Raw genomic sequence first — 106,950 nt, forward strand, 5'->3', positions numbered from 1 at the left:
GAAACTGGAGGAGTGCAGTGTTTTGCTCAGTGAAGCTGCTGATGGTTCTACAATTAACATTCCTGTTTCCCTGGTCCCATGTGGATTTGGGGGCTTAGAGAAGTCTCAAAAGCATTTGTTACTTACAGCTAGTTCTCACACTGGGAGAAAAGCTATTCCACAGTCACGTTAGCACTGAAGTTGCATTTATGATCATTCTAAATAATCTACACTCTAAATAAAGTTGCCTGTTATTGAGAATTCACTGTTTCCTCAGCAGGGAAGCAGAGGCAAAGTGGTTAAATGAATTATGCCATATCCTAGACAGGCTCAATATCTAAACCAGAAAAGTTCAGAGGCTCTTCCTTTCTTCTGGAGACCGAATTCTGAAATAAATTCCCACCCATTCCAGGCTGTTATTTGAAAAATATGATCTTTTGAAGCATTTTGCTGGAGCTTGTTTCACAGCAGCTTATATAAGGGGTGACCTCTGTTAGAGGTTGATGTACCACACACAAGTCTCCTCCAGACGGGAGAGAGCAGAGGGTGTGTGCATATGTAGTTCGTAAGTATACCAAGCTCTTATGTAGGGTGTCTCCAGCCAGACATCAGCACCACTGTTATAAAGCACCAGAGGGTCCCTGGTTCTGGCTGTACCATGCCCTGGGGCTCAGCTGTCTCAGCCCACTCTGGTTGGTGCTTGTCTGAGGCTTTCTTGAGCAAAGGAGCCAGCTCAGGGCTCTCTGTTCTTGCTTTGGAGAAGATGCTGCCTATTTCCCATGTGTCCTCTGGGATAACCTCACCCAACCAAGGACCCCCATGGCTGCTTGTAGCAATTGTTTTGTACCACCCAAAAAGGCAGCATCTTCCCCACAGAGAAGCAGCAGTCCCACAGACCCCTGCTCTCCTGGAGCTTCTTTTGTCTCTGCTCTCTGCACAGTGACCCTGCTCTTGGGTACTGGCAAGCCAGGCACCGTTGTTCACAGCTTTAGTTGAGCAGAAACATCAGTAGATGAGAACTGAAAGAAGGTCCTTCACTGTGGCAAACAGGGCTTTTTTTACCATGAAGGTAAAACACACCTTGCTACTCACAGCAACTGCTCACAAGTAATAAATGTTTGAGAGCAGCTTCCTACACTTGTCCCTCTGTGATGAAGCTATTCCTGACTCAAGTTCCCAGACCTACATTGGACTCTTCAGTATATCTCTCTCTAAAATGTATCTCCTATTTCCACACAAATTAGTTTCTCTATTCCTTTCACCACATGATGAAGTCTATTTCGGACACAGTTTAAGTAATATACAACAGACTCATATTTCCTTCCAAACTGACAACTTCCATTTCCTAACTCCTGAGCATTTCCATGTTTATTTGTCTGCCTTCCGATCACTCCTCCTTGTCTTGCTACAGCTGTTTCCTGTGAGTTTGATAGGTTTTCTACCAGCTTGTTGAACTGAGGATAATTGTGCTTGGGTGGCTTCATGTCAAAGCCTGTATTTCACAGCAATGTGCCTAAAGAGCAGAAACCACTTAGCAAAAATAGATTTGATATGCAGGATCACCTGGATAAGCACATAACTTCTTTACCCAGAGGAGAAAAGTTTCTAGCACAACCTTGTTTTAGGGACTCCATCCTCTTGCATCTCTAACATGGACCCTATCATTCAGCTGGTCTGTGTTTTTAATGATGAGAACATTCCTCCACGCTTCCGCTTGCCATTCTTTTAGGGTTAGGATGAAACATCTGAAGCCTTTCCTGTCCTCACATGACTTTCATACGTGTTCTTTATAAGTCTTTCACAATGACTTAAGACATGTCCATCTCAGTACCTTTCAATAAAATGCTATCTAGCCTTGAGAACCTCTCCTTAAAATCATAATAGAGCTGCAGAGTTAACAGAATTAATTGTACTGCATGAGCTCTATTCTCATGTGGCATTCATGATTTCTCACACTAGTCCCCTGTCAGATGAGAATCACTAATAGTGTCCTCCACCTGATATGATGCAAAGCACAATGTAGCGTTGCAGAAACAGTTGCTGACAGAAATGTGATTAGGTTTTGCTTGCTTTCCTTCTGGCATCCACCGCTTGGCTAGATGCAAGCAAGAAGGAGTTAACTTGTCTCTGCTTTTAGAGATGTGCTTTGGATTTCCTATTTTTCCATCTGGTTTCCTTCCTTCCAGAAATAACTCAGAGCCAAGGAGTGTGCAGAATTTACAACATATGGGGCCAAATTCAGGCTAAAACACAGAGCAGAACCTGCTCATGGGTTCCACAGAGCTCACCTCACAAACTTGAATTTTGCCTTGACATAATTTTGTCCATGGTTATGGAATGGTTATCATCCAGCCATTGTACCATGGCTGGTTTCTTCACGGACCTAGTCAATTCTGGATCCATCCGTTTTTATCAAGAACATGTTTGTTCAAGAGTGAGGATATTATGTATCCATGGTGCATGCTGGTCACCTGCAGGAAGCAACTTCACTTTCTCCCAGCCTGACATTCACTGTTTCATTTGTAGATTAAAATGGTGCGGCCTAGGAAGGTTTTTGCCGTCCACCAGATCAGAGGCAGTCCTATCACACCCCAGAGTGAAGAACTGCCTGCACCTTGAGAGCTCAAGAGGAAGAAATTACTGAATTAGGCTTTAGCCTCCTGGAAAACCTCATAGAGAACTGTGGGAGGGGTGGGGGACACACCCTTAGAGCAGCCTCAAAACTCCTTGGGAGAGCTCAGCATGCTCCCTTATCTGCACACAACCGGGACAGTGTCCCACCCGTGGCAGCTCCACCGTACAGTTCTCCCAACAGAAATGCAGTGCCCTGGGTTGCAGAGAAGGCTTGGTGCAGCTATTCAGCCTTCTACTTCAAGGAGAAGGCTGCCCAAGATAACCACAATCTCTCCACGTCCAAGGCTGCCAGAGTGGTAATGAGCAGGTCCTGCCCATGAGGAGGAAAAAGGGAGGGGAGAGAGGAATGGAGGGATATCACAACACAAATGATACATGTACTCACCATGTTGCATCACACAAGTTTGAAATAAGGTTTCTTCTTCTACATGTTCTATTATGAGCCATAAAACTCCTTTGTTTTGTGGAGGAGGGAATCTCCACTGCCGTTTCAATATGCTGCACTGAACTATATTAATGTGCAAATAATTATAAAGATTAATCATCAGGCAGTGTTATCAGATGAAGAGCATGACATACACCAGCATATGCTAACCCCTGGTTCATGCTTTGGCAGGCTGAGGAAATGACTCTAGGGTGGCTGAGCCAAGCTCTCAGGCTGGGTGGCCTCCATCTCTCAGTGACCTTGATCTTTGTGCATGTTGCACCTACTTGGTTTCAAACACATGAAGTATCTCAGCAGTCCTAAAAACTATGTCATCTCATACAGTGTTTCTTTCCAAACAAAACCCCATTAAGAAAAAAGTGCTGTTACACCCAGGATCCCTGAGCGCACAGCTCTGCTGCTGCACCTCTCATATATACATATTTGGAAACAGGTTTTGGAGTATAAGGCTATGATTTGACTACTGACACACCACACCACACAGTGATTTGCTGCACTGAATGATCTCATACAGCAAGATCAGCCTGAGCACTGAACAGGGGACATCCGGGGACATCCAGGACCATCCAACAAGTCTGGCTATCTTAGACAAGCTCTACTAGTTTTTCTGGCTGCACTTTCTTTCTTCCAGATAGAACTGTTACTCCTTCTTGCTGGAGTAGGCAAATCAGCAGCCATTTTGGGCCAAGGTGAGCAAAGGGTACACGCCATTTGTGCACTGGTGCCCTAAGGAGCTGTCTTAACCATCATCTTATTCCACTGAATTTGTAAGATTAGCAGGATCCTATTGTCCAAAATGGCAAAAGTGACTTCTTTTGCCTTCACATGAAGAACACACCTGCATTCCTAAGAATGCCCATGTGTGCCAAATCAAGGATCCATCTATCTCAGGATCTTTTCCCTTCCTGGCAAAAAAGAGATGCCAAGGAAGAGTATAAAAGGACAGGCTTATAATACTGCTGCTGCAGGATGTTCTTCCAGCCTTCATGGATATCCTGGAGCAGAGGTTGCGGTTTTCTATTTAATAACTATCAATGGATATTTCTTCCATTAATTTGAGCTTGTGTAAACATTGAGCACCTACCACCCCTGGCGCCATTGGGTCCCACACCTTCCCCTTCTCCCTGGGAGCACAACTGTCTCCTTTCCTTTGCACTGACCTTGCCATTGGGGAGCTTCGTTTGGCATCCCCCAGTTCTGTTACTGGAAGATAGAAAGATCCCATAGGTGCTTTCTTCCAGCTTCTCATGATTTTGTGGACTGGTACTACATTCTCCTTCAGTGATGTCTCTTTCCAGTCTATTCTACCTCCGGGACAAAAAACATTCCTTACTTTTGATCAGCCCTGTGGTCCTTTCTGTACTTTTCCAGTACTCCTATCCACACAGTAACATTAGAAAAACCTTACAGATTAAAAAGCAAGCTCAGCTATGGACAACTGCCCAGGTCTAGAGGAGCAAACATCCTGGTCATGCTCTTCACGCTGAGAGACAATACACACTTGGCTCCTGACCCTCTCCCCTGCGTACCCAGACGAATTTCACCCTTCAGCAGGGCACTGCCATAGCCTCTTTCACCTTGTGTCCCCATCCATGAGATGCATGTCATCTCAGCTTGGTCCATGGCAGCCACATCAGACCTGCTGTCATTTTGGGAAGAGCAGAGGCACTTAGTGTCACAATTGCAGAGGGGTGCTCTACCTCATTCTCCAAATAGCTTCCCGAGGAGGAGCATCTCCATGCTGTGAGACTCACTCTGTCAGGACTGGCACTGATGAGGACAATTTCCCTGGGGGAGCTGCAGTGGCCCCAGCTGCTGAACAGACTCCCATCAGCACCGGGGACCTCGGTGCTTCTACCTGCCCTGGACCAACCCCATGAGATCACCAGCAGTTTCTCCTCATGAACTTGCCTGAGATTTAGTGAAAAATCATTAAATCCAAGAAAACTTGAACGAAATGTTTTGGACAGTGCAATGATAAAGTTTTCAGAGGGAAGAACCAAGGCTGGTCAACCTAAAGCTGCTGATGAAGAAAAGGCAGAGAACCCCAGGCTGTTAAGAGACTGGACAACAGCTTGGCCAACAAGGTTCTGTGCCAACTGATGGAAAGTGGTGCACACACAGAAATACTAGCTTTAACTATACGCTGAGCAAGAGTCTCAACATTACCACAGAGAAAACATAACTTGGAGCCATTGCTGGTAGCTCTCTAAAACCATTAACTCAGTGTTTGATATTAATGCAGTTATAGTCACCTGTGGTGAAAAGATTGTGTAGGTTTTCCCAGGAAGAAGGAAAACATGAACACAGGTATGGAACAGCTTCTTTATGAGGACAGGGTAAACGGTACTGGAAAACAGAGAGAAAGATTCCTAAAAGGATAATCCTGTGGAGGACATAGATTAAGAGCAAGTATTGAGCAAGTACTCTCATAAGATGAGAACTAAGGGTCACCTGGAGAAATCATTGTACAGCATGTTCAGACCAAACAAAAGCACATTATTACCCCTTGACTAATTGCATTGTGGAATTCATTACCACAAGTTTTTGTGGGGCCCAAAGCAGGGTTCAACACAGGGATTTAAAATTTGCAGTTCCAAAGCAACTGAGAGACAAATTAATGGGGGAATGGACCCACCCATTCCATTGGGTCAGTTGTCTCAAGCTCTGCAACAGAGAGTCCCTAAAGCACCGGCTGCTACTAACTCAAATGTCCCATGTCTGTGCCCTGGACCTGAAACTCTTCACCTGAGCATTCACTTGTGGCCAGATGGCTTTCAGCTCTGACAGCCAAAGGCATTTTTTACTCTCCTATGAGGCACTTTGTGCTCAACAAAGCAGCATTTTAATGAATTACTAGTTCTAGTAAAAAGAACTGTGAAGAAAATTTGCTCTACATCTTTGCTCCTTCTTGCCTTGCACCAGGGATCTTCAGGTGAACTGCTCCATCCTCTGATAAGCCTCACCAGTACAACCTTGTTTGCACAGTGAAAAACACAAACAAATAAATGCACAAAGCTTTTCTGTAAAGCCAGCACTCTCCGCCTGTGCCAGTGCTGGTTTCTGTGTTGTCTTTTCATGAGTGCACACGAGCGAGTGAAGGATTGCATATACACAGACAGGTTTGTGGCCAGGGGAGCTGCACTCATAAGCAGACAGCCGAGAGGAGGGCTGGGTGGGGTGCAGCAGGAGCCTACACACCTCAGGGAGACAGCAGGAGCCTCGAATTTCCGTCTTGAGAACCGCTGGAGGGAGCAACCACAGCGGTTTTAACACTGTCTCCTGGAGAACAGAGTGAGGAGCCACGTGCCAAAACACTGCCAGTGGTCTGTGTGCTCTGCCGTAACCCCAGTCTCTGGTGCTGCTCTTCCACACCACCCTGTCAAGCCACCTTCCCAACGCTGTCCTACACCTTCCCTTTGGGAAAGCCAAGGTCTGGGAAACTGAGGGCCAATGGGTGGCAGACAGGAGATCGTGAAAGGGTTTAGTCACCTGCAACCCTTTCCTTATCTAAGGGAACAGATACTGAGGCAACATGAAGGAAACAACCAGTATTCTCCTGGCTGTCTTTTGAGTAGATGTGTGGGTTCATCCTGGTGTTCAGCCCACATGGTCACACTGGGCAAAGAGGAAAATGTCAACTGTGCAGAAGAAAGGAAGCTTCGGTGATACCTCAGCTGAGCATGCTGCAGGCAGAAGGCTTTCTTTGTACCCTTTTTGCCTGTGTCCACATTAATAAATGGTCAGAATCATTAACATAATCCTTGCCACAATTTTGACCCAGGCCCACTAGTGCTTTCCCAAGTACTACTTGGGCGCAGGCAGGGAGTTTACATGGGGGAGACATCATTCCCAATAGATAGGATGTGGCCACTGTGGTTTGGAAGCTAAGACACCTTAGCAAGAAGGCTGCACTATGTTCATGTCAGCCGGCTCCAGTGGCAGAAGCCTGCCCTCAGCCCATTTAATTTCTTTGACTAGATTTAGCCCAGGAGCTCCAGCCTCCTTTGGCACTTGAGCTAATTCTTCATGCGTCATTCCATTTTTGTCTGTCCATCACACAAGGGCCAACACTGCCAGTCACACCTGTTGAGATATTTGCTTATTGCTGTGCTGTACCAACCCATGTGTGTCATGGAAAGCCTTGACCTTCCTTGTTTAGCTTTTCTAAATGCTTCATTTACACTTGTGTGAGCTGTTTTTTCCTGCTTTATGTTGAAGTTCCTCATTTCCACATTGAGCTTCTTTGTGCTAAGATTTCCTGCCTTTTTGCTGAGTAGTTTTGACCTTCATTCAATAAATCAATAATCTTCCCAGAAATCATCAGTCCCCCAACCCCGTCCCCCACTCCCCTCAACCTCCTCTGCTTCTGCCTTTTGTTCCAGCACTTACTTTTCCACAGCACTTCAGCAGCATCTTGCCTGGAATGTTGATGGAATGGACAATTTTTGCATTGCTCTTGGACACAGATTAAATGGAGCACCCCTTCAAAGATGCTTCAGCCCAGTCCCCAACCCAGCATTTTTCATGGCAAAGCCCACTTGCATTGCAGTCAGCTCATCCCTTTCCCCAGGCAGGCTTGAGAAGCCATAACTGGGACCAGGTTGACAGTGAGCTTCTATGCCCACCTTTAAGGGTGACATGCCAGTCATCAGCCACGTGAGGAGAGGCCTGTAGAGCCTTCCAGGACCAAGGCACCTCCTGGTGGCTGTTTCTAGGGATGGACACCGGCTTCTTCAGTCTTTCCTAGACTTCTTAAAAAATCCTGTACAACCAACAACACACTAAGCAAGCTAGCAAAAAAGTTTAGCAGGTTCCTGAGCTTGGGCATGTTTCATCAGACCCTTGCTGAAACAAATATGTTTCCGTAGGTCAATCTTTTCTGACTGTGCACTCAACACCAAGAATCACAGAATCACAGACTTATAGAATGGTTTGAGTTGGAAGGGAGCTTAAAAGATCACGTACTCCCAACCACCTGTTCCATGGACAGAGACACCTTCCACTAGAACAGGTTGCTCATAGCCCCATCCAACCTGGCCTGGGACACTTCAAGGGATGTGGCACCCACAACTTCCCTGGGCAACCTGTCCCAGTGTCTTACCACCCCCATGGTAAAGAATTTCTTCCTAATGTCTAACCTAATCTCCCCTCTTCCAGTTTAGAGCCATTACACCTTGTGCTATCACTACAAGCCCTTGTAAAAAGTCTATCTCCAGCTTTACTGTAGCCCCTTCAGGTACTGGAAGGCCACTATAAGTTCTCCCTGGAGCCTTCTCTTCTCCAGGCTGAACAGCCCCAGCTCTCTCAACCTGTCTTCACAAGAGAGGTGCTTCAGCCCTCTGGTCATCTTAGTGGCCCTCCTCTGGACTTGCTCCAGAACAGACTTCTCAGTTGAAAACATAAAATTACAAACATTTCTCAAGATATTTCTTTTCCTTCAGAGCAACAAATGTTTCTCCCTCTACCAAATCCAAAATGATGTATTTTTTCAGAGCTCACCCATGGTATCCAAGTAGCAAATTCTCTTCCTTCAGTAGACAGCTTTCCACTTTGACTTAAAAGGGGAAATAGGCCCTTAGCCAAAGGTTAGATCTAAATTCAGATCTACAGAATAGTGCTGTTTCCTTCTTTGTTTGTATTTGGGCCTGTCTGGCTTCCTAGGGTGAAACTCCTCTTCCAAATCTGCACAGCAAATACCAGCTTTGCTATTGTGTTCTCTGCTCTCCCTTTGGCAAACAACTGTCTGGAAATCAGCACATCTAGGGAGATCAGTCCAAACTGCCATGGGAAACTGGCTATTTTTCTAAAATTCATGATACAGATCAACCACAGGTTACTGCCTAGATTACTAGTTTGTGGTACTCATGAGATCAGACTAGGTGATCATAAAGGTGCCTCTGGCTTTCCAATCTATCAGCCTAAATAATGCATTAATGAAGTAACATGGAACAAAGCCACATTTGTTCATGTGCAAGGCATGTTAATGATGTTCTTTTCAAAGATGGGTAGATGGAGCAGTGGATTGATGCACTGAATTTCACCTCTAGGGACTCTGACTTTGGTTACGAGACAAATGAGCTTGATAGCATCAAGTAAATACTCAATGGATATTCATCTCCATCCCCAAAACCACCATGCAATTTGGCAGGAGCAGCAGTCTGTGCTCACGAGACGTCTAGAGGTGCTCAGGGCATTGGCAGTCCTCTGGGAGGAAGCATCTGGCTGCTGAGCCTGGCCTTAGCCAGCACTCTCACCCTCTTGCTTCCCCAAGCACCAGCAACACACTGCTCCCCAGAATTACTGCAAAGAAAACACCAAGTTAGAGCTGAAAGAAGGGGAGAAAGATGCTTAGTTGGGCTCACGGAGTGAGCTAATGCTGAAGATTGGCTGAGCTACACACTGTATCAGCTTTAATGCATTATTAGAATTGCGAAAACTTTCAGGGTTTCAAGGAAAAGCTTTTTTCCAGGCACAAGATCAAAGTAAAGGCTAAATAATATTGCATTACAGAGCAGGGGACTTTCAGATGGCTGGTCTTGACTGTTTATGTACCTAGAAATGTTGTGATAGGAGCAGCTCTTTTTTACAAGGCCCAGTAACAACAGCATAAAACAAGCATTAATCATAAGTAGACAGCAAATTACCTATTTTTTGAAAAGACTTCTACTAGAGCTGGTTTTTAGGGAAGGAAAAAAGGAGTTCCGTTTTTAAAAGCATAAAAGTAGTTGTCTGGGAGGCACCCCTGTAGCTTTGTCCCAAAGCATAACAATGTCAGATATAAAACAACAGCCACGAATGTGCTGATAAAACTACATATGAGGATGTTTTGACACCAAGCTGCTAGGACACAGCTCAGAGTGAATCCTCTCCCTGTTTGATAGGCTTTTAGACTCCTTGCATAAAGCATTAATGCTAAAAAAAGAGAGAGGTGAGCTAATCTGTTGTGTCCCTGTTAGATGAGACAGTCTCTTTGAGCTAGAAATGATGATTGTGGCTGCCTGAGTTTGGCCATGAATCAGCAGCGTCCACAGTGAGAGGACAGCAGGAGCACAGACTAGGAGACTAGACATAAAGGGACAGATAATTTCACCCTTTGAAAAGTCTTACTTTCAATCTGAACTGTTTGTATAAATTCCCTCTATAGGTAAGGCAGAGTGACAAACACCACCAGAGAGTAAATAATCTTGTCCTAAGACAGGTGCTTAAGGCAGGGGCTGAACTGCCCAGCAAAGGTGCCTTTTTCCCCTCTCCTGGCTCTTGGAGCCAAGAAAAGTCATAGAGCCAAGATATCTAATTGCCAGGTGGCTAAGACAAAGTGAGATGCATCACCCCCACAGCTAACTTACCTAATAATCCTAACTCCTGTTATGTTTCCAGACGGGAAGAACAGCCAAATACTTTCAGTCTTGGATATGTTTATATGAAGGAACACAACAAGAAAGAACAAAAGTAAGGTCTCCCTCCAGGACACTGCCACAGTTTGTCTCTCTTCTGGAAGGCTTTCAGTGAAGAGAGTGAGATGGCTGCTTCCCCATGTTCAGGACTGCCTCGGTTTTCCCCACAAGGCTAAAACACAGGCTTTTGTATGGAGCCCACCTTCCCCATGGATGATATTGCTATCTGAATGATACCGTTCAGGCATATTTATAAGGCCAAGAAAAAGAAACCTGAAGATCTGCTTCCTCCACTAATTGCAGACTACCATAATTTCGGGCCAAATTCAATTGTTGCCACAGAGAAAAGAAGAGAATCCAAAAGTAGAGCAGACTCTCCTCTTAACCCATTCAGGAAGTACAGACTGTTCTGAGAGTGATTTTTCTGATGTCAAATTTTAAGATCAAACCCATGGTTGAGGAGTATTTATTTTTTAAAAGTCTCCTTAACTTCAACACCTCTGTGAAAAAGCAATGCATTTCACATGCCTCCACATATAGCCAAACTGCTGAGCTTTGAGTAGCAAACATATCAGGCTTGGCTAGAACCCTATAATTTGTAACTGTGGTATAACTGATATCCAACCACCAAAAATCAGTAATCCTACTCCGTAGCTGTAGGAGGGTCATTATGGTTTCCTGATTGCATGCAACCACTGAGCCTAATAGACCTTTATTCTTCCAAATTGTTCCATCACACTGAACTTCCCAGCCCCGCTATGGAGATCCATTCCTGTTGGGAAGGAAACAGAACCCTGCTGAGTGGGGTGCTGGACTCGACTGAACAGAAGAGCTTGAGCCTATTGACAAACATCCCTTTAGTGTGAGCACAGGTGGATCCTTATAAACATGTTTAGACAAATAAAAGGCTGAATCCAGTTTATTCTCAATTAAATGGTGTTTACTTGTTTCTTGGCTGAAGTTTTGATGTGCAAGTCAAACAAGGCCAGATTATTTTAGAATTCCAGCTTCCATTGCAACAACAGTGTCATGAAAATATATATTTATATGTTTTAATGCATATACATACAAATACATGCATACATATCTGGCTAGAATGAGATTAATTCATAAGACATGAGAGACCAGAAGAAGTTTAACTCTGTGGGCACTTTCCTATGTATGTACAAATATGTTTATCTGAATTAATATAGAGAGAAAAAAAGAAAAAGATGGAAAATAACATAAGGGAAATCAAGAAAAAGGAAAAACAAAGAACAGTAAGGGGCAGGCAAGAAAGCCACAGGGTAACTGAAGTAGTAAATCTGACTTCCATTGTACACCTTGTATGGCCAGGATGCTCCTTCCATCAGAGAGAAGAGGGAGCAGTGTTGGACACAACAGGGCCCTGAGTCAGAATTAGATCCTCAAGGTGCTAAAGCAGTACCCAAATGTGGCCATGGAGAACGGATACTTGATTACTTTCTCTAGCACATCCCTAGGTCTGGAACAACATTGTTTGAGCCAGTGGAGTTACTCCAGAATTGTACCTGTGCAAGCAGAGATAAAATCTTCTGTGCTATGTATGAGGGCTTATGTAACCCAAGAATAGGATTTGGTCAAAGGAAGCAAAGCAGAAACAAAGGGTGAACGTGAGCACTCTGTTTCACACTCTTTGAAATGTTGTGTCTTTTATGAGGGAGTAATATAACTGACAGTTATTCCAGTGTTTTTCTTCCACGATTTACTCCAGAGATTTTCTTTAAACAATAAATAGGAAGTACTCTCACATACAGCTGTGCAGGATATCTAGTTTACAAGCCTTTTTTCCAGGGTGGGAGCTTGTCCGTTAGACATCACAGTCATGGAAAACAAAATTCCAAATGTGATGCAGGAAGCAACAGTGCTGGCATTCTCATTTAGCATCCATTCAAAACCAAAGTAAATTGGAGGACATATCCCTAGGTGTCTACACGTATGAAAACAAGATGAGTTCCAGCTATTTCCACCCAGGAAAAGTGCATCAGCCTCCCTGTAGTTGTCCCCTTAACTGTTGTGACAAGCTTCTCAGGATAAAATGCAGACCACCTAAACTTGCTCTGCAGATGCACTCAGTCTTGGAGACCATTCACTAGGAATGTACCTGATAACTTGGAAGTTGCTAAGATGATGCTCATGGACGAATCTGATACAGAAATGCAGATCTGGAGAGAGATGCAGGAAAAGTTAGATAAGGACTCAGGTTTAAGTACTAGAAGCTCCTAAAACTTTTAATGGGTCTGATTTGGCAGATGTGATCAAGGGCAGCATACCCACAGCAAAAGCATTAAAATCAGTCCAAAGTGCATCTTAACCTGCTTTGTCTGCTTCTGGGTAGTATCCTGGTAGCTAGAGCACATTCCTAGTCAGTGTGAGACCTGGCTCCCAGTATCGTTACCTTCCATGGGTCTGAGCTCTCTCTTGCACTCAGAGGAGACTGTCCTGTCCGTGAGGCTATACCTTATCCCAGGCACTCAGAAGGCAGGAAAGAGGTTTATGTATTAATTTATATTTTTATGTTAAAACTGGGCTACTTGCAGCCTGGACTGAAAGTCTCATAGGTTCAGGAGGTGAAAAAGTGAAAAGCAGCCCATTACACTGGCTTGGAAACACATTTGATAGCAAGCTGGGTCAGATTCTGAGCTGTGCCTAGTTGGTCTCCACACAGGCCTGTGGGACAGAAGTGAGTCTGAGTCATCTGGGTAACTCTCTCTTCTCTGGAAGTAGCATAGCTTTGTATTTCAGGCACCTGGATGGGCTTAATATAAGGAAGATTTTTACAGTGCGATGCTGCTCCTGAAAGCAAGGAGGTAAAAACAGAGTGGTAGGTCTCTGAGTTGGTTCCCTCAATGAGTCAGATCAGATATGCCTTGCTTGCAGAGGAAGTTGAGGGGGAGGTTTTCCACTCACCTTCATCTGGGAGCCAGGTTGGTTGTTTTATACCCTGGTCATTAATTCTGAAAAGACAGCCATGTATCAAAGAATTATTCTGATGATGCAGTAAAGAACTTAAATACAGCTTTCTACCTATTAGAGCAGGGGCAATCCTCCATGGAGAGCATTAACAAAAAGTGAGTGCATACTTGTATAGCACTCTCAACATATGTGGGATCTGATGAAAAAAAGGTTCTTTTCCTCAGCCATATTTGCAGGCACACTAGAATTACCCAGTCACTTCTGAAAATCTTCTTCAGATTAAGTTCTGGCTTTCCTTCTCTGAGAGGTCTTTGCTCATCTCCTTGCAGCATTTTGAGCTCTGCATGTGCCCATGTCCCCACGCACAAGGCAGGTGGAGAACTGAGTCCAGAGCTGGCATCTATAGCCAGCCATCTTCCTTCTTGCAGTGCTCCTGGGCAGGTTCACATTAAAGTTATTATCTGTCCTCGTGTGACTGCAGCGCTGTTGATATATCCCTAAAATTCAGGCGGCTCATTCACCAAAAGAACAGTGGTGGCTCATGCACCCAAACACCCTGTGTGTTCACTTGCAGGATGTGACTGATGCTCTGCAGCTCATGTCACACCATGCCTCCTCCTCTGGCCTGCCCAGCACCACTGCAATGCCACCACAACACTGGTGGTGCTGGAACAAGTCCACCTTGGCCAGGGCTGAGCCTGGTTTCACTCTGTGACTACAAAAGGAGAGGAGCTAAACTGGGCAAGGAGAGAATTCTGGCACTCATTCCTGGCAAGCTCAATGGACTTATTTATTATTTCATGCTTTTTCTTTCTTCTGTTCGTACAGTCAGTTCAGATCACATTCTGTCTTCCAGAGATAAATTAGAGCTCACAATGGGCTTCAGTCCAAATTTGATGGAAGCTGCTTAAACAGAGCATGAATTTGCCCCTCTACCTTTGCTCTGATTTAAGGAAACATGCATGCCCAGATTATTTCACCTGAGGTAGCCAAGCATTAATTAATTACATAAAAGCATTTGTGAACCTGTTAAAACTATCTATTAGATGAGCAGCGCTGCTATCTCCACCATCACTCTAAACGTTTTAATTAATTTGGGGGAATTTACACATGCACATTGTCTGCCAAATTCAACAAAACTTGCTTTATAAACTAATAATAGCATTTGCTTTCACTGTGAAGGAGTTATGCAAGCTCTGTATGTGCTTGCAAGTGGAGAGGGTGCTGGCCTCTGCCCAGGGCCAAGTGTCACTCAGTGATTTACCAACAAGCCAACATTCTCATCAACATTAGTTTTGTATTAATGTCAGTAGAGGTACAAGCACTCAGCACAATGCACACAAATGTGTGTTCAGCATCTGACAGGACCAGACCCATCAAAATTAGTCTTTTTTCTTTGCAACAGGCTAAGAAAAATAGTTATTTGTTTTCTCAGAGGGATGCAGAGCTGTCCGTGAGGCCTCAGTGACTTGTGTTGTCCCCTTTGCTGCAGATTTCGAACTGCATTTGGATAACTTAATTGTGACAGCACATCAGGAATTAATGGCTGGTGCATAATTTTTAAGGGGAAGATTACTGCCCTTTTTTGGCAGAATTTGAGAGGATAAATCATTAATTAGGTAGCCTGAAAACCAAAATAAAATCCTAATCACCTTCAGTGGATTAGCCAAAGGGAATGAGAAACAAGGCCTGCATAGATGTGAGGAAACTTCTCCAAACTGGGCAATGTCCACTCAGACCACATCTCAAGGAAGGCCTGATCTTCACTTCTCTGACAGCATTTTCCTCTGTGTACACGGGAGAAAAAAATCCTCTAGCTCCTGAGCCAGATGGCATGAAAGCACTTGCCATGGAAATTCCCCATGCACCAGCACAGCTGCCCATGCTGTGCTTCACTGCCTGCCCCACGGTCCTCGTGCCGGGATGGGAGGATGGGAAGATATCCTGGAGCGCTCCAGAGGTCCTTGCCCCCAGCACCTGCAGCTGGAGCACGCCAAGGATGGGGTGTCCTGACGTGCCCACAGCCACCGCAGCGCCCTGGTGTCTCACAGTCTCCAGTGCGCCTGTCCTCACCCCACCTCTGCAGGGTATTGCCCCGTTTCATAACACCAAGGGTAAGGCATTTTCAGGAGCATTCAGATGTCTAGATAGGCATCTGGCTCCAGATCTTCAAAGGTGCTGAGGCTGTGCTTCACCACAGCTTGAGTTGCGCTGACTGCAGCCAGAGATGAAGAGCCCTGCACTTGGGGTTTTCTCCAGTTTAACTACATGACTCCAAATCCACTTAGATAAACCGATACAACTGTTCTTGTATAGACAAGACCTTAATCTCTTCTTTTAATCTCCTCTTGCTATTGTTCCTCCTGGCCCGGGTCTCTCAGCAGCCCAGAGCACTCATGGCAGTGAGGTGTACAGCTTCCTCGGGAGGAGCAGAGAGCTACCCCACAAACTCATTTCCACTTGTGGCTGGCATTGGGCTTACACTCCAGCTCCCTGAGGCAATATTAGTTTCAACATTTCCAGCCTGTAAGACTCAAATTTAACATTCAAAATGTGTCTCCTTAATTTATCTCCTTCCCTTGATACGATCTTCCTCGTGCTTCTTGGTGATTTCTTTGTCATGATAACTACAGCGGTTTTGACAAAGATCTCCCTTCTCCAGCAGCAGCAGGCATGATGGGATTCGGTACACCACATCACACCACTCATCTGTCAGATTGTATCTCCTACCTTTGACAGGCCTTGCAACCACATTTTTTAGAGAAATATGGGGAATCCCATCCTATCACCAGCTCTGTTAGGGAGTCACCGGTACTGCACTGCCTGCCCACCACTACCTGCTTGTTGCTGAGAACATCTGTGTGGCTCCCACCTGGATCTGCCATGCTGGGCAGCTCTGTGCTTCACAGTAATCCCATCAAAACTGCTTATGCACATGATATTGTGTGCTGGTTTGGTTTGGTGGGATTTTTGGTAGTGGGGGAAGGGCCACAGGGGTGGCTCCAGTAAGAAGCTAAGAAGCTCCCCCTGCTCCAAACCCAGCCAAGGAGCCAGTAGAGGGACAATAGATGCACCTCAGTGCTTAACATACGGAAGAACTGAGATAAGAGCTGAGCAGAACCAGCAGAATAAAACGAAGATCTGAGCTGAAGAGGTGAGAGGCACTGCCGGGGTGGAGATCCTGGTGATGTATGAGGAAGAAGTAGGAAGAAGGTGCCCAAGCAGAAGTTTCCCTGCAACCAGTCCCCCTGCATTAATTCAGGAAGGTGGTGGAACATTCCCTGAAGGTGTCAGGAGGGGTGACCTTGGCCACTGGACTTGGATTTTGTGGCCAGAGGATTTCCTGCTTGTGGAGAAGCCGGGGAGGATTGTAAAGAATCCTTCTTCCTGAGGAGGAAGGAGCAGCAGGAACCACCAGCCTGTGAACTGACACTAAACCCCATCCCTGTCCCCCTGTGCCGCTGGGGGGAAGGAGGGAGAGAAACCGGGAGCAAAGTGATTTGGGTCTGGAAAGAAGGGAGGGGTGGGGTAACATATGCAAGCCCTGCTCTGTGTGTTGTCTGTGTCCTGTGTGTGTTTGATTAGTGTGAAATTAAAGCATTATTTTTTTTCCCCAAGTTGAGTCTGTTTTACCCGGGACCTTAACCAGTGAAGACCTCTCCTTGTTCTTTGTCTTGACCCATGAGCTTCTAGTTGCCTTTGTCATCCTCATCCCAGAATGTGTTTGTGGAGGGGAGAAGTTGAGTGAGTGGCCATGTGGCTGTTCCACTGTTGTTGTGTTAGGGCCAAACCATGACATATTGTGCTATGCCAAGCAAGGACTGTTTTAGTTTCTCCTGTTTCCCTACAGTTGCTCACTTCAGCGAAGTCAGTGCTGTCTCCTGAAAACCAGGGAGCTCCCACTCCTGCCCAGCTTTCACCTGGTATCTCTGCTTCTCCCTGCAGCACTGTTCCCCCTCCAAATAAAACACAGTGCAGGAAAATAAGAAAAGAACAGACCTTACAAGAAGCAGAAGCCTGGAAACAGTGTTTTGGGAGCACTGATCTTCTGATGTTATCTGCTTGGTTGGGGGATATTGCTGCTTGAAGGAGATGATATTTGGTTGCCCTGGCTCAAGGTCCTGTGCTCGTGATCCTGTTGACTAATCACATTTCTTGAGCTGATGACTCTGACTGTATCAACATGAGGTCAGGGTCCTGCTAAAGGTGACACTCTAGGTGACCATTTAGCTCCCCCCTGCTCTGACCTCAATCCAGATAAACCAGAAGAGACAGCAAGTGGGAGTTATCACCTGTCTGGGGTCAGATTCTGGCCTGGTGAGAGGTAGAAGTTGTGTTTCATAGAATCTGATGTCATGGAGGTTCATGAACAGGTCTTTTGGGCCTAGTTTATTATCAAAAAAGTAATAATCATAGTTTGACCATGTCTGTATTTATGCAAACCCCTTGCTTTCCTAGCTTGTCTCAGTTCCCCTCACTGGCAGGAGGTATTTCACTTATTGTTAACTGAACTAGCTCTTCATTCAGATGAATGTGTCTGTGCTTGATGTACCGTGTAAGAGGAAAACACCAGAAGGGAAATTTGAGCAGACATATCTGCAGGATGTGCAAATCAAGCACAGAAGTGAGGAATCTGGCAAGTCTATCGGAAATGATGATAGAGATTTTTTTTTTTTAATCTCATGCCTTTTACTCATTCAGCCAGAGTACTATTTCCTATTTTGAGACATTTCCACATGACATATCTGCTGGGAATGCAAACATAATCCAAGATTCAGCTACAGCTTTTTCAGGCAAGAAACATCTGCTTTCCAGTGTCACCACCAGCCCCAGCCCACATGGGGAAGCATTCATTGGAGGAGTGACACAGCCTGACACAGGGACCACAGCTCTGTGTTGAGTTCATGCTGTGTGAGAAGGGCAGGCAAGCTCTCACCTCCTTATCTCACTTTCCATCCCATGCAGGTGGGGAATTAAGCTCTTGGAAAATTCCTTTGGAAGATTTCTGATGAGTGAGTAGGCAACTTCGGTAGCTGCCTTCTGCTTACAAGGCATTGCTGTGGCCCAGCTCTGTGTATGGAAAAGGCTTTGCACCTCCCTGTTGAGGAAAATGGGAGACACAAGGACAAATCCCAGGAGAGCAGCTGTCTGGGGACTGGATGGGAGAAGCTGGGCAGCAGCAGCTCCAGGACCAGGAACTGCAAAACCAAGGCTTGTAAATGGGAAAAGTGGAAGTGCATGTCAATAGCACAGGGGGGGAAATAAGTACCACAACCTGCTTCAAGGTGCTGAAAAATGTGATGGTGAGTGACTCAATGGACTTGGATGTAATATTTCCTATAAGAATTAATGTAGCTGAGGGGGGAATGAATGCATGCAGGGACTTGTAAAATGCACATTCTTTAGGTGCACAGGGACAGCATCTATGGTGTGAAGGACGGAGACATGGAGACAGAACCTTCAAGTGATTTTTGGGAGACTGTTTTTTGGGAACAGCCTCCTATCTGAAAGGTCTCACCTGCTTTTCCCATGAGGCTGACAGCTCAATGTACATCCTCTGGCAAGAGAATTCCTCCTACCTCTTCTGAGTAATTACTTTTTCATCCATGTGACTATCTTTCTCAAATCAATAAATCTCAAGCCAATTAAGGGCAAGATGTATTAAAATTAATCACTCTTGAAGATTACCAGACCAGGCATTAAATGATTGGTGACAAGACCCAAAAACTGCAGCCAGAGAAGGGCCCAGCAGCAGTACATTGCTGTGCTGCTCAGCCTTCCTCTCCTCTGTAACAATCCAGTTTTCCATACAGAAAACCAGATTTCCCTAAGCCCTCATAGCTGTTTTCCAGGGAGCAGGAAAAGCACCGCTAGAACCATCATCTCATATTGATGATGCCTTCATTCAAGCCTGTATCACACACAGGGCAGAGCACAGACTGCACAAGGACTTGGTCTTTCTTCTTTGGTTTACAGCTTTCTCCATGTATGTGATCTCATTTGATTCCTCATGCACTTACCCCAATTTGGCATGATGCTATCAAAGCAATTTGCTGTCCTCTTCCAAGTCTCTCTTGCACTTTAGACATATGCTTCCTTCCCTGATATACTATTTCTGCTGCATTTTTTATTTCTGCAGAGTCATATTCTCTCCCAGTGCAAAGCTGAAACGTGATGTGGCAGATTTACACCTCCTGAAGGTGTGGTCCTAAAAATCCAGCCCAAAGGGCTGCTGAATTTAAGAATTTCAGCTCTCCTCCTTTCCCTCTGCCTGGAACCTGTAGGGGTCCCTCTTTGCCTCATGCAGCCCTCTCTGAGGTGGATGGAGAAGGTCACCCCTTCGCAGGGGGGAGACAGTGGCTCTGAGCCCAGTTAAAGAAAATGGAAGAAATGAGGACAGGTACATCTACAGGCAAATTCATGATGGGCCTATATAAGAAATTTCTGCCATTTACTATTTTACAGAAGTTACTGTCCCTTGCCACTCTAGCCAAAGCACGTGGGCTCTTCATCTGATAATGTCTGCAGCCAGGTACCTTAAACTTAAACTTGCACCAATCCCTGTTGCAGAAAAAAAATGGCTCAGGATGTTCACCTCTGGCCAACGGCCAACTCAGGGCTGTGGCCTCTCAAAGTACCCCTCAGACCACTCCTGTCGCTGCCTCAGCCACCACCAAAACTGGACATGCAATCACTGCTGCAAGACCTAGTCGAAATGGTCTTATATAAGCTCTGAAGCTAAGAACTGAACACAGCATTTTGCTTAAGAGAACCCAGACACATCCTCTTAATTACCCCCACAAGAATAAAATAGTGATAATTAGAAGATCAGATAATGGTGCCTGGGAAACACCAGAGGAGCAAGAGCAGAAATGTTGAGTTAATAAAGAAATGCATGTTAAGTACCCTTAAATACCTAATTAACAGCTGGGCTGTAATTCCCAGCATCAGCTTCAGTGTGCTAACAGCGATAAGACACACGGAGCTGTAAGGTGAAATGGATATTTTCTCACCATTTTTTATATTTGGGAAAATGAGTGAAATTAAATTGTGCAAAACACTTTTTTTTTTTTAATTATTTTTTTTTAATGCTGTTTTCAGCAGGAAACAGTTCCTGGTTTCATCATGGTGAATATCACTGAGTTATTTTACTTTGCCTGCCCTCCCAAGAGATGCAAGGAGAGCCCAAAGGGTCCTGATAACCAGAGTAAGGAAGAGGAGAGGACGTGGCATCACTGTCGGAGAGTCCCCTTGGCCACCTAATGGAAACTACCACATGAGAGAGATCTCACGCTTTGACTTTGCCCTCAGCTCAGAAATCTTCAGGAGGAAACAGCACCAGGGAAATGCATTAAGTGGGTAGGAGTGAATGATGTAAATGCAGGGTACCGCATAGCTGTAACAGGGGATTAGTGCAAGTCCTCCAACAGAGAACAGCTGTTTGGGCAGGCTCTTTTTCCCATGTTCTGTTTGTGGCTTTTCAAAGACGTTCCCTTTTCTGAAAGACTTTGATTCACATCTGCTGGAAAAGTGAGCTGAATTCAGGCACTTAATGAATCCTTTTTAGAAACTTTGGCTGTCCCACTGTAGGAAATTCAGGAAAGTCAAGTGCTCTGTAGTTGGTAACAGAAACCCTTAGAGGAAGTAATCTATGATTAAACCAAAACCAAATACTGCAAATAGCTGCATTAAGGGTTTTAAGACTCCTTAAACCAAAGCAAAAGGAAGAAAGGGGTAGGAATAGCAACAACTGAAGCAAATGAAGGAGTTATTCATCTCTGGAAAAACTACACAGGAGAGGTCCAGCACAAAAGCTGAACTCACACTTGCAGTCAGATTCTAGTCTCCAGCTTGCCCCAGCTCCCAGCACGAGCAGTCTCAGAGCAGCCTGCTAAGAGGGAACTAACTACCTACCCCTGTCCTGTTTTGTTTTGCTAAAAATGATACCATTAAACCTTGTCTCTCCGAGGAGGGAGTATCTTTAGGTTATTTGCTGCTGCTTGACACTGTGGCAGTACCAGGTAAGTGTGTCTTTGAGAAACAAAGCTCAGCTTTTAATCCAAATACTGCACAGACTTCTCAGTGGGTTCAAATACCACACTAGCAGACAAGATCAAGAAACCACAGAACATAGTTCAGGATAAAATCATAAGCAATCTGTCAATGAAGGAGATGGACAATGGCACAAGATTTTCCAGTCACATCCACTGCACAAGCTCTCTCAAAGGCAACACTCTTGTGAGTGTGCCTCTGCAGCTGTGCAAACACCCTCTTGGATAAGGCCTTTCAATGGCATTGAATGCTACTGTCATTCCCTGGGGAAACATTTGGTTCTCCTGTCCAAAGCCTGTTATTAAACTACCAAGCACTTTGTAGTTGGGAAGAAGAATTCACCATGATTGTTCCTCAAAGCTTGTGGAAGTCATGAAATGCTGAACAGCCTTTCTTCAACAGCTGCAGGTACTGCATATAGCTTAAAATAGGAACATAAACTAGAGGAGTCATTTGGGGTTTTTCTGAAATCACTGAAGGTTGCAAGGTTGCCAAATGCTTGCTCTGCTCCGGACATACTAGCCAACTGGCAGAACATTAGGATTATGGGATAGGGATCAACATATTTAATCATTAGCATCCTGTGTCTCCAGCCCATGATTCTAAATGTAACATCATTCAGTGCTTAATTAAAAAGTGATACAATTTCCAACTTGTAAGCCAGTGTTTTGGGTTGGGTGAGATTGCAGAAAGGGTACTTTCCAACTAAAGATTTCTCCTGCTCAGCAGATTTCTGTCCAGAATATTTTGTCTACTGTACCATTTTTATGAGGCCACTGAGCTGAAAACGGGCTTTGGACAAAACAGCAGCACAGATATATATATATATATATGAGTTACAACTATAAATGGATCCAACATCCAACCAGTGACCTGATGGACTTCCTGTGGTTACCCAGGGAATCTGCATGAACAGCTCATAGAACTCAGGCTGATTGGATAAAATCACAGTGCCTTAGCATCCAGGACACTGCCAAGACTGTCACTTGTTTCCTAAACCAAAGGTGATCCTTAAAAACAAAAGCCTCCCCCTTTGCTTTGGCCTGAAACACATCTACATGGTAAATCAAATGTTTTATTTTCTTGATGTTGCTACAGAAGGATGTGGGGTGGCAAATAATTCCAACACAGAAGAACAAAGCAACAGGATTAGTTCTGCTTAAAAACTAGTTCTCAAGCAGCTCTGAGGGACCTCAGAAGAAGCTACAAGACACAGCAGGAGAACCACATGATCACAAAGCAAAGGACTAGTCACAGCACTGCAGTCTGTCCCAGGAGAAGCATTTCATGAGTTAGGGCCACAGCCCTTAGCTCAGTGAATATCTGAGCAGAAAACGAACATGGACCTACACATGGACATATATACACACACACCCATATTATACGTGTTCTGTCTAAACATGCATTTTTCACACTAGCTCAGTAGATGCTGATTGTCTTCGTACAGTCTTCATGCTTTGGCTCTTTCACGTCTCTGAACACGTGAAATCCAAACCCAGGGCCAGGGCTGTTACAAGCCTGAAGCAGCCAGGCCCTTTTCTAGGAAAAGGTTGTAGCAAGTAGGAAATCCAGTGTTTAGATCCAGTGCTAGAATGGGTGAAGAAAAATATTTTCTTGCAGCCTTCTCAGAACAAGGGAATGGGCAGAGAGCAACAGTCCAGCATTGTGAATTCAAACACAAGGGTCCCAAGCCCATCTGCCCGAAAGAGCTTTTCCAGGCACATATTCCAGCCACATCAGGAGATGAAGTGCTGGCACTTTGTCCCAGGCAGGACACCAGCATTTTGCTTTGACTGGCTCTGGACAGTCTCCAGCACAGCCCGGTGGCTTTCTGCATCTCTGTCCAGGAGTGCTGATCCCTCACCATGGACCAAGTGCAGGGCTGGGTACCCACACCAGGCTGCCTTTGCAAGTCTGCGGCAGCAGAGGGACATGCTCCAGATACCTATCCAATCCATCCCACCCCTCTTTTGGACTTGCTCCAGCTTTCTAACCTGAGGAAGAAATAATCCAACCAAAAAAAGGCTCAGGGAAAGTAGGCTGTGAGCAGCCAGCCTCACCTCGGGGAAACATACTGAGCCAAGGCTCTTGGCCATTCTACCCCTGCCCTGGGAGTCACAGAGCACAGCACAGACTGGGCATGGGAAGGGCACCCTCCTTAACTTGCATAATGCAGAACAGAACAAGGCCATTCCCATTAGAAACATAGGATCAGTTCAGTGGAGTAATTTATCAGAAAAGTTACCATCAAATCTTTCTTCACTGTTTTACCTGGTCTCAGGGAACTTTGTTGTTTCCCGATGAACACATGATCTCCAGGGTACTACATTCCACCCTCAAGTGGTTTGCTTAGTTCTTACCCTAATACCATGGAAATATAAGGCATAAATCTTCCTAATTCATTGAGTTTCTAACACGTGCCTGAGCTTTAGCTTAGTGTTCTTCCAGTGTTGTCTTCCTCAGCTGAAGCTTACCTCTCAGTATGTCAGGTAAAACTGAAGTACCAGAAAAGAAATTACGCTGTGCCTGACTGTCCCTTTGTCAGAAGTTACTGCACTTCTGTTTTGTAAAACTAAAGGTGACTTTCAAGAAGCTGTCAGCTGCTTTTGGTACAACAGATTTTGCTACTAGAGCCTGATGTAGGCTACCAGGTTACCATACAAGCTGGCATAGCATTGTGAAGCAATAAAAAGCTTAGCAGTCATGAGACACTAAACAGCAGAAGGAAAACTGACTAATTAAAAGGCTTTTTAAGCTGTGCTGTCATGATTGTTTTATTTGAAAGCCATTTTCTCAAAATGAGCATTTCCTTTCCAATTTGCACTCCTTCACCGGGGATTATCGTCTCACGGCCACAGTTCTCATTGCTTGCCTGTGTCTGTGTGGTGTGGCAGAGCACGTTTTTCAGGGCTATATCATCTGCACCACAGGGGCAAGTTGCCAGGTATAGTGAAGGTGGAAGTTCAAAGTTGAGCTTTCTGAGAGTTTGCAAGTTTAGTACTTCCTGAAGCCACAACTGTTCTGCATCCCCTCTTCTGGGTCACACTGGGGGCATCCACAGCCAAGTGGCATCATGTAAAAGACTGTAACTTGCTGAGGAGAGTAAAAGGTCCAGAAATCATGTGGTACAAGAGCTAAAAGCTTGCTCTTAGTAGGTGTCCCAGCACTTGTCAATGGTTTGTTCAACAGTTGTTCAACAGGGAGTGTTCCCATTCTCCAAAGGTTATTTCATCCCTCCCTTTGAGGGAGGGAATGTATTTCTGGGCTCTCCTGTTATCAGCGGTGCTGACTCAGTTTTACGTCAAACAACACATGGGGCTTTGCATCCAGCCTCTAAGTGCAGTGGCTTGAGTTCTAGCTGGGGGTTGCTTTGCTTGGTGCCAGGAGAGCTTCACCATGTCATGACAACCTGCAAAAGACTGATATTCCCTCAAACTCAGATCTTCAGGAAAAATCTCTAACCTCAGAGAGCTAGGCTCATGCACCTAGTGGAAGGTTTTCTGATCTGCCAAGCACTTTGGTCTGTGGGCGTTCCAACTTCTGCAGCAGACCAAGGTGTCTCTCTGTGAGCCTCCAAAATCAAGAGCACTTCCTAAAATGTTTGTGCAGTTATTTTCCCCTGAGTGCTCTTTTGGGACAGGAGGGACTAGTTCCAGTCCAAGGGCCCTGCAGGAAAAATGCTCAGCTACTCTTCTACACACAAAGGTGTTCTCCAGGGGTTGCCCCATGACAGTGTAGCCTACTGCAGGCAAATAATCTTACAAGCAGGACACACAATTTTGAGGTCCAAATCAAAATCTGCCTAATAAGCTAACAAGCATCAACTGTCTGGATGACAGCACTACATGCTTAAGCTTTAACGTGCTTTTTTAATTATTTTGCACTTCTGTAGCAACTGGAGACTCAGTGGAGTCGTGCTCCAGCATGCCAAGCACTATATTAATAAATGTCATGGGCTGGTCCTTACCCCAGAGAAGCCAGGGTACACAGACCAGGCATGCTCTGAGAAGGAAACAGAGATGCAGAGAGAGATGACATGACTACCCCAAGGACAAATAGTTGGTGGGGCAAAGATTTCCCAGCACTGCAGTGCTCAAGAGCCCTGGCTTTGTGCACCAGCAACTGGCAGTGGTCAACCACAAAGCCTTGCTTAGTACCTGGAAGGCAAAAATGTGCTTTTGCCTCACATTCCAGTACCTTTCTGGAGGAGGTAGGACTATTATTTTTTTTTATATAATTGACTCTCCCCTCCCCCCCCCCCCCCCCCCCCAATTTGTTTGTTTGGTTTGTTTTGTTTTTTTCCAAAATAATGTTTTTCTAACTGCTTATAGAGACAAAACCAGACAGCTCTCCAGAACTGGACACATGAGATCCCACCTGGAGTACTGTGTCTAGCTCTGGAGTACCTAACATAAGAAGGATATGGACCTGCTGGAGTGAGTCCAAAGGAGCATCACAACAATGATCTGAGGGCTGAAGCATCTCTCCTGTGAAGACAGACTGAGAGAGTTGGGCTTGTTCAGCCTGGAGAATAGAAGGCTCCAGGGAGACCTCATAGCAGCCTTCCAGTAGCTGAAGGGGACTGGAACAGTCCAGCATTGTGAATTCAAACACAAGGGTCCCAAGCCTTGGGACCCAAGACCAAGACCAACAGGAGAGGGACTTTTTACAAGGGCATGTAGGGATAGGACAAGGGGGGTGGTTTTAAACTGGAAGAGGGGAGGTTTAGGCTAGACATTAGGAAGATACTCTTTAGTGTGGGGGTGGTGAGACACTGAAACAGGTTGCCCAGCAAAGTTGTGGATGCCCCTTTCCCAGAAATATTCAAGACCAGGTTGGACGGGGCTTTGAGCAACCTGTTCTAGTGGGAGGTGTCCCTGCCCTTGCAGGGGAATTGGAACTAGATGATCTTTACAGAATCATTCTGGTTGGAAAAGACCTTTAAGATGAAGTCCAACCATAACCTAACTGTACCAACCATTAACCTAACTCTACCAAGTCCAGTGCTTAAACCATGTCCTAAGCATTATACCTATACAACTTTTAAAGACCTTCAGGGAGGCTGATTCAACCACGTACCTGGGCAGCCTATTCCAGTGTTTAATCTAATATCTAATAGCTAATCTAAACCTCCCCTGGCACAACTTGAGCCCATTCCTTCTAACCCAAAGTGTTCTCCGTGATCTTCTTCACACAGCTGGATGCACATGCATCATGTGGCCAAAATACACGTGTTCCCCAAGAAGCAACATTTGTGTGTCTGCTCCCAGCATAAGACAGCAGCACCTCTGTCCTGTGTCTTAATTCATAAGTACACTCCAGGCATATGTCTGGCTGTGCACTGCTCACAAGGCAGAGGCATCTGCATGTTTTTAGCCTGCCTACATGCTAGCCTGAGTGCACAAGACCTTCCAAAAGAGAGCTAGACAAGAAGCAGACTGAGGGCCAACAAAATGAACTGTAAACTGCTTCAAGAACCCGCTGGGAAAAAGGTGAGCCAGGCCTAGGGGACATGGAGACTGCCTAGCTTGTCCATCACAGTGTGTACAGAGCTGGCTGTGTGTTGGGAGCATTGAACCAGCCACAGGCAGAACAGGAGGCAGAGAGGATCAGGAAGCTGCTTTGAGAAAGTCAGCAATGCAGCAGCATGCATCCTGCAGTCATTTAGGCTCATGGAACCATTTCACTTCTAGTAATCAATATTTAAGCAGTCCTGTTCCCAGAAAACATTGCTACAGTTGTGGGCCAGACTCCTGTAAGTACTCTTGGTCTGTGGGTTCAGGGTCATGAGGCAGTGCCTCACATTGCACCAGGCTCTTTGCCAAGGCATCAACAGGGGATGAGTCAAGCAGAATTGAAAAGCACTGGCCCAGCTGTTTGTAAATTTGTACAACTTATGCCAAGGTTTGGACAGCAAAAGTCACCCCTCTGTGTGCAACACAAAATAAGCTGTAAGATTATGAGGACATATGTTAGTGCCTCTCCATAGCTCAAACATGCTGAACAATTATTGCCTTTCCTGTAGACATAAATAGTACACCAAATCAATCATTACTCCATCAGTAGGTGTTAATGATACACTTGGCTTTCTGGAATAAAAAGGAGCATGTTACTAATTAACTACTATCAATGTATTAATTACACTGTGTTTGACCTGGATGATCTTGTTGTTCATTTTAAATCAAATACAAAAGGTGATTATTACAGAGCTTAGCAAGGCAAATGGTTTCTGAGGTAACATAAGGTAATGAAGTGCTCTTGCAAGATTCTTCTGTTCTTGCAATGTCCATATGGACAACAAACATGTGGAATTGCTTACATAAGGATATGGATGAAAGACAGGTCTTTAGCACTCTAGCCAACAGCCTTCCACCTTAAATAACCCATGAGCCTCATTATACTGGACAGATTTATAGGGGTGAAGATGTCAAAGTAGCTTGTAGAGTATTTTGCTAATACCAGGCATGACACTGGAGAAATGCCTCACGTGGTGCCTGTTCCAGCTTGCAGCTAGGCAGACCCATGGTGTTGCAGGCTGCAGAATGATGGTGATCAATTACAGGGTGACTTGGGTTAAAAGAGGGCAAGTCTGCAACTGCATGTGCCAAGGCAACAATCCCAAAGGAGACAAAGGAAATACAGAAAACTAAAAAAAAAAGGTGGTGCAATTAAATTTTCCTCCCATTAACTATATCACTTTGAATGCAGAGTTGCTGAATATGATTGCTACTAGATAAGGAATGACAGTTCTTGAGTGTATTGGTCCAAGTTCACTTCCAACTTAGGCAGAAGCACAGAAAATAGCACCAGTGATGACTGAGAGAAAAAAGATGAGATAAAAATGACTGCTGTAGGAATACAGTCTGAATAATGAAAAAAGGTATTACAGGTTTATTAATTACAGACATTTTCACAGCAGAATGCAACATGACAAATAAATCAACAGCCATACTGAATGCTGGGCAGTTGTGGGATAAAATTAATATTGCCTTGATCCCTGTGAAGGAGCCGACCTTACACAGGCAGACTGTCTGTGGGATGGTGACTGTGTGATTTCAGGCAGAATATTTCCTGGAAAACATTGGTTTGCTCTACCCTGGATCTTTCACCTCATTCAGCAGTCAGCCCAGGTTCAAAAACTGAGGGAGACCACTTTTCTCACTTTAACCCAGGGTTTAGGACATTCCCAGTTCAAATTTACTCCTTCTCTCATTCCACACAAGGCTTCAAACTGAGGGCCTGCCATCACAAAACAAACTCTCAGGTACCCTGGTGTGGGTAACCCACAGTTCCTCCTGTTCACAGGAGCAGGAGCCAGTGCCTGAGATGAGTTGTTCAAGGGCTAGAATTTTTTTTTTTCTCCTACTGACTGATCATTATTTAAGCTACATATAAAAAACAAAAGATCCAACATAAGGGGCTGAGAGTTCTTGTGATACATTTCCCCAGCTCCCTCAGGAGTATAGTCCTTCACATCTGGACATCTGGTAGCTAGGACAATGTCCTGTGGGGTGTGAGGTGCAGTTTCAGAATCCCAGGAGCAGAAGAATCAGTCAAGTCCTAGGTCTCCCACATCCCAGCCCCAGCCACCTACCTTACCCATTAGAGCTAGAGACCATGTGCTGGGCTGTAATACCTGAGCCTAGCCTTGCAAAGATCATTTAGTTCCACAAACAAAGAAGTTCTTTGTGGAAAGGTTAGGAAAGCATCTTCCTGAAAGGTTAAACAGGGCCTCGACTCTTTCAATTACTTGGCTTGGAGACAATGAGCTTTAGCAAGCTAAGCAAAGCTCTGCATGTGAAAACAACTGAACTGACATGTATTTAGTATGTTGCTGGCTTCTCCTCCCAGAAGCTTTGATCAATGTTCAGAGAGCAGGTAAAATCTGCAGTGCATGCCCAGAACTAGGATGCCGGTGGCAGTTCCAACAAAACATTCAGGCAAAACCCCCTCCTGATCGGACAAAAAGGGAGGTCTGTGATGCAAATCATGAATACCACACAAATCCTCCCATCTGCTGATGTAGAGAACTCTGCTGGTGGCTCCTCAATGAGTTTTGCAGCCACCATGAGAGGAAAGTATTTTCTCCATTTTCTATGCCAAGAGACTGGAGCTTAGAGAAATTTGGCGAAAGCCACAGAGCAAATCTGCCACACCAGAAAAGAGCTCCAAACTTTCAGCTCCTAATCATGTTTCAACTCTTTTGGTCTTGCTACCTCTTGGTGCATCCAGAGCCGGGACTGCAGTGATGGAACTTGTAAATATGGCCAGAGACCACATTGCTCCTGTTCTGTTTGCCTAATCAAGTCCAGCTCCTGACCTCTAGGGTGCAGAAAACCCTAGGAGATGTCCTCCTGGGTATTAAATGAACACTCTTATTTCATCATGCCCTTGCATTATAATGACAATTTTAGGATTTAGAAAAACTGACACTGGACAAACAGTGAAGCATAGAGGGAACAGTAATACCAGCAAATATAATGGACCCAGACACATTCTCTGATCCTGAAGTCAATGGCCTACCAGATCACATCTCTCTAACTTAGCTTTCCGCAGCAGGGTAGACACGTCCAAATGGCTTAGTGAGACTGGATCCAAGCAGATCTCCAAGCTTGGTGTTGCCTGAAGGTCCAAGATTATTCAGGTCCAAAGCATGCTGGGCACAGCAGCAGCAGGTCAACAGGACCCTGCAAATACCACAAGAGCTGCAGCACCAAAACTCCTCCATGTTTGGAGAGGGTGCCCAGTCCAGCTCTGAGTGCATACAGAGTCTGTGAACAGACTTTTAGGGCTATCTCTGCCAGCAAAAGGCATTTTCATTGCCAGGGCAACAACAGCAACTTTTTACTAACAGCAACCACCCCGGTGATCTAAGAGCAGGAGGAACCCTCTACAGCAGGACTCCCCAAATTGCTGTTGTCAAAATCAGCAAGATTATTTTAACATGTAACTGCTGACCATTCAAACCCATGTGGCAGACTGAAGCTGATCAGAGGTTTTCTTATATGGGCTTGTCCAGCATCAGAACCTTGGGAATGGTTACTTCCAGCAAAGGGACCATCACCTGCACCTTAAAGAGGCAATAACATCTTGAAATGACACAGCTGACAGCAATGGGAGGGTTTGCTTGTGCTCTTGCTGCTGAGGCACTGACTTGTCTTTTCCAGTTAATGAAAAACACTGGGTCAATTTTTCTGTAAAAAAGAACTGCTGAAGCTAAATCACGGGCAACTATGCCTCAAGAAGAAAATCCAGACAGGACAGCTGCATCCAAAGGCTCACACCATCTCTGTGAGGAACAAGTTGAGAGCACGTTAAGCTCAGCTGTGGTGGTGATTTGTGACAAATGGGACTGGATATGAACATGAAATATATAAATCATATCAAATGGACCACTAGAAAGCTACAGAACAGCCTATTTCAGCCATGACTGGTCCGATTCATAGCCAAACTAGCAACCCAGACACTGAAAGGCTCCATATTACATTACCCATCCAGCCCAGAAGCTATCTTTAGACATAGCAGGAGCTCTGTCTTGTCTTCAGACTAATCCAGATCTCTGGGGGGATGAGTGTGAGGAGGCAAGAACAGGAAGGGGCAAATGTACCATGAAATAAATAAAGCACGTTTAGGTCTTGTGGGCTGGAATCAGAAAAGAGATCATAAAGAAGCACAACCAAAGCACCAATGTGACCAGTCTGACAGTATTAATTAACAGGCTTTAAACTGCAGTGGTTAAATCAGTGCTAAATTGCCTGTGGCAGATTCTTCAGAGTTTCTATAAAAAACTTACCTGGTTTATCAGCAGGCTGTTGCCATTTGTGTGTGTAAGAAGAGCCCTTGAAGTCATGCTTTAAGCAAAGCCAAAGCACAGCCGTCAACAGCTAAAAAGAAAGCAACTACCTAATTGTAACTATTAACTGTAAAAACACGTGTTCCCTTTGGAAACAGGAGGAGCAGTTTCAGAAGTGGCTACCCCCTCACAGCTGGCCATGTCTCTGTGAGAGGTCACTGCTCTGGAAGTAACCACATTGGCAAATTCAGCACGTTTGTGTTCCTCAAAGCAAGGAGGAGGCTGTTGTGGCTTGGCCTCCCTGCAGAGAAAGTCCTTGCTAGGATATCTATGCTGCCTGTGTAACCTGTAATGCTGGATGGGGTTGATGCTTGAGGAGCAAAAGCACCTAGAGTTTCTCAGTCAAGACTTCTTGGAATACAGAGAGCAGTTCATTCAAACATGAGGGCCACGTTCATAAACCACTTTGGAGTGTCCTCAAGTTTTTAAGCTGTTGGCTCTTTCTCCTTGGAAAGAGAGCAGCCTGCAGGACAGCTGACTTGAAAAGAGCACCAACAACTCCAGCTGGCTGACAGTATGGCTTTGTAGCAGCCCACTGCTGGTCCCAAGGGTCTTGTGATGCCCCAGCCAAAGTCACTTACTCATCTTCCCTTATGGCTCTTTGTTCTGCAACAAAGACCTTCCCCACCCTGACTTGGTCATCTCCATTTTATCGAACAGGACAGAGGTCCCTGCTTAAAAACACCTTCCATCGAGAGAAAAACAGGGATGAGAAAAGCCAGACCAAACCCACTAATTGTGAAATTCAAATGACATCAGAGGCTGCCGGGCCATTCTCTCAGGTGTGTACTTGTCTTCTCACCACATCCTCAGCGGTGGAGTGAGGGCAGCAGAGACAGAACAGCTAATTGGTCTCCAGCCTGATCATGCTGCTGTTCTGGAGGCCCATTCCTGAGAGCAGTTTGACCCAAAATAGGTGCTTTTAAACAGATTATGAAGCACTGGGCCCTTCTGTCAGTGATGGCAACATTGCAGGCACACACTGTCATGGCAGACTCACACTAATTGTGAGGAAGGTCTTTGCTTCATGGGCAGATTTCCCTACACAGAGATCACTGAAAGTTATACACTGCAGGGTAAAGTCTCTCCTTGGTTTTAGGCTGTACACTCCAAAGATCCCCCTAACTACAAAAAGTTGAATTTCAGGTGTCTGTAGGAGACACCTAGGGAAAAAACAAGAAACGCCACCAAATTGGAAGTATTCCCATCACTGATACCTTTACCATAATCAAACAGGATCTTCTTGTGCCACAGCCTATCAGCTTTTCCTCCTCTCTCAAAATTGCCTCTTGTTAGGCTCTCATGACCATTCTTCTCCTCTGAAAGAGGGAATTGTTCCTGTTCCTAAAATGTGACACAACGAAGCAGAGCTTAAGTGACTTTCAAAATCACACGTGAAAGTGCAGGTAGAAACTATAACTACAGTTTTGTCCTACCCATGTCCTTCCTTCCAGATGCTCAGCTTCAACAGGAAACCAAGATAAAAAAGAGGTTTCCAACGCTGCTGCGCCCCACTACTGCCTGCTCCGCAAGGCAGGAAAGCAGCATTGTTGTTCTGAGCTGGGCAATCCCCACACATCCATCTCTGCAGTGAAAATACTGCAAAAATATCAGCAGCCACAGCCAAGGACATTGCTGATGGACATGCCATGTTGAAACGGATGTCCAGGATGTTTGTGATCACCAGGATTGGGGCGGTCTCTGTGCCTGGACCAATTCCAACACAGAGTTTTACAATCATCAGCTGCCCAGATCAGAGCTTTCCCCCCTTCCTGGCTCCCAGCTGCTCTGTACTTGAGGGTGGCAAAATTTTTGCTTCTGTGGGGAAAAAACAGGGACACAGAGGAATGTCCTTTGCAATAAATCACATGAATGGGAACACTCTACCTCCATTCCCACCTTCCTCAAGTGATTTACATTACATAAATCCTAGAGCAACTGAAAAGACACAAAGGCCCTACCTGCTGCCACAGCCCTGAGAACAGGGGAGCTCTGGGTTTTCCAGGAGGCAATGTGGGAAGAGAAAAAAAATCCTGTACCTGGATGCACACTCATCATGGCTTCTAGAAGACTGTTGCTGGGGTGCCAGGACTGTCATGAGTTCCAGGACTGCCTCAGGTGGGCTTGTGACCCTTTGCCCTTTTGAGCTTGCACGGGTAAAATTCCTGCCGCCTTCCAGCGACGGTTGTACTTCTACAGCACGCAAAACAAACCAATCCCCATCTGAACGAAGAGGCCCTTCTGCCAAAAGGCTCAATCATACCAGCAGTTTCACCCACCTTGCGGGGGCTGATCCGATGAATAAGGACTAGGCCCATGAGTAAGACCCACAGGACTGGACACAGCTTGTCGTGTTTTTTCCAAGTGCGTGCAGGCCTGCTAAAGCTGACCTGTAAATCGGAAAAGAAAGCAAACATTCAAGGTTACACTGCCCTCTCTTCTAAGGCAAACCCCAGGATGCCTGAGGCACTCTTCTTTCCTACTCTACTTCCTTGGTCTCTCCAAACAGCTTCAAATTGGGGTTACTGCACCCTTGCCTGAAACAAGAACATCATCCGACAGTTTAGATGAGATCCACCAATTTGCCAAATCTCATTTGCTCTCCTTGCTTTACTTGGAGTCCCTCCAGTGCAGTAGTTAACATGCTAAAACCTCCTGTATGTACTTAGAAACAATATTCTCTAAAAAATGCATGCAAAAGTGTTAAGGCCTGTGTGGTGAGAAGAGTCAGAGTAGCAGCTGTGGGCAGGTAACACCACTGGCTCTCCCCTGGTCAGATATATCTCTCCACTTTCTGGAGACTTTCTGGAGAAGGTCCAAACAGAGCTGACCTCTTGCTCGAGCTCCTTAGCTGAATCATTATTCCTTTAGAAATGCTTTTACTGATATTCCAGCAACTGAATAAACCCAGATAAATGGAGTTAGCTGAAGGCAGCTGTGCAATTCATGTTCCTTGCTGTTCAAATAACTCATTCATACAAGTCCATTTACAATAATGTATGTGCCCCATGGGTGAACAAGAAACATAACTGTAACTTCCACAGTGTCAGCACCATTGTTATTTTCCAGGAATAAACAGCTATCAGAAGCATGTTGCAAATGCTGCAGGGAATGCCCAAAGATAGGAGTCACTCTAATTTGCTATTTGCTAAATCACAGTCAAGACATATTTGTATTCTTTCTACTTATCTTTGCATGCTATCCTAGATTTGTTATCACCAAATAGCATACGCATGCAAGATATATATTATCAGCTCCTGTATGTACACATGATAATTTAATTTCCTGATCCTGAAACACCTCCTGCTACACAGCTGACACAGGATGAAAGAGTGGTGACACTGACCTAGTAAAAGGTTTGCTGCAGCTGGTCTCTTTACAGGGGATCACCACAGTGTGCTGATTAAAGAGATTATTATTATCTCTTTATAAGAGATTTATCTGCTGTGATTGTGTATATGTAAATACCTCACTGCAAGTAGCTGGAGGAAAAGCTATAGCCACATAATACCCGATTCAAGACCAAAGTATTTGGGATGAGTAACAGAAAATCTCTCAGAAAGCCATGAGTGTTTAGCCAGATGCCACTAAATCTTGGCTAGGTAATATTTCATCTGACAAAGCCAGTGCCCAATCCCCATCTGGCAAGAACTGGCAAAGCTCCAGTGACAGGCTGAAGAGCTGGCCTATATCCAACAGAAATCCTGTCTTTCCCCTCTACTTCTGAGATAAACCAGGCAGAAAGTCAGGAAATGCAGCAAAGTGTCAGAAGTGAGCTAGGGGCTGTTACAGGTTGAGACAGGTTGCCATAAATCAGCTCTCAGATTAGCCTTTGAGTGGCCCAATGAAGTTGTAAAGATATATTATGCAGCATACACAACACTGTTGTGGTAGGTCATGTCAAATTTACGGTGCTGCAGATGTGAAGAAGGGAAAGAAACAGACCTGCTCACTAGGGCATGTAACGATAGGACAAAGGGTAATGGTTTTAAGCTAGACAAGGGTAGATTTAGGTTGGACATGAGGAAAACGTTAATATTAGGATGGTGAATCACTGGAACAGGTTGCCTGGAGAGGTGGTGGAGGCCCCATCCCTGGAGTCATTCAAGGTCAGGCTCGATGGGGCTCTGAGCAATCTGGTCTAGTTGGAGATACCCCTACTTATTATAAGGGGGTTGGACTAGATGACCTTTATAGGTCCCTTCCAACCCAATGCATTCCATGATTCTCATCATTGTTGATTTGCCTGTTGGGTTGTCCTAACTAGTGGCAAATCTGAAGCTTAGGTGACCTGCAGCACAGTGGGAATTAGTGGTCCCCCTTCCCTTCCCAGAGCCTTTCTGCAGCCTAAGTTTTGGACTTAAGGGTCCCCCCAGCAGAGCCCCACAGTAAATCCAGCTTCTGCGTCTGTTCATGCTTGTTTCCATTTACAAGGGGTATGAGCAGGAGGCGGGGTGTCCCCAGACAGGCTGGTAGGAGCAGGGATCCATCAGCTGCATGCTGGCAGCATCCCATGCCCCTGCCCCGGCTGAGCTCCTGGGCTGCAGCAGGGCTGAGCTGGCAGGCTCAGCTTCAGACCATCATCTTCATCAGAGCTCCTGGGCTGGCAGAGGGTCAGGGTAGAGGCCTCAGAGCTGACGGGAGCTTCATGCCTTACAGACAGTTCTCAGCCCAGATTCAACGGCAGTTGGGTTTCTTTGCCAGAGCTGGGAGCTGAAAGGGTAGATGTTTTCTCTGGGAAGCAGGGCCTAGACATAGAACTGCCTTGAAAGACCAACAAACAAAAAAAAAGCAGTTATTCTTATCTTCTAGTTCAGTGAGGACAAATTATTTACAGTTGCTTTTTTCTCCTATGTTAATGAGAAACATTATTCCCTGTCCCCTTAACTCTTTCCACCTTCTGCATCCAGAACACCTCAATTCTAAAACCTGGCAGCTCTTCCTTGAGCTCATCCAAATCTGCTGTCCAGGAAACCGAACTGTGGCAATTTCTTTTCCTGCTGCTTACACTGGTACGGAACAAATCAACATTTGCTACCAAGCCTTGTGATAAAAGGAGACCCTTGCAAAAAGAGTCTCCAACACTGAATGCAGAATTTTATTAGAATAAGGAAAAAAAAAAATTAATACTATTCTGCCTCTGTCCATGCTCCTGCCGGGGACATACCCAAATTACTCCCATCTGCCACCCTGCTGCAGTAATCCATAGATACTTACAACTATGATTAATTCTATTTGGGAAGGAAGAAAACCTCAGAATTCAATGAAGAAGCTACCACATGCAAAAGAGATGTTGCCTAATAGTGGCCCGCTTTTATTTTATTAGAATTATAACACTGAAATTAGTTGCTAATGTTTTGAGGTCTGCCTTTGATCTTAATAATATATGTGGTGAGAATTGGACAAATGGTTAATTGTCTCCAGCTGGAGACAAAGCAGTTGGAGGAGAAGCCATTTCAGGATCTTCTGTAGTTGCTTAAGTAAATCCTAGGATTAGGGACATGCAAATTTTACTGGGGAAGGGAACAGAGGAGGGGCTTGCAGGGCTGAACAGAAAAAACAAATCATTTTAGGTGGGCTAGAAATGGAAAATGTTTTATTTTAATTAATTTGAACAAAACAGAATACTCCATTTTGGCCAGCTCTATCTGCAGGGAAAGCCAATGGCTGACTTCACAGCTGCAGGTGACAAACCTATCCAAAAGGTTCATCAGAGTTAGTACAGAAAGGAAGAAGAGACATTGTGCAAAACTGGGTTTGGAGGTCTCCTCTGCTATGTGAGAGCAAGCATGTGGACAGAGCCCTCCCTCTGAGCAGTGGCTGAGCATCACTTCCACGCACCATTCTGAGCAGTTATCTCAGCTTCACCTGATGAAACTGTCCTGGGATCTGAAAGTATCTAAATATTAATTTGGGTGCAAATGCCTAACGCTCCATAGAGGAATTATTTAATCATAGGCTATAGAGTACCAGTTTCCTTCTGCAGTCCAAGCCAAAATTTTGTGTAAAGGACACCTGTCCTGCTTGCTGAGCAAGGGGAGCCCTACCTCCAAAATGCCTTGATCCCCAGAGGTGAAGTGATGAAGGCTTCTCCACTCAGCTTGTGTAAGACATCCCAGTCTTCTTGCCCCTGTTGTGAGCGGTGCCCAAATCCTTCAAGAGTCCTGCCTTAAAAATCCTGGGGATTCAGATCAGAGCTTAAAGAGGTCAAAAAATGCTTTTCTTAAAAACAAACAAACAAAAAATTGCTCCCTACAGACACTCATTAAGATCCTGGTTAGGACATTGCAATGTAATTTATTATTTCCCTAATGCTGGGTGCTAGTAAGGACACACAAATAATGGGCTGATACCACATCATCTCCCTCCTGCAACTCTCATGAGGTAGCTCCAGGACATGTCTAGCTAAAATAAATGCAGTTCCTTTGGACTATCTATGTTAAATACAAAAGTACTTTTGTAACAGCAGAGGTTATGTTCTGTCAGGTTCTATTTTCCAGCAGGATTACAGAAATGCCACCTTCAAGACTACAAGCAGTAAGGCTGGCTTTCTTCCAAAGTTTTATTCCGAAAGCACATCCCTTATGCTCTAATTTTTTGTGCTCTGCCTGCACTTAATGAATATAAATAACATAACAAAAAATAAACAAATGAAAAAAACACACTCTCTAATCACTTTAGAGGTTGTCAGCAACAGTTTAAAAACAAGCTGGAAATATTTTCACTTGCTCTGGTTTCAAAAGCATCAGAGAAAGATTTTGCCCCATAGGAAAAGGAGAGAGCTTATGAAGTTTATGGACTGCAGGGAGTTGTTTGCAATTATCATTTGTAGAACATACCTGTAGTTATGGAACTACACTAAAGTGGTTTACTTGTGGTTCAAAGACTGGGTGTTATTCATACTTTATACGTGGTAGACACTATGAGGTTGACTTGGGCAGGAGCCATCAAGCACTTCTGACTGCTCAGCCTCATAACATGCATGATATGGCCATGGAAACCATCTGCAGGTTTCTTCACAATAGCTACTCAGAGCCTGGAAGCTGTTTTGCCTCTGAAGAGGGATTTCCAGGCTCGAGTATTTGTGGTTAGACATAGCTCCAGTCTCCTGGACTGAGGGCTGATAAGCTGGACTGAAAGTTAGAGGTTCAGCTATCTTCCTGGCAATACAACATGTCTGTAAATAACAGAGGACTTCAAACTAAGTCCCTGAAAGAAAAAAAAAAAAAAAAAAAAGAAGGAAAAAAAAAAAGCTGTAGCTCACATAGTTCTCCAGACATTTTTAAAGAGGACCTAGGGAATATGCACTAAGACACTGTTTGCTTATACCTTTTCTTGCATGCTGTGATTTTCAGATGCCAGTTCTTGCCATGTTCTTTGAGTTCCTTGGGAGCTCAATTCATCTCTGTAACTGCAAGTATAAAACTCTTGATTTTGTTTCATGTTTTTTTCTCCCAGCACAGTCTGTTAGCTCTTCAAGTCCATTGCTGCCCATTTTCAATGCTATCTACAAAGGTTGGTTTTGCTGTGGGAGGGGGAGGGAGACTCAGTCAGTGCTAACTTGCCATGGTGTTGCCTTTAAGAATGTGCACTCAGAATTGCACAAGCATCAGAACCTGCTCTAGCTGCCCTTCCTACCATCAACATCAGCCTGCATCCGGCAACAGGGTCCTGCAGATTAGTTTACAGTCCAAAACCACAATCATAGCACAGGAAGAAACTAAGAGCAGTATGTAGGAGGAGACTGCTATCTGTTCTGTAAGCCCATTCCTGCTCTGTCCCTCTTCCCACAGAAAGCTCATGGGCCAGATGTGTTGTGAAACTGCTCCTTAGATGCTTCATCTGGATCTTCACCACTTCTGCTGCAATGCTGTAACAACAGCTCATCCCTACAGGCTCAGTGGTTGCAATTCCTTTCTCCCAGGGCTGGAAGCAACCTCATTCTGCCCCTTGCACTCCTGCCAGTAGTGCAGCAGAGTCACACGATGTTGGCTCCTGCCCCTACAGACCCAGCTAATAGCTCCGTCTGGGCTTTGAGTCACATCCTGGCGTGTCTGCTCTGGTGCACTTCAGAGCTGTAAACTCCCTCAGCCTCCACAGTGACTGCAACACTGGGAAGGTTACATACCATCTGCTGGCTCTCCCCTTGTTTCAGTCTTTCTTTCCCTTCAGCACCCAGGACCCCTTTCTGTCATGTCCTGGTGACAGCCCCACGGTGGGAAGTGGAGAAGTGGGCACCCACAGGAGGACCCCTCCTTATGCCCCATGACAACTGACAGAAACTAAGCCTGGTTTCCAAGCAAAAGGTGAAATACATTATTAATAGTATTTCAGAAAGCCAAGTGCTCTGAGTTGTCTGCATGTTTACTGATATCCCGAGCATGGGGCAGCTCATGTACAAGGGAGTGACTGAACAGTTCAGGACTTTTGTCTGGAAATGAGGTTACTTAAAAGAGTCATGAAAGAAGTCTACAACATCAAGAGTGTTGTCACAAAGAGGACATGAAGGAAACAGCTGTTTCACTCTTTCCTCAAAGCCAAGAAGCAGTGCCAACTCATCCAAAGCTGCAGATGTTCATAGGGTTTCATGTCTCCCCAAGCATGCTGACAGTTTGCAATCCCATTGCCCTTGTCTAATCCTACAACCACATAAGAAACCTGTGCAGTCTCCTATAGATACTGAACCTGTTCTCCTGGGGAAACTTCAAAGCCTTCTGCATATAAAACCCAACCAAAAATGGCATTTAGGACCTGAACTGTTCCAGACTGCAACTGCAGACACTTTTGTAAGCAGGATCCATATAGTTTTAAGGGCACAAACAACAAAAAAGTAGATTCTGCTGGTCTCCCTTAGTTCATCAGAAGTAAAACACAAGACCAAAAACATAGATCATTGAATTATTTTCTTTATTTATAAATATTTTTTAAATATTCTCTTTTTTCCCTTTCAAATCATATTGTCTCAGATAAAAGGGTGTCTTTGGTTTAAAACCTTAGCAACAGCAAATGGGGCACAGAGATGTTTTGACAAATACTCTCTCTAATTAAATCACCAATTCCAGAGCAGGGAATGCACCTTTTTTTCCCTGCCTTCCATGTAAGGCAGAACCTATTTGCATTTAACCACCCTCCGGGTGTATGATGTGCCATACTGTCTGGAAATCAAAGCTAGGATGTAAAAGGTCTTGTCTCTCAGAGCCGACCAAAACTTCAGCTCCTTCCCACACAAGTTCCCACAATGCTCTGACAGAACCACTGTTCAGAAACTTTTACCTTGCTCTTCTGACACATGGCCCTCAACTCATCACTTCCAGTTTTGGGACCTGCCACAGCACATAGTTTGGGAATGGGTGTGAAGTGAGGGAGCAGCAGGAATCTGACAGAGCTTCCAGGGTCTTCCTGCAAGCAGGAACTGGGTCAATGCAAAGCATATGATGGATATGACTCTTGGAGGAGGCTTGTGCATGACTTGCCTTTGGCATCTGCCACAGAGCAGGGACTGCAGCTCCTCCTCCACATGGCCATGGTGAGGGAACAGGACAGCAGCTGCTGGAGCCACTGAGCCCACCACACCTCAACAGCTGTTTACCCTAACATGATACATCCCTTCTCCCCAACTCCCCCCACCAGAACAAACCAAAGTAACAGGAAATCAGCAACACAGCAGTACCTTGCAATTGTCACAGTAAACATGCAGCCAACATCACCTCAACACAGGCAAAACTCCCTTGATGTCAGCAGGAGTGTGGCTTGTGTCAAAGCAGCAGCATTGACCCTGTTGTTTTGGAGGCTGTGTAGGTGGAAAAGACCTGCAGGTGGAATAAAAGCCCAAAGAAAATTAATTGAGAAATTATTCAGTAACAGTTCAAAGTCCTGCATGTAGGATGAAAGCAGGCTTATGCTTAATAAATCTGAGAAATGATTCAGTAAATGTTCATCCTGTGCAATGGGTTCTGTGTAATTAATGTTAGCAGCACCCATGAGAGCCAATACAATTTAAGTACTGGTTGTTCAGATTAACTCTCTGCCTTTGGGCTGCTTTAGTGATGTATCAAAGTAAGAACTTTTAATTGAGAGAAAAGCAAGTCCTTCCCAACAATAACATGCTAGTCAAGTTGTTGAGGGATTTGGAGTGTGGTCACCATAACTAGCTCTCACAGTATTACTGCTTCTCTAGTTAAAACACAAGAGATCCAACTGAAATAATAGAATTTCCAACTTTCAGTGCTTCAAATCCACATACAAAAGGGCGTTCAAAGAAAACTGTTTGAGTAGCTTTCAAATTTCTTGCTTTAGATTGAGTCATTTGTCTCAGATTATTTGAGAGACTGACACTGAAATGCCTCAGAATCATTACTGCCCCTCATTTCTTTATGCACTTCGGCCTTAGGGCTTAGTCCTCCTTTCTTTAAACCCAGTGCCCAGCTTTTCTTTACTTTCAGAGACCCATAACATTTATAGAAGAAAGTAAAAACTACTACGGACACTTTTGGTTCTATTGCTTTTCAGCCTGGTGGTGAAGAAGATTGCCTAGGCCCCACAGAGAGCTTTTGATACCTCTCTGAAACACTGAAGATATTTCTGTATAAATCGGCCCCAAAATGCACTGACATGCTGAAGGCTTTCAAGGAAGATTGCTCAGAGAATGCATGGTGGAGGGAAGGCTAGAAGCAGGGCCATTGCCAAGCTCTGAAGGCAGCCTTCTGCAGAAGTCTTTTGATTTGTGGTCAAAGCAGAAATAGACCTGTGTTCTTAGATTCGAGCACCTTTGAACTCTGAACAAGCCTGGAGGCCAGTCCAACTTCTTACCTTAGCCAAGAGGCAGAAAACTTGACCCAAGGGAATGATTCAATTTAATACAGAAGTCAATTTGCCATGAGTATGTTACACAATAACAGATTCTTAAGCCTATCTGGTTCTCCAGCCCAGTTTGTATCTTGAGGTGTTAGTTTAGATGCCCTAAAATGCATTACTCAGTGCAGTGAGGTAGATGAGGTGATACATGAAGTAAGTCAGAAGTAGGGTGGTCTTAAAGACAGAAGCTTCAAAGCTTCCTGTGATTAAGAAATTATTTCCCCTTAGCTCTCAGCAATTAGTTGTCACCAAATCCCAGCTACACTAGGAAAAAAACATCAGCACTGATAATAATTTTCATTCCCACTATCTCTGCTTAGTGGACAAACTGGTGTGCTGTTAGGACTTAACAGTTAAAGACAGCATGAAGAAATGAAGAGGTGTTCTACCGAGAATCATATAACTCTTTTGTCCTCTGAATAGTATTCACTAAAACCATTTTCCATCAGCTGAAAGAAAGATGGGAAACCTGCTGCTGACAGCTGCTGTGGGTCACTTTCGTGATACTGTCAGTGTCAAAACATACCTACCCAAAAGGAAGGAAAGGGTTCAGACAGCTCATCGGTTCAGCAGTCACAAGATGCAGGCACTTCAGACTGCTGCTCCACACGGGCACTCACCGATTCGGGCCTGGTGATTAGTGTCCAATTATCTAGCTCCTGATTACTCTAGATTTTGGGGGCGGGCAACCAGGAAAAAAAAGCTGGGAAGAGTTTACATTACTGTTTCTACCTGACCAGGTCTAGGAACCATGTCATGCTGCTTGGAGGAATCCAGTGTTTAAAAGACAGTGAAGTGCAAGAAACCAGAGAAAGCCAAGACTAGACCCTCTAGGCGAAAATGGTGGTAAAAGTAGAAGGGAGAAAGTATGCACTGAAAATCCAAAACCAGAACAGGTTTTTTCAGCTTTTGAAAAATTGACATTTACATTGATAAGCTTCTCTGTTGGAAACTCCTTTAAGAGAAACATTTGGCTGGATTTCAAACGATTTTCCACCTCTAATCTCTCCCTTCCTTCCCAGCTGCCTTACTAGACAGTTACTGATTCTCCACATTACTTCTATGAGGAAGGACTTCCTCCAATTTCATGGGGAGTGGTGGCTTCTTTGAAGGAAGGAGCTCTGCTTCCCCGAATCTTCACAGGCAAGGGGAAATAGTACATCTTAACCAACACAGAGGAAGGTAAATTACTTTTCTATGATTAAGAGGAAGCACGTAAGCATTACTACAGACCAAGAAAGACATCCACCACTGGGCATTACTCTCTAGACATCACTTCAGCAGAGATCATGTACACAATATACGAAGGGGAAGTAAAGAGAAACCCACTGGAAAAATGGTGGAAAGAAGGAGCCACCTGCCTTGACTGTTTAGTTATTTCATCCCCCAGTACCCTGAGGCACAGTGTTCTCTCTGCTTGGGTGTAAAATCTCCCTTGCTTGGGTCACATTAAATGCGCACCTTATACTAGCATCCCTACCCTCACTTCTGTACAAAATGCCACCACTGAATTCAGCTTTCATTCCTACCACTTCAGGGAAATCAAGTGTCTCTTGATTACCTGAAATAACCTCATGCTTCATCTCTGATCTTCTTCCAGTATTGAATGACACCTCTCATGATATGAGACACTGACCATGGGGAAAAAAAAGTCTCCTTCAAATTCTCCCAAAATAACTTTCTCTAGACTTATCAATATTTCTAATAGTTCCCCTTAACTGGCTAAACTACAGTTAATTTAGTGATACTAATTCCCAGCTACATGCATAAGTAGGTGTTCTTGCCCATGTCTGTACTCGTAAACTGAACAGCGTCAGGCCCCATCCCAAGCACTGGAAAATAATAATCTGTGCTCTGCTTCTACTGATATTTAAATTTCATCACTGTAGTTACCATGGCACTGTGCAAAAGTGATTTGTTGCAACCTGTCTTAAATATCTCAGATAGAGGATATTTATTTGCTGTGGAGATCCGTTGAAAATATTGCCTCATATTTTCAGGGTAACAGTGTCATAGTCCTGTTGGGAAATCTCCCATTTACATCTGGGAAAGGAAAAAAACACAGTAACTACGATGAAAGTGTTGCAAACTTTCCCTCTGATTAAGTTTACAAGAGCAGCAAAATCCTAATAATTACTTTTCATTACATTCTCATTTGCATAAGATGAGAAAATCCTTACAGGTAAGCATGTGTTTTTTTATGACCCCTACTGTATACACACTTGTGATATAAAGTTGAAATATTACAAAGGTTAAAATACATCTGAAAGAATATTACAGAAGAAATGTTGGGAAACAAAATGGACACAGTATTAGTAGTTACTGAAGTCAGATAGTGTACAATTGCATGCTTTCAAATGTTGAACCTTTTGTATAATTGTACATAATGTAATTGGGCATGTACGTAACTGTGCATTGCAAGTGTATTAATGCAGTATTAAAATTATTGAAAAAAATTCTAAAACACAACAACCCCACCCAAAACACCCAGATACCTAGTGAGGTAGAGCTGGCATAGTGGAATCGGGGGGGCTTAAAGCAACAGTCCCCCCTGCGTATCGCCAACAAGGTGCACAGGAGGGTGTGCCAGCTCTCCAGACCCCCACTGTGCACCTTGATGTCACAGCTCCGCACGACTCCAAGTTCATGCAAATCCATTCTGCTCAAGATGTGCCTGTACACAACCCACCTACTGCTGCCATTTTAGTACTCGTTCCCCAATCCGTGCTATAGCTGCACTAATTTGTACTACAGATCCTGATATTAATAGAAAAATTGGAGTGTAGAGAAAGGCACTGCACAAGAAATAGCCAGATGTTAAAACAAGAGATAATAAGCACAAGAGACAGAGCAGCTGTGGCAGAAACTGCTGTAGGGAAGGGTAGGGTGGTTCCAGGAACTGGGAGTACAAATTTTTATTAGGGCTGGGCTGGTATTTCCCACTCCAACTGCTTAGTTTTCTCTTTAATGAGGAAATGAGATTTTCATTTTTGTCCCACTCAGTGAAGAATTAAACAGGAACAAGAACTCACCTTCATAGGTAAGCAGCTCCTTGTAAAGCATGAACACATTGGGAACAACAGGATTTAAAAATAATACCTGATCTTGCTGCAAAACTACGGTACTTAAACCCTAACTGGATGTAACTGTCAAAGTAAACAGCCCTCTGCAATTGTTTCTTTCAAATGGTAAAGAGAAAAAATAACTCCTTTCTGAACATGCTCAGTCGACCTTCACTCCTTGCACATGCACTGCAGGCTAAGACACTAAGCAGAGATCCAGAAAAACACGGTCAGCAAGAGATAGATACATTTCTGAATTTACACAGTATGGATGATACACAGTCACTGCAGTTTTCATTCACTCATACAGAAATCAGCTTATTTTACCCCTGCTGATGTATGAGCGTGCAGACTAGTCTGTACACTCAGCAATGCCACTTCTGGTACAAATGCAGGGTAAAGTGTGACACACTATCCATAGAAAGCTACCACTAGACCCAGTGTGGATCAAGGGTCTGGGACAAATTAAAAAAAGCAAAGGAGGAAGGAAAATGCAGTTAACATGAACGGAGTCATCAGAGAGGGGAATGGGACACAGAGTGCCTAAATTTTGGTGGGTGTGGGAATTAGCAATACCCAGTTTTATAGACAGAACGACTTAAGAACCACATCGCAAGATTTACAGTTATCCATCTGCAGTCTTTAAAATGTGGGAATTCTTTTTCCTCTGGTTGTGTAAACTACCAAGCTCTGCTAGATCTGATTATTTTCTGCAGGCTGCACTATAAATTGTTCATTTTGGTGATAGGACTACTTCTTCATGTTCATCACAAAGAGTCAGTTGTTGAGTAAAATGGGCTTTGAAACCCAACAGATAAGGATCAAGAGCTGAAGTTTATTAATAGATTTATGCACTTTCATTCAGCCTAAAAACCCCATACTTCCCAAGATCAGAAAAAATATATTAGCTATGGAAACAAGCCAAAAAAAGTATTTAATCTTTATGAAAGAGATAAAAAGATAAAACTAGTGAGTAGTTCAGTTGAAGGTTGGGACAAAGGGGGAAAATTACTCCAGTCAATTAACGCTGTGTGCCTCTTCTTACGCCCAGTCATTGGGTTAGAGAGGTCCTCTGAAGTTCATTAATCCATTCCTCCTCCTCAAGGCAGGCTCCACTATACCTGCAGGGTTCCTGCATATGTTTAACCTGATAACACAAGTCTTTCAGTGGACATTGCACAGTCTACCCTGGTAAACTATTGTACTTCTTCACTGCCCTCCAACTGAAAGACGGTTCTTTCTTCCTGGAATTCAAGTCTACTACTCTTTTTCCCATTTGGAAACACAGAGGACACAAATATAAAAGGTTGCTGTGAAGCAAGATGGAATAATTAAAAAAACTGTTACACCCTCCCTCACAACTCTTCCCGAAACTGGTAATCTCATACACAAATGAACCCCATGAGTATAAAAACATGTACATACATTTTACACACACTTGCTATTTATGCAGGTGAATATTTTTAATAATATTTCACTATTTTGTTCAAGTACTGAACAAAAAGTGTGCCTCACCCAGAAGTGAGGTACAGTAAATTATTCCATTGTTTTGTATAAACTGATGGATGCTCTCCATTTCAGACAACTAAACCAGCCACAGGAACACAACATTCTTCCTGGCTTGGTAACAGCAATTTGGAAAGAACATTACACATATAGTTTTGGTTCAATGTTTGCTCAATGACTAACAGCCTATCTGAAGTAAACTGTATTCCTTGAGGACTAAGAAAGTACTTAAGTATAGGTGATGTATCAGATTCATGTCTTTATCTCACTAGTATTTCACTCACATTTAACCACTATATGTAAATTCATTTATAGGGAGTTTTTAAACTAATTCTCACCACTATATTCTCATATGTATGAAACAATCGGGGATTCCATGAGGCTACAGCATCTGATGACTCTAAGGTAAGAGTATGAACCTTAAATACCAAAAATGATCCCAGCAGCTGCTCAGCTTCTAAAAATGGCAATACTGGATCAGTACTGATTTCTGCAGTATGGAAAATGCAGTACCCTTGACTAAAAAACTTGATGTAATCAGGCTGATACCCAAGAAATGCCTGCTTTGGTTGCATGATGAAGCTAGTAATTTGCACTGTCTTTCCATTAATGTCAGCTTCTACTGAAACTCAGGTTTTCCCCCCGGTAGCTGTTGAAGGACATTAACCTGCTTTTATCACTCTCAAGAATCCAACATGTGCTGTGTGTCAGGTCCCTCCATGGAACCTTAAGGCTCTGCTACCTTTCCCCTACCTTGCCAAGGGTGTGTCTGTGCTGAAAGCCAGTTCTGGTAACAGGGTGGCTGAACAGCTGGGGACCAGACTGCTGTAAGAGCAGTGTGAGACCAAGCTCTGGCCAGCCCTGCCAGCGGCCTCTCCTTGCTACGCTTGGGAGCTGAATCACCTCAGCCCTCACCCAGGCTATGTTGCAGGTGTGCCCATGCCTCCCAAGTACTCCCCTGATCCTGACCTGGTCACTTGACCTTAGAACTGCCTTGTCATGACAAACTTGTCTGTTTGGTCTGTTGGTTGAACCTCACTGCTCTCACTCTACTGCTCATTTGCTGACTGCAGGATTGCACCTCCTGTCCAGGAGGTCACTGCCCCAGCCTGCCAGAGCTGCCAACCTGCCTTCCTGCACAGAGCTGCCCATTCCTGCTGCTCCCCAGCACCTCAAAAGCAAGGCCTGCAAGGAATACTCCTCCCTATTTCACCAAAAAGCTCCCAGGCTCAAATGGGAGCCAGGCAGCTTGGCACAGCCCACCAACTACAGCTCACTCCTGCTCCAGAGTTCCAGCGCTGGATACCCTGAAGAGGCTGTTGGGAAAAAGCAAACATCCAACACTTCTCCTGACCAAAGTGAGCAGCACAAGGAACACTGCCCTCTTTCAAACTTCTAGTAGTCATATCAAGGCCAGGAAATCCATGTTTCTGGGTACCACTGATTCTAGCCAGCTGTGGGTTCATGGGAAAAAGTAGTCCAAGATTAAGTATTAGTTCAATTAATTTATGATTTTTAAAAGTATATAGTATATTTCTTTTTTCAGAGACATGCTGGACATTCATTTGTCTGTATTAGAATCCTTCAGGAATACAGTCACAATCTTTGGCACTGCAAACCTGTTTCTGGTTACCTCTGGTCTTTCAAAATCTGCACCAGCCCCTCTTCACCTAGTACAGCACAAATTGAGTTATTGCTAAGACGGAGACTGTGTAGAGCTTTGCCTCTTCACCCCACACAAATGCTCTCCTCCACCATGATCTCATGCAAGCCCTCAGCAATCCAGAGCAGAAATGAAGAAATTGTTGAACGAAGGACTGTCTACAAAGCACGTGTTCCTGGGCAAATACAAGCAGATGAATTCACAAGGCAGCACAGTCCCTCTCCTTGAAGGGGCACATCTACACCTGGTTCAGTTACGTATGCTGTTCATCAGTACTCAGATTCTTGAGACAACTCTCACGTTCTCATTCACAAATGCTATCTGTGACTTTCAATTTTCCAGGGTTCTTCTCCATAATGGCTGGTATCTACTGCTTGCACTACTGTCTCTAATCAGCCTTATTTGAGCAAGTTTATATAGAGAGTTTACATACACTGCACATAAGAATACAGCCTACTTACAGGCAAAGCCTGCAGTGCTTTGGAAACCCGAAAGAGAAGAGACTATCTCACAAACAACACAAGCTACTAAAAGCACATCAAACCTGTCTTCCAGTTTCCACATTTGATTCCTATGACATTCAAATCACAGCCCTATCTTTTCAAGTATCTCATTGCTTACGCCTAGTATATTTAAACAATATTTAAAGTGTATCCCAAATATCTTTTATGTGAAATAAAAAGGTATGCTAAGGACAGTTTGCATGTGCCTTCTCTCTTAACAGCACAAAATATCTTCCTTTAATCATACAGGCTCCAATCTAAATACATGACCATTATTATCATAATGAGTCCTCTGTAAGTGCAAGAAAAGCAAAACCACTGAACTACATGTCAGTCAGAAGAATTTCAAAACAGAAGACACACGCTTTTTTTAAGCTGAAAGTCAACCATTTAAAACTGAGTTCATTACTACCCTGAAGACCAACTGCATCTTTTTTTTACTGCTACTGACAGCCAATCAAACCACTGCTGAAATAAGGATGCCTTGAACCATAAATGCCCCTCTAGCTCTTGATCATGCATAATGAGATTTAGGCCTGTCACGAGAAGGAGCAAACTCCTCCAAATTCCTGCTCTTGCAGTGCCAGTTCTGTCTACCTAATCCCCAGTTCTCCCTGTATCAACCGGAATGGTGGCAAGTTTCCACCATGAATCTTTCCACGTTCCGTACAGCCACGTGTATGAAGCGGACACACCTGAATTGCATGCAGATAATTTCTGAGAGATAACACAGTGCTCCAGGGGAAAGATGTTGCACTAGCACAAACTTTAACTTGCCGCTGCACTTGGATTTCAAAGGCTTGAATGTTATCAAAAGACAAGAATACAAAAAGAGGGATGTAGCCTGGAGCAACCACAACTGCATTTCATTTTCTCAGTGGCTTAGGAGGAGAAGTAATAATGGGACTTCTTGGTATACAGCATGGGTGACACTGACATTGGAATACTGGATAGTTCCGTGTTAAACAGAAAGCATGAGAAGTTTATGGACACTGCATAAAAAATGGACAGCTAGAAGTGAAAAAATACATACCAAGAGACTCATCTTTTAGTTGAATAGAAGGACAGAGAGGTGATGATTACAATGCATGTTTTAAAGATGAAAACATTCGTGCAAAAGGCATTTTTAAATTAAACTATATAACTAAATTGAATCCTGTGACTCATTATTCTATCATCTAACAGCAACGATGTATCAGGCTTTGAGAAACCAAGGTTTTTACTGAAATAACTGCAAAAAATTCTACAGTAAACATTGCCCAGGAGACCTGACCAGATTAATAACCCCTCTGCTTTATAAAGCAAAATGCTTAAGAACCTCCAAGTCTCTTTTAAAGATGTACAGTGATGGGGGGGATCTACTGATTCTTGTTGGATACAAAGTTCAGTTTCTTGGCCTCGGTGAAAAGACATTTTATAAAGCTTTTAAAAAAGAAATAAGCAAAGCCCCTTTTGGAACAAAGGTAAAAATTGATTTAAGTGGTGAACTACTTTTGTAAATTATGGGTTTGCAAGACAAAAATCAAGAAGAAATGCTGTATCTTGGTCAGTAACAAGCATTCTTCTGCGAGTCAACAAGAAGACACAGAAAAGAATCAATCATTTCCTTAAATTAGGTTCTAGTTTCTCAAGTTATTTAACTAAACTAACTTTTTGAAGACTAGCAGGCTACTGACATGGCCTTCATGTGCTTGTTATGTGAACATCTATTACTTCATCTATGTTGTGCCACTGCTGGCTTACCAAAGCATATTAAATCTGGTTCTAAGGATTCTGTTTAAGGGCAATACTGACAACATTTAACTTAATCAGATGTTCCACTGAGATTCTCCCCTGTACATTGGTGTGACAAGAGAGGGCTTCCTTATTGGGTGACTTAGAGAAACCTAAATCAGGCTTTCTCAGTTTCCCTCATCACAACCACTTGTACCTCCTCCTGGCTACTAAGGCAACCCAAGCATACAAAGCCAAAGGTTTTGAAGAACACAATCGTGTGTCATCCTTCAAGGATCATTAAAAAATATGTATTGTTGTACCCTTGGTAAAAATAAGGTTTTAGACAAAATAACTTACCTCTGATCTTCAAACCAGGCAGTCACAGATAAAGATTTTAGAAAGCAAAAACCAAAAGTTAATAGAAGACAAGCAGCCTCGTTGTACACATAAATTCTTATATAGAAAACATCTGGGGTTACACAATAACTAGTTGCTGGTGATTTCTGCACAAACAGAGTTCACACTGGAGTTTATAACACAACATACTTGTAGTGTCCTTTGGTCGATACTTTCAATTTCATAAACTTTTCAATGATTATCACAGGGTTTAGCAAGTTCTGGGTTTTGTGTTTATCACTGAATCAAAATACAAAGAAAATGGTACTGTGTCCCAATTTGAAAAAGTTCCTTTTTCCAATTAAGAATAAGTTTATTTTAAAAATAACATAAAAAACATCAATGGAACAGTCGTCCTCTTCCATGTTTGCTCTTGAGATGACTAGCAGAACGCCTAAGAGTTCTCCTCTCTTGACGATGCTGCTTCTCAGCTTCCTGCTGTTTCTTTTGCTGCTCTGACTGGAATATTAAAACAAAAATAGACTCAGGTTCTTGTAAACTTACACACACCTCATTGTTCAAGCATCTATATATCAAGTCAGAATTCCGTTAGTGAAATCCAGAAATGTTACTCTAAATGGTGCTGTGCTATGTTGTCTTATACTGTACCTGTTGATTCTGGGTATCCTAAGGCATTATAATTACAAGTAATTCAGAGCAAACATTTAAGACAACAGTGAATAAAATAATGTGGCTCAAATTAAAACCAATGTCTAACAATAGACCGTAAAGTTACCCTCCAGAATTTAAGTTTTAATGTCCTTAAGAAGGCAGAGCACAATTTGAGGCTATTTAGTATTTACTTTGGTTAACCAGTATTATCACATTTAATATTCGCACAAATGGATTTTAAAAAGACAGAACAGTAAGTTAAACTTGCTGAATACACAAGTTTTCTAAAAAGTGTTCTTACGAGCTCTTGAAAGTGTTTTATATGCTGCATGCAATTCTAGAAAGACATTCCACATGAAAATATAAAATCTCCTCTCCTGTGGCACATGCTCTATTAATTCTTCCTCTTCACTAAAAACACACTGAAAGGGTTTCATTTACACATCACATAGATGAAATGGCTCTTACAGCCATAAACTGCTATTTTCTTTGGAAGACTAAGGCTTGTCTTCAAACTAAGCATAAACTGGAACTATCAGACTTGAACTAGCCAAACTCAGGCAGCTGTCCATGCTATAAAATGCTCCAGCAATTCAGAGCAATTTCAACGGCAGCACAGAGTAAATGCATTATGGCAGAATTACTGGATATGCAGCTGCATCCCCACTGCACCTAATTCTGGCATTAGCAGCATCCATACATCAGGCCACCTCTGTCTGAACCTCATTAAAGTACCATTTAAACTTGAGCTAGAGATTTGCATGCATAGACAGCATTTAGGCTGAGGGAAGGTATGAACCAATTTACTAAATGTAGCAATAAGCCCAGTAGGTTAACAAGAAACACACTATCTGAAAATTTAAGTAGTTTTTCTCTGCCTCCAGACTTTTTGTCTGAAATGGTCTTGAGAAATCTTACTTAATGTTGGCTGCTACTGCTAGTGTGCTGAAATCAAATTATCTTGATTTATATTTGAAACTTTGGTTGGTTGGTGGTATTTTTGGTTGGTTGGTTTTTTAAATCTCCTCTATACTTCCCTAGTAGTGTAAGTACTTAGGTATTTTAGAAACCCTGCTATTTTGCTATATGCATTTGCTATGATAAAGCATGCTGAATATGAAAAACAGGATGCCACACTGAGAAACCATCCTTAAATCCCCTGAAAACTAAACTGTGAAACATCAATGACAAACAATTGCATTGCTGGATCTGTCCGTGGTTACCAACATTCAGGAGGCTGCTAACATACCACAACTATAGCAGCCAAGTTCAGTCTTAATTCCACTGAATATCAAGCTGGAGTGAGACCAATCCTATGGAAGCAAAATTCTCTCCCCCACTAAATATTTCTACCTGCTCCTGAACAGACCTACACTTTAAGGAAAGGGCATCAGAAAGCAGATGCCGATGATCAAAGTAACACCAAAATCCCCTGTTTGGCTTGCCAGCTTCATCTCCTCACCCTCTGAAAAGGACCCAGAATACCACATAGCGTGCCTTCCTCCTAGCTCTCCCTGCTACATTCCCAGGGAATTCAGAAAATACATACAGGGTCTGTTTACTTGAGAGAAGACTTCTAAGTCTTATATTGCTATTCTGTTGATAGGAATAAGGACCTCCACTGTAGATGCATTGTTTTTCTTTTGACTAGACTTAAAAAAGATCTTGTTAACGCAAATGAGCACAATGTATGTATTCCAATACAGCAACATCAGTTAACAGTCAGAAAAAAAATCCATATATGTTAGCAGCAACATAATTAAAAAACCCCTTAAAGCTACAGCATATCTGATAGAATCAAGTAAGTATGGCATTCTGAACCACTGCTGTATCTGTCTTCCTCAACCTTCCTCCCAAATCTTCACAAAAGTGTTAGCAAAATGTGACAGTTAATTGGTCACTACCAATTGCAAGAGATCTTGAGGCTTTGTGCTTTAAAGCTCTTATAAAAAAAGACTGTGCTTTCAAAGTCTTGCAAAGTCCATTTAATTAGCTGCAAGACACTAACATATCAGTTACAGCAGCTGGTAAAATCCCTAGAATAGTTATCTACACAGCACTGCAGAGGAATCTGTGGCTTATTCCAGTCAACACATTTTAAAATTCCAGCAACACAGGAATCAAAAACAGATGAAAAAGAACATCTGCAAACACACAATAATCAGGTAAAACAAGATAGAAATAGTCCAACAAATCTGTTTTTGGGTTTTTGTGGGTTTTTTCAGGCATACTCAATGTGACAATTGAATAACTACTTAGACTTTCTTGTGACAACAGCTTTCTTTACCAGTGAGAATATTTGACCACTGGTAAGGAGAAATGTATTAAAGCAAAGAGACTTGCTTACCTGAGGAAAACCACTTTTAAGTGAAATATATTTTGTCAGCTCAACTACCAATTAATATGGGTCTTCAGCTTTTATAATATGTCCTTTCTCCAGTTATAAAGCAATTTTCTGGCAAAAAAACCCCTAACTGTTCCAAGCAGTAGCAGATATACACATGCATTCAACTCTGCCCACGCTGTAAAGTAACCACCTGTCTGCAATCTGCAAAATTCCTTAGGACAGAAAATCAAAACCCTTTGGGAAAGGTAGACAGGCACCAGTCAACCACTTCAAATGGAATCTGGCAAGCAGAACAGGACAAGAGCTCATTCTTGTGCTCCACTGTGCACAAGTTCAATGACAAAGGTGCTTAGGAGCTCAGTTTTTACCATGCTGAGATGCAGCAACATTATCAACCAGGAGAAAGCCTGTCACCTACAGCATCCTGACTGCACTTGGACCTGAAGACCAAGATCTGATCAGTCCTGGTGAAGAAGTCAGGTAAGGTCACAAGCTTCTGATGGTATGTCTGCAAATAAACTATTAAAAGATGGAAGCCAGTATTTTCCACCGGAACATAAGATTTTATGAGTGCTGCCTGAGTTATAAGGGTATAAACACAGAGAGTACTACCGGAGGCTTTCATTCTCTTGGCAAGAAGCACAACAGTTGGCAGCTTATAAAGAAATGAAGAGGGACATTTGTTTGACGGTTTTAAAGTTCCTGTTCTTTCATGCAAAAACTAAAGTTAGTTGTGTATTATCTTAAAAAAATTATATATATAGCTCACCTTCTTTAATTTGAATGTTGCCTGTTTGCTGCCTACTGTGGTATCAGAGACATTGAGCGTGCCAAGTTTTTCTTCAAGCTTTAAACGATCTCCAAGAGTTTTCCTGCGGAGAATAATTAACATTAGTCCCTAATCTTGCTACATTTTCAGTATAATAAAGTTTGATAATTCAGTCAAAACTAAAATCAGTTTCTCTGAAAACCTGAAATGCCATATATCTAAAAAAAAACCCAAAAACATTCAGCAAATAGAAAAGACAAGTTCAAATAATTCCATCCAGCCATTGCTTTCAGTAGAAACATATATTTTATATAAAGTTAATGGGGTTTTGTGCTAAAAAAGCAAGAGGACTCTAGTTAAAAAATAAACCACAGCCTTCTATTGCTACAGTTTCCTAGGAAATATCAGAAAAATATTCAGCTGCAGTAATAGATACATACACAATTTTTTTTAAGTTATATATATATATATATATACACACACACACACACATTTGTCTTGAAATCTTCCAAATTTCTGAATTAGAAACACTTTTGAGGGAAGGAAATAATGTTGACTATACATCAGAATGAATTTGTCACCAAATGAATCACTTCACTGACAAACTACTAAGTTCAAATACACTGCACCTGCAACAGTCTAATGCACAGTTTTCTGAATAAAAGAACAATGCAAGCAAGCAAATGTGATAAGTAAGACAGACCCTGGCCCAGAGGGGAGCTTCATGTGAGCACACACCTTCAAGCACATGGTGCTCATCATCAGCTAGTTTCAGAAAGCAAGCTGTTCATCAGCTAGTTTGAGAAAGCAAGCTGTTATAGAGCTTCCCCCTCAGGCACTGAATGCTAGCTAATTTTTACCAAGAAGGAGGTAGCTGTTGTGGCCAAAACTCAAACTGCTTCCAGCTCTCCTCCACTGAAAGTTAATGGCCTGAACAAAGGCAAGACATGTGGGACATGCCCCAGTAGCTCCAGGTTGTGAGCCAATACTTGAATATCACCCTTGCAGACTTCAGACAAGTTGGGTGTAAACTGGGACAGCTGGGAAGTGTAAATATGCCTTGTTCCTGCAGAGCCTCCAGCACAGGGGTAAGGCTGACAGGGTTGGTACTGGCTTCAGCCAGCCTCCCTAAAGGCACCTGTGAGTTCTAACATGGCTTATCTTTCTTCTATCAGTGGGCCCTACCAAAAGTTAGTGCCACCTGACAACATGACGTGGCTTGGATGACCGGACAAGCTCACTCTGCAGCACGCTTAGAAAGCATTCACCTAACTGTAAACTAAATCAGTTTCTGCAATTTGAGGTGCTGTTACCATAAAATCTGGTTGCTGAAAGAACCCTCTAGCACCTAAGTTTTAGAGGGCAAGCATTCTTTATTGCAGAGCTGGATGCATGTTCTCAAAGTCGTGCATCCCCCCTACTTACAGAATTCAGCTGATACACACCTAAACCATGCATATCCATCCTCATTTCTAGAAATGTATACATATTTGTAACATTTCCTACAACTAATTACAATGTTTGTATCTTTACTGCAGGTGTGCAACAGGTGGGTGCGGGGCTTTCTCAGAGGTTCTGATGGTCTCTAAGGGCCCCCTGTGGTTGCTGAAGAGGCATTCCTAACATCTTCTGGAGTTGCACAGGCACAGCTGGTCTCACAAGATTTACTGTTATGCTGTTATCTCTATCTACAGGATGCTCCTGTGCTGCTGATGGGTAGTTTTGTACCTAATCATTTACCCAAGGATGTGGCTTTCACAAGGTGCATTGTCGCGCAAAGCATAATTTCAACTCAGTATCTTTCTACTAAATATACAATACCATAACCTATTCAGCGAGCTCAAGAAATATACAATGGTCTGTCCAGCTAACATTCAGGTAACTCAGTAAATTCTACAAAGCAAACTCATCAATCCAGTAAATATCGATTAAGCTTAATTCTATTTTAATATATTTCTGTTAAATCTAATAAAGAATATTCTACAGCTAGCAATGCTGCTATTAGTGCCTTATTAGATATCTCTCAAGAGGGCTAAGAGACATTTTTGGTACAGGTTTTAAAGTGGAAAAAAGCCATCATAAAAACATGGACAATTAGCAGTCACCAAAGCCAATGGCATTTACTACAGATGAAGGACTCATGGATTGTGGACTATGCATGAAGCCTCTGAAGCCCACTGAATTTTGGTTAACGAGCCATTTTGTGTAAGGAAGGCTAACAATGAAAAATTACTGTCAAGAATTGCTTTATTTCTCATGACTAGGTACTTTGGTTGTATTTTTTTCTGTAGTATATTTTTCATTGAGTACATGTGAAAACTTGTTCCATCTGTGCAAATCGGGAAGACAAGCTAAGCCTCAGAGCTAACTATGGCAGCAGATCAGTCACCAACATTGTGGTGGGATTTCTACATTCAAGTGAAGCCTCATTTTTCTCCCCTTTGAAAAAGAACTGGAGAAATATGGCTACTACCCAGCAATTATTTAGCATGACTGCCTAGATACTGCTTCAGTCAGGAGAAAAATTAAAAGCAGGAGATATTAGCAAAACACTGGGGGTTGCAATTGTACTGAATAAATGCAGGTATGGCTGTAGTTAATTGAAAATGTGCAGACTTCAAATGATAGGGGATTGCACACGTCACTTACAACAGTTGGGTTGGTCTTGGTTTTGTTTTTAAAAAACAAATTAAAACAAACACAAAACCAACAAAACATTCTCAACAAATTGATTCAAGGGGTTCACTAACAACTTCCCCTACCCTACAGTAAAAAAACAAACGAACAAATTGCTCAGGCACTTCTTTTTACCTCATTATAAAGAGAACAGTTTTTCAGGACTTTTCCTGGTGTTCTCCTTTAACAATACCTAGGAATGTCAACTATGCTTCTGTTGACTTTCTTGGCCACTTCTGAAGACATATACATTAACTGTCATACTTTATAATGTATGAACTGTAGTTTTAAATTTTGTCTTGGCCTAACTTCAATAATAAACCTTTTAAAGGGACATCTAGAACATCTAAAGACCTGTTAGCATGCTGATAAAATCCCTTTGCTTCTTCACTTTTATGGATTTGATTTAAGTTATTATGTAAGGAACTCGTGCATTAAGTAAACAAAGCAAAGTTTTGCAGCTTTACATGTGTAAGCATAACAGTGCTAAAAAGGAAAATGAAATGTAGACAGATATGAGACAAGGTGTTTTTTACAACCAGGAGTAAATTTGTAGCTTTCCTAAGCAAAGAAATGCATAAACTGTTGGGCTATGAAGAAATTTATAGTACGCACCACTGCTTTAGAAGTTGGGCTTGGAGCCTTGCTGAGTCAGTAACATGTCAAAAGAAACACCCAGTTTTATGTAAGCCATAAACTGTTTCCTCAGGTAGAACATTATACGATTAGAGGAAAAAAAGAACACCTAGCCATTAAATGCATACTGAAGGTATTAAGGTACTTAATTATATTGGTCACAGACCATCATTCCGTAACTTGGATAAATCAAATCAAAGACAAACATGCCAGCCTCACCAGATTGTACATGCCACTACAGTCTTTCCAATTTTCAGTACATTGCTTGAATGAATTATTTTTATGCTGACTACTTATCACTGAACAAGGCCAGCAGAAAATATATTTAAGTATTTTCTACATAACATTCTGATATGTAAAAGTGCTTATTAAACAAACAAGTCAGATCAAAACACATGCAAAGTCATCATCATTATAGAATTGTATCATCTATATGTTATAAGAAACAGATACTAGCTGTTAATTTTTAAATTTCTTCTAAGAATTTGAGGAATATCAAAATCCATACTAAGAACAATGCTTGGATTAGCACAAATGGGCTCAGTGAATACAGAGTAAATTGCTTATATGAAAAATAACAACAAACATGGAAAGACAATTCAATGACAGCAACCCAGAAAAACTTAAAGGATGTAATGCTGTCACATCCATTTTTTGTAATCATATTCTATTCTCAATTTTTTCTCCTTTTCTTATTTTTTTAAAATATTTTACATTGTATCCCATCTGTGCACCTACCACACAGAGGTTATCTAACCTAAGCCACCATAATTATGCATCACACCTTGCAAAATACTCTGCAAAACATTAGCAGCGAATATTAACACACATTCTCTTTTCCCTAAGAAAAGTCTTTTAATAGTCTTCCCTTGCTTTATGTCACTACTGATATTCCTCCATCCACTGGGCAGGCCTGTGGTACATGTTTTCATTTTTCCTAAGCTGAAAGCAATGATTCTTCTGCCTCTATACCCCAGATGAAGGATTTCCTTTGTCCTGTGTCACACTGTACTCGTCTTTTCTAAATGTTTCACTTCCTTACACCTGTCTGGGACTTATTTACTTAACTTTCAGTATTCTTGTTCACATTTAAGCCTTCCATGTTTTGAACAAAATTAAATATTAACACTTCAAATTGAGTATCCTTGAGTATTTCCATTAGAGGTCAGCAGCTGAATTTGTGTAAAAGAATAGCATATGAGTAAGCTGAAGCCATACTGCCTTTATAGATGTATTTCAACAGCAATGAGAATACAGTACCATTTGACACATCTCAGGCCTGAGTCACCTCAACATGACTATAAATTTAAGCACAATCTAAAAAATATCCTTAACCTACAATACTCAAAGAGTGTCCAGACTGGATTTTCTCCTGATAGAGAAGAAAAACTGACAGGAGTAAAAAGTCACTTCATCTTCTGGAAGTAAGAAAAAGAACAGGAAAAAAGTTGATGGAGAAATCCTAGAAAGTTGAAGTCCAAAATGAGGCAGTATTTTCAACATAAAGAACAAAGAAAAATCCCTGTGTGAAAACAGTTGCTGTAAAAAAACAGCTAAGGAAAACATGGGCACCAGTTCTGCAGAACTGCTACGAATCCCAATTTAAAAAACTACTGCTTCTATGTCAAGAGATCTGACAGGTACAACATGTAAATCACAGACTACTGCTGTGGAAACAGTGTTTTAGTAATACTAAAAGATCATTTTATATGATAGTTCCATGTTAAAACTTGCTCTTTTAAGGGATAGTCTGATTTTTTGTCAAGAGTTTCTTTACATATTTCCAGAAAAATTCCATCATGCAACAACCAGGTTGTAGAATCAGCCGTTAGTAGCACAAAGAAATAGCCCCATTATATATATTACTTCCTTTTCTTTGACTGCATAACTTCCTTCTAAGTAAAACCATAATGTCTATGACAAGATCCATCTAATCCAGCAACTTGTTTCCAACATTAGTCAAAATTCTGCTCTGCATCCAGTGTGCTACAAGAACTTTGAAGCTATTGTCTTTCCAGGTTTTAATATTAGTGTGTACATCCCAAATAATACAAGGCTATCAAACCTCACCTTCTAAAGGGCTCAACTCGCCTCTGAAAAAAAAAAAATCCTCAAGATTCGCAGGCATTAAACACTTCAATGTAAAGTTCTTTAGTTTGATGTGCTCTTTATACAGTACTCAATTACTTCAATTGATTGTCAATTTAAGGAAATCCAAAGTTAAGAAAAAATAAAACACAAAAAACCTAGTCTGATACTTTGCATTGGAAAAAGAAAATTGAAATATTAAGACCTGACAACAGAAGGACAGCACAGTTTTGTGGAAGTATTTGGATGCCATAAAAATACTGAGACAAAATAATTTTTTTTTTACCACCTTGATTTTACTCCCAAGTTAGTGACTAGTCATGCAGCATTCTACATCCTTTTGGAGAGTCAGATGACTAACATCCAGACTGTCAACCTCATACTGACACTGATAAAGAAATACAGCCAGTCTCACAGACATCACTGTTGCTATTTGTGAGAGCGGCAGTTCACCTACACTGAGTAACGGAACCGCAAATGTGGCTCAGAATATTAATCTCTTACTCATCTAACTTGCGTTGTCTCTCTGTCATACTTTCAGCGTTAGCTTTTACTACAAAACAAAGCTTTTAACAAATATGTTGCTTTAAGTTACAACCCTGACTCTCCAGATGTGGCTTTACCCCTAAGTGCTTCCAAGCCAAAATGCCACTGGCCTGCACCATAGAGAAATACTTGAGAATCGTCCACCCCCAGCTATTCAAAAAGGAACATCAGTCTTACTTCATTAATTTTTGTTTTTTGGCGGAGTCTTTGAAGCTTCTGAATTCCTCTCCTTCTTTAATCTCAAAAAACTGAGGCTTCAGTAATGTTTGCTGATCTTCCTTGGACCTTTCCTGCCGCTTTAGTTTTTCCTCTTGGCGTAGAAGCCTGCGCTGTTTCCTGACCTCTTCAACCCAGCCTTTTTCATCATCTGAACTCTCAGAACTTTCTGCATCACTTGCTTTTCCTTCTGGTTCTTCCTCCTCTTCCTGCAGACAAAAATAGTACAAAATAAGAAATCATGAACTAATTTTCTTTGCAAACCATTCCCGCAATTAAGAGTATGTGACAGCTTTTACGTAGATACAGTTGAAGAGAACTGCAATTTGAACAAAAGCAGACACAGCAAATGAAGCAGAATATACATTGTAAAATTGTTTCCACCTACACATTTTACGTTTTTCAAACCTATATTCATGGAGACACAGCATTGTTGACATCTGAAAACTAAGGCAACATAAAAATGTTAGAGATTATTATTATAGATAATTACTGTAGCTCATCAGACATTCTTGCATTGTCTCCATCTTTCCTTCCTTCTAGGGTGAAATATCCGAATGTTTCAAACAAAGAAAAAAAACCTTGTGGATTTTTCCTAATCCAAATGGAAAATATTTTACCTGTTCTTGTGCTTCCAGCTCCTCCAAGATCTTCAGTTTCCTCTTTCTTTTCTCACTTATTTTAGAAACAAGTGGGTTAAGTAGCCTAAATTCTTCACTCTGCTCATCCACCTGGAAATCTGGATTCTCAAACATGACCTTAAACCGATCATCTTTTAGAAGACTAGGCAGATTCTGGAAAAGAAGCAAAGCAAGAGCGAGTTATAAAATTCTAAAACAGATACTGGAAAAGTAACACCTTTTTAATTAAATGAAACTCAAAACCAGTTGTTTTATCCTTCTAGGTAATATAAAATCAAGATTTATGCTTATTATATTTTATTACTTTCACAAAGATGAAATAAATATAATTCCAAGCTACCTGTAAGCAAGACAGGGATTTTAAATGCATACTATAGACACCTTAAAGACACAATTACCAACATTTTTGGATTAATGTTTCTCACACATTCAAGCCAGCTAGTCTGGAGACGTGTTGATATCTATTGACTAATCAGCAGTACCTTTAAGGCAAATACCCCGCCTGACAGGGATGATTCTACAACATGTACAACAAATTATCAGGGTAAACATGCCTTTATGCAATGCTACTACTGTTTTACTGTAAATACATGAGTGTTTCTACACATAACACTTTCTTCACTGCCCTCAAATATAGAATGGAAAAGGCAGTTTCATGCATTTCAAACACACAGTAAATTATGGCGTTCTTGAAGGAGGAACCGTTCAGTTTGTCATAATTTTAAAAAATCATTGAATACACAGCTTTTTATTATAAAAAGTTGATAGTTTCAACATTGCCAAGCTTATACCACCACATTCATCCCACCCTAGCATTAAATTTGCATTGTTACCTAACAAAGGGAAAAAAAATACAGAAAACAGTAAGTATAAATTTCAAACACAGAAATAGTTGCAAATGTGTGACTTGCAGACACACAGCCAAAAATTAAATCCCAAAGCCTAAAATAAATTGCTCTTCACAAGATTCTAATGCTGTATCAAGAAAATAACCAGAACATGCATTTCTATGTATACCCTTTTTAGTGCACATTGGTAACACAATCTCTATGGACTCCTAAACAAATCAGCCTCCATTTATTGAACTGATATTGCCAATGTAACACTGGCTTAGGTAGCCTGCATGTAATGTTTTACCACCACCTACTTTTTCAGTAGTTCATGCTTTCTACTAACTGTATCACACAGGATTTCATTAGATGCCATATGAACCTAATGCCTGACTTTCACAAATGCTATATTCCTGTAAGAATGATCACCCATTAAGTGCTGCCTATATAAAGTCTCTCCCCCACAGATAATAAATGTTAACTCATTTTTTCGTTTAGATTTCTCTTAGGATAAAAATGGATTCTTTTCAATATCCAGAAAAATCCCTGTCGCATAAAAGCAAATCGTTTGGGCTGTTCTGTAAAATGTATGCCAAGAAAGGCAATTTTACCTTCAGTTTTACAGACAACATCTATCTGGTCCCAATCACCACCAAAATACCAACAACTGCAAGCAACAGGCCTTTTTCAAGCAACTTTGGTATTGAGTCTGCTACTAGAGTACTACAAAGCCTATACCATCTTCACAATAAGTACTTCATAACTTCAAGTTACTACACAGCCTTTTTGCTGCTGCTGCTACAGTGAAATCCACCTTAAAGCCACCAACTACAAAAAAGTTACTTATGAGAAACAGAAACAATGGACTTCTGAATCTATTTGGCCAGGTAACACACACAAAAAAAACCAAACCACAACAACAACAAACTCCAACAACAAAAAAATAATTACTGTAAACATCACTATTTCTGTGCTTCTAGTTAGAGAAGTCTCCAAAATAAAGGCTTACCTTCTGTTTTCTCTTTCTAGCAACCTGTTGCTCTTCTCCTTCTTCTTCAATCAGCTTCAGTGCAAGCTCTTTATTGACTTTTGGAAGTTTCTAAAGAGAGGAAAGCAATGAATCAGTAAATTATTCTTTTCCATGTGCAAAACCCTACACGCTTTACCTAAGTGGGGTAGAGAATTCTTACTCAATCTTACAGCTCTTGCCAAAAAGGTCCTTGAGTAGTCCAAAATATTTCTTGATACTAGTAAAGCAACAGAACGAGGAGAGAAATCAAGCCCAACTTCTGTATTGTCTTTTTCTTGTAACGTGTCAGCCTTAGTCCTTTAAAAGCAACTATTTCTCCTCACATGTTGAGCCAATTCAGTCTAGAAAGGTACTAGCTGTGAACACAACACTATTTTTATATATCTCTTTGCAGAGTGTTATGTTTCAGTGGCTTAAGGCATTTAGTTTAATGACAGAAGTAGAAGTTGCAAGTTTTGCCAGTGGGTTTATCTGCTCAAGCGGCAAATGTGATGAGAGCTGCTCTTTTACAGGTTGGGATCAGTGTTACATCTGTGGGAATCACAACACATGCAAATGCTACAGCTGCATTAAAAAAGTTCTATACATTACTTTGTGTCTCTGATGATAAACAGAATAAAATCCTAAGTCATTACATCTGATATATATTTAAGAGTATATTACTCTTTATTAATAGTTTTCCCAGAAGTATACTCATTGTTTACAGGATTTACCTTTAGTTGAACTCTTTGTGCACGTGTTTCTTCTATCTTCTGCCTTATTTTCTCTCTTCTGTATTCTTCATAGGCAAAGGGATTGGCCATCATTTTGGCCTTTGGACAAGCAGAAGGAAGTATAAAGAAAATATGATTAATACAGGACACAGTCCATTATTTGGAGAAAGCAAACAAAAAAAGAGCAAACCAGAAACAAGAAAAAAATACCCTTATTGTTAAGAGTAAAAACTGACAAGGATCAGCCATATTTACCTTATGATAAAGTCTTATGTCCATGAAAAAGCCATGCATATATGCTCTGAGCAATGATGATCCAATGAGATGAGCAAGACCTAGGAAAAAAGTTACAGAGGATTTCAAAGAGCTTTCATATAAAATAAAATCCTATTCCAAGCTAGCAACTTCACTTATCTGATTCAAGACAAACAAGCACTGCCAATGCAACACATCAATCTAAGTCACATCCAATACATCAAGACTAAGTAGAACTGAAAAAAAAAAATATATATTTTTTGTAAATGAAAACCAGTTTGGCCAGCAAAAAATTTGAGATCTTCAGAGCAACAAAATCCAGTTTTCTTCTCATAATACATGTTACTGTGCACTTTAAAAAATGCCCACATGCAATATGCTCCATAAAAGTTTAACAAAAAACTTAGAGAGGATTTTTTTAAGTCCATAGATGTTTGACAGTCACTTTTTTACTGTGGTATAGAGATGTTTTTAATTAAAGATTTTTGCCTTGGGTCACTATCTTTGAAGAATCAACATGTTGAAAAACATACAGTACCACATGAGGACATAAAACTGTCACCCTATGCCCCAACCTTAGTAAGAATGAAAATACTTAGCAGTTCTCTGATTTTCCTTGCATGTATCTCTACAAAATTTGAAGGCTGAGAAAAGGAAAAGCTCTTTTATAGCAAAATATCCTCTGCAGATCCCAAATATTTAGATAGTAAGAATTAACAAACTATTTCTAGAAGCAAATGGCAAAAAAGTGAGAAACTATTTTGTGTCTCAGAAAGCAAAGTTGTCTCCAGAAATTTTTTAAACTGTTTCTAGGAAACAATCTTCCTGAGTATTCCAAAATGAAAGTACTCCAGCTAATGGTAAGTAATACAAAGAAACCCTGACACATGAAATATAAAGTATCCCTTAAGCTGATTCTTCATTTGAAAGTTTGCATTCATGGGGAAACTAATTTGGCTAAGTTTCGTGAATTTCAAGTCAAGTCTCTGTATAAATTCATACTACACTGCCTTATTCCCTTACCTACTCTGGAACTGCAAGAGCTAAAGATACAAGAGCCCTGGATGACCTCCTTCTTGTGTGGCCTCCCGCGAGGCCAAACCCAACTCCCGTATTGAGGGGTAAATTAATTAAACTGGAGCAAAACACTGCAATCAAAACACATAACAAACAGAAAAGGGACTAACTAGCTTGGGAGAAGTGTCCTTATCTTTTCTGCTACGTAATTCCTTCAAACTGTGCTTCTGTTAGCCCTAGAATCATGTGTATTTTCTGGAAACTATTCCATACACTGTATCAGGGAAGCCTTCAGCAGATTCTGCTGTGAGTTCCAATACACTATCTGAGCACCTCAAAAATGTTTTGAAAACTAAACCAATTTATCTTCCTATGCCTTCCACATATTATCTAAAAGCACACATAACAGGTTCCTAGGCATATTAAATCAGGAAGTATCAATCATCTTCTTGGGATAAAAATCTGACAAAACCAAATATCTAGGTGTTGCACTGGTTGGGCACCAAAAAACATAAAGTCATCAGGATGATATATTAATAACCAAGAAGACTGGAGGAAACTACTGCCCGTGAATTTCTAACAGTTCTCATATGTCACATCAGATTTGCAAAACACACATGTGTACATACAGATCAAAAACTGAACAAATAAGTCAGCTAAAGAGGATATTCAACTGTTTTACCTAAATTTTCAAGGTCCTTTCTGGTAACGAATTTGTAATCATCATAAACTGTGCTCTCTGGATTCTCCTCCAGTTCTTCAGTCAAGTTGTCCAAGAAGGAACACCATTTTGGGGCAGGTCCTAAAACCTGTGGATAAAGATATAACATTGTACATTCTTACTGAAAAAAATTACAGTAAGGCTCTTGGCTACTGTGCTGTAATGGAATAACAAGTGAATCTCTTTGAAATCAAACAGACCTTACAAGCAAGAGCAGTTAGGGAACATAATTAAACCTATTGCTTGCATTAACCATAAGAAGTATTACAGATTATGTAAATGTTATTTTAATTTAGCTAATTTATTTGAGACCAACAATCTAGGGTTTTCAGGTTCAACTGTTTCAAGTGGTTCCAGTCTGGCTGATTTATTAAAAGCTCAGAGCCAAATATTATAGACAGAATTATGAACTAATGGTATTAGCACTAACTGTAAAGCACTGTTGGATCTTGAACTCATTAGGTTCACTATGCAATCCTGTTAAATCCTATTCTGCCTCATTTCTTTTAATTGAAACACCACAGATTTATGTAATGTATTTTTATTCAAGAATAAACCCAGACTTTATTAACATATCATGGGAAATATTAAAAAGCTTGTATATTTCCTCCATGAGGCAAAGGATTTATTTGAACAATATTATGTTGCACTATCAAGGTACTTTTCTGTATCAGCTTCCTTTGATTTCCCAAATGAACTATTTGCTCTTTTCACTTTTCCCTCCCATTGCTCTGATTGAAATCCCTCTATATCTTGATGCCTGTAGCCATATGCAACTGCAATGTTCCAGTACCATTACTTCAGTAGATGAGTTGGCTGCATGGAAAAATCCAACACTACATTTTTTTTCTATAGAGCAAATCAGCTGACATTTTAGAATGAATGGTGGCCAGTTAACTCCTGGAGTGAGACTTTTAATGAAGCTCCTAATTTGTTTTATAAAATTGAATCTTAAATACTCCACTGTCAACGTGACCATAGGAATGGCTGTGATTTAATAACATTTTAAGATGCTATTAGATTATGGAAACAAGTAGAAGTGATTTTATGTCTCTCCATATTTAGACATAGAGCACATATAGCTTGTTTTAACGTGGTAGTGTGGTAAAAGTATAAGATAATGCTGTTAATTTAAAAAGAAGTTTGTCACAGCTCATTCAAAAGTGCTCTTTTGAAGACAACTATACACACACAAAAAAAAGTAAAATTGTATTCTAGATTGTAACACTCCAGACAATAATGTTGTATTCCAGACCCCTACTGTCTCTGTATCAAGCCTGATTTACCTTTGTAAGATTTCAGTCCTGAGAGTCATAACAGGCCAAATGAAAAAACTGCACTCTTTTACAGTGCTGTCTGTGTATTTTATTCCAACTAGTAAGAGCTTCCAACGAAAGACATAACGTGCCACTAACAGGAAAGACGTTACCTACTTAATGAATTAACCAAATCTGTGTCTGCTCCAGCAATATTCACTTAAACATTCAGATGGATTTCTTGCCAACACTGCAGAAGCTTTTATTTCCATCTTGTCTCCATCAGATTTTAAATTTCTCAGTTATTTCCCCCTAACACACTTCTTTAAATCTAAATTATGTGGGTAAGAAAGCAGTCTGGTTATATTAAATGTACCACTAGTTTTCATGCCATTCAAGGAATCGGTGCTTCCTTACCAGACCATCACAACATGACTAGAGTGGAGAAATCTTCTCTAGAGTATACATCCAGTTTTGTTTTGGATGAAACTGTTAATTTTTCTTATTAAAAAAAAATAAATAGTTGCTTACTAACTAAACAAAACTTTTCCTGTAATAAAATACATGTACAAGTTTCTCTGCTGAAGAATATTAGAAATTACAGTGGAGAACCCCTGACTCATGTCCATTCCTATAAAAAAAAAAAAGCTCCCCTTCATTCCATCTTACTGGCTTATAATGTAAAGATCTCTATCACTTCACTAACCCTTTTTTATCACTTCCACATTTATGACACTATCTGCTCAAGACTTAGAAAGCACATGTTACTTATTAGAACTCAGGCCACTCCAGTCAGGGTAATCCCCTGATGGGATCTTGACTGGTGTAAATCTTTGAACAAACTAAAGCAGACATCTCACAAATAAAGGAAATGTTTATCTGCTCTTCTGCTGCAGTTCCACTCACTGTCCCAAATATCACTGTACGCATAAACCTGATATTTAGGGTAAAACCTCAGACCCATGAACACAAATGACCTGATTATTCACTGTAATCTGTAAAATGAGTTGGATAATCAGATCATGGAAAACAAAAGGGACAAAATGAGATAATTAACAGAAAAGAACAGTGGCAGAATACTAGGAAAAAATAGGAAATACAACCATTATTCAAATTTTACATGTAAACTGACAAAAAGAAAAACCCTACAGATGTCTGTGTATGCTTCATTGCCTTATTTCCCTCTCCCACCCTTCTGAAACCACTTGCCTACCTATTCTAGGACACCTTAGGAACTTTGCTTTGTATATTAAAATGGAATTACTTTTGAAGCAAAGAAATTTAAAAGTAGAAAAGACAAACAATACCAGCCACAAAACATAGACAAAAAATGTCCTTTTCTCACAATAGTAATTCTTCCCAGAATTTATATGCCACTGCATTTTAGCTGCAGAGTTTAGTGCTCCTCTGTCATCCACTGCCAACCAACCGAAGTCCCAGGATGGTGCTGAGAGCACTCCAAGATGGCTGGCTCCGTTTCTGTGCCCAGGTACAAATGCCACAGTTCAGAGGGCTGGTCTGCACTGGGCCACCAAGGATGAAGTGGATACATGAAACCTGTCTGTCCCTGCCCAGTTCATCTGTGTCCATGCAGCAGGTGCACGGCAGCACAGGCGGGACCCCTCGAGCTCCTGCCATCCAGCACCAGCACCACCTTCTCCTGGTTCTCAGACTCCCCTCAAACCAGCAAAACAGCCTTGACGTGGTGGAGTATGGGTAGGCCAATTAATACATGTCATCTTAGATTAGGAATGTACAATTCTACCATATCTAAGGGAGAAAAATGCACTGGAATTCATAGCAAGAATAAGAAAATGTTATTGAGGTAGGTAAATGCATGTAACTAAAGTGACGGATCTCATTTTTACAGTAGTTATGATAATATCAAATAGGCTTCTCTGCAAGTTTTCAGAAAAGTTGCACACAGCTAATGGGAAAACCATCATTAAGTGAGAACACATCAACACTCAGCTTTTACTCAAATATGTCCTAGGATAGGAAAACCCAGCATCACCAACAGTGATTGAACCAGTATTTTTGCTATTTTCATTATTATCCTATTTTCAGTAGGGTAACACTTCTTAAGACAACTCATGCCAATTACTGGTGAAAGTCCAGAAGAAAGTCTAACATCTTTGAAAATCTTTTTGCCTATCAGCCAAAGAGCCTCACCCACAAGCTGGGCTACTCCCTGCTCTCCTCCCCTCCGGGCACTCTCCTCCTTAACCAACTGGAAACACCACTCATGAGGTGACCAAAATGCAGCTATCCTCCCATCATGTCCCACCACCAAATTGCAGGACAGAGTGGTGACTGTGTCCTGCTGGGTAGATGACAGGGGAGCAGACAGATGAGCTACACAGCCAGACCCACCACAGGAGACTTCCCACCGTGATACACACGTAATACAGACATCTTGCCGTTGTTTTTTGTGCCTCATATCAAGCCACAGGAAGTAAAGATGCAGACTTTACAATTAGTATCACAACATCCCAAATCCTAGTCAGTACATGAGAATGTTTGGGGTTTTTTTTAGACTCAGAAAACAGAAAATATGAGGAGTAATCCAACATGCAACTGAGCAGGGATGACAAGTGCAAGGTGCGAGGCTAAACCATTCAAGAAAAGGAAGAGGAAAATGTTGACAGGAAAGTACTTTTTACATATTGTAAAATACCTTCAAAAAACTAGTTTTTTGTATTCTCTTTTGCAAGATGTTTAACTGAATAATCCACCACAAATCTTACACTTTACAGCTCTGCAATGCCCTGTAGTTATGGCCATGCCTAATTCCTGAGCACTTCTGGAGAAAATATCCTGTCATCGGTTTGTAATTCTCCTGAAATTAATGAACCTTAGGACAGAGTAGGTATTATTCCCAACTCACAACAGATGTTCCTTATCTTCAGTCTGAAACACCAGACAGCACTTGTACACTTTTACACGCCACTCAGCAATTTGACAGTCAGCTCTGCAGAACCCTTAGAGCTATAGAAAATCTGGGTCTAATCCCAAGTGGTACTAAACATACTCCGTAACTTAAAAGAAGGATGTGTCAAAGCTTCCAGAGTCAGATGTCACAAGATTTAAAATAAAATATTTTGAATGCACATACAGACAAGTGTCGTTAAGTATCTGTTTCAAGGTTTCAGGGACCAATTCTACACAAGTGAATTGGAACAGCTGCTCTTTTCTTCTCAGAGAGTCAAAACAGGTTCCAAAATCTATTTTTCAAGATGTTAAACAGCAAGTCGCTGGAAGTTTTTATATAAAGCAGTGATCAACTCTACAGCTGTAAATAAGTTGTCAAAATATATTAAGACTCAAAAAGCAGAAACTCCTCCCAACCTTCACTGGTGTATTTTAGCAATCCAAAATATGTAAAATGTTCAGTGTCTCAATCAGATTTGAATATAATTAACTAGAATTTGCAAAGTTTACCACTGCCCAAGTTGCCTCTAGAAGACTAACTTAATGTGGACATGATTCAACAAAACACTTCCAGAGGGTTTAGAAAGCAGAATTATTAGCTGTCATGGCAGTACAAGACAGCAACATGCAGTTTCACAAAAATCAACACTGTAGTGCCATATCACACCATACCATTGGGTAGGCAGTCAGTAAGTATGAAAATACATAATATCACTGCTCTTTCATAATGTATCTTAGAAACAAAATATTATTTCAAAAATCTTTTTGAAAAATTGTTTCTTGTGGTAACTTCTATGGATTTTAAGTTAGACTGTAAGACCTCTACCAGGTAGCAAAAAAGGTACTAGTTAAATCATTCCTTGCCATAATATTTGAATGTCAATTACCAAAACATTTCACACATTTTTAAGGTCTTCAAAGGAACTCTGGGTACAGAGCATTGTGTAAAATTATTAAGACAATAATTTTAGTAGCTGTAGGCCAGATAGGAACTGGCTAACAAGAAACAGTTTCTGCTGAAAGGGGATTACTGCACAGAAATGTTACAAGTGAAGCTCCAAAGACAAACCTATTAAATATTTTCAGTAACAACTGCCACATACAGTGGGAAAATGCCAATAAAATCTGATGATGATGAACTGTCACACAAAAAGGTCAAAATCAGGGAAAAAAAATCTACCTTGAAAACTAAATTGGATGAAATGTATAGCCCATCACTATCAGCTGTGAGGAACAGAATAGGAAAAAAAGTATACTAGCTGATCACAAGACAATAAAAGTAATGTAAGGCCATTGTATTAGTATAGCATAGAAATAATGACCCAGTGTAAACCTTGTACAACTCATAGAATCATAGAATCATAGAATCATAGGGGTTGGAAGGGACCTCGAATGATCATCTAGTCCAACCCCCCTGCCAGAGCAGGGTCACCTAGAGCACATCACACAGGAACGTGTCCAGGCGGGTTTTGAATGTCTCCAGTGAAGGAGACTCCACAACCTCCCTGGGCAGCCTGTTCCAGTGCTCTGTCACTCTCACAGTAAAAAAATTTTTTCTGATATTCACCTTAAACCTCCTATGCTCCAATTTGTATCCATTACCCCTTGTCCTATCACTGGTCATCAATGAAAAAAGCTTAACTCCATCTTCTTGACACTCACCCTTTACGTATTTGTAAACATTGATGAGGTCACCCCTCAGTCTCCTTTTCTCCAAACTAAAGAGACCCAGCTCCCTCAGCCTTTCCTCATAAGGGAGATGTTCCACTCCCTTCATCATCTTTGTGGCTCTGTGCTGGACTCTTTCCAGCAGTTCCCTGTCCTTGAACTGAGGGGCCGAGAACTGGACACAATACTCCAGATGCGGCCTCACCAATGCAGAATAGAGGGGGAGGAGAACCTCTCTTGACCTACTAACCACACCCTTTCTAATACACCCCAGGATGCCATTGGCCTTCTTAGCCACAAGGGCACATTGCTGGTTCATGGTCATCCTCCTGTCTACCAGGACCCCCAGATCCCTTTCACCCACACTGCTCTCCAGCAGGTCAGCCCCCAACCTGTACTGGTGCATGACATTTTTCTTCCCCAAATGCAAAACTCTACACTTGCCCTTGTTAAACTTCATCAGGTTTTTCCCTGCCCAAGTCTCCAGCCTGTCTAAGTCTCTCTGAATGGCAGCACAGCCTTCTGGTGTGTCAGCCACTCCTCCCAGCTTGGTGTCATCAGCAAACTTGCTGAGGGTACATTCTGCACCCTCATCCAGGTCGTTGATGAAGATGTTGAACAACACCGGTCCCAGTACCGACCCCTGAGGGACTCCACTAGTCACAGGCCTCCAACTAGATTCTGCCCCATTGACTACAACTCTCTGACTTCTTCCTTTCAACCAGTTCTCAACTCCAGGCAATAATGTTCAGGATACAACAATGCAAACTGTACCAAGTACAGTAAAAGGTTGCTCAAATGATTCCTGAAACAGTAATGCCTGCACAAGAAGAAATACATGCAAAGTTATCACAGTGACACTGCAAACTCGAAAAGTTAGCTAAGCATCAGAGGAAAATGACTCTTAAACAGTCTCTTAATGGAGATAATGAGGAAGAAACAAACAGCTAATATTCCAATGAAATTCGACATATTAATGGAAAAGACTGTACAATCTGATTGCCTGTGATAAGACAGGACTGAACTCTGTGGTCCAAAGAAGCTCCTCCATTCCTCTGTTCCCATTTTACAAAAAACAACCCAAACATAAAGCACTTTAACAAAGAGATATTCTACTCTAGATTATAATTTCTTATTAATATATTATAATTAAATGTAAACTTTTAACAGGACACATTTCATGCAGAAAGCAAATGCACATCTATGCATACATCTCCGCTCCAACCAGGCCACTTAACAGGAAAAAGAGATTATAGAAAGTCTGAGTGAAGGGAAAAAAATGGGTGATCCCCAGGGTGTGGGCAGTGATTGAAATGTGCAATTGCGTTTTAAACATAATTAGCTCCCTAATTGCATAGCCAAGTTTAATTAATGCAATTACATGAGTAATTAATTATTATTCACTTTAAGAGTACTGTTTTCAATGTTTTGCTCTCTAATTTTAAGAATTAGACAGATCTCAGTATGTAGTAACTTTGAAAGGTTTCTACCCGTATGCATCGAAAAGGCAAGAGAAGAAAGAACAGTTTGTTGTACCTGATTAACAGTCAAGGTTACATCAATTGCAACTGGTGACTCTCAAAGATCAGATGGATTATTTCTAGCTTATAGACATGAAAAGCTGTGGCTCTCCTTCTTGTTTCCATGCTTCTGGGCTTCAGTCATAGCCAGCCCAAGAAGTTCAGAGAGCCCGGGAGATTATCTCCAGTTAGAAAGAAGCATCGCCTTGTTGTGTTTCTGTCTACTACATTTCCATACACAGTGGGTTCCCCTTAGCAACCAGCATGCTCTGAAAAAATTCATGATGTTGAATTTTATTCTGCCGTTCCTTTCCCATCTTCTTCCTCTATGACAAACTCCAATTGCACCCTGTTAATCTCATGAGTAAACCTGTTTAATGAATAAAATTCTCTGAATTAAATGGGATTTGGGAATAAACTCCAAAGAAATCTCCCAAATATTTTCATTTTTCATAATGCCATGCTTTTATTCACCCTACATTATATGGTATAGATTTGATGCTTTTACAGTAATCAAACTTCCATGGCCATCAGGTAGCTCACTGGAGTACAGACATGACCAAGAGAGACTGAATAGCACACTTTCTCCTTTTCATCATACTACTGACAACAGCATTGTGCTTGGTTTTGAGCCCACACACTCATAAATTTCACTGAACTATACATCTAATTGGCTCCTTCTCTCATCCTAACTCCAGCACATCCAGACATTTTTGGCAGATTCATTAATCTGAGAGAGGTTGGTTTTCCTACCTTTTGCTATGCTATGGAAGCTGCCAAATGAACAATTTGGAGGTTTTACTCCTTAAAGAGCATGTTAAAGGAAATGTTGCTTCTAAGATCTTCCCAGCATTAAAAAAAAAGCGCTGCAGGAACTTGCACATATCTTCTAGGAATGAGAGACTTAAATATTTCTGCCCCAGTAGTTATCAGATAGTAAGTTCTTATTTTTCTCATCCTAAACAGCTTGGCTTTACAGTGGATTTATTTTTTTTAATCCCATATTTTCTGATCTCACAGGTATTACAGTCAGTTAACCAGTCACAGGTCTGCTTACACCAAATGTCTTCTTGGTGAAGCCACCCTCTTTCAAAGGAGACAACAGGTCTGTTGCTCAAAATGTTGGACCCTCCAAAATAGGAACAGCAAATAATTTTTCAGCAATGAAAGCTACTCCTAAACACTGCAAATAAGATTAGCAGAATAGTTCTCATCCTCACAAGAAAGGATGAAAGAGGGACACTTCTCACAAGTCATCTGGAATTTACCAGCAGTGCTCTCACCAGTATTCCCATTACATTCTGTATACGTTAAAAAAAACCCCAACTTAAAAAAAAAACACAACACTCATCACTACTGTTATGGATCTTCTTATTTATCAGACTCCCTACAGTTTTTAGGTCTGCACATAATTGGAGCTGAGACAATTTAAGGTCAGAAAAATAGCTAGAAACTTAATGTAAAAGTGGTAGTTTCTTCATACTTCAAGTCAACTAATCAAATGAAGCTCAAAAGGTAAGAAGACAACGGCTCCTCAAAGCATGCATTACAAGCATGATCTGCTTCAAGCACTTTCTCATATATGTCAGCTGGAAATTAAGTAAAAGTTCCCAGAAGTCCATTCTTGTTCTAATATAGCAGCTTCTATACCACACCTGCTGCAATAATGAGGCACTTAGGTAAGTTACTTAAATAACATGCAGCAAGTTCAGCTGAGACTCACTTCACAGGGGTTGTTAGTTTTTTTTTTTGTTACCTGTGAACATATGCTTCTGGACTGTCACTTCTTTTCTCTGGAAAAAAAGATGTAGATCAGGTACGATGAGCTGATCCAATGCCTTGCTGACTATAATGGCAGCAACTGCATTTTACACCTCCCATCCCCTATCACATTTGTCTACCAATTCCTTTGCATAGGTTCTGGTATTCGTTAGAGGCTTCACCAAGCCAATTTACTGTTCAGTGACTCAGCATCACTGAACCAGCACAACCCCCCTCACAAACACTCCACCTCCACATTTCATATGAAGTCTTATCAAAAAACCTCACCCTATTACAACACTCTTCGAAGAATAAAGCCCTCACCAAGCTCTCCCCCTGCATTTACAATTGTGACTGCAGAGGACACAGACAAGGCAATGGCAAGTAGAAGACTTTATAACTGCTTTGGCCTTTTTCTTACAAAAGGAGAGGACATCTACACAGCTTCTACCTGTTCCAACACAGAAATCTGTATCTCAAAATATGACAGCATTTCTTGCACTACCAAGGGCACAGGCGTCCACCCCTAACAGAGATGAGAGTAACATGCATTGATTTTAGTATGTACGTAATAGTCTCTGATAGCAATCTAAATTAGGAAGTAAGAAGAACTGAGAATAAGCCAGAAATGCAAAATCCCAGCAAGTTCCCTTCTCCATTTCTCTGATGGGACAGGAAACTTCCCAGCCATCACACTGTGTGGGGACTTGCCTCTCACGCTTTTAAGTGGCCAGAAAAAAGCAGGGCTCTCACAATACAACCACATACCAAGGAATGTTACAGCATAAATATCCTTTCGGTCATGAAAACAAAACTTACTGTACTGGAGTTCAGAGCATTACCTGTATTTTGGGGAAATTTGAGGGATATAAAGGTAATGGCCAAATCCAGCTGTATGTCTACTATACGTAACTGACAAACTACTGGAAATCTAGGAACCTGTGAGCTTCTAATAACTTCCTACCATGGCAGCTTAATTGCTGCTTGCAAACGTGGGAGAAAGACTTCTCTGTGAGTTTATACAACTACTGCCAGACAACACAAAGGGAAGGAAATGCAACTACCTGTTGGGAATGTGCAACACCTCCAGACAGATAATGAAGATAACCTCAGCATAAACCAGCCTACTCATTACAGAGCACAATGCTAGTAAGAAGAAATTTTCTGTAACTTATGAGATTGTCTTTGAGTAGGAAATATCTTACAAATACATATTTGAAAGCTTCCCATATTTGTTGATTACTCTCTCAGGTTTGTGTGATATAAATCTTAAATCCCTGTAACTGTGTTACTAATTTCTGTTAGAACAGTCATAACTCACAACACATTTGGTTCACTACTGAATGTAGCACAGAAGATGACAATACAGATAAGACACAGGTGTCACTTGTCTCTGCTTTTGAATATAAGGCAATACTTAAATTGAAATTACCATACGGAGAACATTCTGACATGCTTTGTCTTTTCTGATCCAAAAGCTAAAAAAGGCACCAATTTTCATTACATGCTGATAGACTGTAGTATAGTAGAAAATGTTGTCCCAGGATTGTGTCTTTTCATTATCTGTGACTGCTCCTTTCTTCACTGACTGCAGTTGAGCAGCAGCCCCTCTAAATTTTCAGAAACCAGATGAAGAATAGACGGCCCAAAGGAAGGAACAACTACACCTTAAGAAATAAAAAATAACTTTCAGATAGCAAGGCTTACATTTTCTATTACTTAAAAAGAGAAGCACCCTCCCTCATAACCTGTTTTCTCAAAATAGAAACCCAAGAACAGAGAATCCCATACTACAAATTTCTTAAGAAACAGTCGAAACATTAAAAATCATGAGAGTCTATCAACTGGCAGAGCAACCACCTGGTATAACTCGGTAAAATTTCTGTTTAAGAGTTTTCTCCTTAGATCTACAAAGGGTACGACGCAAATTATTAGGAAACATGAACTTAACAATCAGCATGCTACTATCTCTTAAAAATAATAATGAAGAAGTGCTGCCTATCATACTATCATCAACAACAGCAGCAATCACGCAGCATACACCTTCATAACCTACGCATGATGTTGAACTACTAAATCACCAGCACTAAAAAACATCTTTAAAGCAAATTTCACAGGAAGACCAGAAATGGTTTCCTGATAATCGCACGTTGGTATTTTCCTTGTATATATGTGTGATAAGCGGTACAGTCTCTCAGCCAGCACATGGGAAATGGAGGATATCCTTTGTTGGGAAAAAGCCCAGTGTGTGATTTTCACTTTGAAAGTGTTTAGGTTACAAGTAGGAAGCTCACATTTCTGTTTGTGAAGATAAACAACTTTTTTCCTATGCTTGTTAGAACTCTGAGGTAAGTAATATATTATTTGCCAGACGTTCTTGTTTGTACAATTTTCTGTGTAAAGGATTAGACTGTTCTGGATGGAAAAGACTCTCCTAAAATGATACATCAAAACTCATAATTAGCTTAAAGATCAAAGATGCACTCAAGTGTCTTTTTATTAGTGGCAAGTTTTTTCTTTTAACACTTGGCAGTCCCAAAGCACAACTCTAAGATACTACTTCATAACAACCCTGCTTTCCAGTCATTTCACAGTTCTCAAAATAAGCAAACTAAGGTTAAGTCCAACATTTCCCATTCTACATCATAACTAATACTTTTTTATTTTACAACATTTTTCACAGGGAACAAAATATTTTCTACACTACGTAGTTTCAGGATACAAAAAAAATCTCTTAGCACAATTCAGTTTCATGGTTGCTTTCCACTTTACCTAAAATTTCTTAGGTAAGGACTGTATAGAAGGAATGGCTGTCTTCTAAAAAGTTTCAGCCTCATCCCACAATCTTGAAGAAGACAGTTGAGACAGTGTTTAATGCAGCATGACCCAATACTGCCAATCAGAAGACATGAAAACATCCTAAAAGTAAAAATCTTATACTCTAGTCTTAATTTGTTCTATTAGTGTTAAAATGCCAGGCACAAATACTAAAAAATTGCAAAATTTCTTCATAGCTTTTACCACGCAGAAGCCAAAAATCAATTCAGATTTTGCTGTAACTCCAACAGCACCCAAACCCCATTTGAACGACAGTTGACTCTACAAAAGGCATGAAGCACCAGGTGTGGACAGGTGTTTTTCTCTAATTGTAGCCCCATTACATAAAGACCCAAAAGAGAGAAAAGACAATTAGTAGAACGCAAAAGTATGAAAGGATGAGAAAGTAAGTCTTAAGACTGATAAAATTGTTCTGAAAGGCTATGACCACAGATGTTAAGTGTGGAGTGTGACACACATGAGATACCTCCCACATCCCTTAAAGTAAAAAATGAGAGACTGTAATGATAGATACCAAATTCTTACAACCCCTTGTACCAAACTAGTGAGAGCACTATGTCCCCAAACTGACAGAAAAATACTAACCTATTTAAGACAAATGCTTATTCTGCCTGTGAGTGAACAGAAATCTGGTCAATTCAGTCAGAAGCAGGTTTAAAAACAGCTAACCTGGAAGCCTACAACCAAAGCAAAGGATGTTCCATCCTTAATTTACAGTCCAGAACTGTTCTAAACCAGTATCAAGAAATAAATAAAAGGGGTGAATTAAGGTATTAAAAGAACTGCCCTCACTTTTATTTCCTGCAGCACAAGTCCCCTCTGCAGACTTCTTTCATGAAATATCCAATGCATTACATGAAAACATACAAACTAGTAGAATCTGGTGTCTTAATCTGCAATTATGTTATTTCAGGGTTAACTACTAAAGAAAAACTAGCTTTTACTAGTTTTTCTAAAACTTTTTTTTTTCTAAATCTAAGAAAAATCCCTTTTTGAGAGAAAATTAGCATTTTTGAGGCATATTAAATAAATAAATGTGGTGATAAAGAGTAATTATAACAGGCAAGTAGAGGACCTTAAGAAAAAGATAAATTAAACTGTCTAAAATAACATGTGTGAAAGACAAAAAGTACCAGGAACAGATGATTTAGTTGAAAAGCCATGCAATTTAAGGAAGACAAAATTAGTAAATATTTCTACCAATAAAGAGATCTATATATCCAAAACAGGTATTGTGTAAGAAACCAGACCCATTTTAAAGTTACTCTTGGAGAAACTGAATCATTGAGTAGGCAAGAAATATCTGCCCTTGAAACATTTCCAGTTTATAACTCCAACCACCCTGAATTAGGAGAGTGCTAAGATATAAAATTATTTTCCAAAACCACCTGAAAAGAAGCCAGAGACGCTTCAGGATTTATTTTTTCTTAAAGAGCTTAATATCTTCCCTACACCAAAAGTACATTGCTTCTAGCCTCAACAGGGAGTTTTCTGCCAAAACTGCAGGAAAGTGAAGAAATCCAGAACACAGAATATTACACTCAATTAATTACATGCTTAATTGCTCTCTTCTTTTAACAGCCTAATGAATAGAGCAAGTTTCAGTTTCAGTATGTATATGTAGCCCAAAGTTTCAAGTCCAATAAAGGAGACGGGACTGATTTGAAATGTCTGTGCGAAGATCAGACATGTTCGTGTAACCAGTAGTAAACACTCAGGATAAATAATATCCCTTGCTTTCAGAGCATTCAAGAGCTACCACGCAGGGGGTTTTCTGTACAACCTGCAAAGAGAACTTTACATGTCATGGAAGCTGACAGCCTCAATTAAGAGAACCTAGATCAACTTAGATGCCAGGCCAGGAGACCACCATGTGTTGGTGGAGCTTCTTCCTCTCTTCATTTATTTGGCCAGGACCTGGTTGCACTGTTGACTCAACTTACGTTTCTGAGTCAGTAGTCTGAAAAGTATCCCAAGGCACACACAACTTTCATTTCAACCTTCCTGAGGCACACATCAAAGCAATATACGAGGAAGCCAGCTGGCAAGAAGTAGGTTCCAAATGTTTGCATAAACTGCAAGTTAACTATTAAAATACTGGCAAACAGCCCAATTCCAGTCAGAGGCACTTGCCCTCATTAAAGCCCAACAAAATAAAACAAAAACAAAGTGTCTAAGCTAAGCCATTCAAGATGTTACCTATGTAAAACAAACATTTAATTTTCAGTGTCAGATGCAATTTTAATTTTACTCAGTCCTCACACTGTGTACCTGCATAAGGCATTTTCTTGCCATTTAAAACAAAATCTTCCTGTCCTTTCAATTAAACAAAAAAATCAGTTTCCTTTCCCTCCCCTAACAGTTTTGCACATATAAGAAACAACTGGAGCGACTTTTTTTGTTGTTGGGTTTTTTTAGTTGTGGGGTTTTTCTAAGAACAGCACAGTTCTCCCAGACATTCCTAGTCTCAAATGTCATACTTATCTTGTTGAAAATTCTGCAGAAAAAGCTAAAGCATGCTGTAAATGACTACGGACAATATTATGATACCCATTGTCAACTCTTTTATAGTACTGAAGTTCAAGAGACAGTAATTTTTTGGGTTTGCAATGGAAATTTAGCTTTGGCATTAACAATGGAGAGAATGGGCACACGTACACAGATAATTCAGTCAGACATGAGCTCAGTCAGACCGTACTCCAAGCTGGCCGGACACGAGCCAGCTCTAGTTCACAAGTCATGTAGCTGTGTTAGCACAGCACTGTGCCCACACCAATAAAACCTGCTGAGAGGCAGGGCATATTAGGCTGGGCACAGTCCTACACTGTCTGGCCAACTTCAATCAAGGACAGAGGATGCTTGGTCTGTCTGCACCCATTCGCATACATATGCACTCCTGCTCTGTAAGATTTCTGTGCATCTCTTCTTCTGAAGATTGTTTTTTTTCTTATGTTTTAAACTAGAGGGTAGAGTACAGCACCATACATCTGAGTTCGTAAGTACCCTCCTTGACCATAACCATGGTAACTCCTTGTAGCTGTTCCAACGAAGACTTAAACAAAGCAAGTTACTAGCACTACAGGGCAATGAGGGGTAATCAAATGGATTCTATTTACACCAAAGTACTCCCAAGAGCTCTGAAACACAACTGTCCTTTATAGTAGCAGCATTTCCCCCAGGCATTTCTTCTGTTGTGGAATTCAAGAATTATAACTCAGTTCTTGTCAACATCTCAAACACAGAGGGCACATCTTAATTAATATTCACTTCTATCTCAAAGTAAACAAACAGAAAATTAACTATTCATTGGAAAAGCAGTGAATCCTAGCTCTTAGGAAAAGCTAGAAAATTAAGAGAGATCAGGTAATCTAGCAAATAATGAGTTCTTTAAAGTTTTGCTCCAAAGACACACACAACTAAACTCACCTCTGCAATGTGCAAGGAAATTACTCAATGTTTCAAGGATGGAAATCACCCTTGTCTTAATAATCTACTGACACAGAAACCAAAAGGCAGATGTGCATCTCAGCTCAAATGGCAAGCCCAAAATATCAAAGAATAAAACTGTAACATGAACACATTAATAACACTGAGTTTTCCTTAATAACAAATGTCCTGAAGCCTCTTAAGGCTGACACAGCTTCTCCATTTTATATTTTTTTCATTTAAAAAGGGAGATTAAAAAAAAAGCCAGCCAACCAAAACAGATTTAGTGAGCTACATCCTTGACTTTTTAGGAAATGCCAGCCCCTTCAAGTCTTGCCTGTGAAAAGGCAGACAGGGTAAAAAAGCCAGTTATTTCAAACTAACTTCTTACTACTGTTAGTTTTTCTAAAATAAGCATTCCATGTTTTGAAATTAACTATAGATAAGTGACTAAATAGTAGTCATCCCAGTATTTATGATATCTTCATCAGCCTTCAAACTCAAAGTCATTGACACGAACTGAAGAAGTTAAGCTTAATCTAGGCAGTGGTCTTTGAATAAAATTTTAAAGTTTCTTACACACAACAGAACTTCAAAAGTAGAATTTGAATTTGGATTTATATTTTAACATTAATCATGTGGGTATATTTGTATTTTCATGTGTCACTCTAAGTGTAAAACCATAAACTAGTACGATCCAAACACGACTCAGGTACCAATAATGAGAGGATGGTGACAAAGGATGATGTTTTAAGGAAAGAATTGTGTTAATTTTCATGGGAATACCCTCCATGCTGCAAAAATACTATATAGCATTAGTCAATATTTCTGTTTGCAGTAGTATCTGTTAAACGTGATCTGAAATCTAATATAGAGTGCTTATATTTCTTAGCTAATAACTACTTATCTGAATTAAGAAACATGAGTTCAGTATTCACAGAGATGAATCTACAAGACTGAGATGTTTGAGACAGTAAAAAAAAAGCATTTTTCATTTTGATTTATAGTATGTGCAAGAATACTCAAGGCTGGATAGAACAAGTTCTAACACTCACTCATCACTGGTGACAATCAAGATAATTAATTTTATTTTTTCTAAGTGGCAATGTTAGATATGCACATCTGATGTGCTATGGCTGTGAAGTTCACATATCATCCACACCTTCATAAAAAAATCTCAGTGCACAATTTTCAGAGATGCAGAACCTTACTCTTAGTGACAGAAGGAATGTCTCTTCCATCTGAATTACTTTACATAGAGTAACTAGTCCATTCAAGTTTTAAAACTGATCAGACTTTGAAAATATGGAGAGTTTGTCTTCCCTGACCCACTAATTAAAAAAATGATCTAAAAATGCTTGGAGAGATACTCTCTAAACCTTACAAAGGACAAGCAGAAACAAAGTGTTCAGCTTGTAACAACAGCTAATACTTTGTCTTCAACAGAAAAATATTTGTAGTGTCCCCACTCTTTGTTATCCAAAGTGTGGAACAGCTACAGTTAAGAAATTTAAAGCTAGTTAGAGCTGAACCACAGAAATTGTTCTTCATAAATGACACAGAAATAACTCACGTATAAAATTTTATCTTTCTTAAAATGCAAAAATGTAATAATACATTATAATCAGATTACAGAACAATTTAGAGAGGTGTACTGTTGTGCTTAGACATGTACACACAACAGGTACATAGTGTCTATTCCACAAAGAAAAATGTAATTTATTATTCATTTTAGTTGTAACCAAGACCACAGGGGATGGGGAGGTCGGGGCAGGCTGCAGGGGGCAGGGACAATAACAATACAGAAATAAACTAAAGAAAATTAAATTAAAATCACTTTGAAACATATTATCTGAAGGAAAACTTCTTGGCCGACTTAAAAAACAGTGGAATACATATCGAAATTACCAAATGTTACAGTTTGCCCACAATGTGAATAAAATTACTTTAAAAGAAACATACATATGTACATAGTCTGGTCAGCTGTTCTGCATGTAACATTCACATATATATCTTACTATTTACCTCCGAACAGGCAAAACCAAAAACAACCCAGTGAATGCAGTGCAGAAACAAAATAAAAACAAGAATGAACTGTAGGTGTAGTTTTCCATAACCTAACACCAGTTAAGTTTCCCTAAAACCAATCTGCAGAAATATAATATACAGCTAACCTACAGTTAAGCCTTTTAAGTGAGGAGCTGCTCAAGGGAAAAGCTGCAGTTCAAGCAGAGGCTACAGCCAGGAGCCAGATGTAAAGCCACACAGTAACAGTTCTCTGTCAGAACAGAAAAGAATATTTACTGCCATGATATGTCACTACATACCACACATTAAAGACAGTAATTCAGTTTTTCACAACAAAGAAAAATTATTATCTTGAAAATAAGATACATAGCTCCTATTTAGGAATGCTTTTCTGATCAGCCATCAGAAACTACTTTTTCCAGCAAAGCTCCACTTGTATTTCCTATTGTCATTAGCCAGTTTTGGAACTGGTAGCACAAGGCAAATTACAGGCTAGTTATTTTAGTAATTCAATATGTTGCATTAATAAATTATGGTTAGCTTAAATTTACTTTATGATGAAAAGTCAAAGAATGTAGACATGAATTTGCAGAAGTAATTTTTCAACATGAATACCTGAATGACATGAAACAACTGAGTTTTAAAAGAGCAATATCAGTAACAATTTATATTACTTACTGGTATATAATAGATATTCATTTTAGGGGCTTCATTGGCCGTCATTAGCATTCCTAAAAAGAGATTTTCACATTTAAAAATACTGGTTACAAGAGGTTAACACTATTTTTTTAAAAAAACTGTATATACTCAAGGCATTTAATTCACATGAAGTAGATTTATGCATAGGACTTAAAATATCTTTCCAGGAAAAGAAATGGAAAAAACAGAAATATGCTGGCACCAAAAAAAAACCCCAAAAAACCAACATAAATTAAAAAAACCCCAAACCAAACAATGGCAACCTGAGTATTTGTAGGGAAAGAACTCCTGTAAGTTAGGGGAAGGGAGGTGTAATCACACTACCTGCAGCTCATACACCACATATTCTTGGCCTGCAATGGAACTGCTAATTGGGACCCATAAGAAATTGTTGCATCAAATGCTTAGTAAAAAAAAGGCCTGATAGCAGCAGAGTTAACGAGGCTTTGCTTTCTACATATTCATCCACTTTTGTACTCTTAACTGTTCAGCAACACTTCAAGTAACACTAAGTCCTGAAAACCATGAGGTGCCAGTTTTCATAACAAATTTAACTAGTTCATCCCATAGAATCATAAAAGTATTTGAGTTGGAAGGGTCCCTAAAGATCATCTAGTTCCACACCCTCTGCATGGACAGTGACACCTTCCACTAGACCAGGTTGCTCCAAGCCCCATCCAACCTGCCCTTGAACGCTTCCAGGGATAGGGCTTCCACAACTTCCCTGGGCAACCTGTCCCAGTGTCTCACCACCCTCACACTAAAGGATTTCCTCCTAATGTCAAACCTAATCTCCCCTCTTCCAGTTTTGATACATCACCCCTTGCCCTCTCACTGCAAGCCCTTGAAAAAAGCCCCTCCCCAGCTTTCCTGTAGCCCCTTCAGGTACTGGAAGGCTGCTATGAAGTCCCCTCAGTCTTCTTTTCTCCAGGTTGAACAACCCCAGCTCCCCCAGCCTGTCTTTGTAGGAGGTGCTCCAGCCTTTGGATCATCTTCGTGGACTTTCTTCAGGAGGTCTATGTCCTTATATTGGGGGGGCTCCAGGACTGGACACAGTACTCTACGTGGGGTCTCAGAAGAGCCAAGTGAAGAGGGGGAATCACCTCCCCTGACCTGCTGACTATACTGCTTCTGATGCAGGCCACGACATGGTTGGCTCTCTGGGCTGCAAGCACATATTGCCAGCTCATGTTGAGCTTCTTATCCACCATCTCCCCGTAACACTCTTTAGAATGAATCCAGCTAGTATTGCACCTACCTTGGACCTAAATCTGCATTATAATTAAAAGGAGATTTGGGTTGTTTTATTTTTAAACACACACCTGTAGTCTGAACAAAGTCATAAATCATTACATGGTTTACACCTTTATCCATATTTAATCTTGGGAAATCAATACAACAGCAGCTTCTCAACAAAAAACACTGTGGCTTCAAATGTAGTAATATTAGTGATATTAGCCAAATGGGGCAAATGGAAAATTTGAAATATCTATGAATATACCTAAGAAACACCATGATTAATGGTAGTAAATACTCTCAATATAAAAAACCTACTGTACAAATATTAAAATGCACAGAAAATCCCCAACTGCCACAAGACTCGTGTAAGTTGAAAATGAGAAATACTCTAAGTTCCCTTCTGCATAAGTGAGTAATAAGGACATTTGGCATTTACTTCCATGTTTGTCTCAATTTTGTCTTTCCAACATAGGTGATCATCATGTAATTCAAAAGATAGAATATGAAGAAGAAAAGAGCAATCAAGTTAGATAACATTCTGATCTAGAAGCCCTGTAACATATGCCACTGAGACTATGAATAATTGGGTCAATTACTACACACCCAGAGGGTAGAAATATAATTTACACCCAACTAGAGGAACGCAATTAACATGGGTGGAGTAATCCTTCCTAACTAATCCTTTTATTAAAAATACACAACACAGCTGGAATTAAAATGTCAGAAACAAGGGGGCCAGCTTTCCCAGTAAAGCAAGAAATTTGGGAAAGCTTAGTCAGCAAACTGAGGCTAAAAACCATAACTGGAAAGGTTTGCAGACCATTCAATGAAAAAGCAAGCATTTATAGTATATACATCTATATATACACATACACAATGTACTACAGTATAGTACATAGATTACATACTCTACACATATCAGTACGCTCACTCCTATTCCAGGAGACAAAGCATTTCTCCATGGACTGAGTATGAATCACTAGAGACAAAATGACAATTCTGCAGGTGCTTCAAAGATGACTCTCTTTTGAGAGTCTTCCACCAGTAATTACAGGAGTGAAAAACTGACTTCAGAACAGTACATGGGCATAAACTACAGGGGAAATAAAATAATTAAAGCAAGGAACAACTGCGTGAAAAGGGAAGTCTACTCCACACATTTTCATTGTTTCAGCTTGTTAGTTTTAGCCAATTTTTATGGGAGGAGAGACCACACCCTATCAAAGTATACAGCAGACTAGTTTGATCTCTGTAAAAGGGAAATAAATGACTTTTTTTTCAGATAAGAGGTTTTAATAAGACTATATTTGTAAAGACATCTGCCATTCAGTATCATCAGTTCAAAAGAATGAAAACACAACTATGAAGTGGTAGTAAATGGGAGAAGGAGTTTTAGAAAAAGCAAATGTTAAATTTTTTTTATAATTGACACAAATGAGGCACAGATTTTTGTACACTGAAGATGCTGTTAAGGTTCATTTATGCTCTACAACTTAACTGATGCTGAGTCAAGGTTACTCAGGAAGTAGTAAAACTTCTTCCCCTAGCACAATTCGGTGCACGTGTGACCAGAGAAAAGAGATTAATAACTAGTTTAAGCAATCCACTAAAGTCTGTCATTGTGTAGTTTGGTCACAGATACACAAAGGTTTGCTTGCCATTGAAAGACAGCAACACTGAAGCTGGTTGGTAAAATAATTTCATTTTTAAAAGACTGACAACAAAACTCCCACAAAACTACTGAAAAAGAACAATTCACATCATACTAACCCACAGTTTTCCTTAAATCTCAGAATCATACAACAGTTTGGGTTACAAGGAACTTTTAAAGGTCATCTATTCCAACACCTCTGCAATGAGCAGGGACATCTTCACCTGCATCGGGTTCCTCAGTGCCTTGTTCAACCTGACCCTGAATGTTTCCAGGGATGGGCATCTACCACCTCTCTGTGCATCTTGTTCCAGTGTTTCACAATGCTCATTTCTCCCTTCTATCTAGCCTAAATCTACCATCTTTTAGTTTAAAACCATTACCCTTTGTACTATTGCAACAGGCCCTACTGAAAAGTTTGCCCTCGTATCTCTTATAAGCTCCCTTTAAGTACTGAAAGGCTGCAATAAGGTCTCCTCAGAGCCTTCCACACAACCGGTGATCTTTGTGGCTGTGCTTTGGCCTCAAAGAGCTCCATGTCCTTCCTGTGTTAAAACCCAAGCTAGGCAAAGATCTCTTGGGTTTCCTGTATCATGTTGGCTTCTCAAACATTCAGTGGTGCTGTGAGAATGCTGGGGCACCAATGAGAGCACTGAGCTATAGGCATACTGGTACTTAAATTATACTGTAATTTCCAGCTTTCCACAACTGGAAACTCATATTACTGAAAGTATTTTCTTATTTTCAGATGTTCAATCTTTATTATTCTTCAAATTCTGAAAAAGTATGAGGTGGTGCTGGGCATCTTGAACTCTGGAGCAACAGTATTTCTGACAAGCATGCAGTGAATTAACTCTCACCTCAAATCTCTTCATTCCCACTGCAAAATGTTGTAGGTTTTCCTCTGTCTCAAATGATTATAAAATACAGCCTAGTTTACATAGCACCATAGTTCTTACCAAAAGACATCAACCGGCCCCCCTATAGACACGGTTGAAGAGAGAACAATAAGAACTGACTTAAGGAGGAGACATGGAACACAGGACTAAAATGCACAATCTACATTACTGATCTCAATGTAGATGACAGACACATGAAAAAGTAATGTCCAATAAGCAACATTAAGGAGATTTGTGCTCTCACTTCTTTGTGTTACAAGAATTTTCCTGTAGACTCTCTTGAAAAGAATTTCTGCAAAAGCCCTTGAGGCATGTCTATATATCATGGAGCTATAGAGCGTAGAGTAAGATCTATTCTTGTAGATATTTATACTGGACTGGTTATGACCCAAGCAACCTGATCAGACTTTGAAGCTGGATCTAACTTCAAGTTTGGCCCTGCTTTGAGCTAGAAATACACAACCCCCAGAGATGCCTACCAAAAATTATGCTAAGATTCTACGTTGTCAAATAGCTTGTTTCACTCTCTGTCATGAGCCCTTCATCTTCATTACTGCATGGGTGGTTATCTACTCCTGGATTCTCTTTTGGATCAAATCAACTAAATTATCAAGGGTGAAACCTGGATGAAATGCTAAAGATAATTCACTCCAATGACCTCTCTCTGTAGCCACCACAGATGAGAGAAGATCAGGGTTGTCTACCTCCGTGTTGCACAGTTCACACTGTTACCACAGTTATTCTCAAATGCACCCAAATGGACTCAAAAATACAACCAGGCCACACGAGATGTACCCTCAGTGCCATGCCATAAAGTCCCTGTTTTGGCAGGCTTCAATTCTTCACTTGCATTATTTTTGGCACTTTGAACTAGGAAAAACAATATATGGCACACAAATAAAATGGTACCAGTGTCTTTTTTGAGGGCTCAGGAAAACCTAGCCCAACTCCTATGTACTGAAAGACCATTTTGTTTCAAAGGAGGCTATCTAAACCTGAGCAGCATGGAAGTCAGTTAATATTTTCATCATGCAAGGTTCTGCAGACCATTACAGTTTTGCTGCTGTATAAAGTATAAAATGCCTACCATATCAGCAGGGATCAGTATTTAAGTGCTCACCTTACAAATAAAAATAAGTTTAAAAAGGGCATATCCTTAACTGAAGTTGGCAGAAAAGACAAGGTAAGTTTTAACTCATTATGAATCTCAAACTCACTTTATCTACAATCTTGAATTTGAGCTGCTAGTATGAATCAAAGTCCAAGTCAATCTGTCTTTGCTGCTACCTCTTTCTAAAATTAAGATAATAGCAAACTTTCCAACACATGCATTCTCTGGATCTAGAATTTTGCCCTGTGCCATCCTAGTGGCCCTGATTTTTATTTAATTTTTTTCAGTACTGCTTTCTAGAAGAAAAATAAATTAGGTGTCACATAGTAGTTAAGAAATAAGCAACTTAGATCAAGCAGGGAAAATTAAGGTCAATTGCAATCTGAGGTACAAGTAAAGCACATGTGCACATACAACCACCATTTTGTAAAAATATTTTTACCCATAAGGTAGGACCTGAAAACTTTGATTAAAAGCAACCCTTAGTTTTGTACTCTAAAAATAACACCATGAGATGCAATAAATTTTAAAACAGTCATACAAAGCATGCAAATCTGTGCACTGAAGAATCTGCACTTAAAACCAAAGGATTTCATCTAAGGGAGGGCACAGCAAGTGCTGGATCTAAAACATGGAAAGATAAAATAGCTGTAAACACTTGTAAAAAATTGTTAACTTGCTGTAAAGAGATTTTTCCTAGCTCTAGAGAGCAAGCTCTAACTCATCCAGCACTTGGCTAAGACAAAAGGGTAAAATTTATATTCTTCGGAAATTTAAACATATATTTGAAAGAGCAAAAGAGGTCAACCACTCAATTGACAGCACAGCAGTTTCTAACTGCAAAGAGGCTCCAATTTAATACAGATAGAGAGGAAACAATGACACTAAGTGACAAGTAACTATTTTTCCTAGCTCTGCCATAAGGCAGAAAGTAGACCTAACCCGAATCACCTAAACAGGAAAAAAAGACCACAGCTTGGATTAAACTTAGGAAGACATAAATACATCTAACATACCTGAATTTGGATACAGGCAGACATCATTGATCTCATATTCTGGCTCCATTGAAGTAAATATCTTCCCCTGAAATTGTAGGAAGCAAATACTTTATAAAGAACTCCAAACAACATAATTAAATTTAGTAAACCTGAACATTAAGAATAGGCATTATAGAAGCTAAGAAATACGGTGGAATAAGGATGGAACAGATTTTGCAGAACAAAAAGTATTTGAACATAATACTAGGAGCTCAATATTGTATTTCGTCTCTGATCCTGTCTCTTACAAGGACATGTAGTGGTTATTGAAGCAATGTACAGTAGCACCTCAATTTCTCAGCTCACACTTCAGTGTTGAAAACGTGTGTCAGATTTGCTTTATTTTGTGCAATCGAGGTGGTGAGGTCCATAAGTGCCTGGCACATTGTCAGTGTAATCTTTATTTTGTTCTACCATGAGTATCGTTGTTTTAGACAATTTTATTTGGTAAGTATGACTAGTTGAAATGATGGACTGGGAGTGGAATTTGTATCTGGAGCTTGGTTCTTCCACCTTGCTCATGTCTACAAGAAATGAAATATAGCTTAGCATTTTGTTTATAATTTATCATAGAATAAATGTCATAGAATGACCATAAACTCAGTATTAAAGAGGTCTAAATATAAAATAAAAGCAGTGAAAGCATCCAGTGGTATCTAGCTTAGATCAGAATTGAAATTATAAAGGTTATTTAAGAAAGAGGTAAAAGCAGGAAACAATGTTCTCAAAAAAATAAGAACTGGAACTAAGTCTGAAAAACCCAGACAAAATACAGGTGCTCTTATAAGCCAACACACAAGACAGCCAGTAAAGGAAGAGTCTCTCAGAACTGGGCCACAGAATCTGAAGCATGAGAGTACATGCCTACACAGCTCTAAATGAGGGACAGGAACAGAGCAAATTTTGATCCTATTCCTCTTTTTTCTTCCCCTGCAGCAATCCCACCTACCTTTCTGGGCCCTTCCTTTCCCTGCCAGTTACATGCTGTTACCCCACCCACCTCTGGTCTCTCCCCGATGATTAATAGGAGTCCTCCCCCACCCCAGTCTTAGCAGACAAAAGCCTCATGCTCCCCACCCCAAGGCACGTCTCAGCATGGGGCTATTCTGGTATCAAAGCCACATGCTCTCCACCCCACAGTCTGCCTCTGCAGTTGGTTCCCAGCCAGAGATAGTCAGGAACCAACATCTGGGAGAGGTGGAGCCAGCTGGAACATAATCTAGGAAAGAGTCCAAAGCTACCTTTGCCTTCCAGCAGTATGAAACCCTCCCTTTTCCCACTGCAGAGGCCACCTGACAAACCTTACAGTGTTTCATTCTCAGTGAGGGAAATATATACATACATACCTAGGAAAAATGGAGAGGGGCCACAGCAGATGTTTTAAATAATAACCAATAATTTATTCGCTCTTTTAAACAATAAAAAATAACTGCAGAGAAGCTTACAAAAAACTGCTTGCGATCACAGAAAAAATGAGAGGCTGTTGAAAGTTCATGAAGAAGCACAACAATAGAGAAATGACTGCCTGAAATGGTCAGAAAAAAAAAGTGCCTCTAAACTACAGCTCCTCAGATATGTTTCCCCATGAAGCTAGAAAAGCATAAATGGAGCATGTTTTTTAGAAGGAATATGATGACTAAAGACAGCCCGTCAAACCAAATCAAGTTACAGTAGTATTACTATGAATCTATGGGGTAACATATTTTGTGCAAGATTCACTGATGGAAAGATACAAAAAAGAACAGCATAATATAATGAAGAAAAATGTTAAGAAAAATCACAGATTTCTATTTTATTTAGAGGAGCAAAAGACAGGGATAAAGACATTGTCTACTGCAACATAGTGCATTAATACAGCATAATACACATTGCTGTTTGGATCTAGGCAATGTATCTGCTTCAATATCAAATATGTTTCTGTGAAAATAAGCAGCACCTGATTTTAATAGGTCATAAAGTAACTGATCTACCTTAAAGTTAGCCCTTCTTTGAGCAGGGAATTGGAACGACCATGTTTTCACTGACGAAAAATTTTAACAGGTTGTATTCAAGCACACTACGAGAAATATGCCAACCAGAGCAAAGGCTAAGATACCCCTTCTGATGTTTAAAGCCTTCTACTGAAAGAAACATCTTAGGCAGACATGGACAAACAGCTAAAAAAATACCTAAGACTGCATCTTTATACCTGACAGGCTGTTGAATAACTTCGCAGATGTTGGTTTATTCAGTCAGACAGGACAAAATGCAATGTGAATTAGGATACATTAAAAACCCTAATTCTTACACTGAATTTCAGCCTTATTAGTCAAGCTGTGTAGAAAAAAAAACCCCACAACAAACAAATGTAAGAAGCAAAAAATCTGAATGCAGCAACATAAAAACACTTACTGTATCTTTGTTCCACATTTTTATGATTCGAGAATCTGCAGAGATAATTAAATCCAACTGACCCTGAAACTGAATCGACTTAATAGGCAGGCCATAGTGGTGATCTTTGACTATTAAAGGATGACTAGACCGGAGATCATACAACAAAACCTTAAAGAATAAAGAGACAGATTAAACTTACAATATTGTCAGATCAAGAGGAAGTCACACACACACACCAGATCTTCATTGAAGTTTTGACTAAACTTGAGATTTCATACTTAAATGCATGGACACGATTTAGGTAAAGGGAATAATCTTAAATGCTGCAAACAGCTTAAGTGAGCCAAATCTATGCTGGCAATATATTTTAATCTCAGCATGCTTCTGTCTAGAAAAAAAAAAAGGAGCTAATTTGAGAGCTCACCATCTTTCTAAAGTACTTTAAATTTCTATTGAAAAAATGAACCATTTCCATGTCTCTTAGTATTTCTTAATTACTTCACTTTCAGGTTCTCATGCTGTTCCTACAAGATTAACATTTTCAGACTCCCTTCTACATGCAGCAAGTACCACTTTCTTTCAGTGAAACACCACAGAATGTATTTTTTTTTACGTTAAGAAGAGAGTACAGGCCCTGTCTTCCAGAAACCTGCATTTTTATCTCCAAAGTTTCCTACGGAAACCTTAAATCTCCCACATGCAAAGTGTGAATACTAATAACTTGAGGGGAAAAAATATTACCAGCTTGTCTAATAAAAAAATATAATCTCCAATAAAACTTGCATGACATGTATACTAACACCATTGCAAATGCAACTCTTACATACATATCTGCTCTTGAACAAGGTACAATTGTCTAAACCCAAGAAAAGACTGACGAAGGCAGAAAAAAATCCCCATACTCCCCTTTCCAAATATGGTGGCAACACTGAATAAATTAATCAACATGTTCCCTTACAGAAAGACACTAAAAACAATAGTTTAAAGACAACTACTTCTGCTTCTTCAGCCACCATCAATAAAACGGAGCACATCTATGTTGCACTGAGATTGTACTAATAAATGAGTCTCAAAAGGCAGCAATTTCCCCACATATTTGACTCTTGCATGGTAAGAAAACTGCAGAATTTGAAGTTATACAGTATGTAGGTTGTGACGATTTTAAGTGGTCGCTACGGTATTCTGAAGAGCATGACCATCTGAGAAAACCAACTTGCAGTTTAAGAATGACAATTACTACTCTACACATATAATTCACATTCTTATAAATACTTGTATTCATATATATTTACATTGCAATAAGCACACACTATGTATGACAGACTTGGACTGGCAACTGCAAGAACAGGTTCTCCTAAGAACTGTTGTAGATGAAGTTAAGTCTACCTGCCCAGTAGATGTTCCAACAGCCATATTCAAAGCTCCATCGAATTTCAGTGCTGAAATGGAGGGTAAACCATCTATCCTGCAAAGCACGATGCTTACAGTTAGACATTCTTTCAATAAAGTCTGCAAATAATTTTTAGATGTTAAAAATAGCTAAGATAATTAATGTAAATTAATGTACAGATACCACTCAGAAAAATACTACTTCAAAAAGCTGTGTTACTTACATTCACAGCTTGTGGTTGTATAGAAAATTAGCCACTACTACTCACATCAGTAACAAAGGGACTCCTTTATGACTTAGAAAACCCCTTATTGACACCAGAAATAAGAAGTCCATGGGAAGGCCATTTTAATGCAAAGTTGGATTTGTTTCTAAAAAGCAAAACTTGTGAAAAACCAGAAGAACACACTTTGAAAAGGTAGGCTTTACTCACTCCGCATCTGCTGTCACACTGCTTAAAGCACAGTCCAACAGCCCGACTCGATTTCTAGTTCTAGGATCCCAGCATTCCACTTTACCCTAGAAAGTTCAAAAAAAAATGTTTCAAGCTTATGCAACAGATGCCTGGTACTCTGAAAAAGTTTAAATAAAATTATGAATTATTTAATCGCTTAATAACTAGTCCAATATCCTAGGCTGACAGATGTTCTAATAATGGCATACAAGCCCCTCACAAGTATTTATTTTTTAAATGTGATCTGAATCAAATTCATTAACAGGGTACACATCCTAGCTAATTTCTACAGATGGCTATACTGTAGAGAAAGATAACATTGTTTTCTCTCCCGTTTGCAAAATCCCTAGCGTCTCAGCAACCAAGGTAGCTCAGAAACTCTATCTGCATTATGCTCTAAAAAGTAATCTTCTTCCTTGTATTTATACTTAACATAGCAAATGAAAGCAAATTAATTAAGTTCCTGTCATGGTTTCTTCTTATCCTCATGCAAACTAATATAAAAAAGAAAAAAACACTACTGCCCTTTTTATAAAAGGAACGCAAACATTTACCTCAGCTGTCCCCATAGCAAACAAGAAGTGCACAGGATTTATGTCACAGACATTACTCTCTCTAAAACAGAAAAAGGAGCAAGTTTAATTACCTCAGAATAACATAACACAACACCAGCTAAAACAATTTCTGTGTAATCATGGTTACTCAGCCTGGAAAATTAACAGCTGGAAGAAGGCACAGATGGCAACCTAACAGCAGCTTCCCATACTTCAGAGCAGCTGACTAAGAATTTGGAGCCATGTGAGACGGTGATGGTTACTGGAAACTGCCTTGCCATATCACTCTGCTCCACTATATTCTTAAACTCAATTATGTCAAAAGGTCTTCCCCATTACCTATGTTCTGAAGCTTACATCTCCAACATGAATGGCCTGTCTTCCTTTCCCTCATCCAAGTACCCTATTTCTCAACAAGGCACCAAAGAGCTTTGTATTTCTCCCAATAATTCTTCCTAAGTACTAAAGTTTATCTTCACAATATCCATCCTTGTGCTTTCCAACTTCTTCCATTCAAAGCCCTCCACCTCTAATCCTACAACTTATCCAACTCCTGCACTTCACAACCTTCCAACAACTTCAAGTCTCATCTCTCTAATCTAAATTTTACACTACACCCTTAGTTCTCCAGGATTTTCTTCCTTTTTTTCCCCTGCTGCTCAGTTTCTCTATTATGCCCTACTCAAATACTGCTTCAGCCATTAAGCTATCCTACTCACTGAAAACCAGCTGTTACCCACCAACAGCTGCTGTATCTAGTCCAGTCTGCTCCTCTCATCTGCCTCTACCCACATGAAAACAGCCCAGCTCCTGTTCTGGTAGGGTTTTCAAATGAATCAGACACATGCTGGAGATATAAAAATTTTCTTCAAGCTATTCCAAGAGCAGAAGGACAAAGACATGTCTGGAAAAGTACATACCCTGTGGGCAGATCTCTATGTGATGGCTAAATTGAGCAATAATGGCAAACTTTTAATGAAATGCTCTTGAGATCAAGTTATACATTAATATAACATACATATTAATTCTAAGTCTATATTAAGCAATTTTAGGATCTCCAGAAAATGAAACTCAAAACATAAAAACTAGAACACAGAATTACAGAACATAAAATAAAATGAGGCTCAGATTCAGCATATGCTCCTTTTCGACTCTATAATGCATTTGGGCAGTATTCAGATACAGTACTGATGGTGAGCATGTTGGTAGTTTGCTTCCACCTGGTGGAAAGATGACAGAGACACATCACGCACTACAGATAACTTACGAAGCATCAGTTTGCAGTGAGTTCAGAAATCTTCCTTGTTCCAGATTTAGCCTGTACACTTCAGAACTACAAAGGAAAAAGAAATAATATTCCTTTCTCTCGCAAATACTGAAAAATACCTTTGTGTTTTTATGACGACTGTTTTAAGTTAGGAGGAGTTATAAAAAAAATCTTGCTACCAAATACATAATTTTCATACCTCACAATCTAAAACATACAAGAAACCCATCCTTCAGTTTTATAAATACAGGGAAAACTGTCCATGTTCATCAAAAGTATTTATTACCTTGCAATATCCTACCAGTTAATCTTTTTCCAGGAAAAATATGCATGAATTTCTTTCTTAAGATCTTTTAATTTCTTATGATTTACGTTACATTTTTAATTACTACTTATTTTATTTTTACTATGTCTTCATACAAACTCAATTAATTATGTGACTTGACTCACACTTTAACAGCAACAAAACACCAACCAGGATAGAAAAAGTTATTTTTCCTATTTAGATGCTAAACAATTTTTATAACAGATTTGCAAATACATTATGTTCCTGCTTTAAGAATCAAAGAAAAAAAGTCCTAAAACAGTACAGGAAACTGAACGAATCTTAAGTCTTCCAACATTATCTACTCTTCACCATCTCCATTATTAATTTGGAAGAAATTGCCACTTCTTCCAATTTCTAACTATTGTGGTATTTTAATGTTCATTTTATTCTTAGAAAACATTGCTAACAGAAGTGAAACAAAATAATCCATTTCATCTTACCTTGCTCCTACAAAATACAGGTCACACGATGGATAGTGGTAAGAGAAATCTCTACCAAATTTTGGTATTCTTGTCTTGTAGTAATGACCATGTTGTGAGTGAAACTCCACAAACCTGCCACACTGCAAGAAGACAATCTGAAAAGAAAATAGAAAGCACTGAAACATACAGAAACCAAATTACAATCTCCTTAGCTTGTCTTACAGCACAAACTCTAGTGTTTTTTTTCAAGTTCACATTGGTTTATCATAACTCATTTAAAAGATTTCTATTAAAATGAGAGTCAACTAGTGCTTCACCATTCTCACAATCCACAACAAAGAGCTTTATTAATAAATATTAAATTAATATTCACAAGGGTATATGCGACTCTGCAACCAGAATTGGTATAGTTGTGTGGGTGGTGGGCTACACCAAAACTAGTATCTGTACTTCTTTCAGACTCCAGTTAATTTCTTCCAGGTACAATGTGATAAAGACATCAATATGTTCATAGGTGCTAGGCACATTAACTATAAATCCTGATGCACAGCAGCATTTCAGTAAATGGTACCAACAAACTTTGTGCATTTTTGCTGTTGCTTGCCAACTGAGTAAGCACATTGTTTCTTTCTGAAATTTAGACAAACATCTCACTCCTGAAAGAGCCCAAAGTGAGCCATTACTAAAAGGCTAGACCTATACTTGTAAATAAAATAGGCCAGAACCTGCCCATATAGTCCTAATGGCAAGTTAATATGGCAACTCATATCCATGCGAATGAATTCCTCCCACTCCAGAGACAGTACCACCCACACCATCCACTACACTCACACTGCACCTCAAGCCATGCCCAGGCACTGTGTTATGGAGGAACACTCGGCCTTACTTAAACTGATGCCACGATGCACATGAACAATTACATGGTACGGACAATCAGAGGCTAAATTTTAACCTCATCCCTATTTAGCCTAGATTAGAAAAGTGCTCAGTTTAGAATATTTATAGACCACACATCTTCTAAAAGTAGTAGACAATGCAGATTTTAAAATTCCCTATGGCTAGTCCACCTTGTTAGCAACACAAATAAGGATCAGAAGCTCAGGAAAAGCAAGTTACAAAAGTTATTTTATTTATACATCAGTACATATTCTCTACAATCATTGCAAAAGAAGAAATGTCTGCATCTGCATGCAGTAGTCACATAAACTATAAGAACACAAAATTAATCCATATTTCATTTTAAAATATAGTATCACATTCTTAGTTCAATACCAGTAAGCCATCCAAAACCATCCATACCAGGAACACAGATGATGCAGTTTGCTTTCAATAAGAAAGGTGAATTTCCATGTCATGCACTCTACCTCCAAGATTTTAGAAAGTTTTTATTTGCCCAAAGCAACAAAATATTCTGCTAATGATTGCCTTACCACTACTAATTTCCCATTTTAAGATAAATTTCTACAATATTGGACTTGAAGATGTTTGTGTCATCTTTCATCAGCAGTGAATACGACTCACTGTAAATCACAGTTTTTTTCTTTCCTTCATACTAAATTAATTTTGGTCCCAAAACGGCTATGCAGAAGCACATCCACCTGTGTATGGCAAGAATAAAGTGGAAATACGTGTCTTTTTGCAAAAGGCTGTGGGGGAAAAAAAAAAAAAAAAAGATAATGGTCTCTCCTAAGTCTGAAACTATGTCCAAGTCTAGAACTTTTAAGTCTTAAACTCAGGGGAGCAGAGAAGTGTAACTAGCCTTAGGGATACTGGTGTGAATGAAAACCAACAGTGTGCTCTCATTGTGAAAATGCAAATAAGCCTCAGAAGGTGACCGCAGGAGAAGCCTGGGGAGATGCAATTTCCCCTGTGTTCCTAAAGCACGAGGCGGCGTGTCTAGTGTTGGTCCCCCCGGTTCAGAAGGGATATTGAGCATCAAGGTGGCTACCAAGCCAGACAAGGGGCAGAACACATTAAAAAAACAATGAAAGGCTGGAAGAATCTTAGCTTGTTTAGTCAGGCAAAGAGCACCCTGTGGTAGGACAACCTAGTAGCAGCCAGCAACTAAAGTGCAGTTACAAAAACTACAAGAGTCAAACTCTTAGCACTAGTAACAGTGAAAATTTCAGATTTTCCTGAGCCGGTTGGACAGGAAGGAAAAGTTCTTCATGAGGAGGTAGTACTACATTTCAGTTCTTTCCGTGAATTTGTGGTACCTCCAAGCTTGTTGTTTTTAACAGTCCTGTCCAAGTATTAAACAATGTCTGGAGGTCCCCCTCCAAACAATATTTTTCTGATGCTAAGCACTTCAAGTGTAATTTCTCAAACATTGTCCCCTCTTTTTAACATGCTTAAAACACTAGGACAGCTATCTGAGATCAGCTTTCTTTCTAATGATTTGGCAAAGTAAGTTTTAGGAAAATAAACTTGAAAATAAGGCTGTATTAAGTTGTGAAAGTAGGGCTTCATCCTGAAAGAGTACCAATTTCAGGTGAAAACATAAACCAGTCTTACTGTTCGTAACCAGTCAGAAACAGTTGCAAACACAAGGTGTTCCTCAGTTTCCCAAAGACCTGTTTGGTCTGTACAAGCAAAGCACTCTCCAACAGGCTGACAACTGGGAGGCTATTGGACTGTATCAGTCACCCTCTGCTACTGGAATTCTTGCAATTTCTTGCAAATTCTCCCATGGGAAAAATGTTGAAAAGACTAAAGCTAGAAGACTAAATAATAATGCCTCTCAACAAACAGAAATACTAATTAAAACAAACCTGTACCAGAAATTCTAAGGCTTGTTCTCAGGGGGAACAAAAAAAAAAAAAAAAGTATTAAAATAAACAAGTAAATTTTTTAAAATTCTTACATTCCATATTTAAATTGGAACACAATGCCTTGACGAATCAGCAAAGTTTACAGAAAGCAGCATCTTTTATTACATCAACTGCTGCAGCTGGAGAAAACAGATGCTTTCATGCACATAAACACTTCTCCAAGTGTTAAGCAGAATTAGAAGTGGTAAGTGTACTGGGCCTAAAAAAAGGCTGATGGTCTTAAGAACTCAACTGTTTCCCCCAAGTACAGCACTTCATGAAAAAAAACAAACAAAACAAAGATATTACTTCTCTCCACATTTTTTCCCTCACTGATATGCTTATAATCATCATGGCTACAACAACGCTCACAAATCAGGCTATTAACTCAGAAATGGTGTGTCTGTGTGTCATTCTCACAAGGGATGTTATCATAGAAAGAATAACTTAATTCCATTTTTCACATTATTTTGTTTACAGGATAGATCATTATTTGAAGTTCTTCTCTACTACAATCAAAAGACTTTAAAAGTGGTAAGACAAATTATAATACAAAGAGACAAAGAAAACAAATAACATTTTGAAGGCACAAAGATGTTTATCCTGTTAGCTTTTCTAAAAAACCTTTTCTGTTCCAAAAGTTGTGTTGATTGACTGCCTTTACTATATATGAAAATGCATTTTAATATACATATTTAGCAATTTTTTCATTTATACATTGAAAACATTAAACATACCTTCGAGTAATCATCTGATAAAATCTCAAACGTAACCACTAGATGAGAGAGAAAGAGAATTTTAAGTCAAGTAAGTAAGCGAACATATTTGCAAACACTGGCACAAATCCTGACAACATTTACACTAATGCTAACCTTTAGTCATATAAATATTCCCCACAGCTGTCAACGAGTAATGCAGGCATGGTGATAAAATCTTTCATGATACAAATTTACTTGCAAAACAGCAAGTAGTTTTCTAAAATTTTAGAAACATATGAAGCATCTGGTAATCTTTTTATCATTCTTGTATACCTGACACACTTCTCAAAACAGTGCTCAACCATTTATTTATTAGCTTGGGGAAGGTTTAATCAAATGGTTTTCAGTGAGTGTGTGGTCTGTGGACCTTTGGTAATCCATCAAAGATGATTAAAAATGACATGAGTTTGGATATGCTATGCACAAACCTGCACACATGACCTTTCTAAGGGGTCAGTCAGCACTTGCACAGAAAAAAGTTTTAAGGCTCAAAAAAAAAAAATCAAGTTTGAAATATACAAAGTGTGCTGAACACTGCAACGTATTGAACTTTGCCTAGTTTTAAATTAGCTGGGTTGGGAATATCGGGGAGTAGCTGCTTTGGCTAAACTGATTCCATTTAAATGAGGTAGCTCATTTAAAGTTACCTGAAGTGTCTTTATGCTACAGTTCAAATTAAACATACTTCTGCAATATAGTAAAATGCCAAATCAAAAATTACTTTAAGCTCTAATTACTAGCAAGCATTACTATTACAATGACTCCTACTCTCTTGACATAGATCCCACTCTTCACTTTCCCCAGCCTCTCTGAAGCCCTCCCAGCTCCCCTCTTACTATGTTGTAGCACTGTCCTTTCACCCTGTGTGACTCCTAGTCCTTAGGCACAGGGTAAAGAAACATCATCACACTCTAATCCTCTTCCCCTGACTTAATACAGTAGTTTTCAAAATTTTTTCCCACATCACTTTTAGACACATCATAGTTAGATCAATTTCATTCTTCCATAAGGATTTAGGACTTCTTCCACTTTACGCTCATTCCCTCTTTGCTTTAGTCACCCTGTATCCCAGTTTTCAGCCATCAGCCTTCTACTTTCCCAGCCTTCTAATAAAAACAAAAAATACAAAAAAACCCCACGTGCCATTCCCCAAATCTATGTACTCTAAAACTTGTGCTACAGCAGCTTGTCTAGACAGCTCATTGCTTTGTTCACCATAGTTGTTCTCCTTCCAAAATAGCAGCAAACAAGGCGTAATTAGGGCCTTGGCCATGCTACCATGTATCCCCAAGTACCTTGCTTCCAAGAAGACAAACCAACCAACCAACCCAAACCACTCTCAGGAAATTCTCTTTACCCTGTAACTCACTTGCTGACCTTGGGCTCCAGCAGAAAAACAAAGAGAACTCCTTTCAGTAATGATGGTGCAACCACAATGCCTTCTCCTACCTTACTGCTTCACAGAAGAAGAAAGGAGCTACCCAGTCATCATACTCACATTGCATTTCCCAAGCAGAGCAAAGCCTTCAGCCAGATTCACTGCCTGAGCCCTGCACCTACTGGCTCAAGGTAAACCTTGCATTGCCTGACACCACTCCAAGAGAGGAAAGAACTTTGAAGCAGGAAAAGGGAAAAACACAGATAAAGGCAAGGTGATGTAGGTGAAGTGATGTTTTATTTGAGATTCCTGTGTTCCCCTGCAATACATTCTGTCCCCTCAGCACAAGGAGGGAAATTTCTAGAGTCCAACCTGAATTAGATATGGAAGATAGTTTGTACAAGCAGCCATCGCTTCTACTAACCTTCAGAATCTAAGCATCTTTCAAATTTCTGGGATAACTGATAGGTATCAAAACAGCGTATCCTTGGCTTATAAGTTCCTGGAAAAAACAATTTGATCTTTAATTAAAAACAAACAAACAAAAGAATAACATTAATGTTTTGGGGTTTTTAAAATATATATATATATGTCTTACATATAAAGGCTTTAACTGTATTTTCAGCTCTAAGTATTCTGATCTTACCAAAGCTTCTGTGACTGGGAAAACATGCCTCTTGTTAACATAACCTTAAGGCCTGGTTTTTGTCTTTGGTGCCTGAAAGACCAAGTCTCTTTATGCTGTTAACGCCTACTGAAGTATCCATATATGGATCCTGCTCTGACAGTTACACAATGTAGCATTATCCTCCATCCTTTAAAACAATACTCCAGGATGTTCAGAAGTTATTTAAAGCAAATATATATGCACACAATAAAAATAAATACGAACTTAGTTTTAAACTATATTATAAACAATTTCATTTTTAATTGTCTTATAAGGTGCCAGTGGTAGGGGGGGGGGTTGGACTAGATGATCTTCAAAGGTCCCTCCCAACCCAAACTTTCCTGTGGTTCTAAGAATATCTGTATTCTAAAAAGAAGTGTTTCACAGTACCACTACCAAGACAGCCACTCTATCACATCTTGTGAGTAAGCTTCTGAAACTCTGTTCAATGCTACATTTTAAAATCAACTCTTACCAATTCTACCTGAAATATCAAGTCATTCTGCAATCAAGATTTTCTAGCATTTTTGGCTCTGCTACAGAGAGAGACTCTTTGTTAACTCACCAACTGCCATAATATACTGTCCATCTCTTGATACCTTAATCTTTGTGCTAACTGTGGGCATTTCAAAGTCTTGAATAAGTTCAATTCTTCTACGGATATCTATAAAGAAATAAAATTAAATGGTTTTTTAAAGGTAGCACTATTGTATCAGCCCCCAAAACCATAATGGTTCTTTATGGAAGCATGCAAAGTTAACTGAATACAGGGAATAACTTTTAAGCATAATTAACACATGTTATAAGAAGATTAATATAGTTAGTTAACCCAGAGATGCAAGATACCTCCATGTAAAACAAATGCCTATTCTGAGGGGACAACTATGTAATAAATTATTATATAATGAAGTATCAAACATTTAGCACAAAATTTACACAACTAAGATGCATAATATAGTCTATCCTCCTGTTAACTCTATGCATTTTTGTTTGGTTGAGGATTTTCTTTTACAGCCCTTCCTACCGTATGTAAATAGCCATGCTTCATTTTGGATAACAAGCTTAGACTAAAATTATTATGTTTCTGCACTCTAGGGCAAGCAAAACACACACAGAGGAGTTTATAGTTGGACTTTATCCTAAGTTGCATGCGTGGGAATTCACCCACCACGTTTCTGTACAATCTACAGCCCCAGTATTTAACACCTGAAATTTAAAACAATATTGGCAATATACTACTTACAGAAAGCTGTAAGGAACGTTGAAGTACGGCCTTTTAACCATAACTAGTTACAGCTTTGTTTTGTTTTTTTTTAAATCTGAGCTATGCATAACCTCCTCCCATCAGCCAGCAAAGCGTGGGTCGTCCCTGTGCAGCCGCGCGTTACCGAGCACCTCGCGACAGGAAAACTCACCCACATCTTTCTTCTGCAAAGCTCTTTTCTTCCTGTCAGACAGCCACTGTAAGGAAGGGCACCAGTCAGTCCTGAGCTCGTCACACACAGAGAGACCAGAGAAATCACTTCAAGTGCATGCAATTTCAAAGTACATATATATATATATTAAAAAAAAAACAGTAGGCCGTTGGTTCTTTTTATCTTCATCACTGCTCAGTTTGCACTAACAAGCTCAACCCCTTCACGCCAATAAACGCTGCGAGGCAGCGCTCGCCGAGGGCTGCGGGACAGCACAGCCCCGCTCGGGGCCGCTCGCGCTCAAACGGCGTTTCCAGCGGAACCAGCAGGGAAGGGCCGGTTGCAGCTACCGCTCCCGCCCGCGCACGGGCCGGGGGCAGCCAGGGCAGCCCGGGCAGCCGCTCCGGGCCCTCCCGCTCCGGGCCCTCCCGCCGCGGGCACCGAAGGGCCCGGCGGGCCGCAGCCGCCAGACCAGCGGCGGGAGAGCCCCGGCCCGGGCGGGCAGCGCGTCCCCCCGCCGCTCGCTCACCTCCGGGAGGCTCCTGCCGGCGCTGAGGCTGTAGATCTTCACCTCGTTGAGGCTGGAGACCTGCATGGCCGCGCTGCCCCGCCCGCCCCTTCCGGCCCGAGGGGAAGCGGAACAGCCGCTGCCTTCCGGCGGGGCCGGGGCGGGCCGGGCCGGGCCGGGCCGGGCTGGCAGGCGGGGCTGGGCCCCTCCCCAGAGCAGCAGCAGAGCCCGCTGACGTGACGGGCCAGCCCCGCAGCCTCCGGGCGGCACCGGCAGGGCGGGAGGGAGGGCGGGAGGTGGTTCCGCAGGCCTGGCGGGGGAGGGCGGGTTTCTCGCCCCGCAGCAAGGCGTGTCCCTTCTCTGTGGAAAACCGTGAATTCCGGGCTCGGCCGATCAGAACCTTGCCAGGAAATGTGGAAGCTGGCCGGAGTCCCTTGCTTCGTAGCAGCACTGTTTGAAAAGAAGCGGGCACGCAACACTCCGAGCGTTACCCTTCTGGCTTCGGAGAGCAGCAGCGAGGGCTGAAACGGCACAGATCCAGTCTGCACACGTCCCCCAGAAACAATGAAAAGCACAACTAAATGCACACACCACGGCCATGTGTAGCTCCAGTACAAAGTGCAAAGTGACGCTGCTTCAGTTCTTATGTAGGATATTCCCTGGATTATCTATTTCAACAGGTATGACACCAACACCTTGACTAGGAAGGACTCTCTTCCAGTTCGTGTTTGGGGACGGTAGAGCTGAGATTCGTGGGAGACCAGCGAGCCAAAATGCAGGTGTCTGCACAGGAGCTGGATGTCTAAGCTTGCATCTCAGAGAGCTAAGGCTTCCCTTGCTTAAAAGCAGGTTGCCTAGTGGCACGTGGGATGCCGAATGGTACCCAGGACACCTGGATCGGGCTGACCCATGGGAAACCCATGCCCTACTGCGGCCCGAGCGGGAGGCCAGGCGTGATGTGCAAGGACATCTCCAGTGGCACTAGGGTCTCAGGCAGCGGAATCTCATTCCCAGCAAGTGCTCTTGGTGAAGCCTGAGGAGCAATGTAGGGCAGTAGCCACCAGGTGTCTTCTTCGCTGCCTGCTCCATCATTTCCAGGTCCCGCTGACTAATTACCTGGACCGTCACTGGCTGTTGATAGGCGTTTAAAGTAGAATTCAGTTGTCCACACGTAGAGTTCTTGTGCCATTCGGGATGCACTATGGAATCCTAGATATCCGCAGAGGGTTGGCTGAAGTGACACAAGATGGGCAGAAGACCAGTATCATCCTGAAAATGCAGCTGAAGGCCCAACAGGATGCTCTGGGGCACCTCAAAAGGCATCAGCCAGGGTCTGGTGGACTGAACCCACAAAGATTTCCTAGTGATGTAAAATTCTAGAGATTCTTACAGACGGGAGAATTATGTGACTTCCTTTAGTGGAGAGTGCCCAAGGATTCCTGACCCTCTCACCCATTCTCCAGATGTATTTAACTGACCACAGTTAAGAAGAGGGATAGAACCCAGGGGTTCTGGCCATGCAGCATTTTATTTCAAGTTTCTTGAAATACATTTTTTGTTCTTTTCAGTCTAATTCAGTTCTCAGGCAAAGCTGACAAATCTGAGCCTGGCCAATAATACATTTAAGACTTGTGAAAAAATTGAAGGGGAAAAGATCAACTGGAATGTAGACTATTAACATTTCAGTCCAGATTACTCAAGAGCAGCCAAATCTTTCTGTTACACTTCCTAGAGAGTTAGAAAAATCAGGATCTGAATAATGCAGGAGAAGCTTTGGCAAAGCATTTTGCTTCCTGTATAGAATTACCTTTTGTGTGTGTGTGTGCATGTGTGTAGTAATGATATATGTTATATTTTCCATTCAAATGAATACAGATGAACAGATAGATGTGCTGACTGCAAACAGGTTCTGATACAGGATGCTTTTAACCGAAAGCAAATAATTTTGGTTGCTTTTTCTTTATTTTTCTAGTGTCAGAGTTTGCATTACCTGGTGACAGACATGGTGCAGTGTTCTGAAACGATGTGGTGATAAGCAAACTGAACGTAACCTTTGCTGTTTTTAATAACTAAAGAGTGCCCCTTCAGTACATACATACATCTAATTATGAGTTGTGAGTTATATTCACATGGAAACAACACGTCATTTTCAGTGTATAAAGGCAACACATCAGGAAGGTCATGCTGCACATCACAGTACAGAGAGAGTGAATAACCATTATTCCAATATTCTTTATTGTAATTAAGAAAAGAGACACAGCTGAGGAATTATGATAAAGAAATAGTTTGTGCACTGATCTTCAAAGTACACAGAGAAATGTTTTCATTTAAATAATATTTTTTATTATCCATTATCAAGTTATTTAAGAGTTCCTGCACTGAAGTATTTGAGACTGTAATTTTAAATACATTGATACAATAGCAATAGAACACACAGGACTTGGATGTAGAGTTTAAAAGATTATTTGAAG

At 40.9% G+C, this 106,950-nt stretch overlaps 1 protein-coding gene across 2 annotated transcripts; it reads right to left on the reverse strand.

Moving 5' to 3' along the window:
* Window positions 1–44,228: 44,228 nt before the first annotated feature.
* Window positions 44,229–104,595, reverse strand: NOL10 (nucleolar protein 10). Of its 2 annotated transcripts, none has more exons than XM_051614018.1 (21): window positions 104,501–104,595; window positions 103,972–104,017; window positions 103,122–103,220; window positions 102,314–102,391; window positions 100,491–100,528; window positions 96,962–97,098; window positions 96,194–96,259; window positions 94,927–94,987; window positions 94,352–94,437; window positions 93,915–93,993; window positions 92,547–92,696; window positions 90,135–90,201; window positions 84,198–84,250; window positions 66,053–66,179; window positions 64,354–64,433; window positions 64,099–64,197; window positions 63,365–63,454; window positions 61,505–61,678; window positions 60,846–61,093; window positions 54,723–54,825; window positions 44,229–51,453 (listed from the first exon to the last, which is right to left on the reverse strand). In XM_051614018.1, exons 1-21 carry the CDS (start codon window positions 104,564–104,566, stop codon window positions 51,334–51,336), a joined length of 2,067 nt encoding a protein of 688 aa, XP_051469978.1. In that variant the 5' UTR covers window positions 104,567–104,595; the 3' UTR covers window positions 44,229–51,333. The 2 variants fall into 2 exon arrangements, with proteins under 2 accessions (XP_051469978.1, XP_051469979.1); XM_051614019.1 differs by having other exon boundaries at window positions 103,972–104,042; window positions 104,501–104,585.
* Window positions 104,596–106,950: the final 2,355 nt, after the last annotated feature.

Source organism: Apus apus, chromosome 3, assembly GCF_020740795.1.
Source record: "Apus apus isolate bApuApu2 chromosome 3, bApuApu2.pri.cur, whole genome shotgun sequence".
Lineage (NCBI taxonomy): Eukaryota > Metazoa > Chordata > Aves > Apodiformes > Apodidae > Apus > Apus apus.

Coding starts and splice junctions, on each gene's coding strand:
- NOL10 (XM_051614018.1), bottom strand. CDS start 104,566: ATGCAGGTCTCCAGCCTCAACGAGGTGAAGATCTACAGCCTCAGCGCC. Junction 90,202..92,546: donor AAATGTGGAACAAAGATACA/GTAAGTGTTTTT, acceptor CTACAATTTCAG/GGGAAGATATTTACTTCAAT. Junction 54,826..60,845: donor AAAAAACAAAAATTAATGAA/GTAAGACTGATG, acceptor TATTCTCCGCAG/GAAAACTCTTGGAGATCGTT.